Source organism: Zootoca vivipara, chromosome 4 (genome assembly GCF_963506605.1).
Source record: "Zootoca vivipara chromosome 4, rZooViv1.1, whole genome shotgun sequence".
NCBI classification, from domain to species: Eukaryota; Metazoa; Chordata; class Lepidosauria; order Squamata; family Lacertidae; genus Zootoca; species Zootoca vivipara.
The window spans coordinates 46,173,883-46,305,582 of NC_083279.1; the positions used below are offsets into that span (position 1 = coordinate 46,173,883).

General features: G+C 42.0%; 2 protein-coding genes across 3 annotated transcripts; one reads left to right on the forward strand and one right to left on the reverse strand.

Moving 5' to 3' along the window:
• The first annotated feature begins 23,139 nt into the window (after positions 1 to 23,139).
• On the forward strand, positions 23,140 to 59,679 carry LOC118084785 (amine oxidase [flavin-containing] A). 2 transcript variants are annotated; one of them, XM_035114742.2, is made up of 15 exons: positions 23,140 to 23,305; positions 33,646 to 33,740; positions 33,998 to 34,135; positions 38,379 to 38,483; positions 40,222 to 40,313; positions 42,695 to 42,836; positions 43,729 to 43,878; positions 44,346 to 44,505; positions 45,795 to 45,891; positions 46,322 to 46,375; positions 46,824 to 46,881; positions 55,274 to 55,371; positions 56,637 to 56,748; positions 57,672 to 57,734; positions 59,062 to 59,679. In XM_035114742.2, exons 1-15 carry the CDS (start codon positions 23,260 to 23,262, stop codon positions 59,221 to 59,223), a joined length of 1,572 nt encoding a protein of 523 aa, XP_034970633.1. In that variant the 5' UTR covers positions 23,140 to 23,259; the 3' UTR covers positions 59,224 to 59,679. The 2 variants fall into 2 exon arrangements, with proteins under 2 accessions (XP_034970633.1, XP_060129525.1); XM_060273542.1 differs by lacking the exons at positions 23,140 to 23,305; positions 33,646 to 33,740 and adding an exon at positions 36,027 to 37,806 and having other exon boundaries at positions 34,002 to 34,135; positions 38,306 to 38,483.
• A 4,594-nt stretch (positions 59,680 to 64,273) lies between these two features.
• On the reverse strand, positions 64,274 to 109,439 carry LOC118084786 (amine oxidase [flavin-containing] B-like). The gene is made up of 15 exons (XM_035114743.2): positions 109,327 to 109,439; positions 98,278 to 98,372; positions 95,447 to 95,584; positions 88,523 to 88,627; positions 87,138 to 87,229; positions 82,446 to 82,587; positions 81,850 to 81,999; positions 80,012 to 80,171; positions 77,882 to 77,978; positions 77,136 to 77,189; positions 75,250 to 75,307; positions 74,277 to 74,374; positions 72,812 to 72,923; positions 71,898 to 71,960; positions 64,274 to 71,628 (listed from the first exon to the last, which is right to left on the reverse strand). The coding sequence occupies exons 1-15, from the start codon at positions 109,373 to 109,375 to the stop codon at positions 71,473 to 71,475; spliced, it is 1,569 nt and encodes a 522-aa protein (XP_034970634.2). The 5' UTR covers positions 109,376 to 109,439; the 3' UTR covers positions 64,274 to 71,472.
• Positions 109,440 to 131,700: the final 22,261 nt, after the last annotated feature.

Below are 131,700 nucleotides of genomic sequence, written 5' to 3' on the forward strand. Positions count from 1 at the left end.
AGATGCTTACAGGGCTGGTACGGTACTACAACACACATGATAAGGAACTTGCCATACACCTACTTATGTAGTCCCCAGCAGCCTACAAGCCCCAACTCCTTTTAAGTACCAGTTTTACCAGACATACAAATCTCAGGAGCTCTCTTTGTTACTAGCATGTTTGCAACCCATGTATTGCCTGCTTCCTGCTCCCCGAGGATCCTCAGCCAATATCAGCCTCTCAAAAACTTCTTTGAGAGACTTGCCCTTCACCAAAGCTCGTCTTGGACATTTCCTTCCCTGTAGGATCTCCTCTTGTCACATTTCATCATTATTTTGTAAATGCTGCTGCAAGTTGTTGCAAATGATGAATTAATGTTTGGGTATGGTTAAACCACTGAGCCTAGGGCTTGCTGATCAGAAGGTCGGCGGTTCGAATCCCTGTGACGGGGTGAGCTCCTGTTGCTCGGTCCCAGCTCCTGCCAACCTAGCAGTTCGAAAGCACGTCAAAGTGCAAGTAGATAAATAGGAACCGCTACAGCGGGAAGGTAAACGGCGTTTCCATGTGCTGCTCTGGTTCTCCACATGACCCGGAAGCTGTACGCCGGTTCCCTCGGCCAATAATGCGAGATGAGCGCGCAACCCCAGAGTCGGTCACGACTGGACCTAATGGTCAGGGGTCCCTTTACCTTTACCTTATGATAATGAAGCTTTGCCACAAGAAGCAGGTAGCTTTCGACAGCAGGCAATATAAAATGTTGGTGAATAGCTTTGATATGACCTAAAATGCCATGATTCAAATCTCGTCTCAGTTTTGGTATATTTAGGTATGCTGTTATCTTTTTGGTATATTTAGGTATATTTGGTATATTTTGGTATGCTGTTATCTTTCATTCACACACCATATGTGAATAATAATACTTGCCTACCTTATAAAAGAAGCACTGAGATAATGTATATTCAGTCCTTCAAGACTGACAGAGACTAAATACTAACACCCACACACCAAAATTTCATCCTAAATATGCAAACCAAATGTTACCCCTAAAATGAAATAAAAGTCACCCATTGTGTTGTCTAAGAGTTCTGACATTCTAGAAATACAGGGCAATCATTTTCCACTGGAAGGGGGGGGGGAGAGAGAGCAAGTAATGTAGTAGAAGGACATTTTTTTTAAAAAAGAGTAAGATGTCTTTCCCATCTGCACTCCAGCTTGGCAGACACACTGGTTAGTCACAAAGCAAATCAGATCAAAGCTATTAATGTCAAATTAAGGCAATTCATTATTTCACAGAGCAAATAATCTTTCTACAAAAATCTGATCCCTCATGCATTGTAATGTAGCCAGTCTTCTGCTTTTCTCTGTAGTAGCCAGTCCAGCAAACCTTGCATTTCTTTGAATTTTTATACAAATCACATATTAGCATAGAACCAGGTGAAGCATTGAGAAGGTGACTGGTGTGATTTTTTAAAATCTTCCCTATTCAGAATGGTTCCATGCAGTCCTTTGAGAAGCTGACCTAAGTAGGCCATTCTAAGTACTGATAAGCCTTATACTGCAAATTAGTACAGAGTCTGCTTTAAAATATTATTGAAGGTGAGCACTTCTGTCTGTTACTAAAGTATACATGATTTGATTCCTCTTGGAACGTGCCAGATAAGAACCATGCCTATAAGAACAGGATTAGATTTCGGTTCCTTGTGAGTTTTTTCATTGTGGTTAGGAAATCCATAGGTGATTTGTGGTGGGGGAGTGGACTTAGGAGTGAAGATGCTGGACTATAGATACGACATAAGTGAATATATCTTTAGGGGGTGCACTGCTGTTACTCCTAAATCACTTTTTTCCTCTCACTCTCATTCTCATACACTCACTGATGGTCTTAGTCAACCATGTTCTAGGCTGCGTTGTAGTTGAAATAAAGGTTGCTGTTCTTTAAAAAGCTTGGTGCTATCTGCCTGGTTCTTCATTCTGTAGACAGACTTTTTGAAAACTGGTCTACCTATAACCCACATAGAAATAATAATACTGTATAGTAATAGGCAGCCTGGCCAGTGGCCAGTCAGGGCTTGGGCAAGCAAGAGATTAAGAGAGAGCAATTGGGGCCAGTCTTAGCTTGTACCATGTTAGGGATCAATGAGGTGACCGGATGAATGAAGCCCCAATGGAGCCTGGTGCAACATCGGAGTGTGGGGAGTATCTTAAGCTGCCTTGCTTCTAATTGACAGAACAGCTTGTCGATTGGAAGATCCCATTCTCTGGCTCCAGCCGTTTCTGGAGCAATATTTCCTGTCTTAAAACACTTCCGTTTTCTGAGCATTCATCTTGATTTGTTTGCATTGAGGTTAGATGGTGCCAGTTGTTTTTGGAGCATTCACACTGATTTGTTTATGAGGAGCTTATACAAAAACATGCCGAGCAATGTGATTTGCAGTTGCTGTGCCCCTACACTTTCCAGTACTTTACCTTATCACAAAAAGTCTGAACCGGGGGTGGAGGGTTTGTTGTGCAAATCAACTTTCATTGCACAACTCAAATGTGCCAGTATGTGTCTGAATCCCACCTGAAAATAGTGACAGTCTGGAAGTGCCCCTAATCTCCCCAGCAATTTTTATAGACAGGAATAACAGAAAACTACCTGTTTCCCATTTTTTAATACGTAGTCATAAAGTAAGCCATGGCAGGGTTTTTTAAGCATTTGAGAAATATAAGACATACCCCGAAAATAAGCCATACTTCCGCGCCGCGGAAACCAACCCCCACAGGCACCTCCACTCACAGAGTCACTCCATGCGGCCGGCACTGCAGGAGCGCGATCAGCTGTGAAGCGGCGCTCCAAGAGCACCGCTTAACAGCTGATCGCGCTCCCGCCTTGCTGGCTGCATCCCCGCGCTCTGCCTTCTCGTCCACCGCCATCCCTGCCGCTTCCGTGCTTGCTGCCACCGCTGGGCTCACTGCTTCTTCCTTGCCTGGCCCAGCCAAGGAGCTTGGAGCGCCCTGCAGCGGCGGGCGGAGCACCTGAGCCAGCAGCCTCCACCTGGCCCGCCAAGGACGCCTGCCGCCCTGCCACCCGGAACTGGTGGCTGCTGCAGCACCGAGCTCAAGAGAGGCCAACAGCACCCTGAGCCGTAAAAACCGTACCGGTAATAATAAAAAAAAAGACATCCCACCGAAAGGAAGCCACCCTGTGTTTTTTTGAAGAAAAAAAGTTATAAGACAGTGTCTTTAAAAAGGGGAAACACAGTAGGTCATGTGAGTAAAAGGGCTAACAGCTCCTCTCTTGTTTGCCAGGCTCCTCTTGTTCCTCCTGTTTCTGGCTTGGGGTGAGGGACCAAGGAGGACCTAAGAAGAGCCTGCTGGATCAGGCCAGATGCCCATCTAGTCCAGCACCCTGTTTCCCAGTGGCCAACCAGAAGCCTCTGGGAAGCCCAAAAGCAGGGCCTCATTGCAACAACGCTCTCCCCATTTTTGATTCACAGCAACTGACATTCAGGGACATAACACGTCCAACAGCAGAGGTAGGATGCAGCCATTGCGGCCAGTAGCTACTAGCCTTAGCCTCCGTGAATTAGTCTAATCCTCTTTTAAAGTCATCCAAGTTGGTGGCCATCCCTCCATTTGTGGGAAAGAATTTCACTGCTCAACTATACACTGAGGAGCAGTCAGGGCAGACAAGAACATGGAAGTTCTGGACATATCTCTTCATCCATTCATGGTGCTTGAAGAAGGGGAGCTAGCAGCTGTGAGACAGCATATAACTCTCCCCTCAAGTGGCCTGACTTCATACACATGCTGTCAGCAGCCAACGTTTCTGTTTTATAATGACCCTTTTGCCATTTGGGTTTCAAAGTATTCCTGTTTGGGCTTTTGTAAGTATACTAGATATTGTCAATAAGACAGAAATTTATAACAAGTGTGCAGGAATTAATGTGATCTCCAGCATACCCTGTTTTAATGACTTGACTTGGCAGAAACCAGAACTGAAAATAGATGGTGAATATTATCGCTTTCATTGCATGGAAGAATTAGTATAGCTAGGATTAATGTTTAGATTAACAATTAACCCCTTGAGCATTGGCCTATATATGTAATTTCATTATTGTTTATTGCTGACATTTTGGCTTGGCGATGTTTTGGTGCAGCCACCATTTCTCTTCCTTAATGGCTGTGATAAGCAGCTTGGAAATAAAAAGAAAAGGTTATTTAAGGACTCATTGTGGGCTAATGCTGCACTGAATGTTTAGTAAGATTTTATGTGCAAATTGCACATAAGTTCCAGGTTATATGGTTTATCGCTCAGTCTCCTATTAGTCTAATTCATTGCATTTTTTCTGCTTGTAAGCATGCACTGGCATACATAATTTTTGCAACATGAGGATGTAGGATGCCATGTGTGAAATGGCTTTGAGAAATCAAGTCTGTGACCCAGGGCCTAAAGCAGACCTGATCAGAGACAGATATGCTTAAGCCCATTGATTTAATCAGACACACTGAAGCCCATTGACAGCAATAGGCACCAGCATTTCTAACTGGGAAACCCAGCCAGATGGGCGGGGTATAAATAATAATAATAATAATAATAATAATAATAATAATAATAATAATAATATATTATTATTATTATTATTATTATTATTATTATTTATTACAACTCTACTGTGCCTTAAAAATGTAACTAACAGGTTATATACAACTAAGTTATACTCAGAATATAATTGAAATTAATTTCAATTGGTCTCCTCTGAGTAGGTCTAGTATAGTGCATATTAAGGATAATGGCATACAAAATTGAGGACATTAGGCAAAATGAGCACAAAAAATCACACATTTTTTCCCCCTTTGGAGCGAAAAATTGCAAACTGGAATGGGGTCAACTGCACTTAATATTTTAAAAGAGAGAGAGAGAAACTGAGAAAGAATGAAATGGACAAATCTGTCCCTTCCTGTTGGGGACCCAGTTTTGCTGGAAGGAGTATGCTAATGGCCAGATGCAGTCACTGCTTGTCTTAAATTGCGCTAATGCTGATGACTGTCTAGTCATGGTAACGCAAGGCTAGTAGTTTATACCTCAGTCCCTGATCCCTTCCTATTAAGGGCTTTAAAAAGATGAGAAGAATTCTATTGACTTTTACCTGAGCTGTGCTAGAATAAATATATGGCCATTGGCCAAACACTGAAATTCCCAGTGAGTCCTATAACTCTTAAGTCCTTCAAGAGGCATGTAATCAACGAGGCCTGTCAAATGCATTTTCAGAACACACTATGCCTGATATTAGCCACATAAAATATAATGTCTAGCAAGCTCATGCCATTCTTTGATCTAGACTTACAAAGGGGAAAGGCAGCGTGTCTCACGTGAGCTCAGCTATTTCCCAAATGGTTTGCAATTCCAGCAGTCCAGTCAATGCTTTCTTTAAAACAAAACAACACTAATCCAATTAAAAAACAAAATATGGTGTCAGCCCTTAAAATCTCTGTAGCCCAGGTTCATTGTCCTTCTGAAGGCCAACTGCAGTAATTAGAATGGTTACTTTAAGTGGCACTGGGATATCTAATATCAAATGGCAGCACAGAGATGGCAAATTAATATAAGATACAATAATATCTGCTTTCTAGGGATGCTGTTGGAGAGGGTCATGGCAGGAGCCCTGTTGGACTTCCCACCCCCACAAATGGTCCATGAACTGAAAATGCTAGAGCCTTTGCTCCTACCCTTTAAAGCAGGATTCCCCAACCTGGTGCCCTCCAGGTTCCCTCTCCCCCCCCCCAAAAAAACCAAGAGCCAGTGTGGTGTAGTGGTTAAGAGCAGTAGACTCGTAATCTGGTGAGCCAGGTTCGCGTCTCCGCTCCTCCACATGCAGCTGCTGGGTGACCTTGGGCTAGTCACACTTCTTTGAAGTCTCTCAGCCCCACTCACCTCACAGAGTGTTTGTTGTGGGGGAGGAAGGGAAAGGAGAATGTTAGCCGCTTTGAGACTCCTTAGGGTAGTGATAAAGCAGGATATCAAATCCAAACTCTTCTTCTTCCTCTCTTATTTGTTGAATTAAGCAAATACACACACACACACACACACACACACACACACACACACACACACACAACTAGCCATCTCCCCCAGAACCACATTTCATACATATTAATCATATCTACAAATATTAATTAAACTTAAAATGTGTTTGTTATCTGCCTGCTATTTCACAGAAATGTCTAACTCATCACAACTCATTGTGCTTATCAGAGGCATCCAGATTCAGAAGAAAAGTCGCTGACATTATTGGTTCCATATGAACTGGTATTCCATTGGGATATTCTGATCTTGCTATACTGTATAATCAATGAAGTCAGATCAAATGGTGTAAAATGTGTCTTTCTTTTTTTTTAGTCAGTGTCTCTGAAAATGCAACAAAACCATACCCCTTCATACCACACCTCTATAGAAAAGCTCTCCAAATATTTCCAATAGCTAAAGATTAATATTCTTGCAGCCATAAAAAAATCTGAGTAAAATTTTACTTTTCCCATCTTTGTTTTCATTGCTCCATATACCTACCGGCAACAAGTCATCTGCTGCTGTTTGATTGATTTCAGTGAGCACAGATTCCCGAAAGAAGACTCTCATCCAAGACATTCTCATCCAAAGGTGGAAATATGGTCATTTACGCTACTCACCAATAGTTTGGGGAAACTGTTTTAGATATTTGAGTCAATTGTATGGGGTGTAAGACCATCAAAATACTACTACTAATAATAATGGTTTCTTTGCTGAAATTTTATTCATCATAGACTTATCTGAGATTTTTCTCCATTTGAGAAATGGTATCTCCCATGTCACTTTCCTGGTGCTCTATTGGGCTCTATTGGTGCTCTGGACTTGATGGTCAGGGGCCCCTTTACCTTTACCTTTAGGGACCTTTACCTTTAGGGACCCAGGTGGCGCTGTGGGTGAAACCACAGAGCCTAGGGCTTGCCGATCAGAAGGTCGGCGGTTCGAATCCCTGCAACGGGGTGAGCTCCCGTTGCTCGGTCCCAACTCCTGCCCACCTAGCAGTTCAAAAGCACACCAAAGTGCAAGTAGATAAATAGGGACCGCTCCGGCGGGAAGGTAAACGGCATTTCTGTGCGCTGCTCTGGTTCGCCAGAAGCAGCTTTGTCATGCTGGCCACATGACCTGGAAGCTGTCTATGGACAAACGCCGGCTCCCTCGGCCTATAGAGCGAGATGAGCGCCGCAACACCAGAGTCGGACACGACTGGACCTGATGGTCAGGGGCCCCTTTACCTTTAGATTGCCTGAGTCACAAGACAAAAAGGACTGTTTGTGCCAGAAGTGGTGGTTGGGCTTTTGGAGTACTCGGCAGCATGTTGTGAGCAATTTGCATGGCGCTTTCAGGATAACGTAGCTTGGTGAATTGGATTGGTAAAAGTCATTCAGAGGGGCTTGACCCAACATTGTTTTGGACTTAACTGCAGTGGTAGATCTTCTGATCAGCGAACATGGGTGCCAGTTTTGACTATGGAATGGCTTCAAGAAATGCTCTTTGAATTCTGAAATAGCATTCATGACAAGGCAGAAAATGATACAGTATTTTGAAATGATTTTGTTCCAATCCTACAGACTTTCCCAAGGTTCATTGCAAAGTTTACTCAACAGACCTTTAATTCAGAAAGCGGAGTATTTTTAAACTACAAAGGCCTTTAGAAGTCTGTCGAAACTAGCAGATTCCGGAATTAATAATATGCAAAATACTCACCTGCACTTTCTGTATTCGTGCATATCATTAACATATGAAATGAAGCCTTGCCATCTCCCATGTGCGGAATTGAATGTGCTATGCCTACACAGTGAATACCCACACCTCCCTATGGGGGAGATAGGGAGTCCCTGCTTCAGGCATTCACAGTATGTGCAAATGCAGAAGCATGACTCATGCTTCTAGTAGCTATGCATATGATTAGCATCCTAACCATTCTCAGAAACAAGAGGAACGGAGTTGTTTGCTATCTGGCACTGTAAATGATTGGATATATGGTGACTTGCCGGCATGCTCAATTCTGGAACAGGAGAAATTAAAAACAAAAAGCAAAAACCACTTTCATTTTGACCCATTGCTATTCCAATTGATTTTAGTAACTCTGCAGGCCTCCAATATAGCTTGTCAAAAATCCTGCTTCACTTTCCCACCCCTTATCCTCCTTGAACTTGTATTGTGCAAAATCAATGTTTCCTAAACCTTTATTGCCCCCTGGTGGAATTTCCTAAGTGAACAGTTACCAGCAGGCATTTCCAGCTGTAAACATCTGCTGTTTGATACAAACATACACATGGAAAACCAACAATCATCTAATCCACCAATAAATATCTCAAGCCTTCCTAAGAAAGGGGATCTTCCAGAATGAGCACTAATCTAATCCATCTATTTATTTTTATGCAATTATAGATCCTTTGGGTTATTCTAATGTTCAGTCACTATAATACATCTCTCTTTTTTAATACCCTCCCCAGATTACCCATAAACATATGGAATCTGTGCCCCCTGAAAACAATTTGTGGAAATGTATATTTACCTTATGGTTTCATTAGTCATGTTCCACGTAATTCATTCCATCAGAGCAAGGATGTCCACTCACAATGGAACTTACCCACCCCCTCTAAATCTCTTCTGGGGCTTCCCCCAACCCTTTAAAGCAGATTTGGGGAGGGTGTGGGGTGGCGTGAAGGGGGAAGTTCCATTGCACAATTGAAAACCCTTGCTCTGATGGAGCCAGTTAGTTGAATACTAATCTCTAAATGCATTTTCAGACTTTTGTACAAAGCACATTACAAATCTGAAAAAAGACAAAGATATAGCCTTTAACCCCTAATTTCACCCTCCTGCTGAATTAAAGTAAGTAAAATTAGGTCAGAGCACATTCATTCCTCAAGGCATGCAACACACACACACACACACACACATACACCTAGATGCTGATTCACATTGCTGTGTTTCCTTTAAAAGTTTATTTTTAAAATTAAAAATGTATATATTATTGTGCATTCATTGTGTTGGTGAATTTCTTTCATATCTCAAGCTACTTAATGTGGTGCTCTCTCAGATGCACTAGTAAAAACAGATACATATTAGCTTTCTTCGGTATACAGTGGTACCTTGGTACTTGAGTGGCTTGGCTCCCAAACAAATCGGCTCCCAAATGCCGCTAAGTGTTCCGGTTTTCAAATGTTTTTTGGAAGCCAAATGTCTGACGCAGCTTCCGCTTGAGTGCAGGAAGCTCCTGCAACCAATCGGAAGTTGCGCCTTGGTTTTTTAACAGTTTCGGGAGTCGAACGGACTCCCGGAATGGATTAAGTTTGAGAACCAAGGTACCACTGTAATGTTGTTTCATTTATTTTACGATCTGAGGGTAATTTTAGTATTTATTTGGCATGGTCATGTTCTGTGCTAGGCCCATGGAGCCAACTCCTAGGGGCTGAGGACACTTTGGCCTCCCCTATAAAAATTTTGAGGGAAGCAGCCCAAAGTTGATGGGCATTGCCATTCAAATGGTGTGTGTGTGCCGTGTCATGTGATTGTTTATGGGGGGGGCAGAACTTACCTGTATTTTGAACTATACAAACTGAACACTTGCCAGGCAATTGTAGACATGTCCATGACAGGGTCATAGATGCAGATCATTATTCCATCTAGCTGTGTATTGTTCACACTAGACCTGGGACCTACTGCATGCAAAGTACAGTGGTACTTCTGGTTACAAACTTAACTCTTTCCGGAGGTCCGTTCTTAACCTGAAACTGTTCTTGACCTGAGGTACCACTTTAGCTAATGGGCCCTCCCGCTGCTGCGTGATTTCTGTTCTCATAGTGTGGCGAAGTTCATAACCCGAGGTACTACTTCTGGGTTAGCGGAGTTTGTAACCCAAAGCGTTTGTGACCCGGGGTGTTTGCAACCCGAGGTACCACTGTACAACCTTCCCCTCGCTAGGAGACCTTGCCATTCAACATTTTTCATCTGTAAAAGGCTGGCAACAATTCACAACAATTCGCTACTTTGCTACCTACTATATCAACAAAAAAATGATTGCGGAAGTGCCACCCATTGCAAACAAGATTATAATAGTATAATAAACTCAAACAAAAATCTCTGCAGACTTGTTTACGCTTGGGGAGTAAGAGCCCTTGAACAAGAGGCTACCTCTGAAAGAAAGGAAGATATAGGAATGAGAAATTTGTTAGCAGTTACTTTTATAAATGCTTTCCTGTGCTGCTCATACATATGCAGTCCTGCACCTTCTTCCCACCCCCACCCCCACCCGCAATCAATAAAATGGCTTTTTAAAGTGCCCTGGACACCAGCACACTATGCCACGAGCAATTCTCATACAAGATCATTAACATGAGAAATTTTAATAGCAAAGTGATTCTGTAACAAATAAGCTTGTTTTTACAGTAGGCCTACTTGTAATAGGAATATGCAGTTAGGTATTAATAGCCGCAATTGTTTGACTCTAAATAGCTGGCAACTAACCACCAACTGTAATGAAATCTCATTTTCCTCTTTTGATCATTATGCATTAATAGCTAAAGGGAGGTGATAAGGACCCGAGCTTGACATCAACTTTTAACGATCTATTTGGTCATTATCCAGGCAACACAAATAAGAATGACTCACTAATGGCTTCTGCTGTAAACTGTATGTTTAAACAAAGAAAAAGACAGTTTACAGTGCCGGATGGCTTATCGTGCTTTGGTGGTGGCTCCTTTTACACTTGTAAGATGGAATTCCAGGTAATTTGATGGCAGTCTTAATTGCAGATTTTCTGTAAGTCAGAATCCTGCTCAACACTGCTGACCTCAGCACAGCCAAAGGTACAGATGAGGAAGGGCTGGAGGTCAGTGACAGAGCATCCATTCCACAGACAAAAGCAGAGGAGTTCCCATGGGTTGGCGAAAACAACCCCACCAGGAGCAGAGGCAGTAAAATCAAACTCACCAATGATATCATTAGCTATATGGCATGGTGTAATGTGAGCTGCAGCCATACAGGCTTACTACAGTCAACCTTTTTGGGATAACATAGTAAAACATGTTGCATAGCCCCCAACATCTTGGGAGGGCAATTCAGGGCAACCCCCCATCCCGCTGCCCCCATCACTTGCCCCCTTCCTGTTGCCAAGCCCTTCCTTGCCTGCCCACTCGCCCCCTACCTTTGTCCACTGCCCCCCTCCTCCTCTGCAGCCTAGGGGGAGAGTCAGGAGATGCTGCGGGGACAAGCATGGCCTACTGGAAGTTTGCACCAGTCTGTGCAGTGTCAGGAGATGGCCCCACACAATAGGAGGAAGAAAAGTGGTGATGCACAGGGTTTTCCTTCTGGTTTTTTTTTTTTGGTCCCATGCTCTGGTGTGAGCCAACTGACTTGCACCACAGCGCAGAACCCCAAAAACCCATCTTTTGGTCCTGGCATGGCCAGAGCACAGGAGCCAAAATAAGACATTCAGGATGTGGATCAGAAACCAAGGCGGCTTCTGTCAAGTCCGTGATGACACTTGTGGGTATGATGTTGGTGCTTAACATTTTCAAATATTCATGAATGTAATGGATGAACTCAATTCATATCCATTTTTGGTTGTGGAAGAGAAACAATTACCGGTAATTGGCCCTGGTGGAGAATCTGCAGAAAGACAGAGGAAGGATATGATCCCCTTGATATATTTCCAGACTTCCCAGAAACCTTTGATGCTGCTAACCATCAAATCCTTCCGACTTTCCAGGAAGAGTCCCAATTGGGTTTTCTGGTTTTGCTCTTATACCAATAGGCAGTTCTGTAAGGTAGTTTTTGGACCAGCTTTTGCCAACCTGGTGCCCTCCAGATGTCTGGGACTGCAATTTCCAGTGTTTCCCATGCACTTGGGTGTTTTGTTGCTTGTCTAGGATTCCCTGATTAATGTGCATAGGTTTCTTGGTTTAATCTGTGTTATTAATGCCACTATGTTTTTTTTATTAGCTCCATGCTGCACACTGCCTTAAGCATAATTGTGGAAGCCCAAGATAGGAATGTAAAGATAAATAAATAAGCCTAATCCATAACCTCATCTCGCTTCACCCTGCAGCCTCAGCTTTATAAATGGTGAAATGGCTCTGGTATTTAAGCACAGAAGCAGCCTGTGGGTGAAATGGCTCGTGCATATTGTGTTTTGTAAAACACTTCATGTGGTAAATACCAGCATTGTTAAATTGTAGTGTTTTATTCATTTAATATACAGCAAGGTTGCACACTTTACAGGCCCAGAACAAGAGGCTGTTAACTGATGAACAGGTTAGCACACAACTATTTAGGAAAATGAAAGTAATCACAAGCTTAAGGGTGGAGTCTTCGCTCCAATCCATAATAACTGGAGAGAATATTTTACTCTTTAATGACCAAATACTAGAGGCATAATAGAATTGCTTTTCAAAGTCCCCCCACACACTTCTGACTGGATTAAACTACAACATGCTGCTCCTACGGTACCTTTTTATGTGCTTTACAAGCATTTTCTTACATTCCTGCTATCCCTAGAGAGTAGTTCTTAAATGACTCTGTTTCAGCCTCTGCAATATTGATCCTGCATTCAATTCCCATATACTGTAGAAAGTTGCCTCAGATTATTCCTCTATTTAGCTCGGCATTGTCAACATGTACTGGCAAACGTTCTCCAGGGTGGCACAGAGGAGTCTCCTTTTCAGCTCTGCCTGGGTTTACCAAGAACTGAACCGACATGCATAGCACCTTTTGTGTGTGTGTGTGTGTGAGAGAGAGAGAGAGAGAGAGAGAGAGTGAGAGAGTGAGAGAGAGAGCTCAGCTCCCTGACATTTGCCCTGTCTACAATGACCTTAATAACAGAGCTTGTCATTTCAGCTTCAACAGAAATCCTTGTTCTGTCAGTGTGAACTCCCAGCTCTGCTGGTGAGTGTTTAACCCTGATTTTAGTGGTGCTAATAAAATATTCCTATTTTACCAATTCTCAAAATTCAGGCACTGACATACCGGTAATCCTATATGCCAAATTTACACCAAATCAGTACAATCTTCATACAGAATTTTTGTTTAAGGTTTTTGGCATAATTTTTTGGCCACAACTTTACTGATTACAGAATGTGAGTGGTTGCTTAGGCATTGGTTCGCGATTATCTGTTCCCACCTAGAAGCAGGAACAGAACTGATATCCACAAGCCTGCAAAAGTCAATAAGGGAAAACATTTTGGGGAGAGAATAGAGCTGGGTGCCAGGCCTTCACCTCTCCCCAAATGCTCCCAGGGGCTCTTGCGTGACCCTAGCTCTTTGATAGGGGTTCGGACAAGAGCATGGCGAGCCCCTGGATTCCTTTAACGGAATACCCTTGCAGCAACAGCATTGGAGGGGCACAGCCAACCATACCCCCTCCACCAACCAAATTTAACCAATGCCTAACTGCAACCTTACAAGTTGTGATTATTTTGCTACGCAATAGGCAAAAAACCAAATGGCCAATCAGCCAAATGGAAAAATTCCTACCAGGCCCCTGCCCCAAAGCAGACGACCCCATGACAGGCATAGCAAGGTCAACACGAACAGCCCTAAATATAGGGGGGGCGGGTTGGGCAGGTGATCCGATGCGTGCAGCGAAAAGAGGCAGCTCAACGCTGCACACAGGGAATAAAAAGCTCCTTGGCCGTCAATCATAAATTGCAACATCAAATTCTCCCCAACAACCAAGAGGTGCCCAATAAGATTCGTGGCCATCCAAACTAACCCACCCAGCAACAGAGGGATGTCTTGTTTGCCCCCACCACAACATGTGCTCTCCATGAAGGAGAACACACTTTGTCAGGATATTACACCTGTGCTCAGGGATCTGCATTGGTTGCTTGTATGCTACCGGGCCAGTTCAAGGTGTTACTGTACTTACAGTATATAGAGCCCTTTACAACTTGGGGCCACTTTGCCTACCAAATCACCTTACCACATTTGACTGCTTCAATCTGTGGAACTGGCCCTGTTACAGGTACCACATAATGCCTGTTCTGCATTTGTAAGAATGCTATCATTTTTTGTTTAGAGAAGCCTGCCCAAAAATTTAGAAAGTTGATGTGAGTTTTAATCTGTTTTTAGTTTGTTGTTATTTTAACTTTTTGAAGGTCTTAAAATTATGGTTGTTCATTCTTATTGTTAATGTTATTATTTTGGTTGTGGTTTTTTTGTTAAGTACTTTGAGGTTTGTTGTTTGTTTTTCAATCAAGTAGTGAACACGTTATTTTATGAACTAAATACATATTAGCATACAATTGTCTGAACATGTTTATTATTTATTTAATGAGTTAACCAAAAACAAAACAAAACAAAAGCTTCCTAGTAAGACAATCCCTGACCTCAGGCCTGCATTCTAAAAAACATAACACAGAAGAAAAAAGAGATGGGAGGAAGGGGGGGGGCAAAATCAGGGCCCAGTTCTTAAAATTACAGTTCTTGTCATCTCCAGCTAGGACAGAACCATGATGGCAGCCTGATGAAATGGCTGCAACTGGATGACAGTTGAAGGAGGACTAATGGTATCTGGCATCAATAGAGGCAATTACTGCTTCTCTTTTCTCCCTGCACTCTGTAGCCTGATAGAATGCTACCAAGCATGTAATCAAACCTCAGTTAGGAGCATAGGCATTAATTTCTAGGAAAGGTGCAAGAAGAAAAATATACTTGGGTAGATTTTGACCCATTGTAATGGACAGTCAAAATTGGGAAAGGAGTACGACAAGGCTGTATATTGTCTCCCTGCTTATTTAACTTATATGCAGAATTCATCATGCGAAAGGCTGGGCTGGATGAATCCCAAACTGGAAGTAAGATTGCTGGAAGAAATATCAACAACTTCAGATATGCAGATGACACAACCTTGATGGCAGAAAGTGAAGAGGAATTAAAAAAAACCTTTTAATGAGGGTGAAAGAAATGGTCTGAAGCTCAACATCAAAAAAACCAAGATCATGGCCACTGGTCCCATCACCTCCTGGCAAATAGAAGGGGAAGAAATTGAGGCAGTGAGAGATTAGACTTTCTTGGGCTCTATGATCACTGGCACTGCAGATGGTGACAGCAGTCACAAAATTAAAAGACGCCTGCTTCTTGGGAGAAAAGCAATGACAAACCTAGACAGCATCTTAAAAAGCAGAGACATCACCTTGCCGACAAAGGTCCGTATAGTTAAAGCTATAGTTTTCCCAGTAGTGATGTATGGAGGTGAGAGCTGGACCATAAAGAAGGCTGATTGCCGAAGAATTGATGCTTTTGAATTATGGTGCTGGAGGAGACTCTTGAGAGTCCCATAGACTGCTAGAAGATCAAACCTATCCATTCTGAAGGAAATCAGCCCTGAGTGCTCACTGGAAGGACAGATCCTGAAGCTGAGGCTCCAATACTTTGGCCACCTCACGAGAAGAGAAGACTCCCTGGAAAAGACCCTGATGCTGTGAAAAGATTGAGGGCACTAGGAGAAGGGGACGACAGAGGACAGGTTGGTTGGACAGTGTTCTTGAAGCTATCATACAAACATGAGTTTGACCAAACTACGGGAGGCAGTGGAAGACAGGAGTACCTGGCGTGCTATGGTCCATGGGGTCACGAAGAGTCGGACACGACTAAATGACTAAACAACAAAAATGGACAGTCAGGGAGACATGTCCCTACACTGCACATTTCACAACTTTGAATTCCATTTTGAAAGACTTTTATACACGCTATGCTGCCTTCTGTTGTTTTCTTTTAGCGGCGTTTTGAGGATGAAGCTTGAACAGTAAGGGAAGCTTGCTTTGACCAACCTGAAAAGCCCTTGTTCTAAAAGTGCACAGAATATTGGGTAGGATCTAGCCAATGTTCAGTGCTTTTAAATCTCATTATTCAATGAAGAGTTTAAGCAATGCGCTTAAATATCTTCCAGGGTAATCAATGGGACTTGGAAATGTCTCAACTGTGTCTATTGTTAACAGAAATAAGTGCAAAATGAATGCTATTTAAAAGAGGTAGAAATGTGAAAGTGTTTAAAATATTTGGAAGCAACTATAAACCTTGTGCAGTGTGTGGTCACATTTATAACAGATTGTTTTAAAACTTGAAATCTGAGTAATAGCCAGGGTAAGTACAACTATAAATGCACTACCGGTACCTGCCCAGATGGCACACTTTTTCTTGTTAATATTAGTTCCTTTTCTCTCTCTTTTGTTTAATTTTCCTAAAATGTTTTAAGGAAATAAACTGAAGGACAAAGTTATGAGACTAAAATATATGGTGTTTTGCATCACACACCAGGCTCAGCATGCATTCTTTGGTGCTTTATTGCATTTCAAGGAGGCAGACTTAATGAAGGCATATTAAAGCAAAAGGCTATTATCTAGTCCTAGAGATCTCATTGATCTTGGCATCAATTTATTACAAGGGTTCTTGAAATTTAAGCTAATTAGATGAGAGGCCCTGCTATCTCAGGGTAAATCCCCCCCTTTTCTTTTTATTTTATATTACAATCAAAGGCATAAATATGAAGTAAGGGTTATTAGAGAAATTTCATGCCTACTCAAGCATCAAGTAATCAGTGCTGTCCACTAATGAATTAATAGTGCTCACTGAACTAGAGTTCCTTGTCTTCAACCCTTTTTGTTCATTCCACAGTTCATTAGATGCAATTAGCATATATGCAGCACTCCAGAATGTTCCTTTTGAGAGAACTGGTCAAACTTGTGCAACTGTGAAAGAGAGAGGCCCACCCCAGAGCAATGTAATTTACCAAGGAGAAGGCAGTGGTGGGTTTTCAAAAGCCTCAGCACAGCTTCTTTTCTTGCTGGGGTTGCACCTGGGAATACAATCCCAGAACTGGCAGGAACTGGCACAATTTGTGACAATTCCACCCAGGGGCTCTGGGAGTGGAAGATGCTTTGGGAGCATTCAGCCCTCTTGGGACAAGCTCTCGGGGTATAATACTGCTTGGTACAGGTACAGAGGGCTAGCACCTTGAAATCCTATTGATTTAAATGAGAGAGTTAAGCACATCATTGCGGCCTGATTCTATGCATGTTTCCTCAAAAGTATCATCTGAACTCAAGGGGACTTGAGCAAACATGTGTACGGGTATCCTGACAAATGTTTAACTTTGGTCAGATCATATCCAATCAGCACAAATTTGTCCTCCTAGTGGTGCAACAACAAAACTGCTACCACTTTTGCAAGGCTAAGCTGGGTCCAGTATGTTTTCAAACTGGATGGAGGACCATATTCCAGCATTTCAGGGGGTTGGACTAGATGATCCTCAGGATCCCTTCCAACTACACAATGCTATGATTTTAAGACCTCTCAGATCTCAGGAATGCAGGACAATATTTCAAGCATACATTGATGTCAGCACGGGTTCTGTTATTCCTTGGGGCATGCACCTGCCATGGAGTGTTAGAAATGGAATGTATTAAGATATATGAAACACAGAATCCTCTGTAAGTCCAGCCAGCCTCCTGTTCCTAAGAGGCAACGTTGTATTTGCTGACCTTCCAGTCATCATATATGAGGAGTGTTCTTTGCTTCACCTTTGACACTGATTGTGTATTGGCTCAGACTTGCCTTGCCATATTTCTTCTACCAGAGAGCTATCTCAGTCCCCTGGGCTATCATTTACCTTCCAACATTTTGCTCCTTTTTTCTTTGACTGCAATTCTATGCTTGCTGTGTATGTTAATAAACCTTAATTTTATTTTTCATGATTCTATTTTTCAGTTTTTCAAATTAACAATAATAATAATAATCAAATACGATTGCATACATAGTTGTTTAGACTTCCCTCCTCCCCTTCCTTGGTTCCCTATACTGTATGAGCATTTGCATAGCTGCACCTCTTCCTTACCGTAACTCCTTTTGTTTATTACTCTTTATACTCCTTCCAAAGCCACCTTTTAACTGCTAGATTTTAAATTAATCCTGCTAATGTATTTAATTGTTTACATTTAAATAATAATAATCCACATATCCACAATAATCCCCCATTCTTTGTTTAAAGTTATTTCTTCTTGATTTCTTAATCTTCCTGTGAGTTTCACCCTTTCTGCATAGTCCATTAACTTTACTTGCCATTCTTCCTTTGTTGGGACAGTACCTTATTTCTTGGTTAACCTGCAAGTTCTGAACTGGGGCAAAGGGGTGGGTGGGGATTCTGACTAATCTTATTTCACACCGCATTAATGCTCTCATCATCTTGTCCAGTAACTAAGGGAATCCACTACACGGAATACATAGGCTTCACACCACCGTAAAACTGTGCTCTTAATACACAGAGGTAGTCCAGGAGGATGCCATGCTCAACAGCATCCAAAGCTGCTGAGAGGTCCAGGAGAAGCAACAAGGTTGCACCCTCTGGTTTTCTTCTTTAAAAGTTTGTGCATCCAGGCAACAAAGACCAACTCAGAGCATCTGCATCTGAACCCCCACCCTCTCAATTATCTTGCCCCCCCCCAAGGGTGTATTGGTGACTGGGTGGAAGTTGGCACAAATCTCTGTTTTCAGGGTGGTCCCCTCCCCCCTGGAATGGCCACACCTACCTCCTCACACAACAGGCACCAACCCATAATGTGCTTTCACCACACCCTAGATCTACCCAGTCAAGAGAGCATATAGGAGGCCACACAGCTGCAAATGTCCACAACCCCAGGCACTAGTAACTTAAACCAGACCCTTCAATAGACACTATCAGGGCCATCCCTCAAATCCACAGGGAGATTTCATCCTCAAAGTCCCTTGCAAAAACAGTGGGCTTCCAATAGCTTTCCATTAGTTTCACACACCCCCCCCCCCGGTGCAACTCATCCACCTTAACCAATTCCCCTCCTTACTTTGCTCTGTACCTTTCACACTATGTATGTTAACTTCCAGCCAAGGAGCAAAAAGGATAGGCTGTAACTTTAAAAACTGGTGCTCATGCTTGCCTTTTCCCTCTTCTGCCCCTTCCCTTTTTCTTTATGTGTCATGTCTCTTAGACTGTAAACCTGATGTCAGGGACTGTCTTGCTACTGAACTCCAGGGTGGAAGAGCACTTTAAATAAAGTACTTATGTGGGTATATAAAGCACTTATGTGCTTTGAGACTGTATTATGTCTGCATAGCTGGGAGACCAGGGTTCAAATCTCCACTCAGCCATGAAGCTCACAGGGTGACCTTGGGACAGTTACTGGCTCCCAGCCTAACCTTACAGGGTTGTTGTGAAGATTAAATTAGGAGGAACAGAACTATGAGGTCCTTGGAGAAAAAGGTGGCATAAAAATACAAGTACAAAAACTTAGCAAAACACAAGTTTAGAAATCTTAATCAGAAAGTGCATATCTAGTCATGATAAGAAAGTTTTAACATCCTATATCAGTGTTCTGTTGGGTGTCCATGGTAAAGCCTTGCATTTCTGAAAGTCAGGAATGAAAAAGAAAGAAAACAGAAGATATGACCTATTTTAGACTCTGCCTCAGATGCATCCCAAAAATAATGCCATGCTTTTTAACTGTTGTACCAATTATGGCTTTCCATATGTAAAAAAAGAAATCTGTGATACTGTGATTGACAAGGTCTTTGGCTTTACTATGAAGTCTCTTCTCCACATCCTTTATCCAGGTTCTCTGCACTCTGATGTCAAAACAAGCTTCCTCCAGTCAAGAAGGGCAGCCAGCCATCTGGAAAGCTAATGACTCCAATCTCCACTCTGCTAGCTTTCAATATTATTGGCAGAGAATCAGAACTCCAGTTATCCTTCTGTTCTATAGATTTTTTTAAAAATGCTTTAAAAAGAGGATTTCAGAACACTGTACAAAAGATTCTCAGAATAAAAATCACATTCAAGTCTGGTATTGGGGGGAGGGAGGACTGGGCCCTAAAAGTCCTATACTATAATACCAGGATTATTCAAATGGCATTCCTAGCTCTGGTGTTGACTGTTGGTCTCTCTCTCTCTCTCTCTCTCTCTCTCTCTCTCTCTCATATATATATATATATATATATATATATATATATATATATATATATATAGCACATGTGTTTATTTTTAAAAAGTATAATACACCTGTTAATTTTGGCTATCTTTAGTTGCATTTTATTCCTCCTTCCCTCCAAGGATCTCAGGATGGCATACATGATGCCCAACCCATTTTATCCTCACAACCACCATGTAAGGTAGGTGAGGCTGAAAGGCAAGAGCTGGCCCAAAGTCATCCAGTGGGCTTCAGGGCTTAGCAGGCATTTGGCCCAGATCCTAGTCTAATACTCTGACCACTACACAACACTGCCTTCACATTTGCATAAGCTAGCACACTTTCCTCCACTGCAGCAAAAGATTGTCCCCATGTGCCGCATGCTGCTGAAGCAAGATAAATGGTGGAAGCCCTCCATGATTCCATTTGGGGCAAGAGTAGGACCCATAGGGGCCACTGCCTGAGTGTGCAGCTGTGTTACAGCTCCTGAACTGGCCTCTCTTCCTCCCCAGCATCAACTCCAACACACAAAAATTCTCCAGAGTTCTCCAGCACTTCATCTGTTTTCTCCCTCTTCCTGTGTCTTGGCTTGTACATGGGAGCGAGCAGCTGAGACTCATGATAAGGGGGAAACTGTACCAAAGCATCTATTTGGAAGGGCCATAGTTCCCTGACACCTCCAGGCAGGGCCAGGAAAATTCCTTGTCTGCAATCCTGATGACTTCTTTGACCAGCAAACAGCCCCACACAATCCAAAGACCACCAGCCACCAGTGTTCCTATGTTTCTGTGCCACTGTTCCCATGGAGGGGAGAGCTCTTTGAGGAGTCTCAGAGGTGAGTTAGGGGGCAAACCCATTCGAACACTGCTAGCCCTTGTTCAGTTTAAAGTGTGATCCCAGAGCCTGCAGTTGTGAATGACCCAGTATACATCAGCAGCTGAGACAAGGGATGTTGTATGAATGCAAGTTGGCTTCTTCTGTATCTTGGGTTCGTATCCAGCTTACCATTGCATTAGCAGAAGCCAGTACAAGGATTCCCACTAGCACAATGGGAATCCCCTCTCCCCATGTACCCCACACCATTCCCAAATCTGCTCTGGAGGGTTGGGGAAACCCAGAGCATGTTTAGAGGGCACACAGAGAGAGGAGAGGGGGAGAAGTTTCTCTTGACTAAGGAAAATCCTTGCACTGACAGAACTTTGGCCATATAACTTTGGCCAGAGTGCAAGCCTTGGTTATTTTTAGCATGTGGTTTTCTAAGCTAATGTTGGAGGCAACCTTCATTTTTTTGAGAACCTCGTCAGATAATAATTAACAACCAAGGCTGGTCATAGAAATTTTCAAATTCTGCTTGCCATGCAGCTGCCATAACATTCACATATAACAATGTTGCAAATTTAGCAACTACTATGAAGTGATACAATCAAAATATATATTGTTAAACAGAAAAACCCAACCCACCACAAATATAAATTATGTCTACGTAAGTTGCACAGGCAGCATTTGGAGGACGCAAAACAAGCAAAAAATGTAGAAACAAGTCCTTCTAAAACATCCAAAATTGAGAAAATCTCAGTGACAACATCACAGTGATGCCACTGACAGTACAGAGTTCCACTTCTAACACTGTTGCAGAATTTGCAACTATTATTAACTGATACAGTTAAAATATAAACCGGTATACATAAATACAAGTGTAAAGGTTGCAAACATAGCTACATAGGTAGCATTATTGAGGAAGTGGGTGGGTTCATTGACATACTATTGTCCTCATACCCTTGGGCTCTCAACACCTTTCCATGATCAACTTGCTCTGAAATGATGTTGTTGGCATTTACGGTTGTTCCAACTCTATGGTTCTTTGGTTCTCTGATTATGTATTTAACAACTGTCAATTTATTATGTGAACGCAGGCATTCATTTTACACCTGTCTCCTGATTGCACAGAGGGTATATTCTTGCTTTGCTTCACCACAGTTACTTTGCCAATTTTGAATGAGCATTTGAACGCATAAAAGGGGGGAAATACAGTGCCGCTTTTTATGATAGGTAGAATAAAGCTGATTCTGTCAGTTCCCATCAAGTTCCTTCCTTATCTATTTGTGGCATTTACTAGCAGTTTGAGCTTGGCCTTACTTCTCACGATGCAAAAGAACTTTGAACATACTTAAAAGTAAATAATCACATCATAATAAATTTTGCAAAGGAAAGCAGTTATCAATATCTCATTGATGTTGCAAATGATGGCCTTCAAAAGATAAGGAGATCATGCTTTAAAGAAAGATAGATGAGCCTCTGAAAAGCTGATCCTATTCAAAGGACTGATATTCTGACAGCCGACAGATGCCAGGAAGAGACTCTGAATCTCAGGGTCGTGGGTTTGAGCCCCATTTTGGGTGAAAGATTCTTGCATTGCAGGGGGTTGGACTAGATGACCCTCATGGTCCCTTCCAACCCTATGATCCAATGATAATAAGAATAGTCGGTGTGGGCCTGCATACCAATTATATACCATTGATATATAATTTTATGGTATTACTCCATAAAATTATATATCAGTGGAAAGATAATTTAATAAAGAATGTAATGCCACAAGGTGTGTTCAATTGTCTGTATTCTATCAAAAGATATAGCCAAATAACCAGAAATAGGAGTGTTAAGAGAGCCAATCAGGTGTCATCTTGTTTTGGCTACGATGACTCATAACACCACTTTTTTGTTTTTAGTAATATCATAAAATTATATATCAATGGAAAGATAATTTAATGAAGAATGTAATGCAATAACTTTTATGAAGGATTATTTATTACAACATAAATAAGGAGGGCATTTACCAGTGCTTTATTACTCCAAAAAAAGGTGATGCTATGAGCCACCAGACCTCGGAAATACACTTTCTCCAAAAGGTTCCCACAATTTTGGCTACTAGTGTACATGAGTGGGAAGAGCCTGGGCCGCCTCCCGACCGTCTGATCCCGCCAGTTTGGGGACTTCGCCCTCTTCCTTTCCCGAGAAGGGCCTGAGAGTCCCGCTATCTGGCCAAGAGCAGCGCCCCGCCCTCATCCCCCCTCCCCTTGGCCCGGGCACCAACCTTCTGCCCTGATTGGCGCGCCGGCGAGGGGGCGGGGCGTCATAGAGGGAGACCCAGCTGGGAAGTTCCCAGGGCTGCCGCCGCGGCCGCTTTGCCCGAGTGGAGAAGCCCGGCGCGGCGCTGACAGGACGAGAGGCACGCGAGGAGGAGGCTGGCGGCGCCAGGAGCTGTGAAGGGCGCAGCAGCAGCAGCAGCCGCCGCCATGAGCCTCGACTGCGACGTGGTGGTGGTCGGCGCGGGCATCTCAGGTCGGTGAGCTTTCCCGCTCTTTGCCCGCCCGGGTGACCCTTGTGAGGGAGGCGAAGTCGAGGAGGAGGGCGGGGAAAGGGTCGCGCTGTCAGTCACGGGAGACCGTTTGGGCGGCTGGGCGTCCGGGGTGCGGCGGGTTCGGGGAAAGGTCGTCGGCCGAACTCGTGAGAGGAACTTCGTGGCGGAGGCTCCGGAGGCGCCTGGCCACCGGCGGACAGGGACGCTCGCCCCGCCCCCTGTGAAGTCTGTCCAGGGACCCCCGGGGCTCGGCGTTGGCTGCTGCGGACGGAGCCGGGTTCTGCTCTGAGTGAGTCAGAAGGCTGGTCACGCAGCGCGCCGCTTCCTTTGGGCTCGGGATCCGGAGGATCCAAACGAGTTTTGTCAGGCAGTTTGGCGACTGCCAGGAGGCGGACCAACCGCGAGGTGGAAGTTCTTGCGGGCCGAGAGAGTACAAGGGGGTTTCGTTTTCGCAGTGTTTCCCCTTTGTTTGTTTCTTGTCCCGCGATCAGGAGCTTGTTCTGCCCATCCCCGCCCAGCGCGCTTTCCACCCACCAGACTGATCATATCAGCAGTGAGAGGAAGGGTTTCGCCAAAGAGGATAGGACAGGACCTGAGCAGGTGCTAGGGAAGACTTTCTCACGATGAGATGCTGTGATCCAGTGTGTGTGCGTTTAAAAGCCTCCGTCGAGGGATAATGAAAGCAATACATTGAGTTGCCCCTTTAAAACACACACACACAAATGACCAAAACAGTTGACTTGCAGCATTGCTCCCAGGAAAGCTGGCACATCTTTAGTTCCTCTTCTGTTTCTTTTCCTACCTGAGGCAAGACACTTGCATTCTGATATGGAATACCTGCATCTCAGCCAAGGGGGTTGGCATTTTTATTGTGTGCAGTCCTATATGTGCCTACTCTCAGAAGTACGTCCCACTGAGTTCGGCAGTACAGTTATAGTTGATTGGCAGGTCTTGTGCAACACACACACACACACACACACACACACACACACACACATACAAAGACTAGACTCGGTGCATTAAGGAAACTGACAGGAAAATCCACTGGAAAGTGTGAGGTAGCACTTGTTTTGACACAGCCATTGAACAAATCAGAATCAATGCTCTTTAAATAGCTGGTATCATCTAATTCCTGTGCAAACAAGTCTGGATGGATGCTCAGTTAACAGGTTGCTTGAAAGCACAGTGCTTACCCCTATTGCACAATATGTGCTCCCCAGCTACTGTTTGTTACATAAAAATTAATTCCCTTGGCCACTTGAAACACATGGCGTCCTTCTTCTTCTTCTTCTTCTTCTTCTTCTTCTTCTTCTTCTTCTTCTTCTTCTTCTTCTTCGAATCACTTATATGCTAGAAATATAACACTGGAAAAACTATAACCCACTTACTTGCCTTATAACAAAGACACATGCTCCCTGCAGGCGCTAAGAGTTCTGTCCTGTTTAACAATTCTGCACTTGCATAAATATAATCCAGCTCTTGTATTATATTTTCAAGGATGTTTAAAAATGAATGTTATCCCAAAGTGAACGCCCGTGCAATTCAAACCCTATGTGGTGTTTTATGTTTTTATTGTTTATTTGAGCAGACTGTTCAGCACCCTGAACACTTTAACAGAATGGCAGCATGGGTGTTTTTCAAAGCAAATAATGTACATACACATAGGAAAAGGAGCCTTTTCTACAGCATGGAATTGTAAAATTAAGATGACAAAACACATCCATAGGAAAGCAGTACAGTATATAAACAGAATAAGGAATGCCATGATTCTGTGTACAAATACCAGGAAGTACACCCTACTGAATTTGGTACAACTTATTTCAGGCTTGGCATACATAGGATTGCACAATGCACAATTAGGCTACACTCTTGCACACACTTGCCTAAGAAGTAAGTACCTCTTGATTTTTTGGGGGAGGGGCTGCTTCTGAGGAAGTCCTCATAGCATAGGGGTGCAAAGCTTCCTTTATTTAGCTAATTCACTGTCAGACTTTTATTTGTTCTTTTTTTTCCCTTCCAGTGCTTCAGATCAGAAAAGAAAGGATGTGTTAGCCAAGGGAGCAAACACACATAGTGCCAGCCTTGTTCCTGTTTTTCAGTGGCAGTTGGCTGTATCATATTGCTTTCTTGGATGCCTGCCACAGTGAGAGCATGTGGAAACCCTTTGATTGACCTCTCCAAGCCTCTATTTCAGGAAGCTACCAAAAATCAGACAGAGCCCTTCAGACTGAGAGCAGTATTATTATTCTAAATTAAAGGACAGCGGTCTCTTATTAAATAATAGTGGGAGTGGTGCTTATTTGTAACTAGAACATGGCTGCTGAATTTGTTTTCAGGGCCCAGATCTCATGTGGAGTAAGAATAAGGATGGTGCCTCTAAGCACCCTAAGGAGGAACAGAGCGCTTTCCACATAGTCCCAATGAATAGCTACAGCCAGCCCCCAAACAACAGGTTTTAAGGCTGTAGGGTTTACAGAGAATAACTTTGAACAAGCTGGAGTCCCAGTCCACTTCATCTGAGAAATTAAGCATGCAAATCTCACGGATAGTAATAGGCAATCACACTTAAATGAACATAAAAGGGGGCCTGTTCGATCAGGCCAGTGGCCCATCTACAGTAAGTCCATCATCCTGTTCTCAGTGGACAGCCAGATGGCCATGGGAAGCCCACAAGTAGGACCTGAGTGCAACAGTAGCCTCCCCACCTGTTATTCCCAGCAACTTGTATTCTTGTACATCAGCTTGTACATCAGCTATGTCACACCCACTCCGCCTGGATAGAATAAGGCAGGAAATGCAAATAAAAAGTACAATATCACATGCTGTTGATGTTGTTACCTTACAGCAGCAGAGCAATGCTTTATTAGAATTAGAAGTCACCTATTTTGAAGCAGGGCGAGGTCCAAGTTCCATTTTATAAAGGGAGATCTGTTGTTGTTTTGTTAAATGCAGCTGGGGGAGCAGGGAATGCTAATTTGATCAGGAAGTGGTGTGGGAGATGGGGGCATTTAACCCCTTTCCGGTTTAAATATTGCTCCATGCTGGGGGCACGGGTGGGGATGGGGAAGAAATATAAGTCCCTTATTTTCATGCCTGGATTTTTATTCAAGACAGAGCAAACTCCATGTGTATGTGATATAGATTGGAAGGACAGTTCAGGGGCAAGGGTTAAACACCTCAAGCCCTTTCTCTGTATCCCCAATCAGATTAGTACCTCCTCTCTTCCATGGCTGACTTTAACAAAACAAAAAAAAAAGGCTTGGGAATCAGCTAATCGTGGATCTTTCAGCCGAGCCTGTAGTTTGGCCTTGGGATAAGAATTCAGCCTTCTTTGTCATTTATGTCACATAATTTCATTATTACTCTATGCTGTATTTTTATGGCAGCAATTATAAGTTCAGTGAACTGATGAAGCACATTTCACATGACCCTCCCCATGAACTTGGAGATGGGTATTTCAATTCACTTTTGAGCATTCATCCATCAGAAGGGAGTTCCTGATTTGTTAGGGGCCAGGACCAAGAAAAGCTTTACATGAAGTGCACAGCAATCTCACCCACTCCCTCCAGCATCTCCATACATATCCATTTAAGAGAACCAGTTGAGGTGCTTAATTAATAATAGTAAGAGTACAACCCCCCTTCTCTCCAAGCATTACATATTTCTGAGAGTTGTTATCTGCCTGTTGTACATTTTATTCATGTATTTTCTGTGCTAGTTTGTGTTGGTGCAAGGGAAAATAAATGCATATAGAAAGGAGAATTCCCTGGATGCCAAGATCCAGGTTTGGGGCAAGTACCCTTTGGTGAGAGAACCCAAAAAAGTTTAAAAATCACAAAATGTGTAAAACCTATGCTTCTTTTTTTAAAAAAGCAGCAACAACAACAACACAAGGAATCGCCATAAAACTATACAAATAAAACTTAAAATTTTACCAGGGATAAGCACCAGGAAATAGGTGCTGCCTATTTATTAATTAAAATACATACATTTATACTGTGCTTTATGAAAATGAAGTGTTTTGACCACTCATATCCCTGTTACTGGTAACCCTTACAGCAAAGTTGGCTATTGTTAGTAACTCTATATTACGGTGGGTGAGGTGAACTAAGGGTGAAGATGTGTGGCTTGCCTAAGACCAATTCATGAATCATGACTGAGGTGAAATCTGAACAGGGTACTTCTGACCTCATAACATTGGCCACTAATCACAGATCTTAATAAAATGCATTAACTGGGAACTTGTGTTGATCTTTGATGGGATATTGGATGATGGTATTCCTATCATTCATGTATCCCAACTCAAGTTTGTGGTATTGATTATTTCCACAGTTCAAATAAAATGGGAAATGTTTCAATAATTGTTCCTAGTTCTGATCCTGCAGCATTAGCTTGAGCCAATGTGATATAGCAGATCAAAGTACAGAGGAAGTTAATACAGGCCACTTCCCTGAATAACATTGGTGAAGAAGTACCTGAATGCATTTGTGGGCTGCTTTAATCATGGTCAGGATTCTGTGATCTTGTATTTGTTCTAGGGGTTATAATGGAAGTATGTAAGCAACATCAAAAAGAACCCTGCAGTCAGGTATATCTCTAAGTAAATTTAAGACATAGAAACTCAGAGCTATGTTCATAATTAGAATCATCTCATTTAGTAGAGAGGACTCTGAATATACTAGTAAGTGGTTTGTTGCTTGAAACATCAAAAACATGTCAAGAAGAGTGGCTTCTCAAATTTGCTGGTAGCAGTGGGAAATGAAAGTGCTTCCTACCATGTTTATCTATCAAACAAGACCAGGTAGTTGAGATGAAAAAAACTGAATCCTATTCCATTTCATAGAATTGCTCATCTAGCTAAATCATAATTTTAGCTAGTTTTCAAATATATGAAAAACAGAAAATATAGGTGTGCTTTGTGAATTCTGCAATGACAGCACCTGCAAATATCATATATGCTTTGCAGGCAGGAAAAATACACTTGGGTAGAAAATACAGACTATAGTTCCAAACACATTCTCTAAGCCATGTCCTTCTTTGATACATGGGAGGGCAGTGGAGGGAAAGAGAGAGAGAGAGAGAAGAAGGAAGGAAGGAAGGAAGGAAGGAAGGAAGGAAGGAAGGAAGGAAGGAAGGAAGGAAGGAAGGAAGGAAGGAAGGGAGGGGAAGAAGCTTCACTTCCTCATGGAGGTAAGGGAAAGTGACCTAGTTTAGGAACAGAACACACCCCTTATACACTAGCTAGCTCTCATGCATTGCTATGTTTGACTGCAATTTCCCACAATATTGAAGTCAACTTGATAGAATACCAACAACTTTATTTACTATGCAATTACTTCTGTGTGGTAAACATTCTGCCTATGGTCTTTGGCCTGTCCACAGTGTCTGTACATCCTCATGACTGGTTTATCACTGGGAATTAAAAGAAAGGGATTTTGACTTTTGGTGGCTACCTAAAGATGCATTGGAAAAACAAGTCTAGTCCATGCATTTAAGTAAGCTGCTCTAACAAAAGACCATTAAAACACAACTGCATATTGGAAAAGGGAAGAATGGACAGGAAAGTTTATCCCTGGGGGGATTTTTGAAGTATTATCTGGCCCATATTGGCAGCTCCACATTTTACTTGGCACAGAGATTCCTGTTTGACTAATGAGAGCTGAAGTTAAGATGGGCTATTGCCAGATTTCATTTCTCAGTTGTGTGTAGGAATAATTAGATTCCCCATCGAGGAAGCAGTGAAAGTAAATCATGGCAAAAGTGCATCATTATGGTGGAGCTCTAATGTAATAAAGATACATTGATAATTAGCCTTATTTACCACTAACTGATGTGGACAGTGAATAAGAAAGGAGAAATGTTGGGAAATAAATGCACAAATAAAATGCAAAGACAAGACCATAAAGGGATTTTCTGCGCTTACTGTTCAGCATTAACCAGCAAGGCAACTGCTCTAATGGGCCGATAACTTTTTAAAAAATGCACCACGATAACCATAATCTCATGGAGGATGCTTGTGTTATCATTCTAGCATAAAACTCATATTCGTGACTCATTTCTTCAGCTGTTCATTGCTTTAGCAGTTTTTAAAAAATCTTGCTTAATTAGTAAAGAACTGCACAGGAAAATCATATAAACCACCTTCCTCCATTCTTAGAAGTAACCATTGATTTTATTTAATTAACAAAATTCATATGCTGCTTGATTACAGGGAGGTGGAGGCGGCTTGGCAGTTGGAAGGGAGCATGTGTGCATGCAGTGGCTCCAACAGCCCCGACACATGGAGGAGCCAGGCACCCTACCCCTCCTTCTCTCTCCACAGCCCCAGGATCAGGGCATACTCAGGCATCCCTAAGCTGACCAAGAGGAGATGGAGGCATTGCCAGCACCCCAGCCCCTAAGGCCCGACCTGGTGCAGCTTGGCTCCCCACGGCTCTGAGCCTCTTGCCCACCTGCACAGGGGGAGCCCCAGCAGTCATCAGAGGCCTTGGTGGGTTAATCCCCCCCTCAAAGCTGGTGGAGAGGAGTGCTACATGATGTTTTAATGTATGTTATACACTCCTTTGGGTTAGTGTCCCATGTACATCATATATGAATAAGTGTTTTGAATTCCTTCCTGTCGACTTGCACCTTGCTACATCTCTACAGGCTTTGACATAAATAAATACATTTAGAACAGTTTCTAGCTGAGAGAAACCTGCACATATTAAATAGTTATTGTGTATTGGAACAACAGTCCAAGTTTCACATGTTTGTATCTGTTGAGTTGGTTCCAGTAGGGAGCCTTGCAAATGGAATGCAGTTAACTAACAGTTTACGCATGTTTTTTTTAAAAGTAATGCTAAGATAAAGCCCTCAGTCTACAGCTTGTTTACACGAGAGAAGTCAATTTAATGTGAATGGGGTTGCTACAGAGCATATTGTGGACTGCAGCCAAATGGATAGTTTCTACTTAGCGCCCACAATTCTTCACACACTTAGGATTTGTTGGTGATGAGAACAAGCAGCTCTTGTAGGATTTTGCGGATGTTTTGTTTTGACTTTTAGCTACAATCTTAGCAAAACCTGGGGGGAGCTGTGAAGAATTGACTTGTAATCTTTAGCCTGATGTTGGTTTATTTCCCTTTTTATCATACTGGATCACAGCACAAATTGTATACAGTGGTACCTCTGGTTAAGAACTCAATTGGTTCCAGAGGTCTGTTCTTAACCTGAAACTGTTCTTAACCTGGGGTACCACTTTAGCTAATGGGGCCTCTCACTGCTGCTGCACCGCCGTGCAATTTCTGTTCTCATCCTGAAGCAAAGTTCTTAACCCGTGGTACTATTTCTGGGTTAGTGGAGTCTGTAACCTGAAGTGTCTGGAACCTGAAGCATCTGTAACCCGAGGTACCACTGTATATCACTGTTAATCTGTGTTTGGATGCAATGAGATTCAGGGTTTTTTTTCTAAAAGTAGGTCAGTTCTGGTGCTGAATGTGGCAGTTGGAGTTTAGTGTCTTTGAATGCACTGTAGAATCAAACTGGGATGCAGCTTCCCCCCCCCTTTGTAGCACCTCCAAGCTTGAGTTGCGTTGCTATGGAAACACCTGGGCAAACTGTTCAAGTGGCTATGACTTATTTACCCTGACCAAATGATAAGCAGACTCTACTCTGCTAGGAGCTTGCAAATAAGTCAAATTTGTGATAGTCATGTTTTGTTGCGTTGGGTGGAATGGCTTAATTTCTTCAGAAAATGCCGAGGTCTATAATAAATTGTAATGGCATGAAGGTTTTTGAAACTAGGACTACATTCGGAAGACATGAGGGATACAGCTGAGTTCTGTTCACCAGTGAAAGAAGGAAAGAAAGAAAGAAAGAAAGAAAGAAAGAAAGAAAGAAAGAAAGAAAGAAAGATCCCGTCATTCCTCCTGAAGTTACCCAGGGTGGCAAACACACAATTAAAGGATCTAAAATTCCAACACAGTTGCAGACTTGGAACTATCTGTGCTTAAAAGAAGAAGGAGTTGTATTCAGTGCAGTGCAGTGGGGAAGCAAATCCAATGTTCCTGCCACTGTGCCACACTGAGCTCCCTGCTGAGCTTCCTGCTGGCCTTCCCTTCCCTCCCCGTCTTGGTAGTCTACACTACAGCAATGTGCAGCATTGGGAAGCCAGGAGAGCAATGCATCCCCAGCTGCACAGCCCCACTGGCCACTACTGGGAGGGGTGATAGTAAAATCCCCCTCTCTCTGTAGCCAGACTCCACATGGTTGTGAGCTGTCACGTAGTCAGCACAGAGGATATAGTCACCTGCTGTGTCCAGCTGCATTGGAATACTTGGAACTCTGCAAAAGAGAAACACTGGCAGGCAAATGAATTTGGAAACAGAAAAACAGCTGGCAGGGAAAGGATAAAGCCCTATCCTCCTCTCTTCCTGATCATCCACTCCTGAAGCTGCTTTTTTATTTTAAAGAAACGTTACATGCACCTGTTTCTCCTGTGTGGCTTGCTCCCCTCCCCATCATTGTTGGAGTCTTTGTTCTTCATAGAAAAGGCAAAGTAGTGCCTTAAAGCCTGGAGTCTCCAAGAACTAGTGAGATTCTGGAGCAGAGAAAAATAAATGGCATAAGGATAAAATTCCAAAATTGCTTGCTCCGTTTTCCTGGTTAGAACTCTGGGTTGTTGTAAGACTGCACTGTGTGCAGGCTGAGGTCCTTTTCAGGCTTGTGATCCTAAGCCTTGAGACTAGATATATGGGACTCCAAAGCGCTTTTCCTTCCTGCCTCTGTACTAGCTGATAGTACAGAGAGCCAATTGCTGGATTACCATATTTATAAGACTGGGAGTACACCTATTTCCTTCCTCAGATTGTTGGGAGCGCTGAGACATTTTGTGTACTTCCTCCTCACTCATAGTATATTCCTAGCCAATATATGGCTAGTTAACACTTTGCATAGCCAGTCATTTTTGTATTTAAGAAGGTTTTTGTATTTTGAGGGGTTCTTTGTGTTACTTAGCTCCATCCTCAAGCAGTTATACATAAAAAAAAAAATTAAACCCACTTTGAGGATGTCCATTTGCACATTGCCAAAAGGGAGAATATGCTCCATAAAAGGGAGGGGGGCAAAATAGGGCAGAAATGTGCATTAAATGTGCATTTGCCAATTTTTATGTGTAGGTACAAATTTAGAAATAATTGTTAGAATTTAAATTTAACTGCTGGCAAAATAATTTATTTCACTTTGAGATTACCCCGAAAGTTCATTTGATTTGTTTCTCACCTCCCGATCAAATGAACTATTCAATAATTTTGGCCTGCATTATTAGGTCAACCACCTTCAGTTCATGCCCCACAACTGCAGTGTGTGTGTGTGTGTGTGTGTGTGTGTGTGTGTGTGTGTGTGTGTGTCTTACAAGGTGGCCAGGGGGTGGCAGTCTTTTTGTGTGTTTTTTGTTTTCTTAATCTAAACCCCAAAAGGCAAGCTGGGAGCTCAGCAGCAGGTGTTCCCAAACCACAAATGATCTGGGAATTGGGAAATAACCCTGCAGGATTATGTACCCTCCTGGGTTCATAGGTGGCAGCCTTTTCTTGTTCCACGTTTTCTGGAAATGAAATTGAGGGTACATCATTCTGTCAGGTTGTTTCCCATTTTCCAGGGACATCCTGCAGCACAATCCCGATTGCTTCCCTTTGGGCATCTTGCAGCACAATCCTAGAATACCTGCTCTGTAACAAACATCATTGACTACACTTACTTAGGACTAAGTTTAAGTAAATTCAATGGGACTTACTTCTGAGCAGACATGTGTGTGTGTATCTATATATCTATATCTATATATCTAGACTATATCTCTATATCTCTATCTATAACTATCTGAGTTTCAATAAAAACATTAACATTCAACATGTCATAAAATTCCTAAAAACCAGATTAAAACGATATACAAACGGAATGCTACTGTATATCACAAATCAAACTGAGTAGTGTATGAAATGGAAAATAAAAATTAAAAAGTTAACAGAGTCCAGGAAAGTTTGGGTAAACATAAAAGATTCTAAGATGTGTTTAAAGGTCATTACTGTCTCCATCTCACAGGGTTGTTCTGTTTGCACTTATTCAATAAACTTCCCCTCCCCTCCTACTCCCCCCTCCCTCCATGCACCCCACTCCCCAAATCTCTACTGGGGTTTCCCTAACCCTCTGGAGAAGATGCAAGGGGCTTGAGAGGACAGAGAGGAGAGGAGGTCCTTGCATGAAAGCAGCAACTTTGTTGGAGACAACCCAGTACTTTTTAATGGTAGAGGAAATAAAATAAAATACTGTTTTGTCTTTGTTTTAGGTCTGTCGGCAGCTAAGTTGTTGTCTGAATCTGGAGTTAATGTTGTGGTTTTAGAGGCTCGTGACAGAGTTGGAGGACGGACTTTCACAATTAGGGTAAGAAACAAGTAGCCAATAACCATATTTTATGTAAATATAGCATATGACAATATGATAATTCTGCAAAAGGTTCTGCTTAATCACAAAGTTATGTAGAACACATAACTGTGGTTCTAAGTTTGCTTGTGTGAATTAGGCCTAATTCTGAGGTGGAGCTTTGTTTGCTGCTATGAAACGTAAGCACTTCCTGGCTCTTCCAGTGTGGAACATCCAGTAGGTTCTGTTATTCCTGCATTTTTTCCCTCTTTTGACAGAACAAGCAAGTAAACTATGTAGATGTTGGCGGAGCCTACGTGGGACCTACCCAGAACCGAATTCTGCGATTGGCTAAAGAACTTGGCATAAAAACATACAAAGTAAATGTAAACGAGAGAGTTATCCTGCATACAAATGTAAGAATTACATTTTCTGCATCTCCTTTTGGCAGCATTGTGCACAGGAAAACATTTGATGCATTGTAACATCTCTTTTCTGTTTGTTTATTGACAGCTGAGTGGAAATGTTTCTTATACATTCTTTTTCTAATAATAAACTACCTAGTGCATATGGATGATCCATAAAGCACTGCTGAGTGAAGGCAATTGATCAGGACTTAATAGATTCAGGAACCTGAAGATTTGCAGAACAAAATTTTTATTGCCCTCCAACAAAACCCCCCCAAACTCCAAAACACTCATTGGAACATAAGACAAACTTGCTGTGTCCTGCCAGTGCCCATCTAGTCCAGTATCGTGTTCTCACAGTAGCCAACCAGATGGCAATGGGAAGCCTGCAAGTAGGATCCAAGTGCAAGAGCACTTTCCCCTATTGTGCCTTCCAACAACAGGCATCCAGAAGCAGAATACTTCCAACCATGGAGGCAGAGCATAGCCGTCCTGACTAGCAGCCACTGGTAGCCTTTACCTCTATAAAACCTCCATGCATTTGTTGAATCCAGGCATAGGCAAACTCGGCCCTCCAGACATTTGGGACTACAACTCCCATCATCCCTGACCACTGGTCCTGTTAGCTAGGGATGATGGTAGTTGTAGTCCCAAAACATCTGGAGGGCTGAGTTTGCCTATGCCTGGTTTAATCCTCTTTTAAAGCCATCTAAGTTGTTGACCATTACTGCCTCCTGCTGTAGCAAATTACATAGTTAAACTTTGCTCTGTGTAAAGAAATACTTCCTTTTGTCTGTTCTGAATCCTCCAACATCCAGCTTCTTTGGACAACCACAGATTTTAGTGCTGTGAGTTCTTGTGTTTCCAACAAAACAAAAATGTCCCATCTTGGTTTCAGAAATTAAAGAGAATGCTTATCAGTGGAAATTCTTTCTGTGGAGGAACTGTCTCTTCATTCCATAAAACAACACAATATTTTTTTAAAAAAATTGAATAATTAAATGACAATTGCTAATAGCAGCAGATATCCAGGCTCTCACTCCTCCAAACATGGAGAAAGAGTGTGTCAGTTTAATTCTTGTTTGTTTATATACACATTGTATTATTGAAAATCAATAACTGGATATAGAAGAACCAAACAAAACCCTGCACTTGCAAGTCTATGCATCCTTTGCTGTGAGTGTGTTCAACAGGACACAGTGGGACTTACATCTGAATAAACATGCATGAGTTTCCATAGTTACAATGCGTGATCTCCCCCCGTCCCCCAATACACTGTAGACAAAAACAAGTTTTTTTGAAGCTCAAATGGCATTTAAAAATAAAAAAGCAATAGAGTGTGATAGCCAAAATTGTATGCAATAAAAAAATAACTTCTGTCATGCCACCCTGGTTACGTTACATGCTGTTCCCTTCCCAACCTTCAGACCATAATTCTAGCCACTGGTTTAAGCACAAGTTCACTGTTGAGTTTTAAATCTGAATACAGAGCACTTAGAAGATAGCCTACAGCAAAATGTTTATTTCTAACTGTTGAAGAGAAATTGCTTTCTTGATTGATGACGTTTTCCCCCCTCCCTCTTGAGTTATATGTGAATGACCATGCTCCTCCTTTCCCAGAAGGTGTGTATCTTGTGATTATGAGCTAGAAAGGGTTGAGAACGTTTCCTACTTGGCAGTGATAACTGGACAAGTTTTCTCATGTTTCTGTAAATCCAATTGGATTTATAGCTTAAAATCTGCTGAGTTACTTTGGATAAAAACTTGCATTAGAGCACTGCCACTCACATTTATCTCCCTGTCACTCTGAGCAGCAACACAGGATTAAGTGTGGTGTATCTATATCCCAAAAGTCTTCTGCAGTTTTCTTATTTGGTTTCCTCACACTATGTTTATTTAGTTACAGCAGTAGTTTTGGTTCCTATTCAAGCACTGCATTTCACATCCAATGCAATAGGGGAGTGGAGATCCAGAAGGGCCATAGCTCAGTGCTGCAGCATCTGCCTTGCATGCAGAAGGTTCCAGGTTTAATCCTCAGAATCTGCAGGTAGGGCTGAGAATTCCCCCTGCCTGTAATCCTAGAGAGATGCTACTAACCTGTGAGGACACTACTGAGCTAAATAGAGCAATAGTCAGACTTGATATAAGGCAGGTCCCTATGTACCTAATCAGACCCATCCTCCTGAAACCAGCGATCTAGTGACCCTGCTGTAGGAGGGTAACTTTGTGACTCTGCCTCACCACAGTGGTTTTTATGGCATCCAGGGAAACAGGGGACATGGAATTAATAGGAAAAGCCCTAATTTGTGCATGCTAGCCTCTTTCTCTACTGAAGTTTAGCAATTAGCAGGATGGGTGGGGCAGGTCTCTGTAGGTCTCAGGTTAAGAACTTAATTAGTTCCGGAGGTCCGTTCTTAACCTGAAACTGTTCTTAACCTGAAGCACCACTTTAGCTAATGGGGCCTCCCACTGCCCCCGCGCCGCCAGCGTGCGATTTCTATTCTCATCCTGAAGCAAAGTTTTTAACCTAAGGTACTATTTCTAGGTTAGCGGAGTCTGTAACCTGAAGCGTCTGTAACCCAAGGTACCACTGTATAAGAAAGCAATTCTATTTGCTTAGGAGAGGAAGTGTTCAATTTTGGGTTTCTGTCCTAAAGATCAAATTGAGGACAGTTTGCAAAAGCAGAACTGTGAGAGCAGCTGAAGGAAGAGAAGAAGAAAAAACTCTGCAGGAGATTTTGTTTCTGCAATACAGTACCTAGAGGTCAGAATACTCATCCCATAGTAATCATTAACTTTTATTTCTGAGGCAGTTGGACAATGAACTTGAGCTTTGTTTATTGCTTTTACCATGTGTTCTTTGATTTCAGTTTGTTGGAGTGGATAAATGGGGCTGTTAGCTGTTGCTTTTTGAATATTTGAAACGTCCTGCTAATCTGTGCAGATGAATTATATAGAGCACACTTTTAAATGTTGCTTTTCAGAGCCCTTTCAAGAGCAGTTTCAATCTGATGAGCTACATGGCATGAATGTAAAAGGGTTTACTCAAACATGCATGCAAATCAGGTCAAAGCTTTTTCTTGCCATGGCCTCAACCCAGCTTTTGCTATGCATTTTGCTGACATTCTGGACACACAAGCCCACATCACAACTTGGGGACACAAAATTAAATCAATTGGCAGTAGATTCAGCAGCAAAAATTATGTTCTTCTCACAAGACACGAGAGCATTCATGCAGTCAGCAAAAGGAAATTGCAGACCTTAACCCTTTCATACTCTTGTGGTCCTGATCCCTATAGTCCTAAAGTAAGAACATTCATGAAATCACATAAATGACATATGATGCAGCAATATTTGTATCCAGTTAAATATTTATTGATTAATCTGTATGTAGTGTAAAGGGTTTGTTTTGGGATCGGTCTGGCTTATATTTGAACATTATATTATATTCTCACTAAAAGGAATACATTTCCTTTGATTTTGACTGTGGTATAACAACATATAGAAAGATTAATTCCACACCCCACACCCCGGAAATGGACATTACATTTTGGAATCTTCTGTGTATGAAAGCTACCTTAACTAGCTTTGCTTATTGGCTGATGTCTTCAGAAAAATCCATCTTTTCTATACTTTGTGTTTATGGATTCATTTCCAGTTTTGTTGGTGGATTGTAACTGATATAATAATAATAATAATAATAAATTTTTATTTATACCCCGCCCTCCCCAGTCAAAAACCGGGCTCAGGGCGGCTGACACCAACAGAACCACAATAAAACATAAAAACAATTAATTAAAATACAGATTAAAATACAGTATTAAAATTTAAAGTGCAGCCTCATTTCAAGTAGGCCATAAGTGGCTGACACCAACAGAACCACAATAAAACATAAAAACAATTAGTTAAAATACAGATTAAAATACAGTATTAAAATTTAAAGTGCAGCCTCATTTCAAGTAGGCCATAAATCCAAGCCATGAGGGAGAAAAACACAGGGGTCAGGCTGAGTCTAACCCAAAGGCCAGGCGGAACAGCTCTGTCTTGCAGGCCCTGCGGAAAGATGACAAATCCCGCAGGGCCCTGGTCTCCTGGGAAAGAGCGTTCCACCAGGTTGGGGTGGTTGTCAGTTGGCAGTGGGAGGCCCCATTAGCTAAAGTGGTGCTTCAGGTTAAGAACATATAGCTGCTATGGAGACCTCAGATCCATGCCAGGAAACAAATCCATTGTTCCATATATTTATTTGTTTCAGGGAAAGTCCTATCCATTTCGTGGCGCGTTTCCTCCAGTGTGGAATCCTATCGTATATCTTGATTTTAACAATTTTTGGAGGACAATGGATGAACTGGGAAAAGAGGTATGTTAGAAGCAATGAAGGGGTACTGTGTATCAATATCTGCAATATTTCTAAAAGCTGATATGGAAAATCATTAAGGCTACATGAAGATAGCATTCAGTAGTCAGTCAGTCATTTTTATTGCACATAGCCAAAGGCTGCCGCAATGTACCCAGAATCATCCAACAATTAAAAGGAAATATGCTAGATTAATACAAAGAACTTAAAATATTTATATAATCAAAGCATTCCCTACTCTAACAGAGCTATAGAAATACCTTAATATACAGGTTAAAGCTTTAAACAATAAAATTTATAGGGTAAAATCACCACATGGCCACTGATATATTAAAAATAATGTTAATTAATGTTAATTAATACATTGTACAATTATATTCAGAGTTTGGTGATAAAGATAGAATATAGCTTGATGTAGGTAGGGTCAAATAAATTCCATCTCCTTTACAGTTTGTGGCTATCTTGGCTATATAAGTGGCAGTTGCAAAGAGTGCTACACGCCAGGTCACATACTTATCTATGTCTGCGAGGAGATATAAAATCATGTCAGAGGGGTTCTGGCCAGGGAACCTTGTCATTATAGGTTGCCCCAGGTGTTTCTCATAGTATAAATAAGAAGGTGCTGATAGAATCTCAGTAGGTTGGTAAGTTTAAAAGTAGAAAAGGAGAAAAAGGAAATTTACTTCCCTGGGTAGCAATTGATGCTAATTACAGTCCTGTTATCTGCAGAGCTCCGAAGCCTGCTTGCCATGCCATTGCCATCTTGGAGCCCCTCCAAGTGCAAGTAGATCAGCATTCAGTAAGAATCCATCAAGAATCAAAAAGAGTTCTTTATACTGTATAGTCATTGTGTAGACATTGAAATCTTCAATTGTGAAATGTATTGGCCAAATGGGTTTGTATTATCTGGCATGATTAACAACCAAGTGTGTTTTACTTCAGGAAAATGAATTGTGCCAGAGGCACAGACCTGCCTTTCCGGCACTATCCTAATAATGAAATACAGATAGTGGAAATCTCTTGTGTGCAAGTTTTCTGGCTCTGTTGGATGTGACCCAGCCTAGCTTCACTCTATTTTGCCCAGAAGCAGAGTTAGTGGTGTATACTTTGTCCGAGCCAATTTTTCTTCTTTCCCTCCACCTGAGATTTTTTGGCAACAGCAGCAAAGAACGGGAAAATAAAACAGATGTAGTGTTGGGGTGGGCAGAGCCCAGTGCCTTGAGAGGGATCCAAATTTGCCCCCTCCTCAGTCATTAGGTGGATCATCTGAGGGGCAGAGATGGGGCAATAAAGGTCTCTGCCCAGTTGATCTGTATGGATCAGCTGAGAGAAGGAGACTTTGCACCTGTACATCTGCACAGAGCAGGCATAGGATGGGGGTTCGGAGAGTCACAGCGCTTCTCCGAACCCCCTGCCCTGTGCCTTTCTCCACCACCGCCTGCCTCACTCGAGTATTAGCCAAGGCAGCTTTTTCAGCACATTTTTTGTGCTGAAAAAGTCAGCTTATACTCAAGTGTATACAGTATATGTGTGTGCGGAGAGAGAGAGAGAGAGAGAGAGAGAGAGAGAGAGAGAGAGAGAGAGAGAGAGAGAGAGAGAGAGAATTTGGGGCTGTGGAGTGAAACTATTGCCTGAATGCTCCTTCGGTACATGCATGGAAGGTCAGTTTTGACTGTGATGTATGTAGCCTGGTGAGTAAGGAGAGTGACTTATTTCCCCACCTCCCACCCCTGGTCTTCAGATTCCAGCTGATGCTCCCTGGGATGCACCACATGCTGCAGAATGGGACAAAATGACAATGAAAGAATTCATTGACAAACACTGCTGGACCAAGTAGGTGATTTGATTCATTTTGAAATTTTACCTTAATGTGTTACTTGCTTCTTTGCTTGCTGCATGCCATATTCAGGCTACATACAGTGGTACCTCTGGTTAAGAACTTAATTTGTTCTGGAGGTCCGTTCTTAACCTGAAGCACCACTTTAGCTAATGGGGCCTCCTCAGGGCCGGCTTTAGCACCTCTGGTGCCCTGGGCGACGGATCCCTCCGGTGCCCCCCCTGCCCCGTTTCCCAGCGCGACCGGTGGGCGGGCGCAGCACGCAGCGCGGCTGGCGAGGGCACTGCTGCGTGGTGGGTGGGTGGGCTCAGCGCTGCTGCCGAGGGCGCTGCTGCACGGCGGAGTGGCGGGTGGGCCGGCAACGTGGCGCCCTGCGCCACCCAGCCTGGCTGTAGGAGCACGATTTCTGTTCTCATCCTGAAGCAAAGTTCTTAACCAGAGGTATTCTGGGTTAGCGGAGTCTGTAACCTGAAGCGTTTGTAACCTGAAGCATTTGTAACCCGAGGTACATCAAACCCTTATTCATGTTGCCTCTCTCCTCAAGTCATAAAATAACCAATCACACATATGCACTGTTGCTAGAGAAATACATTTGGGAGCAGAAAGTAAAAAATGTAGACTATACCAGTACTTAAAGTGCAGAACATGCTTGACAGATTTTATGTGCTGGAAGATCCATATGTTATGAATGCAAACACTTTGGGCACTCCCAGGTGACCTTAATCATCCATCCTGATTTGCTCGTGCAAAACTTATGCACAGGTTAGACAATACCTAGTCTTTGCTGAGCATTCATTCTGATTTCTTTTGTGGACAGTTATACAACAATGAGCAGTCATTCTGATTTGTTTTCAGGGTGTTCACACTTCTTCCCGGTAAACATTGGTCCATCTCACACATTTCTGTGCTTTCCCCATCACTTCCATAAAACCTGGTTTTTAAAAATGCATTCATTGCATCAATGAATAATAAACATGAATACTGGAAGATGTATAGAAAACACGTTCCTGATTCTGAAGGTGAAAGGAAGGGCTTTGAGATATGGTATTATAGTACCAATTACCATTCCCCACAGTTTAATGGGTAGTTCCCCTTGTTTTCCCACATCTCAATGTATGTAGGCATTGAGAGAGAGGAATAGGGAGAACTTTGGTGGACTTCAAGGGAAGACTCCACACAATGACGGGTATCTGCACTGTGTGTGGTGAGGCAAAGCCACCCTCCTGCTATTGACATCATTGCTGCTTATCTTGGCAGGGCCATGGTGAGGTTGAGACTACATGGTTGCACTGGGAGAGCTGCTGGATTTGTGACAGTGCTGCTGCTGCATGCTCCTGGCCCCACCCCAGCCCACCCCTGTCCAGACAAGGAGCCATGACGCCCCAGCCATGCCATGCCCCACCACACACACCAGTACTGAGGGTTCAAAAGAGATGCTGAAAACCTTTTCAACTACATAAATGATGAGCTTAATGAGGCTTCCTTGGAGGGCAGAGGCAAACATCACCACTAAATATGAAATATAGGTTTTCCCCAAAGCAAATATTAATCATTGACTGCAACCATTGATTAAATAAGGCTACAGTACATTGAATCCATAGGATTTGTACATTCATATTGCTTTTGTAGACTAACAGCCTAGTTGGGAGCTGCCTCAGATCATCAGCTGGTCAATTCTGGTCTAGACCAATATTAATATGCTATCTTCAGTTTTAACGTCTTTGCAATTAACAGAGATTTTGGACAATTTATTTTTAGTGGAAGGGATAACATCTAGGAATGTAATAAAAGCAATAAATTCTGAACAAATCAATAGCACTACAAAATTAATGAGCAAAGGAGGAGCTGTCACTCATTCAAATGATCTTTCCTCATCAGATTAAGAAAACACTTCACTCTCTTCTATTATTTATTAGATTTCTTACCTAACCTTCACCATAAGGTCCCAGGGCAGGTTATAATGGCAGAAACAATAGAGTTTAAAACAAAAGAAAACCAACACTCAATAATAATATTTGAAAATCATTACATTAATTTACAATTTTCAGGTAGGCCACAATAATACCATTCCGTTATCAAAGCCCTGGATAAATAAGTGCATCTTCAATGCGTGATAAAAGCCAAATAATGATACTGCTGGAGGCACACCTCTGTTTGGTTGGAATTCCGCAGTTTACGGGCTACTCTTATCTCACATTGCCACCCCTCAAGCTTCCGAGGGTGACAGAACTACCAAGAAGGCAAATTAAATAGAATCTTTGTTTGTTTTCCTAATAATAATAGATAAAAAATTTGTAGAGAAAAGTACTGTTGATAATAGCAAATTAATTTCAATAGCTCTCAATCTTTGTTGTCTCTACCTCTTCATTGTATAAAGAACCACTAGGGATTTTGCTACGCTCTTTGTTGATATCAACGTCACTTCGGAGTCACACATGGTCTCTGCTCTCTGGTTCCTGTGGTATGTGAAGCTGTGTGGAGGAACAACCAGGATATTTTCTGTAACCAATGGAGGGCAGGTATGTGAAATCATACATGGATTCTTCCTTGTGCGAGGAATGTGCTGCTGCATCTTCTCTAACTGATGGAGAAAGAGCATTTGACAAGAACTCAATGTGCTTTTACAATCCTGGAATAAACAAACAGAAAATCATGCTATTTTGAACATTTAGACTCCTGTTGAAATTAGAGTAATATTATTTCCTCTTCCACATTCATACACCCCATACTATGGAGGCTTTACTGTGCTATTGTGATAATGATCCAGTTTAGTTTCTATGGTTACTAGCCAGTTACTGTGTTCTTAAGAATTCTGTATCTCATCACCACCACCCCTTGCCCAGAGTCTCTAGTTTAATAAACATGCACCCAAAGCACAGTACTACTAATTGCCTGCCGTAATCACAAGGGTCTTTGGGAAGGTCCCTCAATTAGAGCAGAATTTATAAAATAGTTTTTATTATTTCTGAGAACATGAAAGTAATAAAGAGACACTATTTCAAGGAACACTTTGTCAGGAACACTGTCCCCAGTGAAAGCAATATTTCATAAGTTGGAAGCTTTATGCTTTCCCTGTGCTCATAACAATTGTGAATTCTCCTGACCTAGAAATGATAGCAAAAGATTGTCTATGATCACCTCTTTCATAATTATACTAAATGTATTAGAGATACCATATCCCATAGAAGAAAACTAATATGCTTTTGTCCAGATATGCTTCTGGTTCAGGGCTGACGCCAGTAGTCAATCAAGTCAAACACATGTTGAAGATGTTTGCTGATTTTGATTACTTGAGAAATCCAGCTTTCAATGTCTTTATCTCTCAAGCTTAACTAAAGATGGACTATGCCATTTTTTTAAAAAAACAACAACATTGTTATCTTATTTCTCTGGTGGTGCTGGTGTTCCCAGGAGAGGAAGTTTGTCGGGGGTTCTGGACAGATAACAGAGAAGATAATGGCGTTACTCAAAGGCACTGTGAAACTGGAGAGGCCTGTAATCCACATTGATCATTCAGGTGATAGTGTCATTGTGGAGACACTGAACCATGAGACATATAAGGTAATCCAATAAGTATAAAACATAGTATGCATTTAATAGGGGGCATGTCCGTTATAGCTTTTAAGCCAATGTAATCAGCCCCACCCTTGTGTGTTACTCTGCTTCTCTTAGTACTGAGGAAATCTTTGAAATCTATTTTATTGATCTATTTATGAGAGCTTCATCAGCCTCTGACATTTTCCTGTCCTTGCTGTCACTTGCTTTCTTCCTTTTATAGTTATGTCACTGGACTGCCACTACAGTGCTCACAGCTTTTATCCTGTACAAATGTAAATGTCAGAATGATTGAAGTACTGAGCGAACATCTCTCAAAAGTGTGTAACATTGCCTCATACAGATCTGTATGAAAAGCTTAGCCCCCGATAAATGTTACTCTTTCAACATTTAACAAAGCAACGTTAGCCTTTAACTGCCATGGTTGCTCTTTTGGGATATGTGTCTTATGTTTACCTGTTTACATTTTACAGAGCAAGTATGTGATTAGTGCCATCCCACCAGCCTTAACCACAAAGATCCATTTCAAGCCAGAACTACCAACAAAAAGAAACCAATTAATCCAGCGCATCCCCATGGGCTTTGTTATCAAATGCATGATGTACTACAAAGAAGCCTTTTGGAAGAAGTCAGGTATGTGTGCCTCAGTCTGGCACAATTAAGAATTGATTCATTTATATCCCACTTTCTGCTTACTAAAACAGAGAGGACTTTGGCCTTTCCAATTTGAGTAGCACACTGTGCAAGGTCAAAATCTTGTTGCACCATGTGGCGCCCCCTAGGCTATCCATCTAGTGTAGCAGAACCAGTTAGGTCAGGCATCCCCAAACTGCGGCCCTCCAGATGTTTTGGCCTACAACTCCCATGATCCCTAGCTAACAGGACCAGTGATCAGGGATGATGGGGATTGTAGTCCAAAACATCTGGAGGGCCGAAGTTTGGGAATGCCTGAGTTAGGTAAAGGTAAAGGAATCCCTGACCATTAGGTCCAGTCACGGACAACTCTGGAGTTGTGGCGCTCATCTCACTTTACTGGCCAAGGGAGCCAGCATACAGCTTCTGGGTCATGTAGCCAGTATGACTAAGCTGCTTCTGGTGAAACCAGAGCAGCACACGGAAATGCCATTTACCTTCCCGCCAGAGCAGTACCTATTTATCTACTTGCACTTTGACATGCTTTTGAACTGCTAGGTTGGCAGGAGCTGGGACCGAGCAATGGGAGCTCACCCCGCCGCAGGGATTCGAACCACCGACCTTCTGATTGGCAAGCCCTAGGCTTTGTGGTTTAGACCACAGCTTCACCTGCATCCCTATAGCAGCATAGCTGCCAAGTTTTCCCTTTTCTCGCGAGGAAGCCTATTCAGCATAAGAGAAAATCCCTTTTAAAAAGGGATAACTTGGCAGCTATGCTATAGCAGAACCAGTTATGCTGCCCTAAATCTGCCTCTGGAGAGCTCAAAAAAGCTAACAACATTCAAAGTAAAACTGTGATAAGGGTGGAGTTATCAAGCATCTAAGTTTTGTCTGATGGGTACACAAGTTATGTAATCCTGTCAATATGTACAATCACTAGTGTTGATGCACCTTCCCTCTCTAACTCATATTAATCACAACATAGATATGCAGTGTATTATCTCAGTAACTGTGTTTAATTGAAATATCATTGTATATGACAATGGGAGACAGGGAGGCATATCAAAGAGTTTTTGAGTATTGCAATGAGCAAAAATGTTTATTGTAAAGAAGTTAAGATTAGAAAGTGCATTCCTTGGAAGTTTGAACAGGAAGTATTATGCAGCACAAGAGTTCTAAATGTGCAATGCCTAACAAGATATTTAATGTTAAAATAAATGTGCATTTGTGCCTGGAAATAGTACTCCACACTTGAGTATTTCTGGTGGACATTCTATTTTTCCTTTCAGATTTTTGTGGCTGTGCAATGATTTTGGACGAAGAGGCTCCAATTTCAATCACCTTAGATGACACTAAACCTGATGACTCTGTACCTGCTATTATGGGGTAATGAAGCCTGCTTTTATATATTAGATGCAAAAAATAAGGACAGAAAGACTTGTGGAAGACCAGCTGGTGTGAAGTTGTGGAATGTATGCTAGGTAACATTAGAGAACCCTATAGAAAGATGTATTTATGCCTTGCTGTTAGTTCCATCATACATGTCCTGAGCTGTCCTTTGTTTCACACACATGCAAACATTATCTTTTAGCACTTGTTGCTGTGCCCACAAATCCCCACATACCACAAGGGAATCTACATGACATTGCAGGAATCCAGTATTGAAGTTACCAATTTCTGAAGTATAAGACTAGTTACATGTAGCTCTTACGTATTGCTGTTCTTCTTCTTTTTTTACACTTTGGTGGCATGTGGTGTTTTTTTCCAATTGGTACCTTTGTGTGCAATATTGACATGTACTTTCCTCCCTGTTTAGCTTTATCCTTACACGAAAGGCATTTAGACTAGCAGATCTTAGCAAAGAGGAGAGGTAAGAATAAGCAACTCCTAAACATATCTCTGATTTAAAAGTCTGTTTGTATTCTCTAACAAAAATTAATTCTTGCTAAGATCATTGTAATTTTAAGATTCAGAAGTCAGATTTTTAAGATATATACAGTCAAACTTAACTTCATGGTTGTTATGAGATAGTAGCTTGGACAAGGTCACCTAACAAGCTGAGCACCAACTAAAAAGCATGCTCCATTGCTCCAACTCTCTGGAAGAGGCGAAAGTCTGCCATCTTTGTGTATGAACTTCAGTTTAGTACGAAAAATGTAGTCTTTTGAGTAAATACACTCACTGGAAGATTTGATTTGTTCAGTGGCTTTGATAGTTGTTTGAAATCTTTCTTTGCTATCTTATTAGTTTCAAAAACCTAATGATCATAGACTTGGGTCCTTTCACATTTTGTCTGTATCTTTTCCTTCTTTATGTAGGAAGAGAAAAATCTGTGAACTCTATGCAAAAGTCTTTGGATCAGAAGAAGCTTTACATGTAAGGAAGAAGAGCATCTAAAATTGGTGGAGTATTAATTATTACAACTTTATGGTTTAGCTATATGAACATTTGGGGTCTGTGTTCATATTATTATTTGGTTCTTAGGTGAAAAGGTAATAGATGACAACTATTTTATCTCTTGCCATCTGAATGAAATCCTAAAATGTAAATATCAGGTGATATCCAGTCATATTCAGAGCAGACCCCTCAGAATCAATAAGGGAAAAATTCAGAATTGCATGCCACAAATTAGGAGATACAGGTGTGTTAAGTAAATTAGCACAATCACTATGGGTGGAATAGGGTATGTGATAACAATCTTTTTGAAAATGAATGAAGATCCTTTTATATTAGAATGCAAGACAAAAATAAGGAAAACTCCCCTTTTTTGTGAAAGCATTCTTTTATTTTTATCTAGAAATATATATTTTACAGCATGTAATTGATTAATGGAGTGTTCTTTTGTTTATTTTTCCTTGTAAAGCAAAATACAAATCTAACTTGAAAGCAGTGCTTCTGTTATAGGGAAATGTAATTTATCTAATACGACAGCAATCTTGTTAATGGTTTTGATTAATGTGTATGGGCCTATCTTGCATCAAATGGGTGATTAGCAAAAGAAGCTTGATGGTCTTTAATTACTTAGAATCTCAGAGGCAGAAAGAGGCAGGTATCTTTGAGGAACGTTATTTGGGGATCTGATGCAGGAAGAACCAAAGAACCATGTAGTGATAGTCAACTACCTTTTAATCAGAGTTGCTCCATCGATATTTACATAGGAACAAAGCTAAATTAAGTTTATTAATTTCAATAGGACTACCTATGAGCAAACCTTAGTTGGTAAAACTTACTTTTACTTTGGATCTATGTGGAAGCAACCATAATCTCAATGGCAATCATACCAATCGCTATACATCTAAAGATGATCAGAGTTTGTTTGCCTATCTTATAGACTATCCAAAGGCAACCCTGAGAGGTGGAATTATGCTTTCTTAAAACATGTTATCCGTTACCCTTAGAACATTGTTTCAGAAGGCAGCTGCCATATTCTTTTGTACTGTTAAAACACTCTGTTTACAAAGTATTGCCTAATCCCTTGTCTCTGCTCCATCGCTGAAATCTTCAGAGGAGTCATTATTAACGATTGCCCATGGCTTGGATGAAAATAGCTCATATCCACCAATATGCTGTGCCTTTAGCATATTGGGTTCGAATCTTATGAAATTCGCTTTCATTTTTTTTTTTTTTCATAACATTTTATTAGATTTTCCAATTATTACATTTTTAAACATTCAAATTATAACATAACACCTCTACATACCTTTTACTATGACTTCCCTCCCTCCCCTCATAAGGTTTTCTAATCAAAGCTTGTCTCGCAGTTTCTTAAATTTTTCCCTTCACATTCAATTCACAGGATTTACTTCAACCCTGCAAGAGTTTTTAAACTTCTACAGTTTTTTTCCATATAATCCACATATTTACTCCAGTCTTTTAGGAACCTTGCTTCCCCCTGGTTCCGGATCCCGCTAGTGAGTCTCGCTAATTCTGCATAGTCCATCATTTTTGTCTGCCACTCTCCGATCGTCGGTAGGTCCTGTGTCTTCCATTTTTGGGCTAGTAAAGTCCTGGCCGCTGTTGTTGCATATAAAAATAATACATTGTCCTCTCTTTTGATTTCTTGACCTATAATTCCTAACAGAAATAATTCGGTTTTTTTTGGAAAAGTATATTTAAAGATTTTCTTCAGTTCATTATATATCATATCCCAAAATTCTTTAACTTTATCGCACTTCCACCACATATGATAAAAGTCTCCATCCCTCTCCTTACATTTCCAGCACAATCTGTCATTCATTCTATACATTTTAGATAATTTTACTGGAGTTAAATACCATCTATATATCATTTTCCACATATTCTCTTTCAGTGCGGTACATGCAGTGAATTTCATCGATTGATTCCACAGCTTCAACCAACAATCATAGTCTATGTTGTGCCCAAAATCTTTTGCCCATTTAATCATGGCCTCTTTTGTCAATTCATCTTTTGTATCCCAATCTAACAACAAATCATACATTCTAGACAATAATTTTGTTTTGCCTTCTAGCAATTCTATATGAAATTTGGACTTCTTGTCCTCAAAGCCAATCTTTTTATCTTTAACAAATATATCATTTATTTGATGGTATTGCAGCCAACTGGTTAATGAATCTTTGATTTCTTCATATGTTTTCAATTTCCATCCTTGTTCTGATTTTCTTAGAATTTTTTCATATGTTAACCTCTCTCCTTCCATGTTCACCTTTTTCACAATAAATACATCCATTGGTGAAATCCACCATGGGGTCTTGGTTTCTAACAGCATTTTATTTCTTTCCCAGACTTCAAATAATGATCTTCTTATCACGTGGTTCGTAAATCCTTTATGCGCTTTTTTCTTGTCGTACCACAAATATGCATGCCAACCGGCTCTGTTGTTGAATCCTTCTAAATCTAACAAGTCTGTGTTTTCCAATGTTATCCAATCTTTTATCCAGCATAGACAGGACGCTTCAAAATACATTTTCAAGTCCGGCAAGGAAAATCCACCTCTTTCTTTCTTGTCGATCAAAATTTTATATTTTATTCTTGGTTTTTTCCCCTGCCAGACAAATCTTTGCAGTTCTTTTTGCCACTCTTTGAATTGCCCTGTCCCCTTTATAATAGGTATCGTTTGAAATAAGAATAACATTTTGGGAAGCACATTCATCTTTATTGCCGCAATTCTGCCTAGGAACGACAACTTCAGCCTGTTCCATATTTCTAAATCTTTCTTTATTTCTTTCCACGTTGGTTCATAATTATCATTATATAAATTTATATTCTTTGCTGTCATCCATATTCCTAAATATTTTACTTTTTTTGCAATTGCAATACCGTATCTTTGTTGCAAATCTTCTTTTTCCTCTTTCTCTAAATTTTTTATTATCATCTTCGTTTTTTGTTTATTTAATTTAAAACCAGCCAAGCGTCCAAATTCCTCTATTACTTCTAATACTTCTGCAACGCTTTCTTTGGGGTTTTCTAAGGTCAATACCAAATCATCCGCAAATGCTTTTAGCTTGAATTCTCTTGCACCTATTTTTATTCCTTTTATTTTTTCAGATTCTCTAATTCTATTTAATAACACTTCCAAGACCATAATGAACAATAACGGTGATAACGGGCATCCTTGTCTTGTCCCTTTCGTAATCTCAAAGTAGTCTGTTAAAACATTGTTTATTATCAACTTAGCTCTTTGTTCCGAGTATATCGCTTCTATTCCTTTCAGGAAAGATCCCTCTATTTTCATCTGCTCCAGGTTCATCTTCATAAACTGCCAAGATATATTATCAAAAGCTTTCTCTGCATCAATAAACATTAACGCCGCAGGTTTATCTATTCTGGTTTCTAAATATTCTATCACATCTGTAATGTGTCTTACATTATCCTTTAATTGCCGACCAGGTAGAAAGCCTGCTTGATCTTTATGAATCCAACTTTTCAATATCTCTTTCAATCTTGTAGCCATTATATCTGCAAAGAGCTTGTAATCGTTATTCAATAACGAAATTGGTCTATAATTCCTTACTTCCATACCATCTGAACCTGGCTTCGGTATCAATGTTATGTACGCTTCTTTCCAAGTATCTGGGATCTTCCCTCCTTTAAGTATGCTATTCATTAATTCCCCCAAGACAGGTGCCAGTTGTTCATTCAATACTTTATAATATTTCGCTGAAAGTCCATCTGGTCCTGGTGACTTCCCCATCTTCATCTTCTTTATTGCATTTTGAATTTCTTGGGCGGAGATGGAGGCATTTAATTTATTTTTTTCACTCTCTGAGATCTGCTTTAATTTATATTTTTCCAAATACTCTTTTATTTTTATAACATCTTCTTTCTCTTTGCTGTACAAATTTTTATAATATTTTTGGAAAGCTTTTCTAATTTCCTTTGGTTCTTCCATCAAATCATCTTGAATTTTAATTTTATTTATTGTATTTTGGTTTTGTCTTTTCCTCAGTTGCCAAGCCAATAACTTCCCCGTTTTGTTTGCTGATTCAAAATTTTTTTGTCTCATCTGTTTTATCTTCCATTCTATCTCCTGATTTACCAACATGGAAAATTGCGTCTGTAGCATCTTAATATTATTCTTAATTTGATGATCGTCTGGTTTGTCGATCAACTTCTTCTCATTTTCCATGAGGTATTTCAGGATTTCTTCCTTTTTCTTTTCCTGTTTTTTCTTCAAAAAGCTATTTTTCTGTATTAGAAAGCCTCTCATTACCGCTTTGCTTGCATCCCATACAATGTCAAGTCCTGTTTCTTTATATAAATTCCAATGGAAATAGTCCCTCAAAATTTCTTTGGCCTTTTCGGCTATTTCCTTATTTTCCAGCAGTTCTTCATTCATTCTCCATCTGAAAGAATTTTGCTCTCTTCCTTTCATCTCCATAAATATTGAATTGTGATCTGACAACGTTCGTGGCGTAATTTCTGTACATATTGTCCTGGGTACTAGTTCTTTGGATATCCACATATGATCAATTCTTCCTGAACTTTGATTTGGTTCAGAGAAGAATGTGAATTGTTTCACCGTCGGGTGTTTTGCTCTCCAGATATCCACAAGTCCCAGGTTTTCCACTAAATTAAAGAAGGATTTTGGTAATTTTCCATCATGTTTTCTCTTTCTTGTTCTATCCAAATCCGGAACCGCCACTCCGTTGAAATCTCCCATCAAGATGATCTTTTGGTCCATGTGTCCTATCAGTCTTTCCTCTAACGTCTTAAAAAATTCTGCCTTATTTTCATTTGGTGCATAGATTCCAGCTAAAATCATTTTTTCTCCTTGAAATGTTATCTGTACAACGATTACTCTTCCCTCTTCGTCTCTCGAGATCAGTTTCGGGTCCAATTTCTCCTTTATATACAAGACTACTCCTCTTTTTTTATTAACCACCGAATTGATAAATTCTTTTCCCAATCCTTTGTTGATCAAAATATGTCTATGTTTCTTTGCTACATGTGTTTCTTGCAAACAAATTACATCTAATTTTTTCTTCCTCAAAACATATTCAATTTTATTTCTTTTCTTTTTATCATTCAATCCATTCACATTCCATGATAGCACCTTCAATGCCATCTTTAAATCTCTTCAAATTTTGTTTTAGTCTTGGATGGGAGTTATACTACTATTTTTATCTTCCTCTTCTTCCTCCTCCTCCGATTTTCTGTCGTCTCCTGATTCTTCTTCTTCTTTTTCTTTTTCTTCCTCTTCTTCATCCTTCTTTTTCTTTTTTCTTCTCGGCTTAGGTTCTTCCTCATCATCTTCCGCTGTTTCTGCTAAGTATGCCAGGCTAGGTTCCAACGTTCCAAGGAACTTCTGGTACTTCCTCAGAAATTTCCCGATGTCGGGCATACTTGTCAAGATGTGTTTTTTATCCTTGTAATAAAACATGATTCCTTCTGGATATTCCCATTTGTGCTGTACCCCATTTTTCTTCAGCAATGACACCATCGATTTATAAGCATCCCTCTTGCGTAAGAACCTTCCTGGGACCTCTTTAAAAATGATTATAGGTCTTCCTCCTATAATCAATTTATTTGTGAAACTCAATCTCAATATTTCATTTTTCAAATCCATGGAGTTGAAAATAACCAGACAGTCTCCTGGGGCTCTCCTTGCCTTGGCTTTTGCTGATTTAACTCTTATTCTAAATGCAGTAACAATGGAGCTACTCACTTCCTCATCCGTCTTTTCCATCCATTTCGCCAATTCTGCGGTGATTTTGGCCTTTATATCTTCCCCTTGTTCTTCTGGAATCCCCCTAAATTTCAGATTCAATTGTTTTTGCTTCATCTCCATCATCGCAAGATTATCCAACATTTGTTCATGTGCCACATCTAATTTATCCATTTTTTCTTTAACCTTATCTGAATCTTTCTTTACTTCCTTTATTTCTTTCTGATTTTTCTTCACCGCTTCTTCTGTTACTTTAGATCTCACCGATAAATCTTTTATTTTTGTTGTGAGTTCCCCCACTGCTCCTTCTACTTTTTCAAATTTTTTATCTAATGTTTCTTGCATTTCCCCTAATTTTTTCTCCATACGTTGTTCATTTTGTCTTAATTCTTCTTTGATTTTATGCCATAAAACGTCAAGGTCTTTGACTTCTTCCTGTTTTGAACCTCTCCTATCAGACGGTGTAGCCGTTCCTTTTTTCCCATCTTTTACATCCTTTCCTGCCATCTTTAACTTTAATTTATACCTGTAATTTTAATCTTACCCTCTAGGGGGCGCTCTCAATTCAAAATAAAAATTTTAATTGCAATACCCAAGTGGCCTCTAGGCGGAGCTCTAAGGTTTTAACTCTCAAATTCAAAACAACATGCAATATTATATTTCCCCCACCAGATGGCACCAATTTCTGCTCCCCCTCCCTTTTCTCAGTACTTTTCCACTGTTTAATCAGTCAATGATAGCAGTTTAGTCTATTGTTCTAAAGTTAGTTTCGATTCCTCTTCAGCCACTTGCTGGCTTAATCCACCACGGTACCTAAAAATAATAACAACAAAAAGAAAGCCAAGTCCCGCGACTCTTCAGCCTCTTCTAGGGCCTAATCCAAGAATTTTTAGGGGTAATGCTAATTTCCATATAAAAAGCTCAATGCAGATAGAGCCTGGATCCTGCTGGGAAGATCAGGAGACCAAGTCAAACGGTAAAATAAAGCATCCAAAGAGGAGTTCCTCTTCAGCCGCTACTGGCTTAATCCCATTGGCCCCCCTTCCCGATCTCAAGGCATCAGAGGGGAGAGATCCGCTGTTTTAAAATCCTAAGCATACGGAGATCCAGCAATAATAAAAGTTAAAACTATTGTCCTTTTTTCCCCCAAATTCACGTTGTCCAGAATAAATAAGAGCTGCGTCACAGGCAGTTCACTCTTATGGGCTAATATCGGGCAGATCAAACTAAAACAGTTTCAGAATCACAGCAGGTCCGTTCCCCCAGCAGGGTAACAAAGTGCCTTTATGCAGGCTTCAAAGTAACTCTAAACAAAGACAGTCTGTTGCCTCGCTAACATAGCAGAGGTCTTCAGCATACCTTACTCAGCAGATAGTTTCAGTTTCCGACTCCATTCCTGCGATTCGCTACTGCGCCATTATCCACACCGCTGCTGGGACGGACTCCCTGTTTACGCCCTCAGCCATCCAAATTCGCCAAATTGCATCTCAATCTTCATTCTCTTTTATAATCCACGAATTATTTATTTTTGGAAGCTCACCGCTTTGCACTGGAAGCCAGAGACTGCGCTTGATGAGGCTAGTGGTCTTCTCCCCTTCGCGCCCGCAGCTCGATCCCTTCCCCAGTTCCCACGCTAATAGCGTCGAAATTTTGGGGTACAGGAGAGCACGCTGGGCGCCGCTGGGTGCCACGACCCTCAGGGTAACCCCCCCTGAGGTTTTGGAGGTCCGCAGAGCCTTTGCAGGACCTCCGTGCGCCCCAAAAAGCTCGGGATTCCCCGAGAGGCTATCCCGCGCTTCCAACGAGTGTCCGCGGTGAACCGGACACTCCCCCGTTGAACTTCCAATACCTGTTGAATACTTTTTTTGCTTGTTCCAAAAGACATTTGAACTGAAGTCTGGTTTTATAGTTGTAGCACATTTTTATATTTTCTGTACTGCATTTCTTGTACACATCTTAGAAATGATTATAGTTAAGCAGTATATAAATCATTTAAATAAATAAAAATAAGCCAAATCAATAAAGTTTAGAAAAAGTAGATTATGTTCAATACTGATAGGAGCAAATTAATGCAGACTTTTCCCCATTTGCATGAAGACTCTCACTTTTTCCTGGAGGGGGGGAAATTGCAGGGGAGGAGTCACTTCTATCAAGGACCCCACCCCTGGGGTTGAAAAGCATAACCTATGAGTCCATACCACGGGATTGCAACATGTGAAAACAATGCAAGTTCTGGAAATTAAAGTTCTGCTCCATTATTACCATTTCTTCATAGACATACTGCAAGAATAATCATTTCTCTTACCTACCAATCTTATAAAGCACTCTGCTCTTCGGAGATATGAATCAGGCTTTGTGTTAGAGAAATGCTTGAAAAATCACAGCCTTGTTCATAGCTAGTAACAGTGAAACCCAGCTCAGTCCAAAGTATTGAGTCAGCACTGTGTAGTAGCATAACCTCCTTCTTTGATTTATATGAATAGTATTTTGTTTGTAAATTAACACACCTCCCTGTAATCCAGTAAGGGAAACCTGGAAAAATATCCAGCATTTTCAATATTAATTCTGCCATGCATCAATGCCTTAAAAAACTAACTAACTTTGTTTGATTTATTCCTGCAGCCAGTGCATTATGAAGAAAAGAACTGGGGTGCCGAACAATATTCTGGTGGCTGCTATTCAGCCTATTTGCCACCAGGCATTATGTGCCAATATGGAAGGTAAAACTAGCTAATAATGTACTCTTGTTTCATTGTTGCTAGCTGAAATTTGTTGAACTATAAAACCTTCTAGATATGAAGCCCGCTACACCTAGGCATACTAATACACTCTCCTAGTGAGAAAAATGCCAGAAAACTGAAGCTTTTGCCAGTAGGCAAAATAATACTGTAATATGCTGTAAAGCATTCTGTAAAAGCATAATAATCTGTTTTAAGGTTGTAGATAACATGCTCCCTATTTAGGCATCATTGAAGAGAAACAATTCAATTACAGTCATGGGGCTTAACTACAGATTGCTAGCAAATATGTTGCTTGGGAGCTGTGAAGGAGAAGACAGTTGTGGGGGGCAGGGGGATGCAGTTTGGAGATTCCCACCCCCAAAATGGCCCACATATTTCCAGTTCCCTTTTGTTTGATTCCTCTTAAAAGATGTTGGATATATTTAAACCTCTGGAACTGGGGATTGCTAGTGCTGAGTCAAAATGGGAAGGCTGCATTTCATACAGCGTTTTTGATTCTTGCAGTACACATCACCCACTCATTCCCTTGGTAATTTTTTACTGTGTTAGGTTAGATGGCATGTCACCATGGGCAACTGGACCCAATGTTCTCTCCTCCGGCTCCAATCACAATTAGCAGAATATTTGGGCTACAATGTGGACAGAGATGCACATTTGAATGTGCAACCAAGTCCACATCCTGCAACGATAAGTACTACATAATTAGAGGTGATAATTGGAGGGAGGGCAGAGTCTTACTGCACAACACAAATTGACAATGATGCTGTCAACAGAACAGTCAAGGGTGGCACAGTTGGGAAGCAGAGATGTTTTTCCTTTCCATCTGAAACAATAGCCAATTAGGGTAATGGGGTAATCATGAATGGGAGGAAAAAATGAACAGTGAAGTGGAAGGTTCTGTGAGTTTTCCAAACATTAGCACCTTCCCTGAAACAACTTTCACAGTGTTAATGGCCACCCCAATCTCTGCCAAGCAGTGCATGAGATTTCAAAGAGGGTCTTGGCACTCAACCAGGGTCTCTGTTCCTTTGGAGAAAATGAGACACAGTTGAGTCTGCAATATCTTTGAAATATGATTTATTTACACGTGTTTACATGTATTTATACCAGACCTGTAACAATAGCAAAAGTCGAACATCATGAGTATTTGATGCTATACTGCCAGCTACTGTTCAGTAGCCTAAAGCTCTTTGCTCTCAGTGCCTACCAAGTGGGACTTAGGTGTTGTGATGTTTGTTTTACAGGGTCATTCGTCAGCCAGTAGGTAAGGTCTACTTTGCTGGCACAGAAACAGCTACTCAGTGGAGTGGCTACATGGAAGGTGCAGTGCAAGCTGGAGAGAGAGCTGCCAGAGAGGTAAAGAGCGCCAGAATTCAATGGGCATCTTCATTAAAGACCTAAATAGCTGTACCAATGAGATTTTGGGTCTGCTTGGTATTCAGATCTCAATTTTACTGTGCTAAAGAAAGAATTCTCAGCAAATCAGAAGGACCAAAGACACTAACATTCTTTTATAACAATCAGCAGCTAATGAATCCCAGCTATTGTTGCTTAATGTATCCTTGAAATGCCTGAATCAAAGTTTTTATGTACAATAGGATTTTTTCAAACAGAATGCTAATTAAGCCAGAATAAACTTGAATGGGTGGAGCAGCTGCTTTAATTTAAACAATAGCTCTTAGTAGTCAAATGTGCACCATTCAGCTATCAAGTAAACCACTTCAGAAGACTCAAACGATAAAGGTATTAGGTGGGTGTCAGTTAACTTCCTTGTGACATCTGGACCTCTTTTGTAAACAGCGGTATTTTCTGTATAGGCTAGATATTGAGGACTTGGATCTATGAATCTTCCTAGCTTGCAGTATTTGTGGGAAGTAAACATGGAACCAATTCATATCTCACCTCATTGCCCTACTGAATTATTAGTGGCCCTTGTGGTGTGTTTATTTTTCCACATGGTCTGGTTTTGCACCACCAACATACTGGTAATGTTTGAAATTGGGATCATTTGGGATGGTCAGACAATGTGGTGCTTACCACATCAGTGGTGTACCTTCTGGGAAGCCAAGAGAGCTAGCAGGGAAGTTAAGTGTATGATCTGTCTCTGATCTTCGACATCGCTCTTGCAGTGTGCGATTCTAGTATGTGGAAACAGTGTCTGAACACCATGTACAATGCAAGAGTTGGCCCTCAGTTGTCTTTATCTCATTTCTCCCTTCATGACTTACATGGTGATGAAAAGAATTACTGTTAGTGGGATATCATTTTCTGTCTTCCAGATACTGTGCAGTATGGGAAGGATTTCAAAAAATGAAATTTGGGTGACAGAACCAGAATCAAAGGCAAGTATGATCTCTCATGCTCTTTTTGTACGGCCGAACTCAACATTTCATTGTCTAGATCAGGCATGTCCAACAGGTAGATCGTGATCTACTGGTAGATCATTAGACATCTGCAGTAGATCACTGGTAGGTCATTGGCTCCCCCCAAAGAAGCTGAACAACTGTGGCTCCCCTAAGAAAAGCTCGAAATTTTACCCCCTCCTTGAAAAAACTCAACAAATTTGGCCAGAACCCCCCCCCCATGGGCCTTCCTCCTCCCTAAAAAAAGCTCAACAACTTTTGACCTGAACCCCCCAAAAGGGGGTAGATCACTGCCAGTTTTTAACTCTGTGAGTAGATCGCAGTCTCTTGGGAGTTGGCCACCCCTGGTCTAGATTATATAACTGCATCACTATAATTTATTACCATATTATTATGAGGATACCTAATAGAAAAATAGCCATGAACTTAAAATGGAAATCTTGGCCTAGTTTCTAGTGTGTGCATTCAAGGCGGGCACATTTCATCAATAGAAGCCCAAACAGCCCTGCAGTCTCCCACTGGGAAAATAGCACATAAATAGTTTCTAGTTAGTTAAGTCCTGGGGGAAAAGTTACTCCTGTGCTGTTTTGTTGCGGCTACTCTCGAGTAAAGACGCTCCAGTCCGCTCTGTCTTTCAGAGTTTTATTGTGCATATTATTTACAGTGCAGAGGTATCAGAAAACATGACTGCCTAGTCCGATTCATAACCCAGCAATGGCTGCTTCCGGCTCTTCGGCCAGCATAAAAGCCTGGGCACCCCAAAGCGCCTCCCCCTAGCCCTGTGTGTGGGCGCGCGCCTCAATTCGGGTGCCGGAAAGGGCTGCATTCCTTCTTCCGTCCTCTGGCTGGAGTGTTGCAGAGGCTCTGGCACCTCGCTGCGCTGCCCTTCCCTCTCTGGCCAGCTGGGTCGGTGCCTAGGCTCTGACGCATCCGAGAGCCCTCTCTCCACCCTGCTCCATTCCTCATTCCCTCCTCCTGACCCGCTGCTAGTGCTGTCACTGGACGAAGTGCTGGCCAGGATGACTGGGGGAGGGTCCCTGTAAGGAGTCCCCCTGACACGTGCTTTGCAAGTCTCTCGTTCTGCTCCTCAAACTGCCCATCTCTATCCCATAGTACCTGTCTCCACCTCCTTCTAGTTCCTGATAGTCTTGTAGTCTCACTCATTTGCTGAGATACCAGATAGGGGTTCTTCTAGCTTTCATCTAGCAAGAGTTATTTTCTGGGGCCCTGTTTAACTGCATCGTACAGTTGCTTTCTTTGTTGTTGAAATTGCTGTTCTCTAAAAATGACTGCACATTCTACCTAGGATGTCCCGGCTTTCCCAATCACTACCACGTTTTTGGAGAGGAACTTGCCATCTGTCCCAGGCCTCTTGAGCTTCCTCGGATGTTCTGCTTTCTTCACCTCACTGGCTGCAGCTGGACTTCTTGCCTATAAAAAGGGACTTATCTTCCGAGAAAGCTTCTGAATAAACTCTTTCAATTTTGCCCTTCATGCTGGGTATTGTATTTTTATCGTGGGAACTGTATTTTTATCTGTTGCTGTATAAGTGGCCTTGAGTGGGTGAGTTTTACCCATAAAGATTGCCTATAAATATTTTTAATGAACAAATGTTGTTCTTGGAGAGAAGCATTTTGGGGCACCTGAATCAACACATCAAAAATAGTTTTAGTGTCCATTTAAAAATCAAGTAGTAGTGAAGCAAAGGTTCTATTTTCTAGTTCAAGCCCCATGTTGGGCAAAAGAACCCTGCATTGATGGGGGTTGGACTAGATGACCCTCGTGGTCCCTTCCAACTCCAGAATTCTATGATTCCTCACTTACTTTTATTGATTAAAGTCAGTGGCCTTTTATCCCTTATGCCTTTTGAGAACAAGCCAGAACAGATACTTTGCACATTTCACAATGCTTTTGGAAAAATTAATTTTTTTTAGTCTCACAGTGAACAAATCAATGTTAAAGGCTTACTCTAGTGGCTCATTAAACTAGATGTTTATGCTGTCAAGTGCCTGTTGTACTTAGTCTACTGCCATTTAAAATGACAAAACTGTAATTTTGTAAATTTTGTAACTGTAAATGTAGTTTCAGTTATTACAAGATACAAGGTTCGGCATGGATTTGACTAAAGAGAAATAACTAGCATTAAGTGCAAAAGCAAGGTAATAAAGTTAGCAAAAGAGATAATTTAGGGTTCCCAAGGCTCTATAAATAAAAATGGGGTTATGATACGAAATGTGTGTAACTATATTACATGTACTACTTTACAGAAAAAAAGTGTAGAATCCCTCACTATGCTCTGAACACATAAGATGTTGCTTTGCCATTTTTGAAATAGGAGTAACTTACAAAGCCCTTAATTAAAAATAGAAACTAGGGAAGCATAGCTGCCAAGTTATCCCCTTTTTAAAGGGATTTTCCCTTATGCTGAATAGGCTTCCTCGCGAGAAAAGGGAAAACTTGGCAGCTATGTAGGGAAGTAGAGTCACATTTGTGTAGAAAGCTAGACAAAATGTTTCCCTTCTGACACAAACAAATAAAAATAAATCAGCTAAATGAAAATGGGTTGTATTCTGCTAAGCGTCCTTATTTCTCATAACTCTGTGGAATAGTTTAAGTCAGGGGTCCCCAAACTAAGGCCCAGGGGCTGGATGTGGCCCAATTGCCTTCTAAATCCGGCCCGCAGACAGTCCAGGAGTCAGCATGTTTTTACATGAGTAGAATGTGTCCTTTTATTTAAAATGCATCTCTGGGTTATTTGTGGGGCATAGGAATTGGTTCATATTTTCCCCCAAAATATAGTCCTGTCCCCCACAAGGTCTGAGGGACAGTGGACCGGCCCCCTGCTGAAAAAGTTTGCTGACCCCTGGTTTAAGTTGACAGACAATGAGTGGAATTAAACTAAGTTTCTCAGAGTAGACCCATTGAAATTCACGGGCATGACTGAGTTAGATCCATTACTTTCAATTGGTCTGTTCTGAGTAAAACTTGGTTGACTACCCCCCAGAAACTGACTCATGGTCATCTAGTGAGCATGGTGGCTGGACAGGCATTTGAACCCTGTTCTCCCCAGCCTTACACAGTACTCTGCGGGTAATCAGTGGCTACTAGCCACGATGGCTATACTCTGCCTCCACCATGATGCTTCTGAATACTAGTTTCTGGAAATCACAGGAAGGGAGAGTTACCTTGTGTTCAGGTCCTCTTTGAGGTTTCCTACAGGCATCTGATTAGCCGCTGTGAGAATGTTGCTGAGCTAGATGGGCCCCTACCCTGATCCAGCAGCTTTTTTGTATGTTGTTAATGTCCAATTATAATGTGACCAATGGTTCCTGGAAAAGACAATTTACTTCAGGTAATGTTATACAGGTATGTAGATAACTGACAATTTGGTGATAAGGGTATCCAAGTCTGTTGGTGCTCTCATCGTTAACTACCTTTGTAAAATGGTAGCTATGATTTGTGCCTCTTATCTGTGTGATTTAGTGAAATGTGCCTTTGAACATTCCTTGAATCGCCATTAAAGTATCCATTTAAAACACCCCAGATCATCCAAGCTGTGTCATTTTTATGTCTGTTGAAGGGCAATTTGTCTGCTGCAAATTGCACCCTCCCCGCAAATGCACATACGCACTGCTTTTAGGGAACATTTGAGAGCTCTGCAAAGGAGGACGTAGTGACAGCTCTAGATGCTAATGACCTTGGCGCAGGGGGAGGGGGAGGGAGGTGTTTGGACAGAAGGAGGAAGCTCTCACAAGTGCAGCAATGGGTGCACACAGACTTTGGCTGTGTTTGTGGCTCTCTGAATTGAAGCAAGCATAATATGTGCACAACTCTGGGGAAGTCGGGTGCTCAGATTCTTTCTTGGGGGCAGGTGTTTGAGGAGGGACAGCCAAGTGGCAATGTGGCACTCAGGAATGTTGTGGCACTCAGGAATGCCCCGGCTCTCTCTGAACTCGGCAGGAGCCAGGGCATTCCTCAAAACAATGCTGCTTAGCCGGCTTCTCCACCAGGGGCAGGGAAGATGAACATCTATGAGAGTCTCCCTCTCCACAGTGGAAGTGGTGGGGTGGGTGGAGCACTGCCTCGTGCACTCCTGCCTGAGGTGGGTGCTTCACCTCGACTCATGGGTGGGCTGGCTCCGGCTCCCAAGAATCATTGGAGAGAAGACATGACTTTGTATCCCCAACATTAGTATCCATTTAGAAATCCCGCTCTCTTTGGTGCAGAAAGAAGTTCCTTAGGTTGAAGTTCCTGTTGTGTGTTGTGGATCCAATGCCTTTTGCATTGTGCAGCCCACTTCTTCTGCAAGTGGATAGAGCCTTGCTGGTTTGGGGCATTTAGGAGGGAACCTTTTATTGGCTTGCAAAGTGGTTGTATTGTTCCGCAGCTGCTATCTTCAATCACTTCACATTGCCTTGTGCTGTGTTCCAAAACTTCACACAGAGAAAAGCACTTCTCACTACTGTGGGAGCTGCAAATGGGATTTCGACTAAAAGACTTTCATTAAAATTGGCAGTGTCCTGCTGCTTGCTGACATGATGCTCCTGCTGGAAGCAACATCTTTCTTTTGCTGCGGAATAAATTTATACATCCAATTTCTTTCTACTTTTTGATGTTCCTGACTACCAGCTCAAACTTACAGAAGTAAACTTACATCTTTCTGTAAAGTAGATACAGTGAAGAACATGCTGAGCCTTAGCTGCAAGGACAAAACCATTCTTCTCAGAACACTGGGCTGAATCCAAGTACTGTTGCCATAGAACTGCTGTGTGTGAACAAGTGCCCTGAGTCAGAGAAGATGTGACACTATGGATCTGTTGTTTGAAAAGCCAGCAGTATGAGCTGGAACAGCTCAATTTCATATTGTTTATCTCTGCGAATAGGGGTATAAATAGCCAAGGATTTCTTTCATTAATTCTGTTGACTGGTTCTGTGTTTGCTGAAACCAGGCTATGAACATTACAATTCCAAGGCCGTTGTGAAGCATACTGGTTACTAGATATATAATTGGTTGCAGACCATTGTGTTGCATAGTAAATTTTGGCTTTAAAAATACTCTACAGTGACATAGCAGGGCTCCTCACACACATTAGGATATCAAAGAACTAGAAAAGTTGCAAAAATGTTGGCAACCATCAGTAGTAGACAGCATGGTTGGCGGGGGCGGGGAATGCTGCTCATCTGACCTCTGGTTTGTCACATCCTTGCCTTTTATGGGGAAGGGAGAGGCAGGGGCAAGTTCAGCATGGTGCAAACACACTGCCTGGAACACTGCAATGGTCTGCACCATGCTGACCTTGCTGCCACCTCTCCATCCCATTATGTAGCAGGGATGCATCTGCTACAAGCATCTAAAACAATCAGGCAGGTATAGCATCTTCTCTAAGGAGGAAAAGCTATGATATCCAGGGATCTTTCATTTAGAAAAAGGCAACTTCACGAACTAAATATGCATGAACTGGGGGAATTATAGTTTTGCAGGAAGGGACTTGCCTCAGCAACAGGCGAGGGAAGGGTCAAATATTCTCACCCATCACCACCCACCTCTTCTCCACTTTGCATTGCAAGAGCAAGCAGTCAACCTTTTGCAAAATTCTTGGTTACCCAATAACTGTGCTGACTTGGGTGGGGAGGGGTGAGAGCTGTCATCCAAAGGGACTGGAAAGCCACCAAGAAGGCTTGTTTCAGTCTCTCATAGAGACCAAGACTAAGACTCTGATGCAGGCTTGGCCTATTTGTTTTGCATATTTACGGACGGGCTGGTGGCATCTGTTCATAGTTCATGTTCCCAGAGTCAGCTTCTTGGTAGGCATGGCTGAGTGTTTACTCTGTCAACACACTGAAAAGGGGTAGGCAAATCAATCTGTTCCCGTTCATGCCTCTTCCACATTTGTTGATGCATAAATCTGCCTTGCCCCTTTTCTACAGTCAACCGTGTTTTAAATCCACGCTTTTAAACACATATTTTTGCACATACATGTTTCTAAACCTTTTTTTATAGTCTCTCTCTTTTGAGCAGAGAACTGCATCAGAACATTCTGTAGAAGAGCCAGGGGACAACTTAGTCCCAGTCCACACATTAATCTGGGAGGGAAGGGTCAGATTGGTTGCAGGTTTTTCTGTCCTATCTAGGACACCCCTGATTTTTGTGGTGATGATTAAATATATAAATATATCCAGCCCAGCTCTCTGAAGGGGAGGCAAATGGTCCTTTCCCTCATCAACTGATGGATAATTTGATGAATGGGGAGAAGATGATACTCCTCTCCTTGGCTGATCCATGCAGATCAGCTGAAGAGGTGGGGCTCCATGCTTCTCTGTGGACATGCCTGTGTACTTGCATGAGACAGAAAAGTGTTAGCCACCCCTGCCGTAAGCAGCTACCAAATATGAGTGATATCCACCTCATACAGTAAACCCATTGATATCCATGGATGTAAATGCATTGGGTATCACCCTGTGTTCACACCTTGACCAAATCAATGCACCAATGGAACGCAGGGACTGCCAAAAAAAATCAAAAAGCCCTCAAAGACATTCAGTGTGGCAATGTTTATTCGTTTGAGTTGAACTTTTAAAAAGGTTCACAGCTGCCAGATAAAAATATCTAGAACAGGAAAAGGAACATAATAAGGGGTTCAAGACAAAATAGCCACCACAGAGGCACTTAAGAAAACGCCACAATCATATAAGGCACAAACAAACCATGACTGACTGAATCCATATCCCGATACTGTGATGTTACACTTGTACACAACAGATACGACGACTAGTACTAGTATGTGATCAAAGGGGAAGAAAGTTCAGCTGCAGGTTAGGTCAGTATAATTTAATTTAAACCCCCCCTTTTAAAAACCTGCTTTGAAGATATTCACTTCTATTTCCACTGGAACAGAAGCTCAGCTGTTAATAAGGTTTCAGGGAAGAAGACGCTGGAAGGAATATTATGCTTAATCAATGGGTACATTTACTTAGGGAGGACTGTTAACTTTTAATTGTACTGTTCAAATTTGCCCAGGTCTCCTGCGGATTAGCTCTTCCAGTTTTCAAGCACACACTTTCTCCTTTTCTGTGAAGCAAATATTTTATTTCTCCACTCTTCAAAATAGGCTTAAACTTTAGAAGCCTGCCTTTGGACACAGTTCTTATAGCACAGTAATATTCTAGGCTAATGTTATGCTAGTTTCAGTTCCATAAACTGAACCTCTTGGGGGAATGGGGCTTTCCAAAAGATGAAATCAGCTAGAGCAGACATCCCCAAAGTTCGGCCCTCCAGATGTTTTGCACTACAATTCCCATCATCCCTGACCACTGGTCCTGTTAGCTAGGGATCATGGGAGTTGTAGGCCAAAACATCTGGAGGGCCGCAGTTTGGTCTTCTCTCCAGCACTTAATAATCTGCTGGGTTTCCACTGATAATTAGAATTCAGGTGTTATCTTGGAAGAGGACATCTTGCAGCAAAGATGACAATGTTTCTAAAGCCTTTAACAGGGTATTGCCAGAATACTCATCTGACTCAGTGCAGAGAGGGGCCCTTTAATGAACTATGCATCAGTTCTCACTGCCAAGTGCAACAGTTGATTTTTCTGACCCCTTTGACATTTAAAACAGCAATACAATAGTTACAGCTCTGCAGTATATGAACAGATACAATGGCTTTCAAATGCATTGATATAAGAGGCAATTAGTGCACACTTAGCAACACCTTTTTCTCTTCATTGTCTCCTGGACTCTCTACATTCCTTCCCCTCCGATTTTTGCAACCTTAGCTTTAACCTGTAGGGCAGCACCATAGTCATTTACAGAAAAGATACAGTGAAATGTTGCTGTGCTCTCTTATTCAACAGTCTTCATCGACATCGATGGCGCACAGAGTCCTTAGTTCACTATGTCCTAAGTGTCACTTTCCCACAATTTGACAGTTAAGAACTGCAATTGACAGTGGGGCATGCCTCTATGCCAAAATAGTTGAATTCGTTATCCACAACACACACACACACACACACCTCAATAAACAAAGTGATGAATGGATTTTCTGGCTCCCTCAAAAGATGCTGGCATTGTAGCCTGCTGCCCATTCCAGAATTGGGCATGTACACACACACACACACACACACACACACACACACACACACTTTGGTGATGTGGCTCAACAAGGCCCATCAAAACTATGGCACTAGGGATAACTTACAATAAGCACCCTAGTCAAATAAAACACCGACCCAGACATTCATTAAAAATACTGTAGCCATAGCAGCATACATGCTGTCTTTACTGAATCAGTGAAGTGCAGTTTAAAAAATGTGTCAGATTTCCAATCACGTATCGCAGAAAGTCAACTGGCACTGCACAGAACAAGCACTTACTTAAAAATGTCATCCAACTCCATGCTGTGTTATGTGCCTTACAGTCCTATAATGCCTTTCAGAGGAAGTAATTAAATTCCTAGTGTGAAGGGAAATCTCTGCCATGCCCTTCTTGTAAGCTCCACAGAGGCACCTAGCTAACCAATGGGGGCTGCAGTCCTATATCCACTTACTTGGGAGTAAATCCCTCCAAACTCAGTGGCACTTACTTCTAAGCAGACATGTGCAGGCTTGCACTACACATTGATAGAGTACAACCTTAGATGGACATTTCATCCGAGGATCCAAGCAAGGCAACCTCTGTGTTCTTTTCCTGTAATGTTGTATGACATCATACACATTTGTGTCCACAAACAAGGCTGCTAGTTAAAGTATGATGCAAAATAGTCCATTGTAAGTTAATGAAACACACCTCAAAAGATTAAGATGTTGCCATTTTATAAAGTCTAACACAAGCAATTTATGAAGGGACACCTTAACCGTTTGCATCTTCCTTCTCCCATCTGACCCTGATTTTGGTTCTGAGCTCTCAGAGAAGTTTATAAATTCATGAGAATAAAACACTCTGCTGTTAAAGATGTTGGTCCTAGCCTTGGGGGGGGGGGGCAACATGCTGAGTGCCCAGTATTTATCTTGTAAAACCTTCCTCTTCTCCTTTCCCCACACTATCTTAGGTATGATCAGCATTTATCAGCTCTGAAAGATTAATCACTTGGTGGATAAGAAGGTTGAAGAAAACATCATCCCTGTATTGACCCCAGTTCTTGCTTTTCTTTTCCCTCAACTAAAGAGGTGATCGGAGATGGCAGGCACTTTAAATTCTTTGCATGGTGTTGGAGCTTAGTGGTACCTGCACCATGTGTTGGCTTGGGGTTTTCCCACAGCAACCTTTTATACTGTTAGTGTAAATTCATGCCCAGAAACCTGTTTCCATTCATGGATTGATGCAGAAGAAAGTTTTATTGAAATATGTGGGATATGCTTCCAAGAAATGTTGCTGAAAGAACAAAAGTTCAGCGAGTTCAACCTCTTGCCTAAATGCATGATCATCTATCCTCCAGATCTCATAGGCCAACTTCCAGACCAAAGGTAAGACTTTAATGTGCAACCGATTTCTGTTTCTGAAAAGCAGCTGCATTCCCATAAGCTCCACATTCTCATTTATCTCAAGAAATGAGGAACTGAAGAAAGCGGGGAAACAAAACATTTGTGGAAAATAATGATTGCCGGTAAATGGAAGAGCTGCGGATTTGTTGGGAGTGTTTGAGTGCTTTTTTGAAAATGAATCCACAACCCACTTTTTCATGCCTGGTGGGTGAATTTCTGTGACTGCTACATCATAGCTTAGTTAGAACAGGGGAAAGGGGTGCAGTAAAGGAAATCACATTTTGCATAAAATGTGCTGCCTGTGCTCCCTGCCTCCCTCAGTTCTGCCAAATATTCCTAGGGCTGCATGCTTACTCACAACAGAATAGGGACATGCTTCTTTATTAAGTCGAGTCTCTTGCCCTTTCTCATGACGCTGATGGGATACTAAAGCAGAACAAACCACGAACAGCTGGATGTTCATCTTCCCCTCCTCTCCATTAACTAAATATTACAGGCGCTACAGAGCCTCTCATACTACCTGAATGGCCATCACTGACACCCAAGTTATACATAGGAAGAAACCCAGAGCTTCTGTGGTCTCATACCTCTTTCCTCTCCATTCTTCGTAATTTCTAACAAAACCAGTGTATAAAGCAAGGTGCAGGGAGTCTTTGGCTCTCCAGATGCTGCAGAACTGCAACTCCCATCATCCCTGACTATTGCTGGTGCTTGCTGGGACTGATGGCATTCATAGTTTAGCAACATCTGGAGGGTCAAAGGTGCCCCATACCTGATATAAAGTGACCTCAGGTTGGTCATTTCTTTGACCCCCGGCCTCACATTATTGACAGGAAGACTCACCGTGCTAAAATGTCACATCACATCATATTTTATGTGTAATACATTACCAGGAGCCACAAGGCTGGGAGAGAGAGAGGCCACACATAGGCAGGTTGACGTCTCATTACCAAAAACCAACATTTACTACTTAAAAACCTGCCCCTCAATTGCCTGAAAACTTATTCTGAAGCTTAGGAGAACATGGAAACAGCCTCCAATACTGTCAGCTGGAAAAGAAAAGGGGGTGGGGTGGAGGCCACAGTGTGCAACAAGGTACTTGCTGTGCCTTGGGAGCCCCCTCAGGTTCTGGCTACTGCCCTAAGATTTCCTCTGTACCCACAAATAAACTGTGGAAAAGTGATCCATTATGAAAATAGAGGAAATATTTTCATAATAGCAACCCTGGGATATTGTTAACAAACCTACAGTAAGTCTGACCAAAGAATAAAAACAAAAAACATAATACCACCCAAAGGAAGAGGATGGTAAATTCATCAAGCCAAAAGCTAATAAACCTTGGCATACCATTTTGGTCAAGGGATGTAACTTGGTAGTTTGTATAAATATACATATGTAACTCCCAGGGAGTCACAATGTCATTAGTAAAAGATAATCCTAGTTTAGAAAAAAAATGCAAAACAACTCCAAGACTTGGAAATCTTTTGGTAAGTACATGACTCTGCCATAACACCCAAAAAGAAACACCATGTCTGTCATGTCAGCTTGTTCCTGTCTTTCAAATTCCTAAGAGATGCTCTCTCAAGTTAAATTGATGCCTTCAGTTCACAGTGGCACACTGCATAGCCAGAGCACAGAGAAACAGCTTAATTCTTGCCAGAGGCAAGCAACAGACTTCCCAAAAGATTGAAATTTGACATTCCGAAATGTCATTCTAGCTAGCCATCTTGATTTCATTGGAGCTACTTGAGCAGCAAGATGTTGCAGTCCCATTTTGTAGGTGAAAAATGGGCTTCAAGACCCTTCCCACGGTGTACTTCCTGTGAGCCATCTCATTAGAAACCAAAGCAGAAGCATTTTCACACGTAGAAATAATAAACCATTTTAAGCTGATGAGGATGTTAATATCGATAGGAAGATTTTGGACAACATTAAGTGTTAGTTCCTACTGCAAATCCAGGAAGTGCAAAAGAAAGCTAGTATCATTTGTATACACCTTTAAAATAATGGCTCTTCAAGATGATGCAAGTATGACAAGGTGCTTGAAAGGGCCTTTCCCAGAGCCTCAGAGGTAGACATGGACTCCATGTTATGTTTTAAGATACCTTTCCATATGGTATGGTTGTGCAAATTCAAAATCCAGTATCTATTGCTGAAGCTGGGATCCTGAAAATCAAGTTTTCATTTAAACAATAAGAAGTAGTAGTCAAGTGTCCAGTAAAAGGTAAAGGGACCCCTGACCATTAGGTCCAGTCATGACCGACTCTGGGGTTGCGGCGCTCATCTCGCATTATTGCGCGAGGGAGCCGGTGTACAGCTTCCGGGTCATGTGGCCAGCATGACAAAGCCGCTTCTAGTGAACCAGAACAGTGTCCAGTACTCCTATAGAAAAGCTTAGAAATGTTTGGATGCCTGCATGTTTTTATAAACCAAAAATCTAAAAGGGAATATCTAGGGAGCTGCACTCTTGTACCATGCACAGTTCTTTGTCCATTTCAATATTATTTCCTCTCTTCCGCCAAAGTTCATGTTGGTCCCTCCCTGTGTGAAATGCGGCACACTAATTTTCTTTCCTCCGTTACAGTTGCTAGCTACTCACAATGCCAGACATTTCTAAATGCTCAGGGTACACAAGACTTCATAACACTGCAGTGGTAAGATTAAGATGACAGACAGGAATCTTTCAAAATTCACAAAACAGTGTCAACGAGTTCCATCACAATGCAGTTCTGAGAGGCCATTGGCTGAGAGCAGGCTTTGGCTGTAGAAGCTCCCAGGTTACACATCCAGCTTAAAGATCTGCTTAAGAACCAGAACCTGTTGGTAGATATTACTGGGCTAGATGGACCAATTTTCTGATTCAGTATATGGCTGTTCCTTGTAGATTATCATCTTTGGTAATTCATTCCCTGATTTATACTGCCAAAGACATGAGAAAGGAAAAGCAACACTGGGAATGACCCCTATCTGGGATTTGCACCTGTATTTAGCCTGAGTTGATAGGTTCCTTCTTTGGGTGGAAGGATGTGTCAATTTTGGTCCTCTCAAGTTTCACATTTCCCCCGTCTTAAATTCAGTTCTCAACATTTTGCAGCAATTTGCCATGTTTTAAGAAATACTCACGAAAATTCATCGGCATGCTAGAGCGAATTTCTCCTAATAAACACAAAAAGCTTTATGCAACTTTGGCTAATGTACACTTTTCAACAAACCTATTTCCCCATCTGCATTTTAAATGTTATTTCTACTAATACCTTCCTCCTAATATATGCATTATTGTGAGCATTGCTTGGTTGGACAACTGCACCACAAAAATGCAAGAAATTGTGCTTCGGATCACATACTGTTTCGCAAAGTCCAAATATGAGTGTGTAGTGATTTACACTTTTCCTCCATTCCTAGTTCTTCATAATGCCACGAGTCAAAGGCAGGAAGTGGCAGGGGGGAGGGTGTCTAACCAGGAGTCCCAACAGCATCAATGCCCCCCAACCCCCTCGCATGCTTTAATCTGGTCCTGGTATTTTTAATGACCAGATTAAGGCTTGGCCATGTAAATAAAATATTTGCAAACAAATAACTCAAGCCTTAAAAATGTGTGTTTTCATTTGTTGGGTTCACTCAGGTGTAACTGCTCTTGCATTCTCCGAGTTAACACATGGTTGAATAGTAGGTTGCCTATGTGTTCTAGAAAATGTGCCATGGAGTGGAATCCTTCAAAAAAAGAGACCCCTTCCAGTTTTTTGGCAACCTTTCTTTGCAAAAAAACAAACAAACCCTAAGAACAGAAAACAAAAAGTACCCCTAAATTTGTGTAGAATGTTGATCCTGGAATTTATTCACTCATATAATCTCTTCACTTAATTATCATTCTCCCAAAACATTTGGAGGCAATGGAAATGTTCGATCAACTACTTTTCTCCCACTGTGCAATGATTTTTGCTTTGCCACTGTGGTGAGATCAACATAGTAGTTGGTTTTGTAAAAAAGGGGAAAGGTTGTGGCAATGCACTGGGCTCCACCAGACCACTTAAAAACAACAACCCTAAAATAAAATAAAATAACAACAGCAGCCCACTTTGTACTGGCCTCAGAAATACACGTTGGACCCTTTTGCAAGATAAAGTTTCATAGGAGAAATACATGGGATAATTGAGAATTGCATTAATCACTACCTGGCAAGAGTAAAATGATCGTGCAAATGCACACAAATCTGCCAGTTCTTGTTAGATTCACAGATCGATTTTCAGTTTTTCACCAGAAGTCCCCTTTTAAATGTGCAGAGCCCAACTGCAGTCGCTGATGTTAAGAGAGCACAGAAGCCAAACAACTTGAGGAGTCCAGGGACAGAAGGCAAGTTCCTTTCCCAAAAGGTGGTAGTGATTGGCAGGGCTGGGACATCCTGGATGAAAAGGACATTCAGTATTAGTTTAAGGCAACTATAATGTTCTGCTTAGGTGGCAATCTTAGTCACATCTACGGTATTTGGGTATAACTAAGAGCCATGGAATTATGCAGGACTTGCCTGTGACAAAACATGCACAGGTTTCACTGTATAAAGATCCTGTAAAAAGCATGCACAGATCCTGTATAAAGCATGCCACGAAATGGTTGATAAAATCAATAATAATACAGCCCTATTTCACCTTAAAGGAAGAACTGCAAACTTACAAGTGATTCTGGTTCTGACTTCCAAATTTCTGCTTCTGAAATCTTCCCCATCGAGTGCAATATCTAAAAATGAAGATAACATTTAAATGGCTTCCTTTTATTTCCAAATACCTTGGTAAAGGTTTCCCAAAAATTATACCCTAAATGCACGCCAAGGTTTCAGATCTTTCTGAAATGAGGGGGAGGTGCACAAATTCACACGTAATGCAAATTTATCAGAAAGGTCCAAGATTTAAGGGCATATCAAAACAGGCTAGGCAAAATGTTGCCCGCACAGATGCAGCCATGGGAATAAATCCTGCACCTGCAAACCAAGTAAACTTTGAACTGTCTTTAAAGTGGTCTATTTCCTGGGAATAGTCCATAATACTGAAGGCCTGCCCTAATCCCCAATGTCCAATTTCAAGCTCTCTTTCCAATTTTAAAATGTATTGCATTATTTTAAGCACAGTTACAGAGTATGTGCTCAGCAGTCCTCAGCCATCAGAGATTCAGCTGGTGAGACAGGGCCTGTTAAGTTGTGGCACCCATGTTTTGCAACCCTCTTTCAAGGGAGGCTCCACTTTATTAGAATTCCAGTCCATTTTCCTTTCTTTTGTCACATTTTGGGATTCATTTGACCACCGCTACCCTTCCTTCTGTGATTTTATGTTCTGATTTTCCCATTTTGTTGGCTTGCTTGTTTTTGTTGATTATTTGCTTTTAATGGGTGTCTCGTAAATTGCTTGGCCAAATCATGGAATACAAATGTTTTAACCAACAAATACAATTGCCCTTTATTCAAACATATCAGCAGTGCAATCCTATATGCCCCTATGAAAGAAAAAAAAGGCCCATTTAGTCCAATGGGGCTTACTCCTAGATCAGTGAGTATAGGATTGCAGCCTCGCAAGGCCTTGTTACTCAGGACTCACCTCTCTGACTGCTCTCTCTCCAGCCTGCACTGCACCTTCCATGTAGCCGCTCCATTCTGAAGCCGTCTCGGTGCCTGCAAAGAAGATTCTCCCAACTGGCTCACGAATTACCCTTTAAAAGAGGCGCAGAATATGGAAAGCATGAGGGACCCATTTCTCTCATCGGAAGTCAGACAAGAGCATTCCTAATATCATTCTACCACATCAGCATTGCTGCTTGCAACCTATGGCAGATTCAGATTGCTTCTGGCCTTCTTTTCCAACTTCATGAAATCCTTTCTGAGGAGAGGAAAGGTGACTACAATTGAGTAGCAGTCTTGTGATACAGAAAGTTTTCAAGGCACAGAAATCTGAGTTCACATACAGAGCACCCTTGTTGGGCAAAGGCACTGAGTTCCAACATTAATTACGTAATTTGTTAGCTTACTACTTTGATTTATTAAAACATATTATAAACTCAAGAGTTATAACTGAATGTTAATCAGAGCTGTTATATACAGTGTGCAAGGATACTCAGGGCTGATGGCACTGATATAAGTAGCAACATAAAACCGTTGCTTCAGATAATACCCTGTTTCTCATATTTTAAGACATACCCATAAAATAAGCCATAGCAGGATTTTTAAGCATTCAAGGAATATAAGCCATACCCCGAAAATAAGACATAGTGATAGGCGCAGCAGCAATGCCGGCCGCGGCAGGAGGAGGAGGAAAAAAATAAGACATCCCTTGAAAATAAGCCATAGTGTGTTTTTTTGAGGAAAAAATAAATATAAGATGTGTCTTATAATATGAGAAACACGGTATACTTAAGATATTTCCAAATAATAAATGCTTTATCTTGAGTGAGAAACAGGTAGGTAGCCGTGTTGGTCTGGGTAGAAGCAAAATAAAAAAATACCTTCAGTAGCACCTTAAAGACCAACTAAGTTTATATTTTGGTATGAGCTTTCGTGTGCATGCACACTTCTTCAAATACACTTGAAACAGAAGAGTCAGACCCTTATGTATATACAGAGGGTGGTTTACCACTCCCATCAGCCCATCAGCCCATCACCCATTCCCACCCACCCACCCACCCTCTGTATATACATAAGGGTCTGACTCTTCTGTTTCAAGTGTATAAGAAGAAGTGTGCATGCACACGAAAGCTCATACCAGAATAAAAACTTAGTTGGTCTTTAAGGTGCTACTGAAGGTATTTTTTTTTATTTTGAGTGAGAAAGTTACTTTTACTGAACACCTGCAAACTCTCACCAACATTGAGATGTTGAATTCCCCTTTAATTAAGGCTGCACACCAAAACATGAATCTGTTTACAGTTTTGATTAACTGTATTAGTGAAACAAAGGCAACCCTCCTGCCAGTCATTGCGTAATCACAAGCCAGGGAATTGTGTTTCAGATGTTATCATCTCCTCAGGTTTGTTTCTGTAATGAAACATCCTTGCTTATTGTTAACATACCTTCCAAACTGAGTCATTATCCCTGGTGGGAAATAGGCTGTATAGCACCCCCCAGAATACTGTTCTTCACACCAGTTCTTCTCTTCATAGTGCACTGGCTAGAAAGGCAGAATTAACAGGGTTAAAAGTAACAGAGGAAGCTTAAAAAAACAAAAAACAAAACAATAGAAAACTTATTTCAGAGATCTGTGAAGAGTACCCAGTGATTTCTCATGTCACTTTAAAATTTACTCATCTATTTACAGATAAAGCCACTCCAATTTTAAAATACAGGTCAGGTAGCACATTTAAAAGTGTAGGTTAGGCATCCCCAAACTTCAGCCCTCCAGATGTTTTGGACTACAATTCCCATCATCCCTGACCACTAATGCTGTTAGCTAGGGATCATGGGAGTTGTAGGCCAAAACATCTGGAGGGCCGCAGTTTGGGGGTGCCTGGTGTAGGTAAAACTACTTTAAAAGTAAAAAGAGAATGGGTAACACACATAAACTTTAATCCCTCTCTGCCCCCCCCCACTTTGTTAAAGGTTTCTTAGAAATGCATAATAATAAGGTACAAACAATATAGCAAGTGCTTGCTCTTCTCAGTCCATCTCTGAAAGAATTGAAATGCAAAATACATCTTTGGAAACCCTCACATGGTTGACTAAGATCCACACCATGTGAAATATTCCCAAATACCAACACTCAAAGTCAACCTACTGGTTTTCTGAGGTCATGGATTGTGTGTCCAGCTTCACGGACCATGGCCTCAGAAAACTAATCCGAGATGACTACAGTAGTCTTATAAATCTTCCAAAAGATGTCCAAGCGCTGTCCTGGGGCCCCAGAGGAAGATTCGGTGCCAGAGTATTGTCATACAAATAAATTACTAGAATTCATCTGCTAAAGGAGGAGAATGCTTGAAGCCCTGCTATCTGTATCACCAGTTCTAATTATTAATAAAACACACACAATATATATTATCCTCTTACATGCAAGGCTTCCTGTGATCCCAACACCTTTGCATAGAGCTCACAGATCCTTCTTTTCCTATAGCAGAAATACAAGAAAATACAGCTTACGTTTCTGAAACAAACTATAGTTTGCTCTGAATCTAGATGTTATTACCTTTTTTGAAGATTAACATTTAGAGGGATTGGTGCTATACATTCTAAAGGCCCTCATAAACATCATGGGTCTGAGCCTGCTAGAGGACCCCCCCCCCCACATACACAGTCTGCATACAACATCAGCGGCAACAAGGCTAGCCCTATTGCTAGGCTGCTGGCTTTCTGAGTGAGACAGCAACCTGGGGCAGCTTACTGGAGTGTCACAAACAAGTAGCAAACATTATTGTTGCATTTTTAATATGAGGGAGGGTAAAGTGGTGCTTATAGGATTTTCTGCCTTGGCCAGCCTCGGAGCGCCAGTGAATCATAGGAGGATACAAGCAAATGGACATGACCCCCTTTCCTTTCCTTTCCTTTCCTCACCCAATGGCTGATCAGTGGGATTCTCACTTAAAAAAAAAAGAAAGGCAGAAGATCTGCTTCACAAGAGTTGTACCGTATCCCCTGTGCTTGCTATGAGCCAGTTTCACATATGACTCCCATAAACTGATTGGGCACATACTGAAATTGCACAAAGGCAGAGTGTGGAACATGCATGAAAATAAGCTTCGATGCATCATTAGTGGGTCTTCTGGACATGCTCCCACATACACAAAGGCTGCTGCAGGAGGAGCTCCACCCACCCAGCCATGGATGCATAGTGCTCATCATCTGTTGCAAAGAACAAGGCTGACTCCGGGCCCACCCTCTCACACTGTGTAGTCATAGATGTTATAACTGTGCATTTCATATATCAATTTCTACGCACCGAATGAAATACTTTAAACTTAGCAAATACCAAACAACACTCATTTGGAGACCATCAAAACCATCGAAAACATCATTACTTCCTTGACTCCATTTTGTCCTGGGAGTCAGAACCTATATGAAATATATTTGCAGCTGAATCATTTATTTGTTTATTTAAAAAGAATATTTGTATGCTGCCAGCTCATGTAAAAGATACAAGCACAACAAAACACAAAAAAATACCCCTTCAAAAAAATCAGTAAAATGAATGGCTTGTCAAGTAAGTTTAAATAGCTGCATAGACCTGTTAGTGCATAAAGGTCTTTGCTGCTGAGCTTTACATGGGGCAACACTGGAACTAAGGAGGAGAAACTTGACTGGCAGTGCAACCACCTGGTCTGGCTGTAAGTAAGAAAGAAGGGAGGCGAGGGTTGGTTGAGGCTGGTGGAACAGTGCTCCACTTGCCCTAGTGCAGCGTTTCTCAACCGCTGTTCCGCGGCACACTAGTGTGCCGCGAGACGCTGGCTGGTGTGCCGCGACGTGCGGCGACGAGAAGGGCGATTTGCATTGTCACGTGCCTGGCGGCCGCCAATAAACTACACTGACCCGCCAGAAAGCAATATTTCTCCTCCTCTTTCCCAAAGCTCAGTGCAAACGAGCCTGGCGGCCGCCAATACACAGCACTGACCCGCCGGAAAGCAATATTTGGCAGGTGTTTCTTAGAGTCATAATTATAATATAGGGCGGCACAGAGTTAAATTTTTTAACTTTTTTAATGGTGGTGTGCCTCGTGATTTTTTTCACGGAACAAGTGTGCCGTGGCCCAAAAAAGGTTGAGAAACACTGCCCTAGTGGGTCAGCCTCCACTGATTCTACCACCATATGAATGAATGAATTTATTATTTCGGTCACAGACCAGTTCCAGCTCACATACAAAATCAGGGAAGTCCATTTGGGAATGGAAAGAAAGGAAAATCTTGGGCTGCCAGAAACAAAATCCAGAGGTTTATTGTTCATACCTTTCCTCCGCGGTGAGGTGAGTCAATTTTCTGCATTTCCGAGCAAGGATAAAACTAAAATACAATAATGTAGAACAGACTCTTACTTCTATCATCATAATAGAATCAATAATAATTATAGTTTAGATTAAGACCATCTGATGCCGGTGGTTTTCAATCATGTCATAAAGTCACTTTTCAAGACTTATGAAGACTCTTGTCAGGTAGCATCTTTCCACGCGATGTGACAACACAGAAACACCAGCCATCTCACTTTGTCTCTCCTTCCATGACATTGTGGTAAAGGGGAAGTATGGATTTTTCTCATGGAAGTGCCCAAGGGCACTTGACACCTGGTTGGCACAGCTTATACACAGGAAACAAGAAACTCCACACTTGCCTGTTATCAAAAAATGCGTGAAAGAATGAGGGACCCATTCTCTCTCTTTCCGTACTTCTACATAACAGATGAAAAGGTATGCAGGTTATAAACTAAATAGGTGCAAACTCAAACATCGTAGACTGAGACAAGAATTCTTCTTCACAGACAGCTTTTTATACCCCTACAGGACATATAAAGCCAATGCCCTATATTACAGTTGCATTTCCATAAAGAATGATGTTCCAACTGTATGGTACAGCTGCCCAAGTCAAGCAAGTATGGTACATGCTTAAGTCAAGACACAAATTATACTCTCTTCAAATTTCATTTCTGATTCTCTTCCTCTCTTAAAAGACTCAGAAGGCGGCTTTTCAGTATTCCTTACCCAATTATTGCTGGAAAACTTCCATCGGGTTTAGTGTCATCTAGTGTCAAACCAATAGCTGCATCCTCATCTTCAATTATCATGGTGCCACAATAATCTGAAATGGGGGTGAAAATTGAATCCCTAGGTAGTTCTAACAATATGTCACTCTCATGGCTCTAAATAATATATCTTAACAACATCTTTTGACAACAGGGGCACCACAGGAACATTAAATTTAATGCAGTGTATATGCAGCAATTTAAAAGTCAGAATACACAGCTACTTAAAGTGAAACTACATAGTGAAAGGGCCTTTAGAAAGCCCTTCTAGTATGTCCCAGGAAGAATTATTCCCGCCTAGACTAATGTCCCCAAGATCACTTAACTGTGGATATGTGGCTTTTTTGGATTTTAGTTATTCTTACACTTATTACACTTTCCTCCAATGAGCTCAAGGTGGCATGTGTGGTTCTGCCCGGTCCATTTCATCTTCACAACAACCCTGTGACATAGACCAGGCTGAGAGACAGCAACTGGTTGGAGGGTACCCAGTCAGCTTCTTGGCTTAATGGTCCAGCGTTCTAACGACTATACCAAATTGGCCTTCCGGGAGATGCCAAGAGTTGAGCCCTAAGAGTGTCCTGTACAGCCATGCACCACCCTTATGTTTGGATTTCTAGAAGTTTCTGAGATTCCTATATTGTACTCTGCAACTGTGTGAGGTAACAGCAGGCTTTGAAAAAAGAAAGAAAGAAATGGATAGTCTTTGGGTGGCTGCCAAATTCTGGGTTACCATGGTAATTCTTCAGGCACAGAGAATATCGACAACTCTTTGCATAAGAACTTGGACACCACATTAATCATAAAGATCAAAGACATAACCCCATCTTCAAAGCACCTTCCCCAGGGAGGGTCCAGTATCTTTTCAGCACTATTTGCTCAGGCCTTTTAGACTCATTTTAAAATGCTGTCTTAGTAAGGGTTATTTTGCTGCCTTTGGTTTTAATATGTGTTGTCTCTTCGTGGCTGTTCCACCATCTTAATGTTACCATTTGCTTTAATTGTTAGCTTTAATTGTTTGCTTTTAATTATTAGAATTGTTAGTCACTTTGGGATTCAAGAACACACACACTAGGGTGATGACTTTTTTACAACCTCATTTCCCTGTATCATAATTTGATGAGCTTTCATTAAAGATTAGATAAAATCTTACTTTCAAAGAGATTTGATAAAAAAAACCTCATGCATAAAATGATTTTTAAAAAAATTATTTATCAGTTTTTTTGACCATTTTTGAAGTCACTGTAAGTAGATATAAAATTGAACCCAAGCTTTAGAGTCGCATATATACAACATTATATAGGATCATCAAACAGACAAGGAAGCTTTTTTTAGCTGCAGTAACAGTATAAACGCCGCTAGAGGACGATGTTTTGCTACCTCTCCTGTAGGTTCTTTTTCCAGCATGCCCGGCAGGGTCTGCAGGCTGAGTTTTGAGGTCCCAAAAAGGGGCTTTTACCTTGCGCAGGTGTGACATTTGTATACCCTATGTTGCTAAGAACACTCCCCATTGTGGAATGTGGTGTTGTGTCCAAATTTGATACGAAATATATATAGAATTGTTAATACAATTTTATGAAATGGTAAAACGGCATACAAAAAAAGTAAAAACTCCTTCATATTTTTGAGGGGGGGAAATGAAAAAGTCATTACCCTAACACACACACTTTATGCATCTATTTCAAGATGTGGGTTGGATCCAGACTTCACCCATACTGCTGGAAGGGAATGGTGGTGGAAGACAACTTTCTCCACTCCCTCACTTCCCCTGAAGTCCCCAGAAGATTGGGGGGGGCCTTTGGAACAGCATGGGAGGGAGGGGAATAATAATAATAATAATAATAATAATAATAATAATAATAATAATAATATCACCTCCCTCCCCACCATGAGCAGGATCTGTCTGATGGATCAAAAACCTTCAGTGAAGGAACCACAGGCAGCAAGATTGTGCCTGTCTAGCTCTCCATCTATGTGTCTGTCTCTCTAAGATGATGCTGAAGAAGACGGCATGAGAACAATATGTGAGAAAATGTATACTTTAGGGCAATTCTGCATGTGCCCCTTCCCTTCAATCAGCATGAAATACCTTTTTTCCTCCAGAATGCTTCCTTGTAGTATACTATGCATTTGATGACTGATCCCATAGGAACCCGGCTGATCAACTGATTCCTCATTGAAGGCAACGGTGGGTTAAAGTGAATCTTCATACAAAGTGCTGGAGGGATGGCACTAATAACATACCGGGCCTTGAAAAGAAATGCAAAGAAAAATCAACTCTATCTTCACAGGATATTTGAAACTGCTTGTGTTATTATAGGAGACTTCATGTTACATTTCAATGAAAATTTGACTCACAAAAGAGGATACAAATTTCACATCAAGTTACAGGTCACAGAAATTTAAAGTCACAAGCAATTTTTTCAATGATGACAGGAATGGAGTCCTTAACTTTTCCAAATGGCTGAATAAATGGTTGAAAAGGCTCTTTGCAACACAAAGAACACAAGGGTAGTTTTAGATACCCAGGCGTCTCCTGGGAAAACATATAGGACAGCAGCCACAAGGAAGGAGTACAGTCACAACAGTCAAGAGAAATGATTGAAAGTAAGAAAGCACAATAGCATAAACCAGGCATCCCCAAACTGCGGCCCTCCAGATGTTTTGGCCTACAACTCCCATGATCCATAGCTAACAGGACCAGTGGTCAGGGATGATGGGAATTGTAGTCCAAAACATCTGGAGAGCTGAAGTTTGGAGATGCCTGGCATAAACCCATTAAGGAACTTGCAACCAACATGCATTTAAGCTTTACACATGAGTAATTTTTCTTTAAAAAAATTTTAAGGGGACAGAAAGGGGGTAAAAAGGGGGCAGTCATCTGGGAGAAATACTTTGGGATTCCTGCTTGCTATTGAACCCAGTGTGTTTTGACAATTCACGATTTTGGTTTTATGCACTATCCCCAGAATGTAACCCCTGCACGAGTTGCCTGTACCAAATCAATTATTGCATTGAGATATGGCAATCAAGCCATGGCTTACACACAATCTTCTACGCTTCCTCAGGGTATGAAAGGAGATTAAATCTTTAATTCTTGGTTTGCAGCAACTTGCTCACAATTTTGTTGTCCAAACCTGGCAAACCATGGTTTGTGCAAACTCTATTTGCTTCTAAACCACAATCCCAAACCATAATTCGACCTGTGGTTGAGATCTGCTTTGTGGGTAAACTATGGGGAAGGAATGAGGAAGAAAAGTTTATCATCTCTTCTCTCACAAACAGAGGAAGGAGAGGGGGAGAACATGTACAGGTCAAAGGCATAATTTATTCATGTTTGTAACAGCAAACTGTGGATATTTAACACAGTCAACTGAACACAGTCATTAGAACATTTTTGTTTGTTGGGATTTTTCGCCCAACTAACAAATGTCCTTTATATCCTCTTCTCCTTATACAGTGGAACCTCGGTTTATGAACACCTCGGTTTATGAATTTTCGGTTTATGAACGCCGCGGACCCATCTGGAACGGATTAATTTACTTTCCATTACTTTTAATGGGAAAGTTCGCTTCAGTTTATGAACGCTTCAGTTTATGAACAGACTTCCGGAACCAATTACACCCATGTTTCAGTTTATGAACGCTTCAGTTTAAGTACTTCACGGACCCGTCTGGAACGGATTAATTCACTTTCCATTACTTTCAATGGAAAAGTTCGCTTCAGTTTATGAACGGTTACTCCGCGGACCGTCTGGAACGGATTAATCCACTTTCCATTACTTTCAATGGGAAAGTTCGCTTCAGTTTATGAACGCTTCAGTTTATGAACAGACTTCCGGAACCAAATGTGTTCATAAACCGAGGTACCACTGTATGACGAAAAGAGAATCCATGTATATATTAGAACTGTAAGCTTTTAAATCACCTCGTATGTTTCATGATCCAGTGTCTCCACAATGACACTTCCATCAGTCTGATCAATGGAGGTAACAGGCTTCTCTAGTTTAACCAGCTCTCCTAGATACTCCATGATCTTCTCACAAATTTGGCCAGAACCTCCAATGAATTTCCTCTCCTGGAAGAGAGAAAAAACACACAACATAGTTCAGCAGACCAAATTGGTCGCTTAAAATGATACCCAGATGGAACAGATGAACCACAATGGAATCCCCTTCATATTAATATTTTTTCTTTTGGCTGGGCTACACACACCCAGCACCTTCACATGTTGAGCATGAAGGTCCAAATGTGGCTTCTAGCCATGTTTGGAAGCCTCTGTGCAGCTAAGAATCCTGTTATTGGGGCTTTCAAGCTAGAAGAGGCTACTAAGCACATTCAGCCCCCTTCAGACCATCCAAATAAAAATATGACTGTCAGAGATGGTGTGGCCAGTGCGTGGAGAACATGGAGGGCAGATTCTGCCCTCTGGAGACATTCAACCCTCACTCAATCAAGTCTGAAATTATTGCCATAATGGTTGAACACAAATAACCGGGGGAGGGGGGTTCTAGTTCACTATACCTGGCCTCCATTGGTTGTTGAAAATATCCTGGATGTCCCACCGCACTGTTTAACATACCACAGGAACCACAGAGCGGAGACCTCATGGGGCTCAGAGGTAACATCGACATTGACAAACAGAGTAGCAAACCGCCTGGCAGCACTGCACACAAATCCAAAAAAAAGAGAGGAATAATGTTGAGTCTGGGCTCTCCCCCTGCCCTGCCTTCATTACAGGTGTGGAGATGCAGGATTCTTGCTGGACAGCTCTTACTGCATGCACAGGGAGGGGTGGCTAATATCTCCATTCTCCCTTTTCATGTAACGGGGTGGGGGTGGGATCTCAGTTCCAATCATGGTGGGAGGGTGAGATTAGTCTGCCCTCTTCTGAGATGCCTTCCCAGTAAGAACCGAGCTACACGCATGCCTGCTGAGTATTTAAAGAAAAACAAGATATGCCACTATCTCCAGGGCACACCATGAGAGGACAGCAAATGGTTAGTTAATTTATAGGGAGGGAAAGAGGTGTTTTTCCTGCCTCAGGTGCCAAAATAACTTCACCAGGCTTGGGTATTAATCACTTTAACATGGGAAGGGGCAATGCTCCACTTTGGCAGTCCTACATTCAACAGCTACTGAATGGATGTGTGTGTATGTGCATACATGTACATGTATACTTACAGTGTGTGTGTGTGTGTGTGTGTGTGTGTGTGTGTGTGTGTGTGTGTGTACACACACACACACACCCCAGTGGACTGCAGCTAAAGATTTCTATCATAGCTATAAATGCCCTGTTGAATGGTCCTTTGAACTTTTCATTTACTGTTCCACTTGAGACTATCAAATAATTCATGTATTGAAATGATTACTTTTTTATTTAAAAAACCCCACAGCTTTAGAATTTTAATTCTTTTATAAACCAAGGGAGCCAAGAAAACATCAAATAAGTGAAAACCAATGAGAAAATATTATTCAGGCAATGCTATTTTTTTTTCTGATTAGTTCTTTCCAGAAACCAGCACGTCCCATTTGTTCCTACCTGAAAGAGCACACTGTGCTTAAGGAAAGTGTTGGCCTCCAGGGAAGCCTGACATTTTGATCTTTTTTGTGCATGATTTTGAGAGCAGAGTATTATTTCTAAATGATCAACCACTGAAATAGCAACACTGCAATTGCATGCAATATTTATTACATGTTTTCACATATTGCTGTTATTTATTTATTTATTTATTTATTTATTTATTTATTATTTATTACATGTTTTCACATATTGCTGTTGCTGTTCATCACCTTCTTGAGGTGCCTCAAACAAACAAGGCAATAAATAAGTGACCCAAAAAGGCCGAGAGTTCTTTCCATGATATTCGAAAAGCAAAGGAGTGAATTAAATATTTGCCTGGCATATAGACTAATATTTTGTTATGAGAGAACCATAACTGGAAGCAATAGACTAGAGGCGAAAAATTTCCCTTGTTGTTTTTTTTAAATTATTTTTAGTATTTTAAGAAATTAAGAGGAAACAAGGAATGCTTCAGTACTGTACTACCATCTTGGCAAAGGATGGGGACAGGACACAAAAATCCCCCTTAATGTTATAACCACTGTAACCATCAGTGATCTGGACGCAGAGTCAGAGGCTACAAGGGCACCAGATGGGGAGTCAGTGGAGGGCTCAGAGCTGATTGCTGAAGATAGGGAGACCATTGCACCTGAGATGGTGGGACAGGAGCCCCCAGAGGAACTTTCCTATAAGACTCTCATGGGCACCTTCCCCTGACCCTGGAGCACCAGCTGCCTCCCAGTGCATGTCACCAGTCCAGCAGCACAAGCAATGCACCAGGAAGGGAGGCTATGGAACAGGTGAGAAGTGACTGTGCACAGGCCAGAGGGTTGGGTCTTTAAATCAGTAAAGCTCACTCAAGGAAGAGGAACCTGGAGTCCGGAAACAGAGGCATAAAAGACCCCAGTCTGCTCCCAACCTTTACTGGAGCAAGTTGCTCACTTGGAGCTGTCCATGGTCCAGTCTTTATCTGCCTTGCCTCCTTCTCCATGGAATCTGGCATCAGACCAATACAGGGCACATAAGTAGTGCACAGTCCTAGATTCTTTCAATCTACCGTTTCTGGCACAATGTTGGAAGAGCCTCCCAAATCTCCCCCATGTCCAAATATTTGTTCAATATTTCAGAAGTGGGTGATCAGAAGCACCTCTGAGCACACCATGCATCACATGCAGCTCGGTGGATTTTGTCCTAAATAACAGCAGTCTTCAATCCTAAGTAGGTTAGTGGTACAACACATGCTTTCAATCTGTGGCATGTCTACAATCCTGGGAATATCCAGGTAAGGCTAGAAAAGACTCATGTGAGCAACCCTAGAGAGCTGCTGCAAATCAACATAGACCAGGAGTAGCCAACGTTGTGTCCTCCAGATGCTGTTAGACTGTAACTCCCAACAGCCACAACAATGATGATCCGAATGATCAGGGACGATGGGAGTTGCAATTCAGCAACACCTTTGACTGGATTGGCTATCCCTGGGGTAGACAATGCTGAGCTGGTTGGACCAGTGATATAAACAGCTTCCCATGTTCCTTTGACTTCTTGCTCTTATGTTCCAATCAATCCAGAACCAGTGCTGTGCCAAAATACTTCTCCAGAGGTTTATTTCCCTGTGAAAAGAGTCCTTTTTTCCTGCCTCATTCTCAGGGCACTTCAGCATTTCTGTGGGTGTAGGATTTTGAGCTTGCCTTATAGTTTAAGAGAGTAGTGTGTGCGCATCTTTCCAGAAAACATTTATTCACCTTGGTGCAGCCTCCCTGGCTGCCCCTGATTCCTCATCCGAAAAGCCCCATGGAATGAGCTATCTTATGATGTGTTCCCCTGGGCTTTAATTGAAGCATGGGTACCTGGGCAGGCTGCAGAGTGCAGACTACTGGTGAGATGATTTGCAGAATAAAAGAAAGGACACTCAAGCCCACCCATTGGCCACCTTGAAAGCAAGGTAAGCACAACAAAAAAACCTGTACCCTATCCATGAAAATTTCACCAAAATCTTCTCTCGGTTTTGATTATTTTTGAATGCAATTTCTTAACACTTGATAGAGAATGTTTAAAAAGTGAGAGAGAAAATTAGCACAGCACTCTTTTAGAACATCAGTGCACACATGCCATGGTAAAGACTGCATGCATGCGCTTCATGTCTCTGGAAGGTTTTACTTCCATGCCTTTAGAATTAACTATACATACAGGGAAATGGATGACTTCTTCTATTTAATGTGTGTGTAGTATGGCCCTTGTGTGATTCATCATTTGAAATATGTAAAGTTTATAGGGAATTATCAAACACACATAGCTTTCTGGCTGCATTAGCGCTTGCTGGACCTAACTAGGCACCTAATAGTATATGTCATGCATCTCATTCCGGCATGCAATGTCATATAAAGGCAAATTTGTTCAATTTGTCAACAGAATGGAAGAAAAATGGAGATTACCCTTCAGCTCCATTGCATCCTATAGAAGGGAAGCCATTTCAAAAAACATAAATCTTGATCACAAGGCAGATCAAATGCATAGAAGTACATGAAACATGCACATCAATAGGTTTCTAATAAGAGAGAGAGAGAATTGAGGTTCACCCAAAGGTCTTTCCTGGGGCTTAATATGAGATAGGACTCAGTTTGCATAGAAACCATTGGTTTTAATTCATTTTATCTAAACCACATTCCCCTGGAAGAGCAGGAGGTCTCACAACCCTGCCAGCTGAACATTGACTTAGGAATGCTCACTGCAAAAACAAAAGCGTTAAGTGCTAGAAACACAAATGCAGAAACAGAAAAACAAGAAAAGCCTAACACTAAAGCAGGGGCAGTGAACTGGATCCAGTGGGAGAGCAAGATCCAACCTTCCACAAGCCACTTCGACAGGCTGGCAGGGCCACCCATCTGTCAATTACCAGGTATCATATGACACCAGGTAATTTAAAACATTCATGAAGAACTGGGAACACCTACTGAGCCAGATAGGGAGACATGGGCAGACCACCTTAGCCCATGGCTTATAGGCTCCCCACCACTGATGGAATGTTGCTTGTGTGGTGCTGTCACAGAAGAGTTCTTAGAAATGACCTCTGGTGGAAAATGGGACTAACAAATTGACCAGAGTTGCTAAGAGAAAATAGATGAATCAGCTCCCAGATTTATTTATTTTTTTAAAGGGCTGTGGCTTTCCAGATGTTGTTTGGCCATTGTCCATGCTGGCCAAGGCTGCTTGGAGTTGGTACAAAATCATACTTTGTAAACCATGGGTTGCTTAACCCCGATCTATTTCCCCTGTTGCTAGTTTTATGGTGGCAGATAACAGTTTTATTTCTAGGAGCATTTGAAGTCCTCTGAATTGCTGTTTGGGGGTTTGGAGTTTTCCACTGCTAGTCTGTTTTGTTTATCTTTTTTTTTACTGTTGCTAAACTCCACAGAGCTTACATGAGTAGGCATGTGTATGATCACACTGTCAGAACGATATAGGCACATTTCCACATGCACATTATTTCACTGTATCTCCCAACTGTGAACACAATTCATCATTCACTATGATAAAGATTAATATTACTGTAGCAAATAGATAGCGTTACTTTCTCAACTTGGGATGGAAGTGTTTGCTCTAGGTACTGTTGCTACTGAGCTTATCAATATGGAATGTATAAAACTGCATCTTACTTTGTCCAGCACACTTTGTCTATCAATTCTCGCATAGTCATTTTGTCCCATTCCTCTGCATGGGGCGCCTTCCATGGCGCTTCATTGGGAATCTAAGAGAGAAAGAGAGTCACGATTCAAGAAGCAAGCCACAGATCTCCTATTTAGAAATCATTCACTCTCTTCACTGGCTCCATTGCTTTCTCCACACGAGCGCCATACTAGTTCACTTCTAGACTACTTAAGACTTTAGAAGAAGAATCCTAACAGGATTCTCTAGAAAAATAAACAAAAGAGTTTCATTTATCCATGACACCAAAGAGTTTTTACCTTCTGCAAAGCCCTCTGCTTCCCAGTTTAGTAAAAGAAAATAAAGCCTTTGTGCTTTGGGAATGTATTCTGCCTATCAAACTGCGGTGTTCAATGGTCTAGACAGATTTTCATTGAGAATTTAAAAATACTATATAGCATATTTTAAATTAATTACGCCCTGTACTCTTTTTATTTGGTTTCCCACACAATAACCTATTAAGTCTGCAATGTTATATACCCTTACTTGGGAATAAGTTTGAAATAGCTCATTGAGAGGGTATGGATACAATGCTATGGATAGAATACTGAACCGAGCATCATGTGCATAATGGGCACTGGCAGTCACCTCTGGTGCAGCTGCGAGGAAGAGATAAGAAGCATTGACTCCAATTTCAATTGAACATGGCCTGCCAATATATCCAAAGTGAGATAAATGCTGCTTAGTTTGAACTTTGATTTATCCTAACAAGCCAACATCCAGCCATGTCTTATGGGCCTTGCTTGTTCAGATAAACCATAATTAAAAGAAACTAACTGCACTTCCTAGTTCAGACCTAATATCAAGCTGTGGTTAGGTGAAATGGAAGAGGACACTGGAGGAGGAGAGGAGATAGGAGCCCATTCATTTATTGCTAAATGTGACGACTCATTCTGCATTTTTGTTTTTTTGTTTTAAACCATTTAGAACTATGAAATGGATTGGCTTTTATCTGCACATTTTTTGAATTAATTCTTATGCTATTTATAGCCTGTATATTTATTTAGTCCTGCATAGTTCAAACAAATTAGTTTGCATAGGATTGCAGTATTTATGGTTTGTTAATTTTTATTGTATAAATTTATATACCACATGATTGTTTTTATTACAAAAAACCCCTCAAAGTGGTTATCTTGATTATTTCTTTATCTTGAAATTAGATTTGCATGTCTGCTTCCCTGTCAAAGGCAATTTTGGGGGGTCAAAGGCAAATTTGTAGTGTGAAGGGGTGAGAGAGAGAAAAGAGTGTGTTCTGGAGCAGGGCTTATGGGCACTGAAGCTCAAATGAAAGGCTTCTGATAGAAGTCACCAGTCTGGACAATAAACTGGAGTTTACCTCCTTCCCCATTTCATCCATTGTCCTCCACAAATTGTTGTAATCCAAATAGGCAATGGGATTCCACATTGGAGGGAAAGGGCCTTTGAACGGATAAGATTTGCCCTGCAAAACAGAAGAAGTAAGAAAAGAAAAAACTCAAATCCATTTGCTTATTTTCCTCTGTTTTGATTGAAAACAGGATGCAATTCAATACAGAAGATCCGTTTTAGAGAACAGATCTTTCAAATGAATATACAAAACAAGTCCTTGAGACTGCCATTAAAAAAACACCACATTCTACCCAAGTTGATGCAAATAACTCTTCTTTGAATCATACATGTAGGCAGCCAACCAGGGCAGGAGCACCTTATCCACCTTTTTTGGAACTTGCAGCTGACCCTGGAAGAGGAGGGGAAAGTCCATCATTATTCCTCAACTCCTCTTCTTGAACCTCCTGCAGACCATCGTTGGATGAGCTTTTTAAATGGCAATGATAGGCACAGCTCAGGCTTTTATCACACTAACCAAGCAGTTTCCTAAGATGGAAAACTCCGGGCCAATCCGTACCTTATACCTTAAAGACCTTTGGGGAAGGGTCATAGCTCCATGGTACAGCATCTGTTTTGCATGCAGAAGGTCCCAGGCTCAATCTCCAGGTAGGGCCGGGAGGGACCTCTGAAATCTCAGAGTTGTTGTCAACAATACTTAACTAGATAGACTTGGTAGAAGGCAGCTTCCTATGCTCCATACCAACTTATTTACATATCCCTCTAACCTCCCTTTAACATATAGATCAGCAACACACTGCCTGTGGCAAAGGTGAAGGAGGGAGGTCTGTCTCTTTGACTTCCAACTGCTGGCACTGCTGCTGGTGAATGCAGGATGGATTGAGACCTTTGGGCAGGAGATGAGCCAGGAATTCTTCTCCGGTTTGGATTCTAAATCTGAAGCAGAATAATTCAGGAACTCTTAACACACATCAGTGAGCTTTGCTGATAGCCCCATTTATTAGTTTAAAATATTCAGGGCATACATATAAAGGACATAGCATTAGAAATGGACACATTAGCTAAAAATCTGTACTATAAATCAGTGAAAAAAAATTTAGGCTAGGTTGGCCTCCTTGTTTCCATCTAAACAGCCAAACTGCCACCCGCATTTGTCTTAATTGGATTGTAGATTATGCTGCTTGTGTGTGTGTGTGTGTGTGTGTGTGTGTGTGTGTGTGTGTGTAATATCAAATTTTAATAAGTATTTGATTAAGTGTCCAGTTAAACTGGCAAATTAATTGAAATGAACTGCTAAACAAGCAAGATAATATGATTTAGAATGTTAATAGATTGATCACAACAGGAATCATTTGATAGGAGAGATTTTGTGGATCAGTGTTATGTCCTATTTTATTTAGTGTCTTTAACAATAATCTTTGGTGAAAGGTAGCTAGCATATGTAAAGTGTGCAGTTGTTATAATTCATTGCCTTTGCAGCTATTTCTTTAAGAAAAGCCCCTGAGAGGCTAGAAATATCAACTGTACATACAGCACATTAAAAGCAGATACATTTTTTTATTAGCTTAAAGTCTTTAGAAATTGAATTCAAAGAAAAGTAGTAAAAGCAAAACCATGGAGACAAGGAATGGCAAACCTGGCCTGCTTGAAAAAGTACACTGTATTGGAAAAGACAAATTGGATGACCTGAAATAATATGTTCTACTTTACTGGAAAAAATACCAAGTTCTTGGAACATCTTACAAGAATTTTATCCGTTTAGCACTGTTTGTGGAATGAAAACCACCTTAGATGCCCCTGTGAGTGATCTATTCCCAGAAAGAAATGGGGAGGGGCTGATGAGGTTGATCATCTTAAAAAAAATATTTCATTATGTATGGCTGGGTGTGGGTGGTGCCGTGGTCTAAACCACAGAGTCTAGGGCTTGCTGATCGGAAGGTCAGCAGTTTGAACCCCCGCGACGGGGGTGAGCTCCCGTTGTTTGGTACCAGCTCCTGCCCACCTAGCAGTTCAAAAGCATGTCAAGTGCAAGTAGATAAATAGGTACCTCTCCAGCAGGAAGGTAAACAGCGTTTGCGTGGGCAGCTCTGGTTCGCCAGAAGCGGCTTAGTCATGCTGGCCACATGACCTGGAAGCTGTCTGCGGACAAACGCTGGCTCCCTCGGCCTATAGAGCAAGATGAGCATGCAACCTCAGAGTCATCCACGACTGGACCTAACAGTCAGAGGTACCTTTACATTTATGGCTGGATTGGGAATTGGAAATACCATACTGTAGAGGTTCTGAACAGAGCCAGGGAAGGCTCGGTGGATGGAAAAGTGAATAAGCTGAGACTCAATCCAGTAATGGCTGGTAGTAATTATGGCTATGTACTACCTCTCATATCAGTGTGCCTCTGAATACCTGAGTATCAATTGGAGAAGCTCTTTCTGATATCTGTTTGGCCACTGTGGGGACAAGATGGGGCTCTGGTCAGATCCTGCATAAGTCTTTTTATATGCTCTTATTTTCAGCTTTTAGAAAAGGCCTTAGCCCATGTTCCAGTGGCTGGGGAAAACCTGAGAAGGATAACAACATCTCAAGTCATCTTGACTCTAATATTTATGCTTTAATTAGGTCTCCAAAGAAAGGTTTGAAAATGAAAAACGAAAGCAATTTTACCCAGTCATTTAAAATCCATTTAAGCTGTTCTACTCCGATCTCTGCACATGGAAATGGCCATTTATTTTGTGGAGCATGTCAAGGATGAGAATAAATCACAGTATTTACCTCTTACACATGTATCTCCAGCCATAAAAGAGATGCCACAAAATTGAATGTGTTCCAATACAGCAATCACGTACTTTGGGGCTAATTAAGTCTGAATGCTCCAGCTGCTTTGCATATTTTATTCATGAACAAGAAGACGGCAAACAACATTTTAATAAACAGTTCCAGAGCAGGAATGAAAATGGACAAGGCTTGAGAGAGCCTTGCAAAGTTGTAATTCAATGGTTAGAGCCAAGGAAGAAGGTAGACTATGCACTTTACATAGAGACAGATTTGTGGCTTTGGTTAATATTTTATAGGAACCAAAAGAGGAAGGGAAGAGGAGACTTAGAGAAAATAATAACCTACCCTCTTAATTAAGAAAAATATACATGTTTTCAGATAAGATATTTATCACCTGTTGAAGTATACATTTTGAACTGATTGAGGTGTTAATTCCCCCCCCCAATGGTAAGGTAGGTGGAAGGGTGCAGACAGGGCAGTCTCGAGCAGGTCGGGCGCCCTGGCGCTGAGGGGCGGAGATCGCTCTGGCGCCCCCACCCTCGCAGGGCGCAGCATGGCTTCCGCGCGGCTTTGCCACGCAGTGCCCTGCCTACTGGCCCAGCGCCCTGGTGCCCCGCGCCTCCGGGACTCTACCTAGAGCCGGCCCTGGGTGCAGAAGGCAAAAAACATATTTTGATTTCAAAAGTCCCCAGATTACCACATGCCCTATTCATATTAATGAAAGTGTACGTAAAATTATATTGCTTTCCTAACCCCACTTATCTGAGAAGCAAGTAATTGCCTGCATTTGGTTTCCTTTGGAGAAGCCCACTAGCGACTTACGCCATTTTGTGATGTACGAATTTACTTACAACTACATAGGTGGAGCATAGGAGGCATCAAATGGCCAAATCTCCAGCATAGAATCATCATAGTTCAACCCTCTGCGAATACATTTCCCAAATCTAAATACTGCTACCAGAGTAGCCCATCTTCTCCAGACTACAATGGACTAAGCAAGAACACAGACACACCATACCCAAGCTGTAACTTATTTGTTGCATTGGAACCAGGTATCTTCCCTCCAATGCTTTGTTGCTTGGATCATATGATTATTTCTCCCCACTAGGATTCCTGTGAGGGCAGAGCAGAATGTGGTTGCGTGAATAACACCATCACAAGCTCCTCCCACTGGATAGGGACCATGGCTTCATTAGTTGAGTGACACAAATGTCTTGTCACACGCACACCACTATGTAGATTTAATTATCTGAAGAAGCCTTCTCTGAATAAAAAAATGTGTTGTGTTGTGTTGTGTTGTGTTATGTGTTGAGTGTGTGGTTGAGTGTGTGAATGAGAGGGGGAGAGAGAATAATCTCTTAAGAAAAATCACAGTGGACCTTCCTCTTTGCCACCACTCAGTCGCTTATTCCATAGTATAATAATAATTTTCTAACATACTGGTCTGAAATTATTTTGTTAATTGGTATTAGAAGTAGTTCATACTCCTTGAATTAAAGAAGCACCTCAGTTAGCGAACTTAATCCACTCTGAAGTATTCACCATCAGAAAAGAAACAGAAAGATTTTGTACAGTGCTTTTTAAATAAGAAAAATAGTGCTGGTACCCACCATGAAGTTATTACAGTAAGTGCCACACTTTTAACATATGGGGAAAAAGGTGCCGGCTGCATAACCTTGAATACCCCCGGAAAAATGCACTAGTTTTACATGACCCTCATTAAAACTTTCAAAGATAATGTTGAGGTGAATCCTTTACATTTCTTGCAAAAGCATCCACTAATGTTTTAATCTGAAAGTATGACATCATTCCCATATTGGATCATCAGATAGGCAGTACTTTTCTCTGTGGGTACGCAGGTGTACACATACCCCTAAACATTTTGTGAATCTTTGTACTTTTTTTTACCATTTACTGTATTTATTTCCCCCGGTTTGAACTATAAAATGGTGGTTTTCTTGAGTCAAAATGAGAGTACCCCTAAACATATTTTTTTAGAAAAAAACATTTTGCAGGTATGCAAAATCCTGCAAAACCCTTAAGTTGTTTTTTTTAATAAACTAGGTAATTATTATTCCAGTTATACAGATGTAAAAGAAGTGTAATATGGTGAACGACGCTATCATATCAGAACTAGAAATTAAGCCCACACCTCCATTGATTACAATGCCTTGGTGTCAGTTAGCAAACAACACTTTTCAATAATTTGTCTCATATTTATTGATTAGTACACCAATAAAACATCACTTAAGGGCCAAAACACACGAAGCCAGCCCAATGTAGAATGCTTAACATCCCACACATATCCCATCATTCACTCGCTACATGTCAGTGGGCCTACAAGCAATATTACCAAGCCAGTAATTCCTGGCCTGCTGATGTGGTAATGATGGAGCTTAAATGGTAAATGTACTTAAATGCACTGGGGTATGCATAGAACATTTACTTAAACAAACATTTTACCTGTAATATACCATTATGTAGGTTATACTGTAGTGGTTTTTGCTTGGAAACATAGACTGATCATAGTTCTCCCTAATAACTCTTTGCTCCTATCAACATATATTGACCTTTTGGTAGACACTGTTTCGTTTGTTACTTTGAGTGATATTTAGCTTCTGCCATTCCACCTAAAGGAAAGAACTGCTATAACCTAATCTATACTGGATTGTGCTCAAGGCAGCGAAGCCTCAGATACCAATTGGCTCAAATGTTCACAAATATTCCAATGGAAAGTTGTCTGCCTGCCTGGGATTAAATATTGGCCCACAGGTCCCAGGAAGAGAAGTAGTTTTGTGGGCCAGACTAAAAGGAAGGGGAGCCAAGGGACACCAGACCTAGACACAATGAGAATAAGAGAAATGTGTAGAGTAAGAAACAGGAACAGGAATGAAAGAGCTATTTGGGGGGGGGGATGGATGGCTGGAGGCTGAACTTCACATTTTGAACTTGCCCACCATATTTGCAGGCTTCTGTTGCTTCTTTGATGCACAAGATCTAGATTCAATATTCCTTACTTACAGCAAGCTTTCTGCTCAAACACAGGCCTAAACACCCAATGCAAAAGTGAACGACCAGTTCAAATGTTGGTCCTTCTGTCTACTCTACCTTGGGCAGCATTTGCAATATCCGGGAAGCCAGAGGGTTTATAAACCATTTCCATTCAGGGATGATCATTATCTGCCCTTATTGCTACTGTAAAAGTTAGTGAGAGACTGCCAAATACAATACTGTATAATGTAATAACATGTTGATTAATATTTCCGCCCTTGTCTGACATGCAGGTAAAATGGCCCAGGCGGCCATCATTAACCTTTTCCCATTCAAGAAACTGAAACTGAATTTGTAATATAGTAATCAGGCTGGCCCATGCTAAATCATTTAGCATTATATGCTGGGATGGCCTTTGAGGCATAATTAGAAAGCTATCCAGGCATTAAAATCTCCCAGTATAACCAGGTCTGCCACTGGGCACTCATCTAAGAAAAGACCAATTAGATTTTCTTCCAAGACTCACTCAGATACAGCAGAGCTACTACTGGGGAAACTACACTTTCCTAGCACTGAAGAGAAAGGACACTTAAAATAATAAGATAAATATTGCTTCCCTTAACTGCAAATATCCCAACTAGATGATGCCAGCATGTTTGAACTGCCTGAAACTCTGCATCTAACAGGGAATTTTGCATATCTCTTTAGAAGGCATTAAACATTTCAAAACCCAGGAAATAACAGCCACCTCATTGCTTAATTCTGCATCTTGGTTATATATACCTGATCAAATTTCAACAGGGTATCACTACAGTTAATCATATTATTTAATACTGCAATAATCCATCAAATTATTTTGATTCCACAATCAGATTAGATCACTTGTATAATCATTTGATTATCACTTGATCCAGTCAAACTCCCTACTCCTTGCAGAAAGAAAAATTATACATAGCCCCAGTTAGGGTTAAACATTGATCTTTATCCTATTTAGGGATTATGGAATAGTGCGGAAGAACACTTAATTCCTATTTTCCTTCAAAATTTATGGCACCCCTGAATATTCAGATGAATCTGAGAACTTGGTAACAGAAGCATTCCAATAAAGATGTTATGAGCCACCATCCTAATTCCAAAAACATACACATTCAGAAAAAAGTTCTGGTCATACCTTGACATGGTGAATGAGATGTTCTACTTCATTCACTTTATAGGTCTCTAGTCCTAGCTCCTTAGATAGTCTCAAGACACGGTTTTGTGTTGGCCCCACGTATGCCCCTCCTAGGTCCACATATTTGACATGCTTATTCTGGCAGAGAAGGGAACAAAGGAAACGTTCTTGGCAAATGGCTATCAAACAAAACTTGTGATTCTTCATTTTTGCCCTCAATTCTGTGCCATGGGATGAAAATATTTTTTTTAAAAAAAAAACTATTCAGAGTACTATATTTATAAGTTTTGCTACTTACCCATCACCATAAGGTCCCAGGGTGGGTCAAAGCAATAGAATTAATATACAACTTTTAACACGTGCAAAACCATTCCAGTCAGAGCAAAACGATACAGATCCATCAAAGGAGATGGGTCCCACAAAACAAAATTCTTCCATGGCAGGGAAAAGAGGTGCATCATAGGATGAAGGCTCTGCAGTGAAGATGCTAGACACTCCCATGTGGGGACAGGAAATCTGACAATTTAGGAGCTGTCCCTTCTCATTAAGGGTATCCCGTTAAAGGGATCCAGGGTGTGTGGAACCTTTCCGAAGCCTGGGAATGGGCTAGGGCTATGCCACGACCCCATCGGTGACCCTCTTCATTGATGTGTATATCATAGGGCTCCCCCTAGGAGGTTGACCTTTTTGAGACTTCCTGCAGACGGGCAGGAGTCAGGATATAGTCTGGCTTTACCCAAATGCCTAAGCCAAACTGCTCACATCTATACCCAATAAAGTTGTGGCCTAATCTATCTCATTAACCCAACATATTCGGGTCTGTGTGTCTATTTCTGAGGGGAACTGCGGGGCCACGCAACTTAGGAGCTGCAACAGACAAAATCCTCTCCAAGGCCACTATTCTTAACCCTTCAGAGGGTGGTGGAACTACCAAGAGAACCCCCTCTACCATCATGTCACTCAAGAGTGTTTATAGGAATGGAGATGTGCTTTTTCATCTGGAACTCAAGCCATTTCAGGATTTACACACTAATAAAGGAGCCTTGAATTGGGCCTAGAAACAAAGTGGCAACCCTCAGCAGGACAAAACATGACTTTAGCTTAGCATGGTGGGGAGGAAGGTGGAGACGGCTAAGGCAGCTATCAGAATACAACAAGGTTACTTGACATTTTGGCCTCTTGATTGAAGAAGAGTTTGTCATTTTTATATATATACAATTTCTGCAGAGAGTGCAGTGCATGGGCTGAAGGCTTGGGGTACAGAAACCTGTTGATGCAAACTGGGTACAAGCCTGGCAGAGTCGGCTCTACGGCTAGGCTGGGTGGTGCAGGGCACCATGGCGCCGGCCCGCCAGGGGGTGCGCCACGCAGCCGCACCTGCCCGCCGGCCGGCCGCTCCGCTGCGCAGCAAGCCTGCCCGCCCGTCGTGCAGCAGCGCCCTCGGCGACCACACTGTACGCTGAGCCCGCCCACCCGCCCGTCGCGCTGGAAAACGGGGCGGCGGGGGGCAGCGGAGGGATCCGTCGCACCACGGCATCAGGGCGCCAAAGGTGCTTAAGACGGCCCTGAAGCCTGGCTAGCATTTTGGTGGGAGACTGCCATGGAACCCTATCTACCACACCTTCCATGATGGGAAGAAAATTGTGATACAAATGTAATAAATAACACCATGGGAGAGGAGTTTTCAGCTACCCCACCTCCTGCCACTGGAAGCCTGGTAAGAAGCTGCTGCAAAAGGGGAAGTGTGAGGACTTTTTCATTTTTTTCCCCTCAAAAATTATTTCCTGTAGCACAAATGGATGAACTTTTGCCTATTAATGACTAAAATGAGGTATATGCCATTGAAATATTTAAAAAGGTTACGCACAAACCGTTTTTACTTTTTTTGTATGCCGTTTTACCATTTCATAAAATTGTATTAACAATTTTATATATATTTCGTATCAAATTTGGACACAACACCACATTCCACAATGGGGAGTGTTCTTAGCAACATAGGGTATACAAATGTCACACCTGCACAAGGTAAAAGTCCCTTTTGGGACCTCAAAACTCAGCCTGCAGACCCATAGCTGCCAAGTTATCCCTTTTTTTAAGGGATTTTCCCTTATGCTGAATAGGCTTCCTCGCGAGAAAAGGGAAAACTTGGCAGCTATGCTGCAGACCCTGCCGGGCATGCTGGGAAAAGAACCTACAGGAGAGGTAGCAAAACATCGTCCTCTAGCAGCGTCTATACTGTTACTGCAGCTAAAAAAAGCTTCCTTGTGTGTTTGATGATCCTATATAATGTTGTATATATGTGACTCTAAAGCTTGGGTTCAATTTTATATCTGCTTACAGTGACTTCAAAAAATGGTCCAAAAAAATGATAAATAAAAATTTTAACATCATTTTGTGCATGAGGTTTTTTTATCAAATCTCTTTGAAAGTAAGATTTTATCTAATCTTTAATGAAAGCTCATCAAATTATGATACAGGGAAATGAGGTTGTCAAAAAGTCATCACCCTAGTGAACAACATCATGGGGCTGGGTTTTCTAGGACCAAGGAGACAGTGTTAGACTCTCTTGTTATTTTTGCTATTGCCAGGAGGTGTAACACTGTTAATGTAATGTTGCTACACAGTACTGAAATGTTTTTTGGAGTTGCAATATTTGCTATTGTGTTGTTGTTTTATTATGTTACTATGAAATAGTTTGCTATGTTTAATTTTGAAATGCATTCTTGTTTTCTTTGTTGTGAGCCATCTGAGTATCATTTTGTGTGTGGAAAACTGGCATGCAAATAAAACTATAAATGAATGAATAAAAGAGATAAGACCGGAATACTTACTCTGACCGTGAATGTTCTGCCTCCAACCCTGTCACGGGCTTCCAGGACTACAACACTCAATCCCGAGTCAAACAGCAACTTGGCTGCTGATAGACCTAAAGAGCAAACAGAAGGATGTATTATGCTATCTCCACCATGCAATGTACTCACAGCTACATGAAATAAGAGTCAACCTTGAAAATGGATTTCATTGGGTTTAAACCACCCAGTTACACATCCTGAGCCCATTTAATCATGACTGATTTAACCTCTTCATCTTTGGTTTCCCACTCTAATAAAATGCTATATGCTTCTTTTTAAACAATTTAAAATTCTCTTCCACTATTTCTTTTTGAGATCAGAATGCTGGACTGATCTAGCAGGCTCTTCTTATGCCCTTATTGTACATAATTCAGAGAAAGTACTTGGGGAGGTCTTTGGACTCCAATGACCCAGTGTAACAAATGAGAGCACTTCCTAGCTATGCCACCTTTCTTATCCATTTGAAGGAGAATAATCATTCTAACATATTACATGGCAGGAAACTATAGGCATCTCCCATACCTAACCCGAATTATAATTTCACACACACACAATATTAGGGCACATGCTGTCTGGCATATTTTTCTTGTTTTATGGTTGATATTTAGTAATATATTGAAAATTCCTCTCTCAGCTTCAGTTCCACAAATTGAAGTTAAACATGCAATTTTATGAAGAACCATGAAGCAATCACATAAAAATATTCTGTGCTTAAGTTCTATGCAGTATCTCACTGCATACTCTCTTAACTGCTTTTATTTTTGTTAGTTCCAGTTACAATGCTACAAAACGTTACTTTCTTCATTGCATTACCCTATAGATCCATAAGTTGCATAGTAAACCATGGCTTGGCATGATGTCTTAATTTAGCCATTGTGTGCCCTGTGGCAAATCAGCAGCTGTAACTCAAAATTTTCCAAGAGTTGCAGTGGTAGCAAAATTAATAAAAAACAACTAAGAATTGACAAAGATTGATCTTATTTGCACAAAGGGCACTGCAACATTTAGACAGAGGTGAAGCAAGGGAAATGCAGTAAGCCTTCATAAGTAACTATGGCAACCTGCTATAAAATTGCATCCCCTTAAAGACTGGCTTCTAAGGGCTTTTACAATGGAAATTTAATCTGCAAAGACTGCTTCCCTATCACAGAATAATCTGTATTCAAATTACTGTCTGACTGAAATGTCAGCAATCATAATTATTAACGATTTTGGCCTGTTGGGTTCCTGGTGGTTCATCTTTCATCAATCAGAATTTTAGATTCAATCATTTCTCTACCCAAAACATCAGAAAGATAAAATAAGATGAACGTTACACTGGTTTCCTCAGTTAGGCTCACCTTTAAAGATGAACTTTGTGCAGTTATAAAATATGAACTGTAAGTGCTATCACTGTATATGAAGAGAACTCGAGAAAAGGTTTGGTTACTGAAGTATATATACATGTGATCTGACAATATCCATTCATTCCCATGGCCAATATTTTCTACAATTTTAACTCAACAATCATCTTTTCCATCCATCCCTTTGATTGGAAGCTTCCTCTTTGTGCCTTTTGCTTGCCCATTTGCCTCCATGGCTATATGAGCTCCATGGCTCATCCAAAACCAGCTTCTTCTGTTATGCCACAGGGCCTTATTCTTAGCACCTGTGACCTATTGGTGGCTGCAAACTCCTTCACCAACCCCAAACAGGTGGTGAAATGAGGTCAAGGAAGGCATCAAAAGGCATACTGAATGGCACTTTTAGAAGCAGCTTTTCAAGCATGAGCCCCAAAGACTGGGACATTAATGAATTAGACTAAAAACCATTTGCAAAAAATTAAGATGCTTGATTTGGGGGCCAAGAACAAGCATTTCCTCTCCCCTCCCCACCCCCTTTGGATTAAGAGCCTGTCTGGAATTTCATCTTTCTAAACCATCCAAGGTCAAGGTCATAGAGCTTCTTCATACTTTCCAAAGCAGCCTGGGGTGGGGTGGGGTGGCGGGAATACAAACCAGTGGTCCTTCCTCTTCCCACGCTTCTTGAGAATGTCAGAAATGGCTCCCAGGCATATACCTCTGTAAGGAAATCTGTCTGCTTTCTGTCCCTACATGTATAATGCATTCACTTCTCCAAGGAAAGGGAAGCACACAGAGACAGCCAAGGAGATGCTAAACAAGTGTGGGAGGAAGCGCAGTTCATTTGTGTGTGTCTCTCCCCCCCCCCAGCTTGTTCTGAACATTCAAGCCAGTTTTGCCCACAGATAAAAATAGAAGTGTTTTCTTAAAAAGCGCAGTCAGACGGTATACAACACTTAAATGTCTCGAAACATTTAAAGACAGTTTCACGCAGAAGACTTTCCTCCAGATTGTTTTCTCTCTCTAGAGAACAGCCACTTCAGGCCTAATTTGGAACTCTGGAGTAATTTCACAACCAAATCATACTTAACAGAATATCTGCTGCTGAAGTGAGACATTAAAAACACCTCTAAAAATTAAGGTGAACTGGGAAGCTACACTCTCACCACAATGGCGAAAAGCTTTACATAGTCAAACCACAGAAAGCACAATAACTGATAATCAAATAACAGTTGACTGTGGAGCCATTGAGTTTATGTCCAATTAGGTAATGTACCCACTTTAGAGTGCTCACTGGAAGGACAGATCGTGAAGCTGAGGCTCCAATACTTCGGCCACCTCATGAGAAGAGAAGACTCCCTGGAAAAGACCCTGGTGTTGGGAAAGATTGAGGGCACAAGGAGAAGGGGACGACAGAGGACGAGATGGTTGGACAGTGTTCTCGAAGCTACCAACATGAGTTTGACCAAACTGCGGGAGGCAGTGCAAGACAGGAGTGCCTGGCGTGCTATGGTCCATGGGGTCACGAAGAGTCGGACACGACTAAACGACTAAACAACAACAACCCACTTTAGATATACACTGGGAAACCAGCTTGTGTTCAGCTACAATTACTGGTACCTGTCTGGTAAGGCTGGTCACAGATATTTTTGCAACTATTCAGAATAGGTCATAGTCAGAGTAGTCCCATTGAAATTAATGGATAAGAGCAACTAAAGCAGGCATCCCCAAACTGCGGCCCTCCAGATGTTTTGGCCTACAACTCCCATGAACCCTAGCTAACTGGACCAGTGGTCAGGGATGATGGGAATTGTAGTCCAAAACATCTGGAGGGCCGAAGTTTGGGGATGCCTGAACTAAAGTCAGTTACTTCAATGAGTCCTACTATGAGTAAAACATAGTAAAATACAGCCCAATGTATCTACTTCATATAGTACTGACCTGCTTTAATTAATGAACCTAAGTTAGTTTCGTCCATTAATTTCAATAGGTCTATTCAGAGTATGATTTAGTAGGATGACACCCTGTGTTACTTACTTATAAGGCACCCTGTAGCATCATCATACTTGACAAATGCCTCTTCTGGCAAGTGGATAGACCAGCCCCGTGCAGCTGTTTTTTCTTGGAGTTCCGATCAGTTTAGTCCATGATCAAATTGGACCCCTTTATACTTGTTATTTACAGGCTAACTTGCAAGTCAAGCACTTTATTGAAAGCATAAGCACAATAAACTTTGCAGTTCACTAGAATATACAGAGACAAACCAAAAATTATGTGATGCACAATGAGGGAACTAGAGAGGGCAAGCCTCTTTTGTTCTCAGCTAGAAAGCAATTTCCCCAAGCTTAGATCTCCTTTCAAAGCCCCAGCATTCTGCTTATTGCATTACTTTGCCTGAAACTTGGATTTAATAGCATTGGGATCATTAAAACAGTCAGCACAATATAAACAATCTGATTACTGGGTTTCAGCTGAGATATTGAACTTGGCATCAGGTACTTTGATCTCTGTTCTTACTCACTGTCAGTCAGCAAAATTCTGTTAATAAGGTAGCACTGAAATTGCTCAAGTTAACAGTTTCACATGTCTTTGATTCTTCATTTCATTTCTCTAACTTTGACAGATTGTTTTGGGGTTCTAAATTGTCTCTGTTTTACTAAACTCATGCAGTAGTTGGGAACTCTGGAAAAGAGTGTTCTATGTAGATTGTCCTGGTCAATGTCTATGGCACATTCGGTATTAAGTATGTAGAGTCCATGCAGACATTCAACTGAACATGGTGTATGTTGGAGGCAGAGCCTATTTTCAATAATAAATAATTATAATTATTTATTATTTATTATTTCCACCCCGCCCATCTGGCTGGGTTTCCCCAGCCACTCTGAGCGGCTTTCAACAGAACATTAAAAACAGGATAAACCTTCAAACATTAAAAACTTCCCTAAACAGGGCTGCCATCAGATGTCGTCTAAAAGTCAGATGGTTGTTTATTTCCTTGATGGGAGGGCGCTCCACAGGGTGGGCACCACTACCACTCTGCCTGGTTCCCTGTAACCTCACTTCTTGCAGTGGGGGAACCGCCAGGGGCATACAAAGTGGGGGGCGGAGGGGGCGGTCTGCTGCGGTGCCACTCTGGGGAGGGGGTGACAAGATGGCCCCTGCCTCCCCCCAGCTGTAGAGCAGTTGAGGGCACGCAGCGGCTGTACAGGCTGCCACTCTCGGGTGCCATCCATACAGGATGCCGCACATGCGCACTCCGTACGGACATCGCCCTCGGTGCTGGACCTCAGTGTCCGGGCTGAAGTGTCGTGGAGACGCTCCTTCAGGTATACTGAGCTGAGGCCATTTAGAGCTTTAAAGGTCAGCACCAGCACTTTGAATTGGGCTTGGAAACGTACTGGGAGCCAATATAGGTCTTTCAGGACTGGTAGGGTCTTGGTGGCCACTCCCAGTCACCAGTCCAGCTGCTGCATTCTGGATTACTTGCAGTTTCCGGGTCACCTTCAAAGGTAGCCCCACGTAGAGCACATTGCGGGAGTCCAAGCGGGAGATAACCAGAGCATGCACCACTTTGGGAAGACAGTCTGTGGGCAGGTAGGGTCTCAGTTTGCGTACAAGATGGAGCTGATAGACAGCTGCCCTGGACACAGAATTGACCTGCGCCTCCATGGTACAGCTGTGAGTCCAAAATGACTCCCAGGCTGTGCACCTGGTCCTTCAGGGGCATGGTTGCCCCATTCAGGACCAGGGTGTTCCCCATACTCACCCACCCCCTGTACCCATAAAACAGTACTTTTGTCTTGTCAGGATTTAACCTCAATCTGTTAGCCGCCATCCATCCTCCAACTGCTTCTAGGCACTCACACAGGACCTTCACCGCCTTTACTGGTTCCGATTTAAAAGAGAGATAGAGCTGGGTATCATCTGCATGCGGACCAACACCCAGCCCAAACCCCCTGATGGTCTCTCCATAGCTGCCAAGTTTTCCCTTTTCTCGCGAGGAAGCCTATTCAGCATAAGGGAAAATCCCTTAAAAAAAGGGATAACTTGGCAGCTATGGATCTCTCCCAGCAGCTTCATATAGCTATTAAAAAGCTTGGGGGAGAGGACAGAACCCTGAGGCACCCCACAAGTGCTCAGGGGTCTGAACACTCATCCCCCCAATACCACTTTCTGGACATGGCCCAGGAGGAAGGAGCGGAACCACTGTATGACAGTGTAAACAGTCCAAACATTTGCATAGGTCTAGGGAACATGGTATTTGGTGGTAAAGGCCACACAGGTCAAGAGAAAACTTAAGCCACTTTCTAGCTTCACTGCTCAGGGTTACAATATCTAGTTAGTTGTCCCTCAGAGGGTGAGATGCCCAGAGACAATGCACCATTTTGAGAACACAGATTTTTCTTCCAAAACAATAAGAAATGTGATGCCATATTAAACCTGAATGTATTCTATTGCTTCAGGTAATTTGACCTTCATAGCAGTATCAAAAAGAGATTGTGCAAGTTGTCGTACTTGGCAGCTACCCAACGCTGAAACCAAATTGATATTGTAGCATTATGAGCTATTTAGGCAATTACAGCATGTTGCACAAATTGTTTAATCAGCTGCTTCAGAGGCTGCAAACTCTGTAGATTGGATTCAGAGCCTTATCTGAAACTTGATATCATGTATAAAGAGGGACTGCAGGTGATAGACAAGAATGGGCTTAATGCTGTGCTAGAAAGGAAGGCCTGTGAGGTTCAAATCTAAAAGAACAAGTTACCGGAGATGATAGGGCAAACTATGCGCCCATACGAAATAACAATGCCGTTCACGCCATTTATGGTAGGGATGCATTTGCCACAATCCTCCTCCCCTGGAAAAAGAAGAGAGATGGTATCTCCCTAGGGTCCGAGGGCAATTTTGCCCAATGGGGAGAGACGTGGTAACAGGCTATTTAGGCCTCTTACTCCACCCCACACTCTTCCCTCTTCTTTATTCTTCCCTCCCTCCATTTTGCAGCATGGGCCTACAGGCTAGTCATCTGTTTTCCAGGAGCTGAGTAGGATTTTTTATTTTTATTTTTGAGACTGTAATTGGCTCCTGGTCTTCTCTTTTTTTACTGACTCCACACTGTTGGGTGATGTTTCTTGGAGTGGTGCTCCTTCAAAAAATGTAGCCTGGCTACCTCACCTAACAGCACAAAGTGATAATAGTGTGAGGGTGTTTCAATAGTGCACAAAGCCATTTTCAACATTGTGCAAGGCTCTATTTGCTGTATTGAGCAAGTTTAATGTTACCTGGAGTTTTGTCTTCAAAATGCAATGTCAGCCTTTGAACATTAGCCATTAAAAATGCTGACAAATTTATATTTATGGCCCAATGGGGTGATAAGAATGCAACTGCCCTGTTATAATTTCCCCAAGCTTAGATCTCCTTTCAAAGCCCCAACATTCTGCTTATTGCATTACTGTATGTCCTGAGCCAAAGGGACAATTTGTTTAGAATTTTTTTTCTCACATTAATTGTGGAATAGCCAAAGTCAAAACATACTGGGAAGTAAATATGTACCTAATTTTGCGAAGCTTTTATTTTTCGTGCTTTACTTTTTTCTTCTTTTTCTTTTTGCCTTTTTTCTTTCTTTTTCTTTTTAGAGGTGAAAAACCTTTGTATACAATAATGATTTGTTGTTGTTATTTTTTCTTTTCCATTTTCTTGTAAATGAATATCTATGTCTTATTTGTATGGTTTTAAAGATTGAAATAAATAAAAAACATTTTAAAAAAGAGGTTTAAAGACTCTTTCAAGGCAAATCTAAAATAATTACACCAAAAACTGGGAAACATTGGCCTGTGAGCACTCCAGTTGGAGAACAGCTTTTACCAAAGGTGTCATGGGCTTTGAAGACACTTGAACTCAGAATGAAAGGGGAAAACGTGCTAAGAGGAAGGCACGCTTGGCAAATCCACACCGTGATCAACTCCCACCCAGGAACCAATGTCCCCACTGTGGAAGGACGTGCAGATCCAGAATTGGCCTCCACAGTCACCTATGGACTCATTGTTAAAACCGTGTTTATGGAAGTGATAATGAGCTATGAGTGATCGCCAAAGGAGAAGAATGTACCTAATCTATGAGGAAAACCCACACTTTTCAATCTCTTTCACAACAGTCCAGCAGTAACTCTTCACCAAAAATGATGTGAATGATTACCATCTGCTGAAAGCTTGCTGGACCTCTTCTTTTTGCCTCGGTTCAGTGAGTAAACATCCTTCCCTTAAAGGCATATCAGGATATGAGCACATGGCTAGCTTGTTCTTGCTGTTTGGATGCATGGCAGCTGGTTCGACAACCACAAATACAATTTGAATTGAAGTAAGATTGTGGTGCAGTCGCCCAACTAAACCATTTCAACAGCTCATGCATCCATGTTTCCTCTATTCCTCATCCCTTCCCATAGCTCAGTCAGTAGAGGATGAGACTCTTAATCTCAGGGTCATGAGAAAAAGATTTATGCATTGCAGGGGGCTGGTCTAAATGGCCGTTCTATGGAAACAGTGAGAAAAGAAAAGTTGCCCCAATACCCTTAAATCAAACCCAAAGGTTTTTAAGCCTCCTATATACATTTAACTCTTTTCAGCCATTCCAATCACCTCCAAACATCCTGCCCGCTACTGCCTCAGGCAGGTCTTCAGAGCATAAAGGCTGCATACAGCAGCAAGCATTAAAGCACATTAACCCCCCCCCCCCAATAATTATCTTGGGAACAGTTTTTTGTTAAGGGTGCTGGGAATTGTTGCTCTGTGAGGGGTAAATTACAGTTCTAAGGATACATTGGGGGTAAGCATGTACTTTAAATGTGCTTTGAATTAATGGTGTGCAATGCAGCCAAAGTCTACTAGAGTGGGGTAAAGGTAAAGAGCCCCCTGAGCATTTGGTCCAGTCGTGGACAACTCTGGGGTTGCGGTGCTCATGTCACTTTACTGGCCGAGGGAGCCGGCATACAGCTTCCAGGTCATGTGGCCAGCATGACTAAGCCGCTTCTGGCAAACCAGAACAGCACACGGAAACGCCATTTACCTTCCCGCTGGAGCGGTACCTATTTATCTACTTGCACTTTAACGTGCTTTCGAACTGCTAGGTTGGCAGGAGCTGGGACCGAGCAACGGAAGCTCACCCCGTCACAGAGATTCGAACCAGCAACCTTCTGATTGGCAAGCCCTAGTCTCTGTGGTTTAACCCACAGTGCCACCCGTGTCCTTTGACTAGAGTGGGGTAGGAGGAATTAAAGTGGGACAAGGGTTGAAGTGTCTGACCTGCACCTGATACTACTAAGCAGAGCTGCTGACTGAACTGAAAAGTGCATACTATACTTCTTCATTTACCTTCAAAAATGATCCTTTTGTTCTCTTAGCATTTGCTTGAACAATATAGGAGCATGTAAATCTGAAATTGCAAATCTTAACTTCAAAGACATTTTTGTCAGATGTTGCTCATTAACCCTCACGACCCATATCAAACATCTAGCCTTCTCTCAGTCAATATAATAAAAGGGTTTGTGCTTTCAGAAAAGTGTTGGGTGTTATAGGTGGTAACCTGTTGCTTTGATAGTCAAGATTTATGCCAAAAGTGAAATACAGGAGATTTGAAAGAGCAGTAATGGTAGACAAAGTTTCTGAGGAGATTTTGCCACAGAAGTGCCAACCTTTTATCTAAAAGTTCTGACTTGGTGATTTATGATATTAGAAGCAGAAAGAGAAGCCAACTCTTTGCCTACGTACGTAGACAGCATTTAGCTCAAATTGCCAATAAACTATATGGAGAAAGAAAGGCCAGTTCTAGTTTTCCAGACTAGACTTTTGAAGTCAGAAATCGCTAAGCCCAACAAAAAAATACAAAGCTATAAATTTGCCCTTATGGTTGCATATATGGTACCCATTTTTATGACAAATGGTCTACGTCTTTTATCAGCTGCATGGCAGAAATTTGCAAGGCCTGTCCTCTCCACCACTGCATATCTCACCTGGGGAAAGTTGCACCTGTTGAGTTTTGACCTGTCATGGACCTGTTAGAGCCACAGAAACTGCCAGAAAATGAGTTTAGAGAACAGTAAATGCATGATGTTAGGTAAGCAGGTTCCTTGGAGTTTTATAGCACATCATCATGCAGACTACAAAGTAACAAACCCTAATCTGAAATAATATAAGCCCAGCACAGATACAAATCAGCAAACTGCCACCATTTCTAGCAGGTAGGTTAGTAGTGTATGATCCAAAAGCAAAAGCTCTCAAAATATTCAAAATTCAAAATGCTTGGGGGGGGGGAAACCTACCCAATTTTTTGCTTTTTAAAAAACAGACATCCTCTACTGTAACAGATGGAAATAAGATTGGATATGTAATAAGACTGTGACACTACCAGTGCAGTACTGTGCAAGTCTACATTGAGACATGAGCACCACTGAGTTTGATGGGACCTACTTCCAGGTGGAACCCTTAGCTGGGAATAAATTCAATTTAACTTAGTGGGATTAACTTCTGAGTAGGCATGTAGATGATTGCACTGTGACTGACCTAGAAAAAGACCTTCACTTCAGATTGCTGCCCCACCCTAATCTACAGTTTTTAAGAAGGAACACCTCAGCCCCCAAAAAATATTCTGTAAAGGTAAGAGCAGACAGCAATCAATTTTTTACCCTACCCCTTAACAGTGGATAAGTTTTAAGCCTCATTCTCTCCTTAAAGGCATCTCTCCATCCTTTCCCTTTAATCAGCCTTTTCTTCCTTACTCTAGTGCTTCCCTTTAAGAGAAGAGGAAAACAGAATTATGGAAGTAGCATGGAGGCAGTTTTCTCACTGCTCCTTCTGCTTGCCTATTTTGATCTCATCATCACCATCGATGTTACTACGGTACTACTGATGCTGCTGTGGATACGAAGAGTGGCAATTTATTTGGGTCATGTTACTATTGGTGGCAACCAGAATGGATCCACTAGCTCCAGCAGAGCTAATAAATAAAGGCACAACAGGGATCTGCCTCAAAAAGTCTCCCTTCTAGCCAGATCTCCACTCTAACCATGCAATTAATTATCATCTTTAATTAATTAAAGGCTCCCAAAGGAGCCCAGGGCAAGCATTCCTAGGCACTTATTTGCTGCTTCCACAACAGGGTCTGGAGCAAGACGGTCAGCCTTCCTTGCCAATGAGGATGACCCCTTTGGATCTAAGATGACACGCATCTGGGTACCACAAAACAGAACAGGAACTTATGGGCACGGCCTTGGGAGCGCTTCTGCCAAAATAAGGCGCCACCGCGAGGATAGGATATCCCCAGCCTGCAGCCATCCTTGTTGAGGGAGCCAGACAGATCGTCCCTGGTGAGAAAGAGCAGTCGGGGGACGGGGGGCGACTCCAAGGAGCAGCCGGCGCCCCTCGTTTGATGTGGAACAGGCTGCCCGGGCGGTTGCTGCGCAAGAGCGCGTTATCAAACCACTCGGAGAAAAGAGCAAAAGTCGCCTGCGTTCTGGCGGCGACGCGGCACCCGGCAGCTTCGCCAGTCTCTGCGAGGGATATTAGTGTTCCCCAGCCAGTTTAACCCAGTATAACCCAGCGACTGGATTGGGGACAACCCTGGCACGACCCGAGCGAGGCGCACGCCCCCTCTCCCTCCGCCCCGGAGATGCTTTCGCGCTCGCCCCGCCACTGACCTGAGATGCCTGCCCCGATCACGACCACATCGCACTTCTGGCTGCTCATGGTGGCCGCCTTCTCTCTGCCCGTCGGCTGGTTTGCTGGTTGTGTTTTCTGGCGGCCGCCGAGGCTCCTGGAACAATTGCCAGCCGGCGGCAGCAGCAAGAGCAACAGCGCTAGCTGGGCACCGCCCCTTTCGTTCGGCTTGGAGGGGAGCCCCGCCCCATGCTTTCCCCCTGTCAAGGAGGATGATGGAGCAGAGGCTCTCCATGGAGCTCACCCTTGGTCGACTCTCTCTGGCCAAGAAAGAGACAGCAGCTTCTTGCCCCTGAGCAAGAGCCAGTGCCATTAAACAGGTGCCACCTTTCAGTGGGGACAGGTAGCCCCTGAGGCCAAGGAGGTCGTGTAGGCAGGGGCAATAAGGTCATATGTGTGGGACCAGGAGGCAACTGTATAACACACAAGAGCAGGGACAAGTAGTTCTGGTTTTCTTCCCATCCTTCTCTCCCTTGCAAATGTGTGGAGGGGAAAGCACAGCAGCTGTTTAAGCGCCTAGCACAGGGGTTCCCAAACTACGGCCCCCGGGCCGGATGCGGCCCAATCGGCCTTCCAATCCGGTCCGCGACGACCCCCGCTGCCCGCTGCCGCCGCCCGCTCTCACGGCGCGCGGCGCAGCGACGATCTAAAAAATCGGCAAAACAATCGCCGAAAATCCTTTGTGCGCATGCGTATGGGCCTCTCCCGACCCGGAAGAGGTCATTTCTGGTGCACTTCCGGGTCGGGGGAGGCCCATACGCATGCGCACAAGCGATTTTCAGCGATTTTTTCCCGCCCGTGTGCGTGTGCGCATGCGCACGGGCGCGCACTCCCCCACCCTCCGGCCCGCTGCGCGCGCACTCCCCTGCCCTCCGGCCCACTGTGCGGTCGGCGCGGCGGGCACCGGCCCGCCGCGCGGTAAGTCTGGGGACCCCTGGCCTAGCACCTATCTCAACTGAAAAGTGTCTCACCTTGGTATAGGAGGGGTCCCAGCTGTCACACTTTCTAGTGGGGGTTGATGTCACAATAACCACACTCAGAAGTAAGTCCCACTAAATTCCATGGGCACTCATAGTTTTTTTATGTTTAAGCTTTTTTAATGTTTATTTACTTTTTTGCTTTATCATATCATCTATACATAATGTTACAGTCAAACACTTGGTAGTAAGAAGGAAAAAAAGAAAAAGATTACCAAATAAGCAGAGTAGGCCTATGGGCTCTATTCATTTTAGGGGCCCCGCAACAATGGATCAAAATAAATACTGTTTCTTTTGTGTAATAAAATTGGTTAATTAAAATTGTTGGTAAAATAAAAAATGTGTTAGGAGATAATTTGCGAGGGCTCCCTGGAGATTTCGACTGCCTTGGGGCCTCCACAGGGTTTTATCCAGACTTTAAGACCTGCGGAAAACTATTATCACCCACCTACCCCAACTTATTTACTTCCATGGCTTACTCCACCAAATGGGGAAATGGGACATGCTGCCCCTGATCCATAAGCTTCCAAGGCACAATGGTCAAACTGAGTTTGCAGAGGGGAGATGCCAGTCCTAGTCAGGTATTTTTAAAACATCATGAAAATAGCATGTGGAAGGACTAGGATGGTCACATTCCCCAAAAGTCAGTCCCTTTAGGTTCCATGCACAACCTCCCCACTTTAAGGGAAAGATCCAAAGGGGGGGATTCTTCATATGTTCAACTGAATGCACTTAGAACCCTCACTGTGACCACGAATTGTGACTATGTGTACTATTTCTATATAGTTTGGAAGAGTGTCTGAATAAGACTTTGATCAGGTAGTGATCTGGCTAGGAAAATGACCTTACTTCAGTGCCACCAGAAGCCTGCTTCAGTGATATTTGCATCTGGTTCGAAAGAACAAAGCACCCTTCTCCTCTCTTTTCCATTCATTCCACCTGCTTGAAAGAAACCTGCTCAAACAAGACTGTTTTTCAACTAGCAATCACTTCTAGATCTGTAGGGTATTAACAGGCTGCAGACCAGCCTTGCTGTCAGGCTGGCTTGGGTGCTTAGCAACAATCTAATCCGCAGCATCCATCCCCAGGGCTGTGGCTCACATTACATTGTCAAGATACAGATTCTCTTTTGCCAGAGCCACCTATGTCTGCTGCCTGGCAGAAGGGGGAGTCCACTGCTGCTGTCAACCCAAGCAGGAGCATGCTTAGCAGGACCCAAGCAAAGCAATGGGGCAGATATCAGGACAGGGCACTCTGCAGATAGCCGGTCAGTGCCACATGCTCATTATTATGAGGAGATGAGATGAGATTTTAGACCATGCTTGAGGATAACCTCATGCTTGAGGATATCTATATGTATCTTTATGGGGTTTCCATATCTTGCAAGATTTGCTGGAGTCAAGCAGACCACGTTATGAGCAGTGTGCTGCTTACTCTGGTCCTCTTGGAGAAGAAAGAGAGAGCAGGGAGAAGTTGCCTTAGAGCATCTCAGAGAGTATTTGCTCATCCAGCCCAGGATTGCCTACTACTGTGGCAAGACAATTTTGAGGAAGGTATGAATGCAGGAACTGCCTTATATCAAATCAGACCATTGGCCCATAAGGAGTTGCTTTATACTAAGTCAGACAATGGTCCATCTAGTTCAGAATATGTATTGGAACAAATGGCAATCTGCAGGAAACCCAAGTGCTATTTGGTCCAATTCAGTGGCAAACTGCAGGTTTTCCCGGTGGGATAGCAGCAGGGCAAACAGAGGTGTGGACAAGCCCCAACTGTGGTGGTCTAGGATTTCAGACAGGAGTCTTTCCTAAGCCTACGCAGAGATGCCTTTTGGATGCAAAGCATGTTCTCTGTCTTTGAGCTACAGTCCACTCTGATCACCTGATACCCAGACCCTTTTTAACTGGAGATGCCAGAGATTGAACTGTTTAGATTCGCCCCTTTAAGAATTGACTGCAGTCTAAGCAGCTGTTTTAAGAGCAGTAGTTTACACTCCTCAGCCTGCTAAAATGGCAGTTTAACAGTGCACTCCAACTTCCCTTCCCCCCCTTAGCAAGTACTGTACTGTACACAAATCCAAGTGCCACACAATCCTGTTAACTTCAGACATTGGTAAGCCATGCTCAGACAGGTGGCTGTGCTGAACAATTTGCTGCTCTTCACACAATTCCTTCAATTATGCTTCCCCTATGTGATATTCTGTGTTTCCTAAACATTCAAAACCACAAAATACTCTGTTTAATCCAAGACATTGATAGACTAGATTAAGAGCTGAAGAGTTAAGGGTTTCTCAGCTAATTCTCAGTGAGAATTCCCACTTTCTACTTTTGTCCTATTCCTCACTACTCCTCACGGATGTTCTCATGTATTCTAAGAGCTAGTTTTTTCTTCTAAATGCTTTAAGTAAGTAGTATCCGTATATTGTATGAAAAGTTTTATCCTCACTTATGTACACTGGGTTGGAATAATCTGCTGAAGAACAGTTAATTAATAAAATAACACTGCCCTGGAATATTGAGCAGTTCAGAAATTTGCATATATAAATGAAGTAATTAAGTGAATGGCCTTGATCCATTGCTTGAAAGCAATCAGATCCATTCCCCCTCCCAAGTTTCCAGTGATGGACGACTCTATAGCTTCTTCCAGCTGAGCTTCGATGCCTAGCTGTGTCACAGGATCCAGAGCAGGGATAACCAGTTCTCAAGATGGTAGACCAAGGTCTGAATTTTTTTATATACATTAAAGTAATCATAAAGTTTCAGACAGGTTTGTTATTGGTCAGAACAATTTCTATTTAATCAACACTTCGTTAACATAGGTTCAATATTATTATAACCCACCGTGGATTTTATGAATCAATAAACAAAACTGTACATCTGCACAGCCTACAGCAGCCTTTCTTCCTCAATCTGGCATGCTCTGGAAAATTTAAGTTCCAATTTCCATCAGCCAAGTCAGGGCAGCTGTGCTGGTTGGAGCTGATGGGATCTGTAGTTCAAATCTTCTGGATGGAGGGCACCAGATTGGGGATGGCTAGCCTACAGTTTCCCATGTATTCAATTTACATGGTCAATAAGGCTCAGGAGTTGACATTTCACACTGTAAAATAATTTTTCTTTTATTTTGTGATGACATCTACTTGTAGTTGTGAACCTAGCTTGTCTGACATAGAGATGGAGGAAAATTCCATTCCATTTCTGAACTGAGCTAAGGCACGGTTCCTTATTGGAACCCACTTATTCTGTGAATTTCACTCCAAATTTGGTGATGCCATTCTAAGCTCAAAGCTCACTCCAGCTCCTTAATAAGAGGGAAGTGCATGCTTTAGAGAGATAAACATACAAAACTGCATATTTTAGGGGGAAATGTGTACAATTTAAATGCAATTGTTGCTGCGATCTCTTTTTTGGGAAAGAATAGCAGAAAATGGGATGGATCGGACATATGATTACTTCTGCAAAACTGACACATACTGGAAATAGGCTGATCCATCTGTCCCCAGTCTGGCATGATTATGATGCTTCCTAAGATTGAAAGGAAGAGAGTGGATTCATCAGCCATCTACTGTCGAATAGCTGCTTGTGTTGATTTTGGCACAGGCAACAGGCCTGCCATTTGCTATTAATCTTTCTGAGCAACTACTGCATGTTAAATCGTACAGCATAGGGTTATCTTTTTTAAAAATGCCTGGCTATCTAGACATTTGTGTACAATTTGGCTATATCCATTATACTAAATGAGCCTGCATATAGCAGTTGCTAGAATAATTCACAGAGATCATAGCAAGCCAGATTTTTACATTCCATAAAATTCTGTTTCTACATCATTTGCTATGATTGGAGATAGCAGGGATAATGTTCGGACAATCCCTTACAGCTAAGCAGTCCCCTGAACAATGGGGGCATGGAGGGGCTTCTGGGAGAAAGAAGAGGTGGATGCTTTCCTTCTGCGAGTGTCCTCAGATCTCCAGATCTTGGGATCCAAGTCTCTGGCCCAGCTCACCCATCATGTTAAGCCAATCCATGGCTCAAAATGAATGAGCAAGCATGCAGGCTCCTGGAAAGTAGATCTTAGCTGCTTTGCTCCTCTTCTAGTCCTGCTGCAACTGCACTAAGCCACAGAACAAACCTTGGTTACATCTCATCGTTTCTCTGGAGCAAAACAAACCATACACCTGGGTTTGGATGTAATGGTGAGCTGGACCATAATGTAGCTGCAGAGAAACCAGGGCAGGAGCATAGCGACTGCCATCTCTACTCCAGGAACCTGCAGATTTCTCATTCACACCAAAGTTAAAGGGTATCTTTTGAGTAATTTTACAGGACAAGAGACCTCTACATTTTTGGAGTACCTTTCTTTCTTTATGAACTTTCTCCTTTTTTATGTCTCCGAAGGGCTTCCCCACACCACTCCAATGCATTATATATTTTGCTCAGAAGTATGCCTTTAGGGTTATTTCAGCTGCAAACCAAGATGGAGAAAATGTCATTTGGAATATTGCCTGGTGATTTCAAATACCCCGAGCTCATTATAATAGTAATTACTTCTTGTCTTCTAAAATGTCAAGAACTAATTGGCCACGAGAAGTAATATTCTGTAAGTAAATAAAGGTAACTGTGGAGCTTCCAGACTATGGTCGGGAAGGTGGGCTGAATGTGAACATGTCATATTTTGTGAAGGTCTTGCAGGAACTAGTAAATGTTCCTTAAAAAGAAACACAGAGAGTGAAGCCCAAGAAGAGGAATGGCAAATGTTTTCTTTTAAGCGTGGTTACACAGTGTCTGGATTCATTCAACGTCACCTAACTATTCTAAGGGTCAGGCTACAATTTATGTTAAATGTATTTTGGCATTTGTATATTATGTGGTGATTGTTTTTTAAAGCAGCCACCTAAGGTCCTGATCTGGATTAGTCATGCAGTACGGGTTTTTAGTCCTTCTCCTAAACGGTGATCATTGTGAAAATCACACACCGTCACCACACCCTGAAGCTATTTGGCCCATGAGAGATGCTGCTACCGTATTAGCAGCCATAGCAGATTTCCTCTGGGACAAATAGGAGCTTTAGAGTAGATTTTCAGAAGGACACCAGCATTGGGATAGCGGTGATAACTGAATCCCCATCACCTGCACTGTGGTTCAGCCCAGATCAGGACTACTCATATCTGTGTGTGTGTGTGTGTGTTTAAGGCACACTCATATACATATTCACACATTTACAATAACTCATATTTGATCTTGTTGTTGTTGTTTAGTCGTTTAGTCGTGTCCGACTCTTTATGACCCCATGGACCAGAGCACACCAGGCACTCCTGTCTTCCACTGCCTCCCGCAGTTTGGTCAGACTCATGTTCGTAGCTTCGATAACACTGTCCAACCATCTCGTCCTCTGTCGTCCCCTCCTCCTTGTGCCATCAATCTTTCCCAACATCAGAGTCTTTTCCAGGGAGTCTTCTCTTCTCATGAGGTGGCCAAAGTATTGGAGCCTCAGCTTCAGGATATGTCCTTCTAGTGAGCACTCAGGGCTGATTTCCTTCAGAATGGATAGGTTTGATCTTCTTGCAGTCCATGGGACTCCCAAGAGTCTCCTCCAGCACCATAATTCAAAAGCATCAATTCTTCAGCGATCAGCCTTCTTTATGGTCCAGTTCAGGGCCGTCTTAAGCATATCGGGCGCCCTGGCACCGTGGTGCGAAGATCACTCCGAGGCCCCCCCCCCATTTCCCAACATGGCTGCCTGGCAGGTGCAGCCGCACCCCCCCCCCCGGGCGGCCTGGCAGCCTGTGCCACCCAGCCTTGCCTTAGAGCCAGTCTTGGTCCAGCTCTCACTTCCATACATCACTACTAGGAAAACCATAGCTTTAACTATACGGACCTTTGTAGGCAAGGTGATGTCTCTGCTTTTTAAGATGCTGTCTAGGTTTGTCATTGCTTTTCTCCCAAGAAGCAGGCGTCTTTTAATTTCGTGACTGCTGTCACCATCTGCAGTGATCATGGAACCCAAGAAAGTAAAATCTCTCACTGCCTCCATTTCTTTGCCAGGAGGTGATGGGACCAGTGGCCATGATTTTGGTTTCTTTGATGTTGAGCTTCAGACCATATTTTGCGCTCTCCTCTTTCACCCTCATTAAAAGGTTCTTTAATTCCTCCTCACTTTCTGCCATCAAGGTTGTGTCATCAGCATATCTGAGGTTGTTGATATTTCTTCCGGCAATCTTAATTCTGGCTTGGGATTCATCCAGTCCAGCCTTTCGCGTGATGAATTCTGCATATAAGTTAAATAAGCAGGGAGACAATATACAGCCTTGTTGTACTCCTTTCCCAATTTTGTTGTTCCATATTCAGTTCTAAGTGTAGCTACTTGTCCCACATAGAGATTTCTCAGGAGACAGATGAGGTGATCTGGCACTCCCTTTTCTTTAAGAACTTGCCATAGTTTGCTGTGGTCGACACAGTCAAATGCTTTTGTGTAGCCATTGAAGCAGAAGTAGATGTTTTTCTGGAACTCTCTAGCTTTCTCCATAATTTGATCTTAGGGCTATGCATTAACCATTGCTTTTCATTGCCAGAGCTATGCACATTCATTATTTGAGACACCATTTTGCTATATCTTATTCAGAAGCGGTATCCTAACAGATCAATCCATAGTGTGCCCATGTGTAGAATTTCATTTGTATATTATTATTATTATTATTATTATTATTATTCATCCAGGATGATTTGTGGTCATGATGGTATTGGGGTAGTTATATGTGACCCTGCTTTCTTTTCTTTTTTTAAATATACTATTTTATTTTCAAAGTTTACATTAATCCCAGGGGGGGAAAATCCAAATTGTAACTGTATATATGGCTGTATATATTCACTGCGTTTGTTATTCTGGTACAGCAAGAGAACCCATTTCCCCATAAATATATGAGGTTGATTCTCCTACAGCAGGTTAATTTAATCATTGCAACCATAGACCAAATATTTTCAATTCATTCAAAACTAGAAGGAGGTGAGGGTGTTTTTGTATTTGGCATTACTATTTTTGCTGTGGGGATCAAATTAATTTCTAGCTCAGGATCACTGTCCATAATAACATCTTTTAAATAACCCAGCGAAAAATATCTCAAGAGTCCAAGGGAATATAAATTTCTGAGGTAGCATTAGATACAGAGTTCTAGAAGGTTTATGACCCCACTTTCAATGCTGCTTACGCCTGAAAATGTTTCAGGGTGGACATACTGCTTCTGTATGTGCAGCTGGGCATATCCCAAAAGTGGAGCTACCTGGGACCCGGAGCGGCCTGGGGGCGGGGCTAGCCGCCCACCACCCGTGTGATGGGCATGGGGGGGGGCACTGCTAGCTGCCTGTGCGGTGAGCTTCCCTAGCTGCCTGCCACCTGTGAAGCAAACGGGGGGGCACTGCCTGCGTGCCGAGCTTCCCTAGTGGCCCGCCACCCGCGCAGTGAGCGTACAGGGGCGCTGCCCACTCAGCAAGCGGGGGGCGGGGCGGCAATGTCACCCACCCACACAGCTGACACGCACCGCACCCACCTTCCTCCACCAGTGGCATATCCCATTGCTTGCTGCTGAAATCCTCTAACTTTTCATGTCACTCCTTCTGGGGGGGGGGGGTTCCTGCTTTTATTGGATTACAGCAAAAGAGTGCCCTCCTAGTGGCAACAATGCAGTAGCATTCTGAAAGCACACACAGAACAACAAATAAAGTGGAACGATATGTAGACGATCCAAGTTTAATTCCACCACTAAAGCACTATTACTGCATCATGGGCATGTTGTAGAATACACTCACACACAAAAAAAACGCAAGTTCAGAGAGGCCCTTGGTGTCTTCACCACTTGAATGAAGCTATACTGTACCACCGGTCCTTAAAACCAGCAACATAGCTTAGGTAGCTTCTTGTCTTGTGCAGTTTTTCCACCCACGGCTACACCATTCTTGTATCAAACCAGCATCCTCATCCTCCCAGTGCTTTGGAAGGCTAGGAATCTTGAGCAAGATTAATCCACGGTAGATGTGTGCCATAGACAGATGCAATTATATCTATGGGGATGATTGTAGCCAAATAAAAATATTCAACTGTTAACATATACGAAGAAGGAACTAGGAACAGTAGCTATTTGTTACCTGCAGCAGTGATAGAGCATTCGTGCCTTTATTTATTACTCTTGTTTCCATTCTTCTGTGTTAATCATTTAAATTGTTTGCTGTTTCAAACGCTCCATTTGTTCCAAATGCTTCAAGGTGCATCCTTGAAATGATATTCTAGGCAATTGTGCTATCTCAGCAAACATTGTTTATCATTAAGGGTGATAAACGAGAATGCCGGGATGAGTACGCAAGGGTCCTAATAGCCTTTTTGTACAGAGAATGGGGGTCCGGGGGACATTATTGTAGCAGCAAGCAGGAACAAAAGGGTGTCTCCTTTCAATATTCAGCAATGCATTAGCACCACCTAAAGGTGGATTGTTTGTATTCCCATTTGCAATTACTGGGAAATACAATATATATAAAATAAAATAAAAATTGTCCAGTAGCACCTTAGAGACCAACTAAGTTTGCTCTTGGTATAAGCTTTCATGTGCATGCACACTTCTTCAGATCCGCTGAAAGTAAAATACGTTGAAAGTAAATGCTGAAAGTGAAATACACTGCAAGTAGATTGGAACCTGCTGTGGTGACAGCAAGTAGCAGGAATATTTTCATGCATTTGTGTGATATGCCCAGTTTCCTTCCAGTAAAATACAAGTCCATTGACAAAAAGGTCTCTTTCTTTGACTAGTCATGAGAACCTCGGTACAAAAAGAAAGCAGAATCTTCCATCCTGATTCTGTGCTTTCTGCATGAACAATATCATTTTTCTTCATGCACCAATTGGCTTGGGTGTCAGATAGATTTACTCACCAGCCTTTCAGTTTTGTTTGTTGTTTTCATTTTTAATCCATTTTATTTCCTTATTATCTACCATGCACTTGGACCCCATAAAATTTGCGTGTATTGTGTGGAAAAGATACTGCATCTGTAGCGTAGCAACTCCAGAGTTCCCCCTGCCATAATTATTGCATTTATTTCTAAATCATTAGTTTATTCTTAAATATATGGCAAGTATTGATATTTATATATAATGCAACACATGATACAAGACTATCATAATGGTATGAAAATAGCATACTAAATGCATTCTGAGACTGAGTCTAATAATTTCTTATATTCATAGTACAAATATTGTACATGGAATTGCTTCTGAAGATTGCCTGAAAACTTGAGTTAGTTTCAAATGCAGCTGCTAGGCTCCTAATTGGGACTGGCCACCGAGAACACATTTCACTGGTTCTTAAAGAACTCCACTGACTCCACTGGTCTGCTTCTAGGCATAGTTCAAAGGGATGGTGCTAACTTGTTAATCCTTGAGTTCTTGGTGACTTGAGGGAATGTCTTCTCCCACCCTGAGTGCCCCTATCATCAGTGGACAAGGGCTGTAGCTTAGTGGAAGAACATCTGTTTTGCATGCAGAAGGGTCCCAGCTTCATCCCCCCAGCATCTCCAGATAGGGCTCGGAAAGACCACTGCCAGAAAGTCAATATACACCATACTGATCTAAGTGGACTAATGATTTGATTCAGCATAAGGCAGCTTCCTATCAGCGCTGGATTTAGGGCAGTGTGAGTGGTTCCCCTGAACAGGGCACCAAGCCAAGGGGGCACAAAACTGAGTAGATCAATAACTGAGAAGATCCATTTGGGGGCACCAAATTTTTGCCTCAATCAGGATGCCATCTTACCAAAGATTACCAAAGTCCTCCCCTGTCCCTGTGTTACCTTTGGATATCCTCCTCTCGGTGCATCCACCACCCAAGGTGAAGCAGGTGGGATCTGGAAGGGAAGCCTTTTCAGACTCAGCTAGTACTTAGGTTGACAACTTTTCAGTGTCAGGTACGGAGTCTTATAGTTCCATAGCCTTTGTAACTTGATAATATTTTATGCTGCTCTTTTTTGTCCTTTTATTGACTGTCGCTTAATTATTTTTTTGTTTTATAACTTTTTATGTAAGCCACCCAGTCTTATTGAAGATACTCCTTCTCTCTGTATTTAATCAATCAATATGCCCAAGTAATTTTTACCCATACAAAACTTGGTTAGAAGAAATAAGAAAGCACTTAATTAAAATGGGCACAGTCTTTCAACCCTCCTTTTGCAGCTCCTGCAATCATACAAGGAACAATATGCAAGGCCAAGCAACAACAGATTTTGGAAAAGCCATTTTGCTTTTGTAGAATTTATGACTCACAGAAGTGTACTTAAACTCACTCAAAAGCTGATTAATCTCCTGTGCTATAATAGCTGCTCTGTTTGAAAGGCAGCAATTCATTACATACTCACAGTGTACCTGTTTCATGAGATTATATATTTATGATGTTGCTTGTTCAAGCTAATTTCTTTTTTTTAAAAAAAACCCACAATGTTTTAGTCTTGCCCATTTAGGTTGCTTGGTTGTTGTTGTTGTTGTTGTTGTTGTTGTTGTTTTGAATAAAGGTCAGTGTGGTTTTGTAATCATGGTTTGACTCTCTAGCAAAGCACCGATCACTGGAGATGAAGATCCTATAGCTCTGAAAGAAATGGTCCATGTTAGTCAATCATGACACCTGCTGGTTAATTAAATAAAACTTTTAACAAGCCTTGAAAGAGAGCAATAGATAGAAAAGAAGTCTAAGAAAACTAGCAGATAAAGGAAGATGTTTCAGAAGTATGAGATTTAACTGTATGGAAATTTAAACTTTTGAGATTATACATATAGCAGGAAACAAGATGCCCAACAGAATAGGTGAGGAAGGAATGGGAAACATATGGAATAGGTCTAAAGTTTTCAAAAAAAAATCATGCACCAAAATCTGAATACAGCTCCAACCACATCTATGGCTTATTTTTTTTGCCAACCTGGGCATCATCAGCCATAGATGTGGTTAGAACAATGTCCACATTGTTACACTACATCCTATTGCATTACTGTCAACCTGAACCCCAACAGCAGCAGATGCCGCATATCTCTATGCAATTTCCCCCTCCCCACCTGTCATACAAACCCCTCCCTTCCTTCCATCTTACCAGAGAATTGCTGGAGTTCCTAGAATAGCTCTAAGAGGCAGAGGCAGAGATAGGACAGAATAACCGGTTCTGCCACACTGGGCGCTGAGCCTAGGGGGTGCCGCATCCCTCCAGTTGCTCTGCATATGTTGCTTTGAACCAGGTCACAGAACCATAGAATCATAAGAGTTGGAAGAGACCACAAGGGCCATCCAGTCCAACCCCCTGCCAAGCAGGAAACACCATCAAAGCATTCCTGACAGATGGCTGTCAAGACTCTGCTTAAAGACCTCCAAAGAAGGAGACTCCACCACACTCCTTGGCAGCAAATTCCACTGTCAAACAGCTCTTACTGTCAGGAAGTTCTTCCTAATGTTTAGGTGGAATCTTCTTTCTTGTACTGTAGTTTGAATCCATTGCTCCGTGTCCGCTTTTCTGGAGCAGCAGAAAACAACCTTTCTCCCTCCTCTATATGGCATCCTTTAATATATTTGAACATGGTTATCATATCACCCCTTAACCTTCTCTTCTCCAGGCTAAACATGCCCAGCTCCCTAAGCTGGCATCGTTTCCAGGCCTTTGACCATTTTGGTTGCCCTCCTCTGGACACGTTCCAGCTTGTCAGTATCCTTCTTGAACTGTGGTGCCCAAACTGGACACAGTACTCCAGGTGAGGTCTGACCAGAGCAGAATACAGTGGTACTATTACTTCCCTTGATCTAGATGCTATACTCCTATTGATGCAGCCCAGAATTGCATTGGCTTTTTTAGCTGCTGCATCACACTGTTGACTCATGTCAAGTTTGTGGTCTACCAGGACTCCTAGATCCTTTTCACATGTACTGCTCTCAAGCCAGGTGTCTCCCATCCTGTATTTGTGCCTTTCATTTTTTTTGCCCAAGTGTAGTACTTTACATTTCTACCTGTTAAAATTCATCTTGTTTGCATTGGCCCAGTTCTCTAATCTGTTGAGGTCATTTTGAAGTGTGATCCTGTCCTCTGGGGTATTAGCCACCCCTTCCAATTTGGTGTCATCTGCAAACTTGATCAACGGAGACCCCAGCCATTAATGAGCATAAGCCAGGGATGGGGAACATTTGGCCCTCCAGATGTTGTTGGACTGCCACTCCTATCATCCCTATCCAGGGGCCATACTTGCCTGGGCAGTTAGAAGTTGCAGCCCAGCAATACCTGGAAGCCCCAGGTTCCCTATCCCTGATTTAAGGGCCAGCTTGAAAGCTATTTACTGGGTCATTTAAAATCAACCTCACAAAAAGCTTACAGCTCGCTGTATCCATATAGCCTGTTAACAGGAAGTGCTGCTAAGTCTAATGCTTGGGTAACTCCAATGCAAGTTTGGTTTCAACCTTAGCTCTCACCAGCCATTAGAACCAATGCTGCTTTTAAAGGAGTCTTTGCCAATTTGCCCCTTCCTGCAACCTAATGAGCAGGCTGCCCTTGCCCACCGGCACGAGTGGCCATGCTGCTGCTTTTTCATCTTTAAGGTGCTTCCTGTATCTCCAGTTAAGCACAACTGGGACCAGCCCTACCGTTAGGAAGAATGAGCTGCCTCAGGCAATTAATTTTGGGTGTCATATAAAGGGGAGCAAGTTGTTATTTCATTTATCACTGATGTATTTTATTCTATTTTTACTGCCAGGGAGGGTAAGAGGCACTTGTGGGGGTTTTCCAGCTCGAGTGCCAAAATAACATGAGTGACTGTGCGTACTTTGGCTTTGGCGATGGCGTGGAGAGGTGCCATTTGTTGCTCGCAAATGTCTTGGGTTGGCCTTCAGCATAATATCCAATGCACAGTGATGTTTTGTATGCCTTTCCTCTATGGACCTATGAAACATAACAAGAGGAATGGCCCTGAGCCTCAAAAGAGGGCATCAGTGCCAAGAGGTCTTGTCGTGAGCACCACCTAGGGAGGCCTCTTTTCATTTGCTACTTCTCTTGTGGTTGACTAAATGAAATCCGGCAAAACTTGGGAGAGGAGAGGAGGATAGTGTAAAAGAGGCATTGGCAGAGAGGTGCTGCAGATAAATTTATGCCTTGAAGGAGTCAGAGTGAGAACTCTGTGTTCCAAGGGATTCTGTTTTGGAAGTGTGGTTTCGCTTAGGCTCCACAACTGATTATACAATTTTCTGTCAAGGTTGCCAAGTAAACAGGACTCTCCAGAGCTGTTTCTGTTCTGACCAGTTGATCATGGCCTTGTTCCATTAACTCTCTGGGCAGAACTAGAGATTATAAGAGGTAAGGAGCTGTTGCTGCTCTCAGTATCTTTGCTCCCTCTTTCTTTTAACATCGACTGCAATATAACATGTAATCAACCTGTTCAATGCATTTCCTTGCCCCAGTTAGCAAGTGGCGTGAGACGATGTGGGGAGGTTGTGTACAATGCAGAGATGTAAAGTCACACTAGGGATGGGCAAATTTGTTTATTTTCCAGCTACTCAGTTTCTCATTTTGTCAAACTTAAGTTCTCCATATTTCCATATCTCTTTGTGATATTTTTTATGGGGGGGGGGGGTCCTCATGAAAATTCAGCAGCATACCAGTGTGATTTTATCCTAACACATTTTTGCAAAGCAATTTCTCAAAATAAAAAGCATTTTCATATGTTATTTTCACTAACGTGCATTTTTGCACACATTTCTTGACTGGAGAACTGCATTGCAAAATTGGGACAATTGTGAATTTTGAAGGAAAGCTGCTTTTCAGTTCATATATAGTTTCAGGAAGTACAAATTAGTTCAGTTCACCATTAAATGCATCTGTTTATTTACCTATTGTTAAATATCTATATGCAGCCCTTCATTTCTCAATTCCTAAATGGTCTGCAGTGAATTAAAAACATAACAAGAACACCGTAAAAACTTCAAATTAATGCCTGGCTTTAAAAAAAGAAAAATCTTCAGCAAGTTTCTCTATTCCTGGGTGCATGAAAAAAGTTTTTTGTTTTGCTTTTTTGTTTGCGCCAAGCTTGTAAAGGGTAACAGTATTGGCACCAGGCAAGTGTCCTTGAGGGGGGCATCCCAGAATGAAGGTGCCATAGCCAAAGAGGCTCTTTTTTATGGTTGCCAGCCTCACCTCTGCTGGGGAAACCCGCAGAGAAAAACCCCACCTTATGATCTTTAACTGCAAGTAGAGTGAGCGCCGCTACCCCAGAGTTGTCCGCAACTGGACCTAATGGTCAGGGGTCCCTTTACCTTTAGGGTGATAGACGATTAGGTGCTTCTTCAGTTAATGGGATCTTAAGCCATTTAGCGCTTTAAGCACCAGCATACCACTGAAGCTCTTTCAATACTAGAGCAAATAATATGAACCAAACAAGCAGCGCCTGTCAAAACTCTGGCCCTTCTGCATTCTGTACTATTTGGAGCTTCCAAATGATCTTCAAATGTAGCCCTAAGCATAACACATTGCAGTAATCAAACTGGGAGGTTTCTGGAGCATGAATAACCTTGAGCCAGAGAGCTCCGCATCTCTTAAAATGTCTTACCATACTCTGCCCTTTGACTGTCTCCATGTCTTCTGGGAATCAGAACTTCTTATGGTAATTTTTTAAGACTATCTGTTCTTCTAATTCTCTGTCTCTCATTGGTTTAGAGACCCTAGTAATGCATTAGTTGTTTTTAGCTGTGCCTGAAAAGAAATCATGTGAAATCTCCTGGGGCCAGGTTTTGTTTTTTTAAAAAATTATTTTGCTTTGAAGCTTTGCCATTTCTATTTGGATAATGTAAAATTAACACAAACAGCATTAAAAATATATAACTGTGGATAGCTGTTTGCAGACATGTACAATCCAGTTGGAGCTGCAAGTGTGCAGAAGCACAATGATACGCACTACAGGGCTGCCTGTCACTTTAAGGAGGCAACCTGAAGCGGCAGGGGGCAATGAATTGGTCCCTTTCTTGACTGCCTCATTGCCTGCCTGCCAGCCCTCCTGCTGCCACTACCTATGACCAGCTACCCATCCAGCAAGGCTTCCGCCTTTCTAGCCACTCTGCTCACTCTGAAGAGGCCAAAGGAGTTATCAGAGCAAGGCATTCTGGGTGAGTGGCCAAGAGGGCACCTGGACTGCCACCATGGTTTGCTACAGTGGCCAGAGACGAAGTTTAACGTCACTTTGAATTCTCAAAGTTTAAACAGCATTTCTAGTTGCATCAGCAACACTACAGGCACTCCCTGGCCTGGAATGCCTCAGCCCTTCCTCAGAGTAAGGCAGGAAGGGAGACACAGGGACCACCACTGGTGCTGCCAGTAATGTTGTGGTGGGGTGGAGAGAAACCAATGGGAGCTGGGGAAATTGTGTGGCCAGTAGCTGCTGTGGGGGGGAGAGAAGGAGTTGGGCTCTAGCAAGAGCCTCTAGCTGCCTCAGGTAGCAGAATCTCTTGCGACAGCCCCAATGGCCCAGTTTGGATGTTACATCCAGCTAAAGTTGGCTTGTTTCAAACAAGCCATATTTAAGATTAACCACAGGTTGCTTGGGATGGCCTAAGAAGCTGTGGTAAAGCGAAACTGTCAGGGGAGCCCAAGGCTGCCTGCAGCTTGTTCTCATAATACAAAGCTATGGTTTATTGTGGTGGCTAAATATGACCAATGAATGTCTGCCTGTGTTTTTTCTCCTCTTGCTTCCCTGTCTGCCATCTTCCCTCCCCCCTTCCTCCTAATATGACAGTTCCTCCTGCTCTTCCTCATTGGAGCTCCCTTTGGTTTGGCTTCTCAACTCTCAGACCTGGTCTGCAAATTCCCATGGATCATCCCAGTGCTCCACCAAATCTCCAATTTCAACCCTACCATGACTTGCATCTTTAACTATTTTGTATTTGGCTTCTTGTGCCTTTCCCTCAAGGCCAGAAGTCATATGTTGGTGAAAGGAAGATCTCTACCTTCTTCTTTCACTAATCTCCCTTTGCCATCTTCCACCACTGCAACTCTGTCTCCACCCAGTATGGAGAAAGGGATGGAGCGGACATTCCACAATTGTATCTAGTCTAGCCAGAAGGGTTAACTCATTTCTCTCTCCCTTGTTACTATGCTGCATATGCAGCATATAGTTGCTACTGTATACGTTAAGGAAAGTTAGAGGATTTAGAAGGAGTACCTATGCTCACTGGAGTCAGGGATATATTAAATCTTTGTATTCATTTTCAAACACCTCATCAAATGTCTGTTGAGGCTGGCTGTGTTAATCCTTAAAGCCCGTAGTTTAGGAATTGTGCTTTGTTTTTCACTTGCGATTTCACATTGTGGTATATATATATATATATATATATATATATATATATATATATATATATAATTTTAATCAACTGACCCTGTGGAGACTTATTTTTGTTAGAGGGAAGTGGCAAATATCTTGCTTTCTGAAATGATATGTTTATAAAATGCCATGTTTAGAAAATTTGTATTTCTAGAAAATGCAAATTGCGGGGAAAGTCCAAATAATAATAATAATAATAAAGTAGCTAGCCCGCAATTACTGGAGAATATATTGTACTCAATTTCCTCATTGCCTTTTCTTCAGAGGCCAACTAATCTGCACACCACCCTTGCCCCTACTTGTCTGCATTTGCCAGCCCTGTTTCTTCACATAGGCACATTTAGCCTTCCTTCATGAGAAGGAGGCAAGGTGATGATGAGCTTCATACACTGGAGGAAGTAGTGACTGGGCTTCTGTGCCCTTATAGAGCCTAGCCATAATTTGAGGTGACGTTCAAGTAGCTCCACCCCAAAAGGAATAACATCAAGCAGTCACTGGCATTTTAGTCATGCCAGTGAAAAGAATGTGCAATCCTAGTCTCCTGTCCCCAAATTATCTACATCATTGCACAGGATCCTGGGTTATATTCCCCCCACCCCACCCCGATCATTCGCTACTCAGAGTAGCAAAACATTTTGCTCCGGCTCTGAGCCCATCCGCTGCCTGCAAAGGTTTTTGAAGTGTTATTCATACAGTGTCCAACAGGGCTAGCTATGAGATTTGGGGAGTCTTTGGGCAATGCTCCGCTGAACCCGGAAAAGGTAGTGATGCAACCCAAGACTTACCACTGATCTTGGATGCTTCATGATCAATATTCTCACCAAGACTGACAACCTTGGTGGGGCCATGAGATCTTGGCTCTTCTTGGGTCACTGACAAATACCTGAACTTACCACCCTCTGCAGCCAGCTCAGGTTAGAAGTGTGATCATTATAGGTGAGTTGTCAATTTTTCAAAGATCTACTGAGTCATCAAAGGAAATCAAAACTACCTTATAAAATGTCTTTCTGTGCACCGTTGTTCCAGTCTCCTGCTGTGACTCTGAATCTATGATGCCTTTTTAGCTATTCTCTTTGCATCTCCATTGTATTTCCAAAAATCCTCTGCCAAGGAAAGCTTTCCTCCTGTCATTAGGACTCTATCCTGTTCTTGCTGTGCTCAGTTGCAAATCTCCCGCCAGCTTTAATGGCAAACAATCACACACTGGAGTACATTTTATTTTACAGAAAACGATACATCATTATTTGTTCCCTCCAAGCAGATGTTTCCCTCATTCTTTATCAGATGTTGCTTCATTCATAAGTGTGAAGGCAGTATTAAAAAGGGGCCCAGGTGCAAATAGAAGGACATTGGAACATTCGCAATTACAGCCAGAACTTTGCCTTTTAAAACATCTCTCTTGACTAGTCACAAAAATGCTACCTTTAACTATAGCACATTTCAGTGCCTGGCATAAAAATATTGGCAGGATTTGCCATGCCTCCAAACACCTATCTGGAATTGTGCAATGTTGCCAGTTGGCAATTCAGCCAATGCTTGTTTTGTGCAATTTAGGTTTCATTCCCCAAATGGCTTGTAGCCCCACATAGTGATAAACACAGGTAGGCACGGAATCTCTAATTCATGAATGGGTCCTAGAAGATTATTCAAAGGAAGTGTTAAGTATGTTCCATGTTCGTTGGTGACAACTTACGCAGAGGCAGTTATAGCACAACCGATGTGGTCACACTGGGCACTATGCGGCAGGGGGTGTTAAAATAATTCTGTTGAATGGAGCTCGAGAGGCGGTAGTGCCAAATTTTAGCCTAAGTGCTGGTCCAAAGCCTTTGTTTAAGTTAATGGGATCAACTGAAGGCAACACTTTCTGTCCTTATGTTCCCTGAAAATAAGTTGAATTAGCCAGATGTTGAGTAGAGACTGATGCACTGGGAAACATCCACCACTAACCCAACAACCCACATTGCGTTACCATCTGGGTACCCTGTATTCACATGTAAAATGATGTTTTCATTCAGCCTTTCCTAGTTTAGTACTCTCCAGATGTATTGAACTACAATTGTCATTATCCCTATCCATTGGCCATACTGGCTGTGAATGTCCTGCCTGGGCCTCAACTCCTGAATGAGATATGGGAGGTGTCCTTAAAGATATAATCACATTTCTCCTTACAGAAGTTGTAGTCCAGCAAGAAGTGGAGGGCACCAGATTGGAGAAGCCTGCTTTAGTTGTTTTCTTTCTATGACAGCTGATTTGGCAAAGCAGTTAAGCATGGAGGGGAGAACTTTAAGCAGCAAGCAGTCCCACCGACAAAGGAACTTTTGTGCTGAAATTTATTCATACAAATCACTGCTTCGCTGGACCCATGCCCTAGCCTTCAAAGTTTACTAGACGTTTAAATGAGCATTGTGTTCTGGGACATCACAACCTCCTCCTGACAGATCATGATATAAAACATTTTACTGCACTTCTTACAAATAAACAATACCAGTGAGGAACTTGGTTATATTATATGCTGTGCTCAGAGTTCCCATCTCTGACCAGTTGGCCTTCAGAACACTCCCAACTCTCACGAAATTGTTAGTTTATCTTACTGAAATTTAACCGTCCTTTTGCTGGACGGAAAGCTAATACCATCCACATGGAACAGCATGGCGTTTGATGAGAGGTGTGCATGCGGAAGAGACTGTTGTTGTCAAGCTACATGAGCCAAAAGGAAGAAGGGGGAGGCTAATGGTGGTTCCACACAGCCAGTTTTCTCATGCTATCAAATGATTTGTTTTCCAGACCCCATGCAGAACAGGACCATGGGAAAGGGGTTTGGTATATATTCAGATCATGCGGCAAGATTAGTTTAGAAAACTGTATTTGGGGGGCTTGCCCAGATAGTGTTTATACAATATCATCAGGATGTGTTCTGCACAGGGACCAGTTCTCTTGTCCCCAAATTGGTAGAACTGTGGAATATTAAATAATATCACACGGCAGTATCCAGATGTAGCCTAGCCTTCACAATGTCCAACCAAATGTACATGGTTAGGGCAGTAAGTCTCCTTAAGAACAGGGATTTATTGCATTGAATAAAGAATGTGCCACATAGACAAACAGAATCATAGAGTTGGAAGGGACCACAAGGGTCATCTAGTCCAACCCCCTGCAATGCAGGAATGTTTTTGCCCAACGTTGGGTTCAAACTATCTTGCTGTACCAACTGAGCTAATGCAGCAGCTCTTAATTGTTCTGAGTTCATAACGATTGACTGTGACTAGAAAGTAGCATTATTACTTTCATCCTATGGTCCCATGATGTTTAATTCCTTTCACATCATAAGGTCCCACGATGTTTAATTGTTTAATTTCCAAGCAAAGGGTCTGCTGATTTCTCTTTAAGGTTTCCAGACTCAAAAGAGAGCAGGGCAATTAAAGGCACAGGAGTCCTGTCCACTATTGAGTCTGGCAACCCTATTTAAAAGTAGAAAAGGGGGAAAAGGAAAATTTACTTTCCTGGGTAGCAATTGACGCTAATTACAGTCCTGTTATCTGCGGAGCGCCGAAGCCTGCTTGCTATGCCGTCGCCATCTTGGAGCCCCTCCCAAAGGCAGCCATCCCTTTGGTCTTTTAAATGTTTAGTGTCACCATACTATCACAGCTTTATTCCATCAACCTGAATAGCCTTTTGCTACATGTCCCACATATAATTTTTTTAAAAAAAACCTTACAATAACAGGATAGACTCTAAAAATCTACACACCAGGTGTCGAACGCCAGGGTAAAGAGTTGTGTATTCAGCATTCTTTTGAAACAGCAAAGTGAAATTTCCAGATGCACTTTTGTGGGGAGGGAGTTCTACAACCTTGGGACTGCAGTAGAGAAAGCCCTCTGCTGGGCAAAATCACCACAACTTTTGAGGGCAACTGAACTACCAAGAGGGCTCCTTCTGCTGTTCTCAATGGAACCATTTCTGCATCTTCAGCCCAGCCACCAATGGAGGCAGCAGAAGCTTAGGGTGCAGGCAGGTCAAGCCTGATGCTGGCCAGTGGATCCCAGGCCAGCTCAGCCCTGCTCCATCATCAGCATGTCCCATTTGGGGACTTTCCACTGGGCTTCACTGGTGGAGATACTGCCAGTGGCCCTTCCACCCACCCACATACCCTGTGCCAGGACTCTGGCAGCATAATGTGGGGTGGGGTGGATTAGAATCTAAATTTACCTGTTTACACTGTATAAAGCTTAATAGCCTACTAGGATGTATTATTATTATTATTATTATTATTATTATTATTATTATTTTACAATTTGAGCATCAGTTAATGTTTAAACAATTGGGTTAATGGCGTTACAATTCATTGGATGCGGGAGGGAAAGACTTTGGTGCTGTAACAAGAATATGATCATGATTATTTTGTAGCAGAAAAGGAAGGAATCTATGAAGGAGTATTAATAATACACAAATATCTTTTGTGTGTCCTACTGTGGTGATAATAACTCTGGTAATTGTGATAGCCAAAGGGAATGTGAAAATACACACAGTCCCAAGTTATTTTGTCATACTATAAATACTTTCCTAAGTTGGTTCTGGAGTGAAAATGTTTCTTTAAATTCTCCTTCTCTTTTTATGCAGGCAGGGCTGGGGAGAGAGAATGGAACGGCCACATGCTTTTCTATTGTGCATCATTATTCAGGTTTCTTTGTTTTGCTTCCTAGCTTGGAAAGATGATTAGTGCCTCAAAATGTCATCGGTGGGTGGAGAACGGATGGAGATGGTGAGCACAGCAGTTAGCTGAGATATATAATATTGCTACAGTGTTTTAATAGCAAGAAATTTCATTTCCTTGGTTAATATTATTCAGCTACTGGAACAGTTTTAAGAACACCCACTACAATTCTAGGCTACTAATGATCCAGAAACTCAATGGAAGTCTTGGTGTAATATATACATGCATCAAATATGGGACAGCTTGTATTAGACATTGTTGAAACTGAAAAGAATGGTTCTGGTGGGTGGGGGGGGTGTAAAATAATAA

Bases quoted from the DNA above. Each gene is read 5' to 3' on its own strand.
- LOC118084785 (XM_035114742.2), top strand. From the start codon at position 23,260: ATGAGCCTCGACTGCGACGTGGTGGTGGTCGGCGCGGGCATCTCAG. The intron at 34,136-38,378 runs GTAAGAATTACA...TATTTGTTTCAG, and splicing joins GAGTTATCCTGCATACAAAT to GGAAAGTCCTATCCATTTCG. The intron at 42,837-43,728 runs GTATGTGAAATC...TGGTGTTCCCAG, and splicing joins CTGTAACCAATGGAGGGCAG to GAGAGGAAGTTTGTCGGGGG.
- LOC118084786 (XM_035114743.2), bottom strand. From the start codon at position 109,375: ATGAGCAGCCAGAAGTGCGATGTGGTCGTGATCGGGGCAGGCATCTCA. The intron at 98,373-109,326 runs GTCAGTGGCGGG...TTTGCTCTTTAG, and splicing joins GATCGGGGCAGGCATCTCAG to GTCTATCAGCAGCCAAGTTG. The intron at 74,375-75,249 runs GTAAGAGGATAA...CTGCCTTTCTAG, and splicing joins GATCACAGGAAGCCTTGCAT to CCAGTGCACTATGAAGAGAA.